Genomic DNA, 144,179 nt, shown 5'->3' with positions numbered 1-144,179 from the left:
AGTTCAGCAGGGACAGTGAGGTGTTTAAAAACTCCAGCAGTGCTGCTGTGTCAGAACACACACTAACACACCACCATAATGTCAGTGTCACTGCAGTGCTGAGAATGACACACCACCCAAATAATACCTATTCTGGGGTGGTCCTGGGAGAGTCCTGACCATTGAAGAACAGCATGAAAGGGGGCTAAAGCATGCAGAGAAACAGATGGACTACAGTCAGTAATTGTAGAACTACAAAGTGCATGTCTATAAAATCATGTTTATTTCCATATTACATATACAATATGATATGTGTCTGTTAAGAAAGCAATAGTGACACTGCTGTTTAGGTGGTGATGTAGCAGCGCATTCCAAATGAAGGCATTTAACCAGCTGAAGTTCCTTTAAAGGTGGCACGGTGGCTTGGTGAGTAGCACTGTCACCTTATAGCAAGAAGGTCCTGGGTTCAATTTCCAGGTGGAGCGGTCTGGGTCCTTTCTGTGTGGAGTTTGCATGTTCTCCAGGTGTGTGAATAGGTTTCCTCTTGGTGCACCAGTTTCCTTTCATAGTTCAAAGGGCAGGTTAATTAAAGATACTGAACTGTCCTAGGGGTGTGTGTGTGTGTGTAAGTTTGCCCTGTGATGGGCTGGCAACCTATCCAGGGTGGTTCTGAATTTCACCCAGTGATTGTACCCACCACGGCCCTAAAGCAGCGGTAAAACAAACAGTGATAAAATGAATAAATGAACGAATGAAGTTCCTTTAGGATATCACATGATTGGTGTGTAGATAAGGGTTTTTCAAACGTTTTTTCAAGCAACCCACATTTTGTCCATGATTTTTTACACAACTCAGACAACACAATGCATCTTACTCTCTCTATACATCATGTAACATAAAGCCTCCACTAGGGGGCATTCGCATACAAGTTTATTTAAATATTAGACCTTTTTTTTTGCATTTTTCCCAATTTTCCTCCCATCTAACCAATTGCATTATGCTTCCTCTGTACTGATGCTGATCCTGCTGATTGAGGAGAGCAAGACTGTCACACGCCCCCTCCGACACGTGTGCAGTAGCCGGCTGCATCTTTTCACCTGCACGAGGCGAGTTCGTATGTGGATCAGCTTTGTGTACAGAGAGCCACACCCTGTCCACATTATCCCTCGACTCCATTAACCAGCAGAGGTCATAATTGCATCAGTTATGAGGTCCTGTCTGGCTCTCGCTCTGAATGAACAACAAGCCAATCATTGTTCATGTAGCCGCCCAGCCCAGCCAGATGGCACAGCTGAGTTGCAAACGGACAACTTTAAAATCTCAGCTCTGGTGTTCTGCGACCCATTTTTCTGGCTTAAAAAACTATGGTGTAGGGAATACAAGGGCAGTGGGTTGGGTATCAAGCAGAAGCACAGCCAGGACAAGGTTTCCGTCCATTACAAAGCATTATCAACCCACACTCTTTGTGGAGTGAGAAATAAATTATACATTATTTAACTATACAAAATTCAATTTACAGTAGACCCTTGACTTATGAATTTAATTGGTTCCGAAGGGCTGTTCTTAAGTCAATATGTTCATTAGTTAAACGTTTTTTTTCCATAAGAAATAATGTAAACAGAATTAATCTGTGCCAGACCACCCAAACCAACCCCTTACCTAACCCTTCTAATGTCTTAAATGGTCTTTTTTGTTATAAATACAAGTGTATTTTCCCTTCAATCTTAAATAGTAGAATAGACATTCCTGTAATAAACAATAATAAACAACAATACACAGTAGTACTGTACATAAATACACATCACATTTCAGTACAGTACGTGTGCTGTATCATACACCATAATACATTTCCTTCTTTTTTAAAAATGTATCTACCAGAAACAACAATAACTCTCATATTTCTCTATTATTTCCTTATTTATTTCAATAGTGTTGTATTTTGTCGATTAATTTGCACGAAAGAAAGAATACTTTACTCAGCGATTTCCTTCTTCTCTCTTACTCACTGTCCCCTCTGTCTGATACACAGTGACAGCTACTGGCAGGAGTAATTATACACTCCTTCTCTGGGGATATTTTAATATAAAATTTTACAAAATATAAAGAAAACACCGAAAAAAAACACCGTCCGCTGTCCAAATGTTCGTTTACTGTATATGTATATACAGTGTATCACAAAAGTGAGTACACCCCTCACATTTCTGCAAATATTTTAGTATATCTTTTCATGGGACAACACTATAGAAATAAAACTTGGATGTAACTTAGAGTAGTCAGTGTACAGCTTGTATAGCAGTGTAGATTTACTGTCTTCTGAAAATAACTCAACACACAGCCATTAATGTCGAAATAGCTGGCAACATAAGTGAGTACACCCCACAGTGAACATGTCCAAATTGTGCCCAAAGTGTCAATACTTTGTGTGACCACCATTATTATCCAGCACTGCCTTAACCCTCCTGGGCATGGAATTAACCAGAGCTGCACAGGTTGCTACTGGAATCCTCTTCCACTCCTCCATGATGACATCACGGAGCTGTTGGATGTTAGACACCTTGAACTCCTCCACCTTCCACTTGAGGATGCACCACAGGTGCTCAATTGGGTTTAGTCCATCACCTTTACCTTCAGCTTCCTCAGCAAGGCAGTTGTCATATTGGAGGTTGTGTTTGGGGTCGTTATCCTGTTGGAAAACTGCCATGAGGCCCAGTTTTCGAAGGGAGGGGATCATGCTCTGTTTCAGAATGTCACAGTACATGTTGGAATTCATGTTTTCCTCAATGAACTGCAGCTCCCCAGTGCCAGCAACACTCATGCAGCCCAAGACCATGATGCTACCACCACCATGCTTGACTGTAGGCAAGATACAGTTGTCTTGGTACTTCTCACCAGGGCGCCGCCACACATGCTGGACACCATCTGAGCCAAACAAGTTTATCTTGGTCTCGTCAGACCACAGGGCATTCCAGTAATCCATGTTCTTGGACTGCTTGTTTTCAGCAAACTGTTTGTGAACTTTCTTGTGCGTCAGCTTCCTTCTGGGATGACGACCATGCAGACCGAGTTGATGCAGTGTGCGGCGTATGGTCTGAGCACTGACAGGCTGACCTCCCACGTCTTCAACCTCTGCAGCAATGCTGGCAGCACTCATGTGTCTATTTTTTAAAGCCAACCTCTGGATATGACGCCGAACACGTGGACTCAACTTCTTTGGTCGACCCTGGCGAAGCCTGTTCCGAGTGGAACCTGTCCTGGAAAACCGCTGTATGACCTTGGCCACCATGCTGTAGCTCAGTTTCAGGGTGTTAGCAATCTTCTTATAGCCCAGGCCATCTTTGTGGAGAGCAACAATTCTATTTCTCACATCCTCAGAGAGTTCTTTGCCATGAGGTGCCATGTTGAATATCCAGTGGCCAGTATGAGAGAATTGTACCCAAAACACCAAATTTAACAGCCCTGCTCCCCATTTACACCTGGGACCTTGACACATGACACCAGGGAGGGACAACGACACATTTGCGCACAATTTGGACATGTTCACTGTGGGGTGTACTCACTTATGTTGCCAGCTATTTAGACATTAATGGCTGTGTGTTGAGTTATTTTCAGAAGACAGTAAATCTACACTGCTATACAAGCTGTACACTGACTACTCTAAGTTATATCCAAGTTTCATGTCTATAGTGTTGTCCCATGAAAAGATATAATGAAATATTTGCAGAAATGTGAGGGGTGTACTCACTTTTGTGATATATAGAGAGAGAGAGATGGTTGGAGAACTTGTTTGTGACGTCACGTGTTTCGCGAATTTCGGTTTGTAATCTGAAAATTGTTCGTACGTTAAGTTGAAAAAGATCGTTCGGAACCCGAAATGTTCGTATGGTAAACCGTTTTTAACTCAAGGGTCTCAGAGGACCCCATGTGAGCACAATCTATCAATCCTGCGTTTGAACCCGAGTTATTAGAAAAAGACTAAATCTGTTTACTTGTTGAGTTTTAAAACTGCTAGCTTCATCTAAAAACCAGCTTTCTCAAAAATCCCTGACATTTTCTTTAAAACACCCTTTTTCATTAGGATCCGCAGTATCCGAGCACCGACCTCAGTAAAAAGCTTTCATTGGATGGAAATCGTGTCACGTCTCCTGATTATACATCTGCATATTGCTTTTTAATGGAAAGCAATTCAGATGTAATGGAATGTAATCACATATTGTTGCTGAGCTTGAGTAATCTATGGGATTGCGTTACTCATTACTGTTTTAGTCAGATAATTAAAAGCCATTAAAAAAGTACCCTACTTGATGTGGTTGGAAAGGGACACAAACATGAGTTCGGCACAGTCGAGAACACTCCCACAGTATAAGCAAGTTTGTGCAGCCGTGAACGTCGTCAACATGACGTCCCTCTGTCATCCTACCTCTGCACAATTACATGTCCGACAGGGCCACGCAAATCAAACCTGAAGGTTTTATTGGCTTTCCTTGCCTGGGTTATAACCTTGACCATTTTCATTTTAATCTTAGCGAGACACTGGTATATTTGTGACTTCCGACGCCGGTGGGATGATAAAAACAACCCTTTGATACCGCTACACCAGCGGACTCCCTCCCCCAAAGCTCGACGCAATCCGAACGCTTTGAGAAAATGTGATTCTTGCCAGCAGTGTCCCTTTTTAATTGCTCCGATTCGCTTTTCCCCGTCGGCCCGTGTGCATACAATGGATGAGACTGAAGCTGGTGCAGAGCCGGCTCCCCAAGCATTAATCATCTCTGTCTGCGGGAGCCGCAGAGACAGGCGGAATCCGGGGTCGAGGTTGCCTGACAACAGCATGTAGGACTTCCAAATGTTATCTCCCCGACACACCAGCCACCTGACAGGAGGATACGTCCCTTCTGGTGAAGCAGGTCTACCCAGCTAAGCCTGATAATCTAGCTTCTTCTCCAGAGGGGATAAAATCATAACTGAGAGCAATAATTTCCTTATTTATTCACTGGGGGTGTTTACTGTGTTGTTCCTCACTGGCTAAACATGAAAAGTAAAGAATGGAATGGTCATATCAATTGCTGGATGGTTTAATGCTATTTTGCTTTCTGTGTATTCTTCTTGACTTTTAATAAAACGTGTGTGTTCATTAATCCAAAGTAAGACTAATTGTCCTTAAATTCTCAAGTGGATTTCTTGCATAGGCCACACCAGGAGCACAACGAGCAATGCTAAAGAATGTAAAATAATGCAAAAATCTCACCAGATCACACCAGCTACAGAACTAGGTCTACACAACACTTGGTGTTACTATTCTTACAGAGTTTTGCTGCTAGTTTTTGGAATAACTTTTAGAGGAGTGGCCTGATCTTGGCAGTGTGGCTGCAGTTTATTTTTCACCACTTTATTATGGAATATACAAGCTTTGAGGTATTTTAGTGCCTTTAAAATGGTCATGCATTGCCACTCAGGTGGTGCAGCGGTAAAGTACGCTAGAGCACCAGAGTTGGGTTTCGAATACATCGTATCCTTTCCGACTGGGCTGGGCAATATGAACAATGATTGGCTGTTTTTCGGGGTTAGAGGGTTAGAAATCATAGGTCCTCATAACTGGTGCAACTGCGGCCCCTGCTGGCTGACTGATGGCGCCTGCACCGGGCTGAGGAATAACGCTGAGTGGGGTGTGGCTCTCTGTGCACAGTGCTGATCGGTATATATGAACTCGACTCGTGCAGGTGAAAAATGCAGTCTGTACTGAGCACGTGTCGGAGGGGGCGTGTGTCAGTTGAGAAGCGTCCTCAGTCAGCGGTGGAGGGTTGAATCAGTGGAATTGGACATGACTAGATTGGGGGAGAAAATTGGGGGGAAAGGTTGGAGAAAAAAAGAGAAAAAAAAAAAAAAAAAGCTTGTGTGAACATAAAAGAGATCTTGTTCCTGATCATCTGGTTATATTTAAAAAGGAGGGGGGGGGGGGGGCGTCCAGGTGGGGCAGCGGGATAATCAGCTGAACTCTTCAATTTAGAATCTCACAGTAGCTCTGCTACCAGTTGGCTGGGCAGCCTCTAGCAAAATTGGCCTCTAGTCTGCTGACCGAACTAAGGGGTGGGGTTATCATGCTGTTTAAGGACCTTGGTTACCCAGGGCGCCGGCACAGAGATTGGGGCATGGCTCTCTTTGCGCAAATACACCAAAGATGTATGTATGGGAGAATAAGAAGGGATTGGTGGACTGTGCCCACATCAGAGGTAGTGTGTGTCAGGCGAATGTACACCCTCCTTGGACGCCATTGGGGTCCCCAGCAGCGGATTGGCTACGCTAAATTGGGAAAAAGGGGGGATAATGTATTAAAACAATGTTACCATTGTTACATAATTGCATTCATATTTAGTAGATGGATTTGTTAGAAGTGACTTGCAGAGCCTTGTTCAGCTTGGCAGTGAAGGGGGTTAAACCCTTAACCCTTTGATTAGTAGTCTAGTATTTTATACACTGAGTAACCACCCCTGTGAGAGAGGTGTGGGCGGCAAGTATGATGAAATATAATATAATAAAATATGAAATATAATGGTGCGGCACAGTGGGTAGCACTGTCGCCTCACAGCAAGAAGGTCCTGGGTTTGCTCCCCAGGTGGGGCGGTCCGGGTCCTTTCTGGGTTTCCTCCGGGAGCTCCGGTTTACTCCCACAGTCCAAAAACTTGCAGTCAGGTTAATTGGAGACACCAAATTACCCTTGAGGTGAATGGGTATGTGTATAAGTGTGCGTGTATGTATGTCTGCTCTGCGATGGACTGGCGCCCCGTCCAGAGTGTTACTGTGTGCCTTGCGCCCATTGAGAAGCTGGGATAGGCACCAGCACCCCCCAGCGACCCTGATTGGATAGGCGGTTAAGAAAGTGAGTAAGTGAGTGAGTGAATTATATTGTTTTGGGGCTGATTTGCTGAATAATCATTTAGAAAACAATACATTACAATAAATCATATTTAGTACATTTATTAATACAACTACATCTGCTATTTTACTTGTTTTTGATCTGATTTCTAATCTTATTTAAGATAATAATGAAGAGCCCAGTCCAGCACACCCCTGATGTTGACAGCACACCAAACATACAACCAATTTCAAACGTTCTGCCATATAGGATTATGAACCCTCTTTGACATCTTTACATGAACTGTTCAAATCCATTAGCCTCATATCAGAGATGAACAGCAATGCCACGCTAACATCTTTCATGTGACGTGAGGTAATTATCTCTCTTAATTGTTAATGACCCTCTGGGATCTGACTCGTACTCTTTTCAATTGGCTAGGGCGCTCCTGTCACCCCTAAGCATGAGTCCATTTGTGTTTGCTGGCTGTTTTTCATCACCTGCTGGAACATCCTGCTAGAGCTGGTGTGATTTCGTGATTGCTACTGTGTAGTTTAGTTTCTGTCTTGCTGGGCCCGAGTGCAGCTGCATCTCCTGTTCCATCACCTCCTCCCCTTTGTCAGCGAGAACGGTTTATTATCAGTTTGCTCCTGTCAGTGCCAAGAAAGAGGCTGGAAGATGCCAGAGTCTGAGAGCAGAAGTCGCACAAAGCATTTAAGCTCCCCTTGTTGCTTTGTTTCTTAGTTCCTTGAACATTTTGGTGTTATTTCACAATAAAACTGTGACATTAGCATAGCTATGCAGATCCAAGAACAGACTGCTTTTTTATCTAGTAGTCACAGCTTCAAAGCATCGGAATCATTAGCAATCCTTGCGTTCCAGCAAAACTCAGGTGCGGCAAAATTAGATACAGCAAAGGTTTAAGGTTTTTTAATGGTTTATATGTGGCAACCCGAACTAGAACAACATTTAAAAGATGCATTTAAATGAATTATTTAACAGCTCAGCCAGTTTTAGTTTCATAATTGGTGCCTCCTTACATTATGAAGAGATTTTATTAGGATACAATGATTTGACTAAGCCAGTAGATGTAAAGGTGAGAACAAATAAGAAGCTGACATGAGCGCAGTTGTTGTATGCTATCAAAACCTTGGTCTCTTTATTATTACTTTATACACCGATCAGCCATAACATTAAAACCTTTAAATTAAAATCCTTGTTTCTACACACATTGTCCATTTTATTAGCTCCACTTACCATATAGAAGCACTTTGTAGTTCTACAATTACTGACTGTAGTCCATCTGTTTCCCTGCATGCTTTGTTAGCCCCCTTTCATGCTGTTCTTCAATGGTCAGGACTCTCCCAGGACCACTACAGAGTAGGTATTATTTGGGTGGTGGATCATTCTCAGCACTGCAGTGACACTGACATGGTGGTGGTGTGTTAGTGTGTGTTGTGCTGGTATGAGTGGATATGACACAGCAATGCTGATGAAGTTTTAAAACACCTCACTGTCCCTGCTGGACTGAGAATAGTCCACCAACCAAAAACATCCAGGCAACAGTACCCCGTAGGCTGCGTCCTGTGACCACCAGGTCTAGAAGATGACCAACTCAAACAGCAGCAGTAGATGAGTGATTGTCTCTGATGTTACATCTACAAGGTGGACCAACTAGGTAGGAGTGTCTAATAGAGTGGACAGTGAGTGGACACGGTATTTAAAAACTCCAGCAGTGCTGCTGTGTCTGACCCACTCATACCAGCACAACACACACTAACACACCACCACCATGTCTTTGTCACTGCAGTGCTGAGAATGATCCACCACCCAAATAATACCTGCTCTGTGGTGGTCCTGTGGGGGTCCTGACCATTGAAGAACGGGGTGAAAGCAGGCTAACAAAGCATGAAGAGAAACAGATGGACTCCACTTCATATGGTAAGTGGAGCTGATCAAATGGACAGTGAGTGTAGAAACAAGGAGGTGGTTTTAATGTTATGGCTGATCAGTGTATAGACAATTATTTCCTCTAATTTTAGGTTAGTATCGTGCTACCACAAATCCACAACGTTGGATCTCATATAACTGCTATTACATGTTGAAATAATCACACTGTGGCAAACCTTGTTATACTTTAGACTGGATCTGCTTTGTGAACAGCCAGCCAATGTGAATTGAGGATTTTCTTTACCTTACATACTTTTGGACAGTGTTGCAGCCCAGAGTTTAAAGGTTAGGAACCACTGTACTAAATCACCCTGTATTAGAATAGATGCTATTAGTTTGTCTTTTATTTGTCATATATACATATACAGGTGTACAGTACAACGAAATTCTTTCCTCACATATCCCTAGCTTGTTTGAAGGCTGGGGTCAGAGCGCAGGGTCAGCCATTGTACAGTGCCCCTGGAGCACAGAGGGTTAAGGGCCTTGCTCAAGGACCCAACAGTGGCTGCATGGCAGAGCTAGGATTCGAACTCTCAACCTTTCAGTTAATAGCCCTACCCAAAGTCCCAGTGGTATAGCAGGTATAGGTTAAAATAGGCTGCCAGAAGGCTTGCAGAACCTAGCAGTGCTTCTCGAGTACACTGTACGACAAAAATCAATTCTAATTCCCTTTCGCATCACCATCGTTTAGCACTAACACGGGAGAAAGTGTCATCCAAACACTAAATTCTCATTCTCTACTCAATTCACCAGGTGCAGCTCCTAACCAGGGGTCACAGCAAACATACTTTGGTGTGTGCGACTGGAGCTGCGATCGATACCACAGATACACAGCGTTTCTAGCTGAGCATCTGAGATATCCAGCTATATACAACAGTGCACTGTTTATACTCGATGCTTGTGTTTCATCTCCATTTCTCTCTGTATGGTTTCTCTCAGGGGCCAGAACGAGCTGCAGTGGGTCCAGGATGTGGGTGTCCTGCTGTTCTGTGAATGTGCGCCCACAGAGGTGAGTCAGTGCAGAGTTCGATGTATAAAGCTTCCTGCTCCGTATCTCGCCCACATACAGTGCAGCTCAGCCACCTCACTCTTTCAGCAAGACCCCCCCCTACCCTCTCCTGCAAGCATACAATGGGCTAATGGGTAGAAGATATAAATACATACATGCCAACCTATGTTTCTCTTTCTATCTTTATAAAACTTGGCTGATGCTCTCTCAACCTTCAGTGTCCTCATTGTAGTCTTTCTTAGTGCCTGGTAATGATTCGACTTCTCTGAGATGCTCTGTAAAGCCTTGTTTTAATATGGTGATACATAATATTATTCTAGGTGCCGCAGCGGTCTATTATGCTAGCCTACCACCTCTGAGATCCAGGTTCAAATCTCAGTGGTGCTATTGGATGAACGGGCATCTACACCGATATGTCTGATGGGGGATGGCTAAAGCCTTGAGATTGATTGATGCACTGACCTGACCCATCATGTCCCAAACCTGGATAAAGCGGTTGAAGAAAATTAAATGAAATTATTATTAGTAGTAGTAGTAATAGCAATATTATTAATTATATAAACAATAATTATTGTTATTATTATTGTTATTATTATCAGTAGTAGTAGTATTAATTATATAAAAAAATATAAAAAAAAATCATTATTGTTATTATTATTGTTATTAGTAGTAGTAATTATATAAACAATAATAATAACAATAATAATTATTGTTATTATTGTTGTTATTATTAGTAGTAGTAGTAGTATTAATTATATAAACAGTAATTATTATTATTATAACCACAATTATTATTATTAGTAGTAGTGGTAGTAGTAGTATTAATTATATAAACAATAATGATTATTATTATTAGTAGTAGTAATAGTAGTAACAGTAGTAGTAGTAGTATTATAATAATAATAACAACAATTATTATTGTTATTAGTAGTAGAAGTATTAATTATAATAATAATAACAACAATTATTAATATTGTTATTATTATTAGTAGTAGTAGTAATAGTAGTAACAGTAGTAGTAGTAGTATTAATTATAATAATAATAACAAAAACAATTACAACAATTATTATTGTTATTATTGGTAGTAGTAGTAGTAGTAGTAATAGTAGTAACAGTAGTAGTAGTGGTATTAATTATAATAATAATACCAACAACAATGACAACATTTATTAATGTTATTATTATTAGTAGTAGTAATAGTAGTAACAGTAGTAGTAGTGGTATTAATTATAATAATAATAACAACAACAATTACAACATTTATTAATGTTATTATTATTAGTAGTAGTAATAGTAGTAACAGCAGTAGTAGTGGTATTAATTATAATAATAATAACAACAACAATTACAACATTTATTAATGTTATTATTATTAGTAGTAGTAATAGTAGTAACAGCAGTAGTAGTAGTATTAATTATAATAATAATAACAACAACAATTACAACAATTATTTTGTTATTATTATTATTAGTAGTAGTAGTAATAGTAGTAACAGCAGTAGTAGTAGTATTAATTATAATAATAACAACAACAACAATTACAACAATTATTTTGTTATTATTATTATTAGTAGTAGTAGTAATAGTAGTAACAGTAGTAGTAGTAGTATTAATTATAAAAATTATAATAATTATTATAACAACAACTATTATTATTATCATTATTTTATTTGTATTTTATTTGGCCCAGTGATAATGGCATTGAGGCGGCATGGTGGTGCAGTGGGTAGCACATGGCCTCATCGCAAGAAAGTTTTGGGTTTGATTCCCAGGTGGAGCAGTACCGTCCTTTCTGTGTGGAGTTTGCATGTTCTCCCTGTGTCTGTGTGGGTTACCTTTGGGTGCTTCAGTTTCCTTCCACAGTGTGTGTGAATGTGTGTGTGTGTGTGTGTGTGTTTGCCCTGTGATGGACTGGTGACCTGTATGGGGTGTTTTCTGCCTTTTGCTCAGTGAATCAAACCCACCGCAATTATGCATAGGATAAAGTGGTGATAAAACAGAACATAGATGAATGAATAAATGATGGCATTAACTAGTAAACAGCTATAGTATTATGGACAATTCTGGCACCATTCAGGACAGCATTGATGTGCATCATTAAACATAATTATGACACAAAAAAACTAATAGCATATTAGTTTAGCATGTATTTAGAATTCCTTTATTTGTTATATATATATATACACACACAGGTGTACAGAACAATGCAATTACTTTTTCGCATATCCCAGCTTGTTTGGAAGCTGGGGTCAGAGTGCAGGGCCAGACACTGTACGGCGCCCCTGGAGCCGAGAGGGTTAAGAGCCTGCATGGGTCCTTGAGCAAGGCTGTTATTACAGTACGATTCCTGTATACTCAATAAGAGACCTAAAAACAATATTCTCCAATGTTCTTATGGTCTGTAAAACAAGAATACAGAATTACTATAAAATAAAGAAATCCTTTTATATACTCTGACGTGTTCAATTATTTTAGTTACTGGTTGTTTCTGTGTTTAAGAAAAATAGCTTTTGATTACATTGATTGATAGATTTGAGTGGTTTTGCTTTTTTTCACTTATGCTCTCAGACATCTATTCATGCAGGTGACTTTAGACCGGAACACTTTCTGAATCAGAAAAATAACTTGCATACATCGTAGCAAATATACGTTGCCATACCAACTGTCTGGAGGAAACCTTGTAGTGTCTGCCTGGCCGTGTCATTCATTTAGGATCAGTTTTATGTTATTGAATGCTGCGTATATTTCTATATTTTCATGCTGTGTAACCTTATAGTCCTTAAATAAGTGTGTGTGTGTGTGTGTGTGTGTGTGTGTGTGTGTGTGTGTGTGTGTGTTTAATTTTACTTTCCTTTATGTAAAATGCAGCAGAAAATAGGACACTTTTTTCAGTAGAATACACACCGATCAGCCATAACATTAAAACCACCTCCTTGTTTCTACACTCACTGTCCATTTTATCATTTAGCTCCACTTACCATGTAGAAGCACTTTGTAGTTCTACAATTACTGACTGTAGTCCATCTATTTCTTTACATAATTTTTTAACCTGCTTTCACCCTGTTCTTCAATGGTCAGGACTCTCCCTGGACCACTACAGAGTAGGTATTATTTAGGTGGTGGATCATTCTCAGTGGTGTGTGATTGTGTGTTGTGCTGGTATGAGTGGATCAGACACAGCAGCGCTGCTGGAGTTTTTAAATACTGTGTCCACTGACTGTCCACCCTATTAGACACTCCTACCTAGTTGGTCCACCTTGTAGATATAAAGTCAGAGACGATCGCTCATCTATTGCTGCTGTTTGAGTTGGTCATCTTCTAGACCTGCATCAGTGGTCACAGGACGCTGCCCAAGGCGCTGTTGGATGGATATATTTTTGGTTGGTGGACTATTCTCAATCCGGCAGTGACAATGATGTATTTAAAAACTCCATCAGCACTGCTGTGTCTGATCCACTCATACCAGCACAACACACACTAACACACCACCACCATGTCAGTGTCACTGCAGTGCTGAGAATCATCCACCACCTAAATAATACCTGCTCTGTAGGGTTCCTGACCATTGAAGAACAGGGTGAAAGCAGGCTAAAAAAGTATGTAGAGAAACAGATGGACTACAGGCAGTAATTGTAGAACTACAAAGTACTTCTATATGGTAAGTGGAGCTGATAAAATGGACAGTGAGGAGGTGGTTTTACTGTTATGGCTGATCAGTGTATATTGCTGTGTAACCTTATAGTCCCTAAATAAGTGTGTGTGTGTGTGTGTGTGTGTGTGTGTGTGTGTGTGTGTGTGTGTGTGTGTGTGTGTGTGTGTGTGTGTTTAATTTTACTTTTCTTTTTCATTGAATGCAGCAGAAAATAGGACACTGTTTAGTAGATTATATATGACAGATGCATGAACTGAATTATATTTCAGGTTTTTATTTAAGATTTTTGGTCTCCAGTGAACCCCTCACTTTGTGCATACTAAAGTCACATGCTTTTAAAAAATAGATTTATCATTACAGTGACCTTTTCTTTCTTAGATCATTCTTTAAGGTAAAGTGTGATAGCAAGACTGGTAAAGTAGGACAAAATCTTCTATTTTTAATGCTATTAAATGTCATCATAAGTGATTTATCCAAAATATTACTTTAATTTTATTATGCATGTGCAAAATATGAAAAATAAAGAAAACAAATTCTTTGTTCTGAATTTAATAATGGACTTTCTTTTTTAATTCATTTGCTAAAATAGATTATTCTAAAATTATTTAGAAATTAAATTAGAACAGTTTTACCAATAACTGAAATATACATATAATTTTAGTGAGTTAACAAGGTAATGTATTGCGTAAGATGAAAGTCTGCAATGCACTTTGTTTAATAACATGGGTTGTAAAACTTGATAATTTTTTAATGTGAAATCTAAGATAATATTTACACTATATGGCCAAAAGTATTTGGACACCTGATCATGAGTTTGTTAAAATAAAGTGACCTCTATTTTAACTTTTTAGCTTTAACAATTGCCATTCGTCTGAGAATGCTTCCTAACAAGAATTTGTGCCTTTTTAGTCAAAAGAGCACTTGTATGGCTTGGTACTAATGTTTGTTTGTTTGTTTATTAGGATTTTAATGTCATGTTTTACACTTTGGTTACATTCATGAGTTACTGCAGTTACTCATTACACAAGGTTTATCAGTTCACAAGTTTAATATCAAACACAGTCATGGACAATTTAGTATCTCCAGTTCACCTCACTTGCATGTCTTTGGACTGTGGGAGGAAACCGGAGCTCCCGGAAGAATTTTTTAATGAGCAATTTAAGATAATAATATTTACACTATATGACCAAAGTATTTGGACACCTCTATGTGATCTTTTTAGCTTTAACAACTGCCACTTATCTGAGAATTCTTCTCACAAGACTGAGGTACAGTATGTCTGTGGGAACTTGTGCCTATTTGATCAAAAGAGCGTTTGTGGCGCCCAGGTGGCACAGCAGAATATTCCACTAGCACACTAGTGCCGAATTCTGAACTCGATGTTGGCACCGGTCGGCTGGGTGCCATCTAGCGGGCATAATTGGCAGTGCCTGCAGCAGACACGGTTCTGCTAGGGTGGGATGACCGGTCTATGTGGGTGGGGTCTTCAAAACGCTGTGTAAGGACCCTGATTGGCAGATAGAGAGGCTTCTGTGAGGAGTGCATGGTGAAAAGGGTTCCGCTAAGGACTGCGCAAGGGTCGGAGGAGGCGTGATAAAGCAATAAGCCACTCGAGACGTGCGTTACTGTGATTTTATCACGGGAAAGGTTGTTTTGGCACGACGCAAAGCGGAGTGCCTAAAACGTCTTTCCCTGTGATAAAATCATAGCAGTAACGCACGGTCTCGAGTGGCTTATTGCTTTTATAAAACGGCGGTCAACATAAAATATAAAAAAATACAACAATGTTCAGTTTTTAAATGTTTTTATTTACAAAAACACTTACAAAATGCATTCTTCCGCGACCCCAGGTAGTTCGTTAACAGTGTTGCTAGGCAACATGAGGGCGAACATAACATTCACTTTTTCTTTTCAGTGGCGTATTAATATGGAATGATGTGAGGTGGTCCTAGGTGTGCGTTTATTGGGGATTTTACATCGGCTTCGAACGCGGCTCAGCCAATCAGATTTTAGGACCGGAACTATCCGTTTTATAAGAAGCAATATACCAACCTTGACTGCAATCAGGGACCCCCCAGCAGCGGACGACAAACTAACCACACTAAATTGGGAGAAAATTGGAGAAATGCATAAATAAAATAGAAAAAAGAGCGTTTGTATGGTTGGGCTTTCTTGGAATATACACTTGCTTTGTGCACAGGAGCACAGTCATGCTGGAACAGAAAAGGGCCTTCCCTAAACTGTTGCTGCAAGATTAGAAGCATATAATTTTCTTTATTATAACTGTTAGCAATTGTTGTTGCTGAAACACATGAATTCAACAAATTTCTCAATACTTTTGTCCATAGTGTATTTATATATTTTTCTGAAGCACAATCATAGTCGAATCTAGAGAGGTAAAAGGGAGAAAATACTCAAATAAAATCGACTTATGTTCTCCCATTGCGATTGAGCTCATTTATAAGCAATATGAGTGGCTCCTTTCAGCCCTAAATGAAATTATTTGCCTGGGCAGCGTGTTATATGGATGAGAATCTGAACCGAGTGCAGGGGTCAGTACAAAAAACAGACAAAGCCCACAGGCAATATTTAATACAATAGGCGTCTGCTGACACTTGGATGAATGTGAATGATGGGGGTCAACTGCCCAGTGAAATGTGGCTTCAGGGGACCAATATGGGAGGAAAATTTTGAATTGATGAATAACACAGCATAAGCCGTTTGGGTCTGGGTTTTGGGGGGATTTAGGAGGAAAGCAGATAGCTCCATTATATACCAATAAATCCACAGCAAATATGAAGGAGCTAATCCGGTCTCTCGGATTCGACTGGCAAGAAGTGGCGGTAAAATCTGGCAACCGATTTACAGAAAAATCATTAGTCTGTAGTGTACGAGTGGCACACAGGGACAAATGTCTCGCCATGCTTTGTTGATACTCACACTCGCGTTCGCCCCGACGATCATTTTTCAGGACGTGAATTCGAAAATCTGCCGGACACGGTTATTTTGCAGGCACCGGGGAAAGCTATATCCTTGGTGTTGGACACTGCGAGGATCTGCACTGTCATTTAGGGATCAGGGGAAATAATGGCGCGTACAGTTCAGTCTATTGGACTGAGGCGGTAAAGCTGGCTGGCTGACCAACATGGCCCTGAGAGATAAGCCAAGAGCTGTCGAGTCCCATTGATTGTTGTATTGTTCTGGGCAACAGGGACGTCTCTTCGAATGGCTCGGGTTCAAACCATGCCAACCTTACAACGGCACATGTGAAACAATGCCTGAATTGTAATTATGATATTGGCTTGGCTCAAAAAAAAGATAAATGGGGGCAGTAATGGATAGGATTTGGATCAATATTCCACCTGTTGAGTCAGAAAGGTACTACAATAGCAAATTAGCACATTGTTTTTTATGCTTTAATACACAGTATGCTTGGAACTTAAGTGAACAAAGTAATGAGCATTATGGATGCTAAAATATTCTAAGGGTACTAAGACTACTGATTTAGCTAGCTACCTTGTGCTCGGTGGACCCAATGGTCTATTGCAGCGGTCCCCAACCTTTTTTGCAGCACAGACAGGTTTCATATATAAGATATAATTTCACAGACCGGCGAGGGTGGGAGGATTTAAAATAGAAGAACTAAAGAATGGAAAATCAGCGTGAATCCTAAGCTTTTTTCACTGCAATGAGACGCTGCTCCCACCTAGTGGTGATTGGAGACAATAACACCCGAAGAGTTTTGGAAATTGAATTGCTCTTGTAGCGATTTCTAATTATTTATTCTTTCTTTGCAGCCCAGTAATAAATGACCCACAGACCGGTACCGGTGGTTGGGGACAAATGGTCTGTTGCACCCAGCTGATCGTCTACGCCAGAGGTGGGCAATTCAATTTTGCAAGGGGCCACATGAGAAACTGGGACTGTTGTGAAGGTCGGACCAATAGGCTGATCTTAATTTTGCTCAATATTAATTTTATCTCTGTATAAAGGCAGTACATTGTATGTTTTCGATAAGCTGTTACTGGAAGAATAGATGTTACAAACAGGCAATGAAATTAAGAAGCAGGCAGAGTATTTACCTACCTAGTTGGTCCACCTTGTAGATGTAAAGTCAGAGACGATCGCTCATCTATTGCTGCTGTTTGAGTTGGTCATCTAAACGTTCATCAGCCCACAGGGCACTGTTGGCTGGATAATTTTGGTTGGTGGACTATTCTCAGTCCAGCAGTGACAATGAACTCCATCAGCATTGCTGTGTCTGATCCACTCATATCAGCACAACACACACTAACACACCACCACCATGTCAGTGTCACTGCAGTGCTGAGAATGACCCACTACCCAACTAATACCTACTCTGTAGTGGTCCTGGGAGAGTCCTGACCATTGAAGAACAGCATGAAAGGGGGCTAACAAAGCATGCAGAGAAACAGATGGACTACAGTCAGTTGTCAGTTATTGTAGAACTACAAAGTGCTTCTATATGGTAAGTGGAGCTGATAAAATGGACAGTGAGTGTAGAAACAAGGAGGTGGTTTTAATGTTATGGCTGATCAGTGTATCCTGGACATTCAGCCAATCCACCATTGGCATGTTTTTGAAAGGTAACATAAATAAAGGTAACCCACATGGTAGCCCACTTTTGCTTTGAGGCAAGGATTAAACTTTGTGACACCCCTCTTGCCAGCTGCACCACTGTGCCTTTCCTTTATAAATGTACATAGTATACATTACATAATTCTTCTATATTGTTGAACCCAACATAAATAAAAAAAATTTTTTTTTATTATTTTAATGGATGAGCTGTGTTGTGCTACTCCAGAAATCAAAACTGCACATTTAAGGCAGGATCAAAGTAAAATATGTGTCATATTTCTCAATCAATAGCTACTTCTCTTTGATCATGCATCCATATCCGGTGTTTGGTGCTACTCTGAAGGGTATTTACATAATTTCATTTCAGCACACCCTTATAAGCCTGAGTGTGAGCCAGTATCCATTTGTTAAAAGCGGCTGCCCACGCATCTCGGCAGCTCGGAACAGAGCCGTACGCGCTGGATGGGCTCCGGCCCCCATTCTCAATCATCAGCGGCCTCCCACACAGACGTTATATAAAACAACCAGGGCCCCTGATCGGGCGCCTCTTCACGCAACGAGCGTCAGCAAGTGACTTCTCAGAGGTACCAATCAGTTGAGAAAGATGCGAGAGAAATAAAAGCCTGGCATGCAGCAGAACCTTCTTCGTTTGCTATATTTTCTGCGCAGAAATAAGTGAAGGAAACTGATGGAATAATAGATCGGGATATACAGTAGAGTGAAGTCTCTTGCTGAAACGGATGCACCCAGGGTTTACGCTCCCCCCTATGATGGGCATTTTGAGCCGTGAAAAGCTAATGGAATTGTACTAACACTAGGTGAGACAGGTTGCCGATGATTGCTTTACTTTAGCCACCTGTCCTGACATCGAGGGCATTTGCACTGTATGTGCTTTTATAAGATCAAAAGCTTGGCAAATAAATGGAGAAATTTAGAGAAATGCCCTTCTGAAAGGAAATAAAAGATCCCAAATGTTGAGAAAGTTCACTCAGATGCACAGCTTGCACGCTGCCCCTGCAACTCCTCCAATCGATAGCTTTTGTCCGGATTCCAGCTTGCTTAATTAGTCCTGGCATCTGATTGGTAGAGTTCTAGGTCCTGGGTCGCCCACTTCCTTGTCGCCAATGCTCTTTTAGCTTCTCTCTCAATTGACCGGCTGACCCCATCTCAGCAGAGCAGCAATTGCGGTGTCCGAAGCTATCGATTCAGGAATCCTTTTTGAGCCCAAGAGACCACCTCTGAGCTAGGATTATTGGTTCAGTGAGTGTTTATAGAGATAATCAATATAATAAAGTTTGAGACGTAAAGCCCTCTTGGCTCATGCCTTTCTCAAATATTCAAATGTCAGTAGCAAAGCAAGCATACAATATACGGTCAAAAGCAAAGCCTCAACCTTTTATGTACCACGGAGCTTTCATATAGGATTTAATTTCACAGACTGGCAAGGGCGGGAGGATTAAAAGTGCACAATGCTACTCACCAATGATGGAAAATAAGTAGGAAACACTGCAACGAGATGCTCCACCTTTTAGCATTTTATCTAGCTTGTGGGCATCATTTTTTGGTATCACGTGACTGAAATAGGTATGTGTCAAACGCATCAAGAGTTTAGTACAGTACTAAAAATCAGTGTATTACTTTATATATATATACTGTATATCCTCTGTGTTTCTACACTCACTGTCCATTTTATCAGCTCCACTTACCACATAGAAGCACTTTGCAGTTCTACAATTACTGACTGTGGTCCATCTGTTTCTCTGCATGCTTTGTTAGCCTCCTTTCATGCTGTTCTTCAATGGTCAGGACCCCCACAGGACCGCCACCGAGCAGGTATTATTTAGGTGGTGGATCATTCTCAGCACTGCAGTGACAATGACATGGTGGTGGTGTGTTAGTGTGTGTTGTGCTGGTATGAGTGGATCAGACACAGCAGCGCTGCTGGAGTTTTTAAATACCGTGTCCACTCACTGTCCACTCTATTAGACACTCCTACCTAGTTGGTCCATCTTGTAGATGTAAAGTCAAAAACGATCGCTCATCTATTGCTGCTGTTTGAGTTGGTCATCTTCTAGACCTTCATCAGTGGTCACAGGACGCTGCCCACAGGGCACTGTTGGCTGGATATTTTTGGTTGATGGACTATTCTCAGTCCAGCAGTGACAGTGAGGTGTTTAAAAACTCCAGCAGCGCTGCTGTGTCTTATCCACTCATACCAGCACAACACACACTAACACACCACCACCATGTCAGTGTCACTGCAGTGCTGAGAATGATCCACCACCCAAATAATACCTGCTCTGTGGTGGTCCTGACCATTGAAGAACAGCATGAAAGGGGGCTAACAAAGCATGCAAAGAAACATATGGACTACAGTCAGCTATTGTAGAACTACAAAGTGCTTCTATATGGTAAGTGGCTGATCAGTGTGTGTATATCCTCCTGACTACCAGGGGAAAAAATGTCTCCCAATTCTTTGTTTTTTAATTTTATTTTTAAAAATGTTTTTATTTTAAAAATATAATGTGTCCACTACAGTGGACATCAGAACACGGTACATATGAAACTGAATCATAATTGTAATAATTACTGTACATAAATTCCAAAGAAAAGGTGGAGGATGTCATGACCACTGGCTTGTTTTCAAACCACTTGATGAAAGCATGTTCAGGACCTCTTCTGACGACTATCACAGATGCCCCGCTTTCTTTCTTTTTCATGGCCTGATCCCCTATAGTGATGCACTCCTTTGGAATTTTGTTCTTCATGAGAGTTCCAGTACCTGCCAACCCTTTCTCCATCAGGGTGTCCAGGGGTTTAAAAGTTGTAAAGAACCTTTCCAAAACAGGTGGGTTCCTCTGGGAACGGTCTCTGGCAAATGAAGGAGAGCTTGTTTTCCAATGCCCCATCCCCCTGTGACTCTTAAGGTGGTCTTACCCTCATAAACCACAAAATCTAAGACCATGCCACTTGGTGTGGCCATGACAAACACCTTCGATCCAGTAGGGTATGGTTTGGCGTGTACATACTGGCGAATTGGGCAGCAACCAGTAAATGGAATCATTTGCTCATTGATGGACAATTTTCCTGTTCTAGGCTCTTTTAGACATCTTTGCCTCCATTGTCCAGAAGAGACCTGACTTTCCACAAGAGGTCTGCTTTTGTCCTCACTGGAAATATCAAGATTATTGACAATCTTCCTTAGGAATTCCTTAGTTTATAGAATTAATTTTTGGTCATGGATTCTACCACTATTTAAACTCTGGTGTTAGAGGCCCAAAACATCTGATTATTTGGTGTTTAGTGCTGCTTCAGACACAAGGACTTCACGTTGGTTTGTGCACATAGCCATTTGACACACCATCATCAATGTACTGTTCAAAATAATTAATTGGGGTCCAGTTTTGGTGTGTTATGGCATCATTATTCTGAATAGGAATAGGAGGATTATTCAGTTGAGGGTTAAATTTTAAGAAAATAATAAAGGTAGAATATACGTTTCTTTCACAGTCGTCTTTACAACGAATTAGCAGAATAAATCTTTTTGTGACTTAAAAAATTTAAGTAAAAATGTATATGTGTAAATGTAAATGGTAATATAATACCTTAAGAATACAAAGTCAATGTGTACCATTGTAGTCCTGACCCAGAGTGGACAGCAACTGGATGGGGACGGTTCTACTTGCTCTGACTTTTCTGCCTCTGTTTGTCCTATCTTAATTTTATCATCTGCCTCAAACACTGCACCTTGTTCTTCCTCATCAGACAACTCAATATCTGAGTTTTCATCAACAATCTGCAGTAAAATTCTCTCTGCCTCTGACAGTGAATCCCTTCCATTTCAGTTGAAAAAATTTAGAACAAAACTGAGGTAATCAATACAAATGTCCATTGTGGAGGACATTTTTTAAACACTCTCCTATCATGGTAAAATATAGTTTTATTACTTTAGAAAATGGTTTAAAGCGTTCTTCAGATATTCATATAAAATAATACAACAACATTTTAAAACAAAATGTGCTCAATTATAATTATTAAGCATTTACCTTTCTTCTTTCCATAAAAGGTGATTGTGTTGATGGACGCCATATTTTTTAAAGAGCAAGAGGCAGTTCCCCAAACCCCACCCCCATGAATTTGGTATCATTTAAAAGTTCTAAATGTCCTCTTTAGAGAACAACAAGAGTTAGCCCAGTAGTATGCATGGTGTGGGTGATATTCAAGTTTAAATATGTCCTCTAGAAAGGACAAAATTGAATTGCTGGTAGTCAGGAGGATATATATATATATATATATATATATATATATACAGTATATATATATATATATATATATATATATATATATATATATATATACAGTGGGGTCAAAAAGTATTTAGTCAGCCACTGATTGTGCAAGTTTTCCTACTTAGAAAGATGAGAGAGGTCTGTAATTTTCATCAAAGGTACACTTCAACTATGAGAGACAAAATGTGAAAAAAAAATCCAGGAAATCACATTGTAGGATTTTTAAAGAATTTATTTGTAAATGGATGGTGGAAAATAAGTATTTGGTCAATAACAAACAAGCAAGATTTCTGCTCTCACAGACCTGTAACTTCTTCATTAAGAAGCTCTTCTGTCCTCCACTCGTTACCTGTAATAATGGCATCTGTTTGACCTCATTATCTGTATAAAAGACACCTGTCCACAGCCTCAAACAGTCAACCATGGCCAAGACCAAAGAGCTGTCGAAGGACACCAGGAAGAAAACTGTAGACCTGCACCAGGCTGGGAAGAGTGAATCTACAATAGGCAAGCAGGTTGGTGTGAATAAATCAACTGTGGGAACAATTGTAAGAAAATGGAAGACATACAAGACCATTGATAATCTCCCTTGGGGTCAAGATCTCATCCCGTGGGGTCAAAATGATCATGAGAACGGTGAGCAAAAATCCCAGAACTACACGGAGGGACCTGATGAATGACCTGCAGAGAGCTGGGACCAAAGTACCAAGGCTACCATCAGTAACACACTACGCCAAGAGGGACTCAAATCCTGCAGTGCCAGGCGTGTCCCCCTGCTTAAGCCAGTACATGTCCAGGCCCGTCTGAAGTTTGCCAGAGAGCTTATGGATGATCCAGAAGAGGATTGGGAGAATATCATGTGGTCAGATTACACCAAAATGGAACTTTTTGGTAAAAACTCAACTCGTCGTGTTTGGAGGAAGAAGAATGCTGAGTAAACACCATACCTACTGTGAAGCATGGGGGTGGAAACATCATGCTTTGGGGCTGTTTTTCTGCAAAGGGGACAGGACGACTGATCCGTGTTAAGGGAAGAATGAACGGGGCCATGTATCGTGAGATTTTAAGCCAAAACCTCCTTCCATCAGTGAGAGCATTGAAGATGGAACGTGGCTGGGTCTTCCAGCATGACAGTGATCCCAAACACACCGCTCGGGCAACGAAGGAGTGGCTCCGTAAAAAGCATTTCAAGGTCCTGGAGTGGCCTAACCAGTCTCCAGACCTCAACCCCATAGAAAATTTGTGGAGTCCGTGTTGCCCAGCGACAGCTCCAAAACATCACTGCTCTAGAGGAGATCTGCATGGAGGAATGGGCCAAAATACCAGCTACAGTGTGTGCAAACCTGGTGAAGACTTACAGGAAACGTTTGACCTCTGTCATTGCCAACAAAGGTTATGTTACAAAGTATTGAGTTGAACTTTTGTTATTGACCAAATACTTATTTTCCACCATCATTTACAAATAAATTCTTAAAAAATCCTACAATGTGATTTCCTGGATTTTTTTTTCTCATTTTGTCTCTCATAGTTGAAGTGTACCTATGATGAAAATTACAGACCTCTCTCATCTTTCTAAGTAGGAGAACCTGCACAATCAGTGGCTGACTAAATACTTTTTGGCCCCACTGTATATATATACTGTATATATATACTGTATATATCTTCGGAAAGACGGCAGTTATTTAGTTATTTTCCCGTCATTGTAATTGTTTGCTCAGACAACACTTTGCATATGGAATGACCCAGAAAAATTTTACCTGCTAACATCAGACTAAAATGTTCAAATAAGATTTGTTTGCCTTGTCAGTGTTTTGTCTTTTGATATGTGTCTTCATGTCATCTTTATGATTTGTTAGATTCAGATGTCCTGGTTGCATGCAAGTCTCTTTTTTTCTATTGTTTGTGCAAAGAAATGGATCAGATGGCTTTTAGACATGTGAAGGAAATAATTTCTGACTGCTGACTGCTTGTAAAAACATTGCCTCAAAGGCTGATAGCTGCTCTGAAGCTCAGCAATAACAAATACAGCTTTACAGATCATATGAATAAGAGTATCTAGAAATATCGTTTGTGGTTGGATCTAACTTATCTAACCGTCACTTCTTTTTAAACACATGGCTTGATTCTAACAGCAGGAATCTTATGTACGATGATACACATTCTATTTACATCGTTTTACATTGCTCATGTTTTTCTCTTAATAGCCCCAAGGTGTATGGTCCTACATTCGTACCACATCATAGGGTGAAAGTGATGATCAGGCTTAAGGGATTGGGACACAGTTGGACATGGGGGATGGGTGTAAACAAGTTTTAGTTTCAATTTTGCATCAGTTCATCCCAAAAGCATAAGAATCAGTCAGTTAGTTTTGGTGCTTACTATGTTTACTATGGTTAAATGTTTACAATTCCTGCAATGTTCACTTTGTTTACAATGCATATCTGCACTGCAATGTTCACTATGTTTACAATGCAAATCTGCACTTTAACTGCAATTTTTTTACATATATTTTTCTATATTTTTCTTTTTCTTGTTTATACTTTTATATACAGATATAAGCCTGTTTATTATATTGTATTATATTGTTATTTTATTTGTACTTTTTATTATAGCATACTCGTAGAGTTCCCGAGCCTCCCAACACACATTTCAATGTACAATTGTTGCTAACATTTGTACAAATGACAAATAAACTTGAAACTTGAACTTGAAACTTGCTTAGTCTACATTCTAACAATCATCTCTGTGCTTTGTCAGCTGAACAAAAGCAGTACTGGTTTGGTACACTTGGTCCCTGTTGAAAAAGGCATACTAAATTTATCCTGGGTTCTTAGGTACAGTACCCAGATCACTTGGCAATAGAAACAACTACTAAATGTGGGATCACTGATGTAAAAACATCTTGTACTATAGGGGAGCAGCACGGTGGTGCAGTGAGTGGGTAGTGCTGTTGCCTCACGGCAAGTGTGTGTCTGCCCTGTGATGGACTGGTTACCTGTCCTGATCATTTACTATACCTTTTGCCCAATAAATCACACCCATCTTGGCCCTGACAAGGGTAAAGCAGTGGTAAAACAGACAATAAATAAAAGAATGTAGCATATGTAGGATATTGTGCTTTGATGTTTTGGATAAAATCAACCCTAATTGATTGTCTAATTCACTCACTCATTTGGGGGGGGGCAGTAACACAGTAACACTGGACGGGGCCCCAGTCTATTGCAGGGCAGTGTCTCCAATTAACCTGACTGCATGTTTTTGGACTGTGGGAGGAAACCGGAGCTCCGGGAGGAATCCCACGCAGACACAGGGAGAACATGCAAACTCTGCACAGAAAGGACCCGGACCGCCCCACCTGGGGGATTAAACCCAGGATCTTCTTGCTGTAAGGCGACAGTGCCACCCACTGAGCCACCGTGCTGCCCCGTTTGTCTAATTGATTATTTTGATCCTATCACCCGTCAGACTGAAGTAGTGTGCTTTCATTGATAGCTCAGTGGTTAAGGTACAGAATTAGTAATTAGAAGCCCCACATTTACCAGCTTGCCACTAGTGTACCCTTGAGCAAGGCCCTTAACCCTCAATTGCTTGCAATGTATACAGTCTTAGGTGTTAGTCACATTGAATAAAATGCATCTCCTAAATGCGTTTCTTTATTAGGATTTTAACGTCATGTTTTACACCCTTTGGTTACATCCACAACAGAAGCGGTTACTGGTCACACAAGATTCATTAGTTCACAAGGTACACAGTCACGGACAATTTTGTATCTCTAATGCATTTCACTTTCATGTCTCTGTACTCTGACACGGGAACTCCACACAGTAAGTACCCGGACCGCCACACCTGGGGATTGAACCCAGGACCTCCTTGGTGTGAGGTGACAGTGCTACCCACTTAGCCACCGTGCTGCCCAAATGCATTTAAAAAAAAAAAAGTTAACAGGGTGGCACGGTTGGTCGCCTGGTAGCACTGTCGGCTCACAGCAAGAAGGTCCTGAGATCAATTCTCACTCTGTGTCCTTTCTGTTTGGCATTTACATGTTCTCCAGGTGGGTTTTCTCCAGTTTCTCGCAGTCAGGTTAATTGGAGATACAAAATTGCCCTAGTTATGAGTGTGTGTGTATGTGTGTACAGTATGTGTGTGTGTGTGTGTGCTTTTTGTAGGTGTTTCCTACCTTTCGCACAGTGAATTGGACCCACTGCAATTATAAATAGGATAAATAGGATAAAGTGTAGATGAATGAGATGCATGAATGAATGAATGAATGAACAGACAATGAATGAAATGAGTTACTGTAATGCTGTAGTGTTTTGAACGGGCTGCAGTTTGTACAAAATTCAGCTGCAAGGATTCTAACCCATACTAGACCCTGGGAGCACATCACCCCAACTTTAAAACACCTACACTGGCTTCCAGTACAATACAAAATACAATATAAACTGTTGATGCTGGTTTTTGGATCTCTACACAGCCTCGCACCTTCATATCTTAGAAGTCTGCTTACATCCTATTCTCCAGCTCGGTCTCTTCTCTCTTCCACCTTGCATCTGTTAAAAGTTCCCTCCTCTAAATTACGTACATTTGGTGACAGGGCATTCAGTGTCGCAGGCCCCAAGTTGTGGAATAGTCTTCCTCTTGAGCTACGTGCCTGCTCATCTGCAGCTGTGTTCAAAACCTGTGTTCTTTTCCAGCTTGCTTTTGGGTGACCCAGAACTGTACCACATGTTTAGTGTTTCCATATTTGTAAATGTGTATTTTATTTATAATTGTTCTTAAATTTCCTTTATTTTTATTGAACAGTGTCCTTGGGTGTCATGAAAGGTGCTTTTCAAATAAAATTTCATTATATTATTATTATTATTAACATTATATTCCAGTCATGTATGGACAAATATCTCATGTCCCAGCCCACACAGCATGTATGAGTGAGACACAGATGTGCAGCAAGTAGTGTTGGTGCCATGGACACAGTTTTAATCACCATTTTTGGCTACTGTCTTGTGTGGCTTTCCTCCAAATTCTTCATGCTTCCTCCCACATAATAAACAAATTGTTTGTCAAGTTTGGTGTGGAATTATTTTTTAGCATTTTACCCCAACTTGTATTTTGTACCCTTGGAGCCATGATTAATTTATTCCACGGCTCAGAACTCAGGGACGGCAGGCATCAGTGGTATTCTTACCTCTAGCACCTACGTAGTGGAATGAACTTTCCCTGTAGGCTTGAATAACTGTGTAGTTATTGTGTCGTATTTAGTAGACAGTTAAAGACCCACCTTTTTACTAAATGTAAACTAACAATGTACTTAATAATTGTTCTTCTAACAGGGTTTCAGCAGATTTCTGCTCTTAAACTGTTGTCTGTTTGCTCCAGAGTAAAGAATTGTATACAGAGGAAAGCACTTCTGTCTGTTTCCATTTGCACAAGGGACCGATGAATCTAGGTTGAGTTTGTTGAAGGCAAGGCAGTAATTCCAGTGTCTACTAGACGCTTAGAGCAAACACATGATGGGAACTGTTAACAGTAGCAGAAGCAACATCAGGAGAATTTTCAGTTTACCCTGCTGCTGTTGTAATGGTCTTTCATTTTCCTGTAGCCCTGTTTGAGGCTATTTTTTTTCACAGCATCGTTTTGCTGATCTCTGGTGCCCCATGTATTTTGTTCTTAGTAAAATAGTTTATAAAACGTTTTATTTTAACAGCCTTTTTGCACTTCTTCTGAGCACACACTGATAAGAGCTTGCAGCTTAACAGCTAAACAAACGCAGTTCTTTGGTACACTTGGTTCTCTCTACCGCTCTGGTTATACCCAGCCTGACTGGTTATGCAGGTAATTACGACCAACCGTGTCGCAGATGTTGGAACGCTTCGAGCCAATTAAAGAAGAGAAGGCGGGACTTGTCCGAAAACCGGTGTGGAAAAAATAAGGCCACCTTGGACGCTTTGCTGCTTTCCCTGCTGGCTGTGCTTTGGAGCCTTGATGTTTCAGATTCACACTAAATAAATGAAAATAAGCCAAGACTCTCATTGTTTGTATAGAACAGGTAAGAATGTGGCTTTCTTTGTGGTTTGTGTAACGTACTTTGTGTCTGTGTGACATTTGTGAGGATTGAAGGCAGTTTCAAGGCTCAGTTTACTGTTATTAGCTCATGGTAGCTCGACGGAGAGGCTGTGTTTACAAAGCTCACGCTGACTTGCTGAGGAGTGTGTAAACTAAGTGCACTACGAATGAAGCCGCATGCACGTTATGTAGCGCGTAGTGAGCGGATTGGGACGCAGCCGGCGTCGGTTTTCAATAAGTAAAGGCTAACGTAATTAGTCGTGGCCTGTGACAATTGAAACGCATAAATACTGCAGTATTTGACAGTGACTTTATTGTGTGAGTAAATAACAACGTAATTCTTATTCAACGTGTTGTGTGTGCTTACGATTGTACATGTGTGTATGTTTATTTGGCTGATAAGTTAACATTAGCTTAGCTAAAGTAGCCGGTTAGCTGCTTGGTTTTGTATAGGTTATAGTTTGACCGGCTGTTAGCATTAGTGCTGTATGTTGCCTGTTATCTGCTTTGGCTAGCAGGCCTGTATTAGAACTAGTGAATGTCATTAACCAGTTTAAACACTGTGTTGTTTTAAAAAAGACAGGTTGTTAACCGTTGCTTAAACAGTCAGCTTTAACATTAAACCACTGACAGGTGGATAACATTTATTAGGTGGGGTATATAAGGCAGCAAGTGAACAGTGAGTTCTTGAAGTTAAGGTTTTAGAAACAGTGTAAATGTGCAATATTGTCCATATTGTGATGGCTAAGCCATTGGACTAGATCAACTCCAAACAACAGGTCCAAGGAAGGACAACCAGTGAACCAGCAACAGGGTCATGACTGCCAATGGCTCACTAATGTAAGTGGCCTATAATAAACACATCAGAACTGGACCATGGAGCAATAGAAGAAGGTGACTGTGCACACTGCAAACATGTATCTTTATGAAGGTCCTACCTCACAACTTACACTTAAAAGTCATGGTCACCAAACTTCATGCTCCCAGATACCATAGGACACCTTTAGAGGTCTTGTGGAGTCCATGCCTAGATGGGTCAGAGCTGTTTGACGACCTGAGGGAGACCTACACAACATTAGGCCATATTATGGCTTATATGTGTGTATATAGTGACAGCAGAAATGTTGCACAACAACGGGTCCTGGTGCTACTTGCACATCTAAGCTCCAAGCTGTGCACTACTGCTGCCTTATACCCCATTCCATTGCAAGGTACAATATGGTACGGTGCGTTTTTAAAGCTGTGTACATTCAAGACATACACACGGACATCTACTAAAAGGAGAACAGGCCCCAAAGTGCCTTAATTGCTCAACTATCAATGAAACATATTCTATGTGAATGCGAAGTTTTTACCCAGGACAGAAAACTGTACCTGATGGGATCGGACATAAATGACATTTTTAGGAAAACTGCTCATTTTAAGATTTCTGAAAAGCATAAAATTGAAACATTTGTTGTAATTTTAACCTCTACAGTTTTGATGCACATGTAAACAACTATATATCTCTGTATCCTAAAACTCCTTTCATGGTTTTAACACCTTTTTTTTTAATAAGAATGTTTTAAAACATACAAATGGCACGCCATAGAGATGGCTCTAAATACAGAGCTCATAATGGCGATAAATCTCAACCAACTAAAAATTAAATCTGTGTACCCATATTTAGTATTTGTATCCATTGACCGTACCTGTTGCCTCCAAATTCAGAGCTATCCATACTGAACCTAACATGCTATTGTCTATTTCCATTTGCACAATGATTCCTGTGATAGTAGAAGGAGTTTACTTATTGCATTTTATACCAGATGCAAATGCGCCATGCATTTGATCACAAGATCGGTAGCAGCAACATCTTTAGGATTGCGTCTCTGCGGTTATTGTGGTGTTTAATTTTGTGTGACCCTGCTTAATGTTTAGTATTTTGAACACATCACCATGCTAAACAAATCTACTGCAATTGGATTTTAATATGGTGCTTGTTTTGGCTCACTCCGGTAGCGATTTTATGGAGACTGCATTTGACCAATCAGCATTCTGCAATGTTGTCTCGCTCCACTTATACAGCTCACATAAGAAGGGTAACTAAATTTAGCAGGGGTACTCGGGTACAGTACATTTACATTTTAGGCATTTAGCAGATGCTTTTATCCATAGCGTCTTGCAGTACTGTAAGACTGTATATATTGTCTAAGCAATTGACGGTTAAGGCCTTGCTCAAGGGCCCAACAGTGGCAACCTGGCAGTGGTGGGGCTTGAACCAGCGACCTTTTGATTACTAGTCCAGCACCTTAACCGCTAGGTTACAACTGCCCAGGTTACTCTGCAGGAGAAACAACCACTAAATCTGGGATCACAAATTTAAAAACGTACCGTACCATTGGGTACCATGCACCCAAGAACCCAAGTTATATAATATTTAATATTTGAAACTCAACCGCAATTGATTTTATTTACTTGACTGGTGCAAATGGTCAGCTGATGAGGTGTAAGCTCTCATCAGTGTGTGATCAGAAGAGGAACTGCAATGAGTAGCCGCTCGTATTAAAGTCATTCTTACCCCAGTGAGCTACACAGGAATAGGGAGCGTACCATCAGTATATGTAGGGTTCTTCATGCCATGCATTATTTATACCATAGAGAACAAAGCATACAACGTAAATGATCCCTTCACCTTTTGTCTTTTTTATTTACACACTCTCCATCGTCGTAGTCGTCTTCACCATCCAATAATGACCCAGTTTCTGTCTGTCTTAGCTCAGCATTAAACGTTTCTCTGTGAACCCTGGGTGTACATACATCCCCCCCCATACAGTGGGAGCTTAACACTTAAACACTTAAATTTGTTAACATGTAGTTTAAAAAATCTGATTGTAATTTTACTCTTGTATTTTGTCATTGTTATTTCTAGCTGTAAATGATATATACTGTGAACATTATTGCCTTGTCAAGGTCCAGAATTATTTGATGAGTCTGAGTAAATGATTTACACTGCCTGGCCAAAAAAAAAAAGGTCACACACTCTAATATTTGGTTGGACCACCTTTAGCTTTGATTACGGCACGCATTCGCTGTGGCATCGTTTCCACAAGCTTCTGCAATGTCACAACATTTATTTCTGTCCAGAGTTGCATGAATTTTTTCCCAAGATCTTGTATTGATGATGGGAGATTTGGACCACCGCACAAAGTCTTCTCCAGTACATCCCAAAGATTCTCAATGGGGTTCAGGTCTGGACTCTGTGGTGGCCAATTCATGTGTGAAAATGATGTCTCATGCTCCCTGAACCACTCTTTCACAATTTGAGCCCGATGAATCCTGGCATTGTCATCTTAGAATATGCCCGTGCCATCAGGGAAGAAAAAATCCATTGATGGAATAACCTGGTCGTTCAGTATATTCAGGTAGTCAGCTGACCTCATTCTTTGGACACATAACGTTGCTGAACCTAGACCTGACCAACTGCAGCAAACCCAGATCATAGCACTGCCCCCACAGGCTTGTACGGTAGGCACTAGGCATGATGGGTGCATCACTTCAGCCGCCTCTCTTCTTACCCTGATGCGCCCATCACTCTGGAACAGGGTAAATCTGGACTCATCAGACCACATGACCTTCTTCCATTGCTCCAGAGTCCAGTCTTTATGCTCCCTAGCAAATTGAAGCCGTTTTTGCTGGTTAGCCTCACTGACAAGTGGTTTTCTTAAGGCTACACAGCTGTTTAGTCCCAATCCCTTGAGTTCCCTTCGCATTGTGCGTGTGGAAATGCTCTTACTTTCACTATTAAACATCCCTGAGTTCTACTGTTGTTTTTCTACCATTTGATTTCACCAAACGTTTAAGTGATCGCCGATCACGATCATTCAGGATTTCTCGAAGATGATGTTTCCCCACTGTCCTTCCGCTTTTTAATAATGCGTTGGACAGTTCTTAACCCGATTGTAGTAGTTTCAGCTTCTCCTTAGATGTTTTCTCTGCTGGATGCATGCCAATAATTTGACCCTTCTGAAACAGATTAACATCTTTTCCACGACCACAGGATGTGTCTTTCGACATGGTTGTTTAACAAATGAGAAGCTACTCACTGCATCAGTTAGGGTTAAATAACTTGTTGCCAGCTGAAACATAATCACCCATGCAGTAATTATCCAATAGGAGGCTCTTACCTATTTGCTTAGTTAAATCCAGGTGGTGACCTTTTTTTTGGCCAGGCAGTGTATTTTTGCCTTGTGTTAAACTGGTAGTTTTCTAGGAAACACTTTTGTCAAAAAGGTGAGAAAAAACAGCAATTTTTACCTCCTCTTGGTTGGGATTAGGCCTTTTCAAGAGCCACTGAGCTGCTATTACAGTGAAGTCCTCTTAATGCTAAGAGCATTTGGTTTTTGTAGTCAAACCGCTTACATTATTGGCTTTTGCCTCTCGCATCAAGGAAACAAACACTAATGCGTCGTGACATCCATCTGCTCAAGGATCTCGAGTGAATTTGCACAGCACTCCACCAACACAAGGTGTTAAACCATGTGTGGTTACTGTTTTCCCAGTGGGCCATTAAAACAAGGTTTAAACAACGTTCATTCTAGTAGAAAACACACATCTTACTTCGGACAGGAGGAATAACTCATTATAACCGCCTCGTTTCCACCAACTTTAAAATAGGAGCGGTATGGTTGAGTCTTGTCAGGTTTGCTGCATTATAATCCCATTATAACTGATCTTATGCACCAGATTCTTCTGCAGGCTTCGCTATTCTCTGGCCTGTATCTGTCATAGAGAATATTAATAGAGCTGGAGTGATGTATGAGCTTCGGTGAATAGCGAACAAACGTAGGTGTACGTCACCCACTAGAACGTGCTCACCTGAGAGTAACGAACCTCAGGAGGCCTTTTGTTAACACCACACTATCGTTTTTCTGGTTCATTATGGCTAATTTTAGTCCTGCATGGCCACACCAGTATGGCGTAGCGTCGACTTATGCTGTCACATTCTGTCCAGTAAGCAGTTTTTTTTTTAACCTAACATGCACAGGGGTGTGGAAAATGGGGGAACATCATTAAGAGCGTGTTTTCACCATAGGTGGCTCCTTCTCTTAATTTGGAATCCGGCACCACACGTGCTTTGGTTCCTTCAAACATAAATTTGGTGAAAATTGAATCATCTTTCCACCTACTGCTGCTTAGTCCAGGTTTTGTCCTCATTATGTATTGGTCTTTGATCAATTAAACTGCGACTAAAGTAAACTTGTCTGTTTGCATTTTTGTTTCTTGGTTTTGCAAATATGACTGGCGTCTGTAAGTTGAAGAAAAATACACCGATCAGCCATAACATTAAAACCACCTTCTTGTTTCAGCTCCACTTACCATATAGAAGCACTTTGTAGTTCCACAATTACTGACTGTCGTCCATCTATTTCTCTACATACTTTTTTAGCCTACTTTCACCCTGGTCTTCAATGATCAGGACTCCCACAGGACCAACAGAGTAGATATTATTTGGGTGCTGGATCATTCTCAGCACTGCAGTGACAATGTCATGGTGGTGGTGTGTTAGTGTGTGTTGTGCTGGTATGAGTCACTCACTGTCCAATCTATTAGACACTCCTTTTTTTTTTTTTAATAATATTTTTATTGAAGAGTAAAAAAGACATTACAATAAAATGACAAACTGTATAGCAAACAATAGGCATAACAGTAAGTGAAATAATCTTAGCATCTGAATTTTAAACATACTCAAAAAATTTTCAGTTAAACATTTAACCCTAGAACTACTACCACACACGCTCTCACACACACAGACACAAACACAACAAAGGAGGGGAAAAGGGAATCAGTCAGCCGGCACTGCTTCAAGCAAGTTGAAGAATGAAAGAAAAGAATTCCATTTGAAATAAAATGCAGCAGTATTACCTTTCAACGTGAGTCTTATTTTTTCCAATTTCAAAAAGTGCAAAACATCATGGAGCCACTGTGATATTGAAGGTGGTTTTGCAGATTTCCACAATATTAATATACGTCGTCTTGCCAATAGAGAAGTAAAGGCTAAAATGTCTGCTTGAACACGAGTCAAAAAACACGATCTGGCAGATAAACCAAATATTGCAACAGAAGGGCAGGGAGAGATGCTAATACCTAAAATCTCTGAGATAATCTCAAAGTAGTCTGACCAAAATTTGTGTAATGAAGGACAGAAAAAAAACATATGACTTAAGTGACATGGTGAGGCAAAGCATCTGTCACACCGATCATTAAAGGCATTTGGGTAAAATTTGGAAAGCTGGAATTTGGAGCGATGGATCCTGTGCAGAACCTTAAATTGGATCAACTGAAGTCTAGCACAGGGTGCACTGAAACGTATCTTATTAATTGCCTTGTCCCACCACCACTCCGGAAACACTGTGCCTAATTCTTGTTCCCAAGCACTTTTAACTTTATTAAGGCAGTTTGCATCCCAAGTCATGAGATTTATATAAATCTTGGATATAAGTGACTTTTGGAAAAAGTCAATACTCATAAAATCATCCCATAGCTGCCCATTAGGATGACATATGTAATTCGAAAACTGGGAAGAAACAAAGTGCCTGACTTGAAAATATCGGAACATGTGTGAGGAGGGCAAATTAAACTCAGTAGATAGCTGGGCAAAACTTCGAAATGTGCCATCTTTATACAGATCAGAGACAGATCTAATACCTCTATCGCACCACACCTTAAAAGCAGGATCACTCAACCCTGGGGGGAACAGATGGTTGTCTAAAATAGGCATTTTAGTGGATGATGACATAAACTTAAAATGACGTCTAAACTGAAACCAAATACGTAGAGTGGAAAGAACAAGAGGGTTGCTAGAACACTTTGATAGCTTATGTGACAGGGGGGATGTGAGCAGAGCCAGAACAGAAGATGGCGAACAAGAATGTGTTTCTAACCTGCACCATAGCAACTCTGGTGTATGCAGCCAATGAAGTGCCTTTTGAATGTGAGCCGACCAGTAGTAAAATAGAAAATTGGGAAGGAAAAGCCCACCATCGGACCTAAATCTCTGTAAAAGTGAATTTCTTACTCTTGGGACCCTCCCATCCCATATAAAATGAGTAATATGTTGATTAAGAGATTTAAAAAACTTCCTGGGTAATAATAACGGAATGTTTTGAAACAAGAAAAGAAATTTTGGCAAGACATTCATTTTAATGATATTTATTCTAGCTATTAATGATAACGGAAGAGATCTCCATCTTTGTAAATCTAATTTTAGCTTGCTCAGTAAAGGAGAAAAATTTTTGTCAAAGAGGGATGGCAGAGTGCGGGAAACATGAATTCCCAGATATTTAAATCCAGTTGGAACAAATTTAAAGGGGATAGCGGATTGATTAAGTGATAATGCTAACGAGTTAACTGGATAACACTCACTTTTTTGTATATTCACTCTGTATCCCGAAAAGGAGCCAAATCTCTTTAAAAGTGACAAGATTGAGGGAAGACTATGTAGAGGCTCAGTTACATATAACAGCAAGTCATCAGCATACAATGATAATTTTAGGTCAACACCAGATCGGGAAATTCCTTGAAAGGAAACAAGAGACTTTAATGCAATTGATAGAGGTTCAATGACAAGAGCAAACAATAAAGGAGACAAAGGACACCCCTGTCTAGTTCCACGGGACAAAGAAAAATAATCTGAGCGTATACCGTTGGTAGAGACACTGGCTTGAGGAGAAATGTATAATAATCTAATCCAAGATACAAACTTGTCTCCAAAGCCAAATCTATGTAGGACTGCAAAGAGATAGTTCCACTCAACCCGGTCGAATGCCTTCTCTGCATCCAAAGAGATCACAACTTCAGGAGCAGAGGAAGATTGCCTCGCAAAAACATCTAAAAGGGTGCGAACATTAGAGAAAAGCTGACGCCCCTTAATGAAGCCATTCTGGTCAGAGGAAATTATACCAGGAAGGACATTCTCTAAACGCAACGGCAAAACCTTAGCCAGAATCTTAACGTCAACATTTAAAAGGGACAGAGGTCTGTATGAAGCGCAGGCTGTGGGATCCTTGTCCTTTTTCAAAAGAAGGGATATAGAAGCTTGAGTCATAGTTGGTGGTAAAGCCCCGAATGATAGGGATTCGTTATAAACTTCTAAAAGGAGAGGAGATAACTTATTAATAAATTTCTTAAAGAACTCAACGGGGAATCCATCAGGGCCTGGTGCCTTATTAGTCTGCGTAGTTTTGATAGCAGCAGTGATTTCATCTAGGTGTAAGGGTGAGTCAAGATCACCCGCAATCCCTGAGTCTACGGCGGGGAACACCAAACCCTCCAGAAATTCAGTCATATGATCTGCAACATATTCTGTCTGATACAGATTTAAATAAAAAGATTTAAAAATCGTATTAATTAACAATGGGTCAGTGCACAGCCCCCCAGAAGAATCCTTTATTTGACGAATCAAACGAGATGCAGCACGTCTCTTTAGCTGATGGGCCAGTAGTCTAGAGGGCTTGTCACCATGCTCATAGTAATTACAACGTGTACGAAGCAATAATTTCTCTGCTTCAGTCGTTGTAGTGAGGTTGAATTCGGTCTGTAGCTCAAGCCGCCTCTTCAGTAAAGCAGGTGACAAGTTGATTGAGTTAAGTTTATCCAAATTCGCAATTTTTAGCATCAAATCTTGTAATTTGGATTTCTGTAGTCTTTTTGAATATGCAGTGTAGGAAATTATCTGTCCACGCAAATAGGCCTTAAGAGTTTCCCACAATAAAGAAAATGAGGTTGTGTCATTTTTGTTAATAGCAATAAAATCATCAATCGAAGTTGAGATGAAGGTAGTGAAAGCCTCATCTGATAATAGTAATGTGTCAAATTTCCAGGTAGGTGAAGTGACGGGGCGACACAAAAAACGTATATTCATAGTGAGAGGGGCATGATCTGAAATAACTATAGGATGATACTCAATAGGACCAACCCTAGAAATAAGAGAGTCATCCACAAAAAAATAATCAATGCGGGAGTAAGTTTGATGTGGGTGAGAGTAAAAAGAAAATTCTTTGGCACCAGGGTTATGAGATCTCCAAGGGTCGGTAACAGCATTTCTAGTTATGAAATCAAAAACTGATTGAGACATTAAGGATCGAATTGAGTTACGGGGATTTGAATGATCTAATATTGGGTCCATTATACAATTGAAATCACCACCCATTATCAAAAAATGTGTATTCAGAGAGGGAATGGAACTAAATAAATTATTCATAAAGTTAGGATTATCAAAATTAGGGGCATAGACATTTACCAATAAGACTGGGGTGTTAAATAATGAACATTGAATAATCAGATGTCTACCATTTGTATCTGCAATGACTTTATCCACTGTAAACTGAATACCTCTTTTGACCAAAATTGCCACACCTCTAGCTTTAGAGTTAAATGTTGAATGAAAAGTTTCGTCTATCCAAGAAGATTTTAATCTAGAATGATCACTATTTCCAAGATGGGTTTCTTGTAGAAATATTACTTCAGCATTTAATCGTTTCAAATGAGCAAATATCCTTAACCGTTTAACTGTATTGTTTAAACCTTTGACATTCCAACTGACAAATTTCACAGAGGCCCCATTTCTTAAATTATATGAATAGGAATCAGTCATTCTATTTAACTTGGTAAATGTGAACAATTAAATGAAAACAGCACCAGCTGATGAGAAGAGAAAGGGGTAGTAGACATACAAACAGTCACACACACAAGCACGCACGCACACACACAACTAAGCCCACCCCATCGAGAATAACCCACCCTAAGTCCTCTGCACACCCAAACACAAGGACTATTTAGGCTCAACCTGGAGCCAGACCCATAAGAACAGTACTCCCGCTTGTACAGCATGGTTCAACAGGTGGGCCCAAGGGATAAGTATTTACCAGTAAACGAAAGTAAAACATAATGCACCAACGGTGTATAACAAATGGTGAATGAAATAACATAATAAACTGTTATTCAATATAGTTATGGATACTGACCATTTATGAAGGGTACAAATTTAGTATATAAAAAAAAAAGAGCATATATACCTTAAAAGAAATAAAGAAGAAGAAAAAAAATAAAATAAAATAAATAAATAAATCACCCTCAAATACAGTAATCCAGTCCAAAGAATATAGTGTGATCAAAAAGTTATCCTGTACATAGCTTGCTCATGAACGGTCAGGCATAGATCCATTAAAAGCTCCAGATCTAATACAATTCCTCAAAAATAGAAAGAAAGAAAAAAAAAAAAAATCCACAAAGAGCAAGGTGCAATAATCAGTTTATGAATCCAAATAATGCGATTACTTAGCTATTGAAGTGACAAACTGCGTGGCCTCCTCGGGAGAAGTAAAATCGCGATGCTTGCCATCCTGAGTTATCCGAAGCCGAGCCGGATAAAACAAACCGTATTTAACTCCTTCAATGTTGCGGAGCAGTTTACGGACATTGTTAAAAGCTGCTCGTGCTTTCGCCGTTTTAGCGGTGAAGTCGGGAAAAACAGAAAGCGTCATGCCCGAAACCGTAACCCGCTGTTGTCGTCTAGCTTTACTGAGAATGTCTACACAGTCTTCATAATAGTGTAATCTCGCTATTATGGAGCGTGGAAACTCACCAGGCCTCGGCATGGGTGCGAGCGATCGGTGCACCCTGTCCACCAGTGGGCATTTATCCATGGAAAAAGATTCTTTAAGGAGCTTTGATATATTGAGGGTAGTCAGGGAAAACGAATCACCCTCTGGAATCCCCACAATTCGGACATTTTGGCGGCGCGATCTAGCTTCCAAATCCTCACATTTAGCATCCAGTTTAACGAGTTCTTTAGACAGAAATTCAACTTTGTTCTGTAGCGCTGCCGTATCATCGGTACATGCAGACAGAGAATGTTCGATGTCCGAAACCGTGCTTTTCACGCCGGCCAATTCGGACCTCAGCGAAGCAAAGTCTCGTGTTAGCTCGGTTTTCATGTCCCGCAGTTCTGTTTTTATCTTGGAATGATGGTCATTCAAAACGGCCTGTAGTTCAGCCACGACAGCGCGAACCAGCTCAGATTTTAATGCATCGGTATCTAATGTGGAAGCTGGTGACGCGCGTGTCTCTGCCGAGGGAGCCGAAGCACCCGACGGCGAGGATGCAGCGTGTATAACAGGCCGTATGAGCGACTGTGTAGAACTCGTCGATTTATTTAATTTTGGAGGCATGGCAGTTTAAGCAGTAAGCACAACTAAAACAACCAAGTAAAAGTAATAACTGATGCCTATAAATAAACGAATAAAACGTTATCAAAATAATAAAATATTACTTTCCCTACGGGCACCACCAAACACACGTCTACTCCATACCGCACCAGACCGGAAGTCTAGACACTCCTACCCGGTTGGTCCACCTTGTAGATGTAAAGTCAGAGACGATCGCTTATCTATCGCTGCTGTTTGAGTCGGTCATCTTCTAGACCTTCATCAGTGGTCACTGGATGCTGCCCACAGGGCGCTGTTGGCTGAATACATATTTGGTTGGTGGACTATTCTCAGTCCAGCAGTGACGGTGAGGTGTTTAAAAACTCCATCAGCACTGCTTTGTCTTATTCACTCATACCACCACTGCAGTGCTGAGAATGACCCACCACCCAAATAATACCTGCTCTGTAGTCGTCCTGACCATTGAAGAACAGCATGAAAGGGGGCTAACAAAGCATGCAGAGAAACAGATGGACTACAGTCAGTAATTGTAGAACTACAAAGTGCTTCTATATGGTAAGTGGAGCTGATCAAATGAACAGTAAGTGTAGAAACAAGGAGGTGGTTTTAATGTTATGGCTGATCAGTGTATTTCACTAGTCTTGCCCCACCCCAGCAACACCTTTTCCACTGTCATCCATTAAAGACCCCTAAGATTTGTCTACATTTTTTTTTGATGCTGTATAAATTCCCCAGTGCTTTGACCATATTGCATGTTTAAACCGTTATTGGCTCACCCCCATTCATCTTTCTTGTCTCTTAAACATCGGCGCCATTTGTCAACCGAATGGGTCACGGTGTCAATTAGATCTTTCCCAATGTAACATCTTTCTTCTGAGGTTTTACAAAGCAAATCCTGGACCATTCTTAGACTTTCTGACCTGCGCAAACTTGATGAATCCGTCTTATCTTAGTCTTTCAAGTGCTGTGAAATTGGCAATAAAATTTAGAGGTCAAGATAAGACTCATGGTCAGCCCAGATAATCCAAGTCCTTGCTTGGGTTTAGGATTTGCTCGCCGACGTGCTGTCCCAGCGCAGCTCGTAGATGCCAGGCAGGCAGGGGGTCTTCCGGTCTCTGTCAAATCAAGGTAGAGGGCGACGGCTAGGACGAAGGTTAGCCTAATTAGAATGAGTCATGGCAGATTTTCTGATCCGTTTCCTACACTTCCAGCAGCGTGTGTGTGTCCACCATTCATTTGCATCCAATATCAAATATACCGCCTCACTCGCAGTGTCTGAGATATTGGTATGCAGTCGGTGGATTTATTTATTAATTTTTTTTGTTTTTTACAACAATATCTTATTCTAATGTTGGTGTTTTTATAGATTTGCATATTCAGTTGTGGAAAAAAAAAAAATCAGCAGCGCTTGTGTGGTTCAGTAATGTTTCACAGACAGTTGTTCTTTCTTCCCTTGAGTGCAGACGGCGAGCTTTCATATCCTCGCATGGAAAGGTCAATCACTGTGGGGTTTATTTTTATACAGTACGTTTCTTCATTTCTATGAAAACAACAAAGTAAGCCACAGTATCAATCTCTGTGTGGAACCTGCCATCTCGAATTTCTCAAGATGAGCCTGCTCATACGTCGTGTTTGTTTATGAAGTCAGGAAATACTGAGCTGCCTTATTTGCTTTAAATCCAGGTGGGAGAAGAAAGGGCACGTTGCTCAGAAGCACGCAATTTTAGGTGCTCTAGTCTGTTCACGGAGAGGCAGCCATATTTTTCTTCTGCCCACGTAGATGTGGCAGTACGGAAAAGTGACCCATTAGTGATTTTTTTTTTGCCGAGGATTTGTGCAGCCTTTATATCACTGGTTGTGGGTCAATATGGAAAATGTCATTCCTTTCATCAATGTCTCACGATCGATTCTGACTAATTAGGCTGACAGTTACAGCTTTTAACACGCTAATTGCACTTGTATATATGCTTAGTGATTACTCAGGGATTTAGTCATATGCAAGCAAGGTAATTATTGTTAAACAGGTTGTTCAGGTCTAATTTATACTTCCTTCTGAACAGGCGTAGAAGCCTTTGGTTAGGTGGATGAGCAATGAGGGAAAAATCGTATTCATCTATTAGTCCACTACTGCTCAGATCTGGGGTTCGAATCTCAGCAGTGCTATCGGTCGTTCAGGCATCTACATGGACGTTTTTTTCTTTGTTTATTAGGATTTTACCCTCATGTTTTACACTTTTGGTTACATTCATGACAGAAAACCGTAGTTACTCATAGACCACTGAAGTCGTTTCGTCATTTTGTAGGCCACGCCATGTTATGCCCATATTTGGTAACCCGGGTCTAGGAGAAATTTTGAATGGGAAATATGAACGGAGATTTCGCAAATTGCCTCTCTCGCATCCTGTAGTCATAAAAAATGTTCCAAAGCTGTTACGTTTTGTTTTATGGAGATTCTTCTGTCTATTATCACTGGATCCTGTGAATTATGAAGTCGTTAAAGAGTCAAAATATGAATATTGCTACATGTAAGCTACTGCGCACTGAATTGACGTCACTAAACTGGAAGCCTCTTAATGTTTTCTTTTTTGTTTTCTTGTATAAGCCTCTTAAATAACCGCACGAAGCAGAGCGATTCACCAGTGTAACAGTGGAGTGATATTCACAAGTTTTGGTTGATATTTTTAGTAGGTAGCTACATTAAAGTACAAAGCTAGGATGGTTGGGTGTTACGCCTTTGGTTGTACTCACCAAAAGCGAGCCGCTCGTTCCGTTGATTTCATTGGTGTAGTTCAGTGACGTCTAATTAATGTGCAGTAGCGTTAGCTTTCTTGTAGCATTATTAGTATTACGACCCTTTAACAACCTCGTAATTCAGAGGATCCAGCGATGTACAGGAGAAAAATTTACACAGGACAAAACGTACATGGTTCTGAAAATGTTTATTTAGCACAGGATGCGTTAGAGTCGATTTTTTTTTGTTGAAAACCCCGTTCATTTTTCCTATAGGAAATCTGAGTTAGACCCGGGTCTCCAAATATGGGCATAACGAGGACTACAGAATGACGCACGACTTCAGTGGTCTATTACACGAGGTTATTTCGAACACAGTCATAGCCAATTTTTATCTCCATTTCGCCTCACTTGCATGTCTTTGGACTGTGGGAGGAAACCGGAGTAAACCCACACAGACACGGGAAGAACATGCAAACTCCACACAGAAAGGATCCTGACCGCCCCACCTTGGGATCGAACCCAGGACCTTCTTGCTGTGAGGCGACAATACACTGATGTTATCGGCAAGCTCCAAGAAATCAAACCTAACATAAAACCAATAGGTTACAAGTAGAGATGCATGAGTACCGATACTGGTATCGGGTATTTGCCCGATACCGCGCTCAAGTTGTACTCGTACTCGCAAACGAGGCTCCGATACTAAACATCCGATACCGTGTGCCTAGTGCACGTTGCTGTTATGCCTGGTTCACACTACACGATTTTTGCCCTGATTTTCGCTCGGCGGCTGGTCGGCGCTAGATTTGCCGGCTCGGGAGCAACTCGGCGTTCGCTCGGCGATCAAAACTCGGCTCTCGATCGCTAAGTGTGAACTATCCAACAACTCGATCCGACCGGCTCGCCGAGCGCTCGGTGACCGGATCGAGTTTTCTAGCATGTCAGATATCTGATCCAATAGGTATTGGTATCGCTATCGGTATCGGCAAGTACAAAAATACATGTACTTGTACTCGGTTGGGAAAAAATGGTATTGATGCATCCCTAGTTACAAGATGGAGAACCGACATCATCAAGTTATCCACACAAGGTTGCGCATAGGACACTCCCAATTGACGCACAAACGCCTACTTACAGGAGACGAACCCCCTACCTGTCAAAACTGCAGCCACAAAGACAGCAACACTTCCGTGCACACATCGAAGATTTCTTCGATAAGACCTCACCAGGGAAAAATACATAATTACTTGACACACGTCAAACTAGTACACCTTATGTAATAAAGAAAAAATTATGGGAGTACCAAGCCGTACCCCGCCCTCTAAAAACATTGTTACCATTATATGAACCCGAAACTTGACATGCCACGTGTATAGCCGTAATCGTGCTGACGTGGCAATAAATCCCAGCTATCATCATGTAATCGGCTATGTCGAACTCGAAGCGGCTGAACAGCCTAGCCATTGGGAGACACACTTGCACTTGTCCGTGTGCTCTTGCGCCAGTCCCAAGCAAAGGATAAAAATGAGGAGGGTTGCATCAGGAAGGGCATCTGGCATACTGTACCATATCAGGTATGTGGACCAGAATGATCCGCCATGGTGACCTTTAAATACGAGAGCAGTGGAAAATAAGAAATAAGAGTGAGTTTGTGTGCTGCATGTATACATACAGGGGTGACACGGTGGATAGCACTGTCGTTCGCCTCACAGCATGAAGATCCTGGGTTCGATTCCCAGGTTGAGTGGTCCGGGTCCTTTCTGTGTGGAGTTTGCATGTTCCCCCCCTGTCTGTGTGGGTTTCCTGCGGGAGCTCCGGTTTCCTCCCACAGTCCAAAGACATGCAGTGAGGTGAACTGGAGATACCAAATTGTCCATGACTGTGTATGACATTGAACTTGAACTAGTGAGTCTCATGTATCCATGTTACCAAAGTGTGTAAAACATGACCTTAAAATCCTAATAATAATAATAAAATAAAAGTAAATGTATACATACAGTATATTTTCTAATGCTTAACACTGCATGACACACAGCCTAAAACTTGCCAAATGAAAAACCCATTATCTGTGCTTCTAATGAGTTTTTTAAAAAATTGGCCATCGTTTGTCCTTCATTTTAAACAAACGTTGTAGATTGGTGCAGTGTCGGTACAAACATACAGCATTCATGGCTTGATACTCCTTAGAAATCTGCCGTACTTCATATAGACTGTGGATATTGTATAGCTTGTTTAATCAAAGGTAAAACCTTGCTGTAATGTTAATCCATCCAGAGATGAAAAACTGATCCAGAACAGAACAAAGATCTATTTAAACCAAGTTTGAACACTTATAAAATGAAAGATGAGAATCACTTTGATAATGAGCTGCTAAGCAGAGTAAATATATACTCGATGAAGTCAAATATTTTCTACGTGTAGGATTGTTAAATGTCACTGGGTGTACGGGGTTAGTTATGTGTGAAATTTACACTGTAAACTTCAGTGTGCAATTGGAATGTCTAAATAACATATTTATGTCATTGCCAGTGAAGGTTACCTGGTATTTAAACGGGTTTTGTGTGAACGGGACTTTTGTCATAACTAGGGATGTAACGATACATTCTACCCACGATACGATGCGATTCACCATACTGCGTTCACGATACGATTTTTTCCCGATGTATTTTTAAATTGAAGACAAATGATGACAAAGTTTCTTTTATTTCTCTTAAAAAATAAGATAAAATACTGTATTTATGATTATCTTTTATTTATCTGTATAATTAATGCCCTTTTAGTTCTACAAACTATGCAAAACAATTTTGAATTAAGTAGGGATGTCCCGATCAAGGCATTTTTTAACTGATCGGTATCGGCTTTACTAAGGCCGATCCTAAGCCGATCCTTCGTTTTACGTCAGCGTGTCCGCTGTGTGGAAATACTTCAAATTGTAAAGTGAAACAAGTCCAACAGTGAAGTGTAATGTCTGCAATGCGAGCGTTTCACGAGGCGGTAGGAGCAGAGCTGCGTTCATTACTGTAGAATTGTACTATTTATATGGTGTGTGAGTCAAGGATCACTCCGGTTTACAAAACAACGTAGTGATGCACTCGTTTAATAAAGAAATAAATACACGGTATATTCACAAGTTGTCGGGAGCATAACACTTTATTAACTTCTTCTGTCATCGCGTTAGCCAAGCACGCTATTCCATGCACTATGGAAGCCCCAAAGGGTCTAAACACACTCACTTCGCGTAGAAACGCCCATCAAACACGGCAGAGATGCTGATTTTCCTCAAAAAGAACCTTCACTTCATTTTGGGTGTTCTAGTTTTACTAATTTGATTTGGCACCTAAAAAATAAACACTCAGTCGAATACAGCGAGTTTATTATTATATGATGAGAAGAGGAACCGGCTGTCCGCTAACACGGCAGAGATGCTGATTTTCCTCAAAAAGAACCTTCACTTCATTTTGAGTGTTCTAGTTTTACTACTACAATGCTGCACTAAGTTTGTTTACTTTTATTTTGTAAAAATAAAAGAACATTCAGCACTAGCTTGGATGCAGGCAGTTTTTTTCCTACAGCACTGCAGAGCTATTCAGTCGTTAAACATATACATTGGATTAATTTGAATAACTGTAATGTACTTAAAGTGTGCACTGTGTGAACAGTATTATCTAGTTCTTATCTAGACAATATCTAGAAAATACAAGTATCGGTTTGAGACTCGGTATCGGATCGGGATCAAAATTAAAGATCGGGATCGGGAACAAAAAAACGTGATCGGGACATCCCTAGAATTAAGCCCAATTTGGCTGAAAAACCCTGAATTTAGCAACCAGGCGTATAGCGCCAGTGACGTCATCAAGGCGAGGTGTATAGCGCCAGCGCCCTCTGCTGTTTAAAGTGAATATCGATTCATTTTACATCGATTTGAATCGTGGAATTTTTTTAATCGGTTATTAACTGTATTGTGGTGAATCGTTACATCCCTAGTCATAACGTAGCATGTAGTTTTAGTAAGCCAGTGGTAGCCTAGTGGATAAGGTACTGGATTGGTGACCAGAGGGTCTCTTCGGCTGCGTCCGAAATTGCATACTTCCATACTGAACAGTATGCAAAAGCAGTCCGCGAGGGCGGGTAGTGTGTCAGAATACGTAGTATTCATTAAACAGTACTTGAAAAGTACCTGGATGGACCAGATTGCATCCGAGGAGAGCACGTCGCTGTACACCCCTCTTTCCGACATGTGCACAGCCCTCTTCTTCTCGGCCCTGCATTCTGCACAGGCGTCTCTTCCACCAATCAGGGTCCTTACACAACTTATGAAGACCCACACATAGTCTGACCCCACCCTGCAGATACGGTGGCCAATTAGTATCTGCTGCAGGCACTGCCAATTACGCCCGCTAGATGGCACTCAGCCGAGTTTCGAACCAAGGAGTTCAGAAACTCAGTGCTGGTGTGCTAGCGGAATATCCCGCTGCGACACCTGGGTGCCGGGCAGCCATTTTGAGCATGCAAACGATGCACGCTTGCGGTCCGATAATCTATCCCATAATTCAACTGGAGCTGCACAGGCAAAGAAGAAAGATGGCGGAAAGCGGAGCGTCAGGCAAATGTTATGATTAATGCCGCTCCGGTGGCGCAGCGGTAAAAAACACACGCTGCAACCGGAGCTGGATCTCGAATACGTCGTATCGAATCCAGCTCTGCCTTACCGACCGAGGCTGAGCGGCTATATGAACAACGATTGGCCAGTTGTTCAGATGGGCGGGACTAAGATCGGAAGTGGGGGTCTCTGTCAGAATGGTGCGGTTACGACCTCTGATGGCTGATTAGAGGCGCCTACACAGAGATGAGGAAGGAGTGCTCTTGGGGTGTGTCTCTCAGCACGCAACGCTAGGTGGCACAACACTCGTCAATGTGTGGGTGGCAAGATGCATACGGCTTGCTGCCCACATGTCGGAGGGGATGTGGGTTAGCTTCGATCTCCTCGGTCAGGGTAGGGATCGGCAGAGGCAGAGAGGATGAGTGATGCAAATTGGGCGATTGGACGTGCTAAAGGGGGAGAAAATGCATAAAAAATTTTTTTATGATTAAGTACAACCCTGAATAACGTTATCAGTAGCTTTGTGGAGCACAACAGAATTAAGTACAGTGTATCACAAAAGTGAGTACACCCCTCACATTTCTGCAAATATTTTATTATATCTTTTCATGGGACAACACTATAGACATGAAACTTGGATATAACTTAGAGTAGTCAGTGTACAACTTGTATAGCAGTGTAGATTTACTGTCTTTTGAAAATAACTCAACACACAGCCATTAATGTCTAAATAGCTGGCAACATAAGTGAGTACACCCCACAGTGAACATGGCCAAACTGTGCGCATACTGCACATTTGCGTACTGAAAGAGCGTACTGCTGTACCGGCCGAGCACTGCGCACTGCCTCCAATCTAGTACGTAGTACTGTTTAAGTATGCGATTTCAGACGCAGATTTGGTCTATCCCAGTATGCCACTGGTTCACATGTACTTCCTATTTATCTGCTAAGTACAGTGCTGGATTGGGTGTATCGGACACAGTTCACATTCCCACCTATTAGAAGTGTGAGCATCGTCCATATTTTAGTAATACTCGCACCGTGGACCAAACGTGGTGTAGAAATGCTGATGTGTTTTGCAATGTTGCACACATGTTAAACGCTCGGACAGGCTCGTGGATGAGATAAAATGCTCAGAAGTGATCAAAAGAACCCTTGTGATCCTCTAGATCTTTAGCTGCATCATGAATGTTATTTTCTTGCTTCTGCTGTACCTCGGGCAAATCTGTCCTCTATTATTTGCTAAACTACTTGACCTGTTTATTTATTAAAGCAATAAGCCACGAGAGGCCGTGCATTACTGTGATTTTAGCACGGGGAGGACGTTTTTGGCACGACGCGAAGCAGAGTGCCTAAAACTTCTTTCCCCGTGCTAAAATCATAGCAGTAACGCACGGTCTCGAGTGGCTTATTGCTTTTATAAAACGGCGGTCAACATAAAATATAATAAATACAACAATGTTTAATTCATAAATGTATTTATTGTGTATAAACTTACAATAAAGCATTCTTCCGCGACGCAAAATAGTTCGATTAACAGTGTTGCTAGGCAACATGAGGGCGAAAATAACATTAACTTTTTCTATTCAGTGGCGTATTAATATGGAATGATGTGAGGTGGTCATAGGTGTGCGTTTATCGGGGATTTTACAACGGCTTCGAACGCGGCTCAGCCAATCAGATTTTAGGACCGGAACTATCCGTTTTATAATTATGCGTTTTCTGATTTAGTGTAGTCAGTTTGTCTTCCACTGCTGTGGATCCCTGATTGTGCTCAAAGAAGGGTAACATTTAAAACCACCTCCTTGTTTCTACACTCGCTGTCCATTTTATTAGCTCCACTTACCATATAGGAGCACTTTGTAGTTCATCTATTTCTCTACATACCATTTTAGCATGTTTTCATGCTGTTCTTCAATGGTCAGGATCCCCACAGACCACCACAGAGCAGGTATTATTTGGGTGGTGGATCATTCTCAGCACTGCAGTGACACAGACATGGTGGTTGTGTGTTAGTGTGTGTTGTGCTGGTATGAGTGGATCAGACACAGCAGCGCTGCTGGAGTTTTTAAATACCGTGTCCACTCACTGTCCACTCTATTAGACACTCCTACCTAGTTGGTCCACCTTGTAGATGTAAAGTCAGAGACGATCGCTCGTCTATTGCTGCTGTTTGAGTCGGTCATCTTCTAGACCTTCATCAGTGGTCACAGGACGCAGCCCACGGGGCGCGGTTGGCTGGATGTTTTTGGTTGGTGGACTATTCTTAGTCCAGCAGTGACAGTGAGGTGTTTAAAAACTCCAGCAGCGCTGCTGTGTCTTATCCACTCATACCAGCACAACACACACTAACACACCACCACCATGTCAGTGTCACTGCAGTGCTGAGAATGATCCACCACCCAAATAAGTCCTGACCATTGAAGAACAGGGTGAAAGCAGGCTAAAAAAGGTGTGTAAAGAAATAGACTGACTACGGTCAGTAATTGTAGAACTGCAAAGTGCTTCTATATGGTAAGTGGAGCCGATAAAATGAACAGTGAGTGTAGAAACAAGGAGGTGGTTTTAATGTTATGGCTGATCGGTGTAGCTGCCTTTGCACAGACGCCTCTATTCGCTAACTAGGGTCCTTACACAGCATTTAAAGACCCCACCTATTTAGTCTGGTTATTTCCCCACCCATTTGTGCCTGCTAGATGGTGCCCAGCCGACCGGTAGTAGAGCCAAGATTCGACCCGGGGTGTTCAGAATCTCGGCGTGCTAGTGAAATTCCCACCGCGCCACTTGGGTGCCCTTTACATTTACTTGTTTAATTTAGCCTCATGTATTTAAAAACATGGACCGAAAGGAGGAAACGCAGCACTCGTTTTTTCAAAAACATGCTTTTAAAAGACCTAGCTGACCGCTGTAGATCAGGTTGACTAAGTCACCGTTTCTGGTCTGATCACAAGGTACTTCTGTTGGGTTCTGTAAATGAAACCAAACAACAAACCAGCGACATGGAGGCATACGTTAACCAGGCGCTTTGCCAGCAATTTCGTCTCCCTTCTCCTGCACCCTTCCTGTTCTTCCCCAATGCAGCAGTGTCACACAGTGAAGGGTAACGGTTTTGCTGCGCACTGACATCTTCAACCAGATCTGGCTCTGTGGAACAGCATTCTTCCCCTGCTCTAATGAGGATGGAACAGTGTCCACAGGAGCTCTGTCACGTTCCTCACCGCAGAGTGAAGAAGCCTCCTCTTCCTCCTCCTTATACCCCCCCCCCCCCCCCCCTCCCAAGGGACCTCATTAGGATTTTGCTTTCCAGTGTCTGTGTAGGAATCGGCAAATCCTTAGGGGAAAATGTAAATAACGCATTTGTCACTTCCATCCCCCGCCGTCGCCAAGCCCTTCCCACTTTCAAATTATGATTTATTTTTTTTGGTTTTCTTGGAGAAAAATTGCATCGCCAAGCTTAATTAGTAAGCGCTGGCATTACGCTTTCTTTATTATGTAAATGAATCGGTCGAGCGCTTGGAAGTGTCGTCTCACCAGCTTTTGCCAGGTGTTTCCTGACTGAACGCTGGTTGAAGGCTTTTTCTTTCTCTTGACGCCAAAGAGAAAGACAAACGTACTGTGAAATTGCTGGACAGGCTATAATTATTTGACAAAAAAAGAAAAATTTTCTGAATCGGCAGCCTTAGCGCTGGAACGACATGAGTGACAGGACCTCATTGATGTCCTTTGTTGCTGCTTAACAGTGAAAGCGGCTGATGATTTTTTACAACTAAGCTTCTGTCAAACATGGAACTTTGCTGCTTATGTTTTGCATCATTTTCCCCCAAATTTTAGGAACCTTCCTGGAGCATAAGGCAAAAAATACAACCTAAAAGCGGCAGGTACGACCTCAAGGGCCAGTAGGTGCTGTTTGTTTAGTTTTATTAGGATTTTAACGTCATGTTTTACACTTTGGTTACGTTCATGACAGGAACGGTTGTTACTCATTACACAAGGTTATATCGAACACAGTCATGGACAATTTAGTGTCTCCAATTTACCTCACTTGCATGTCTTTGGACTGTGGGAGGAAACCAGAGCACCCGGAGGAAACCCACGCAGACACGGGGAGAACATGCAAACTCCACACAGAAAGGACCCAGACCGCCCTACCTGGGTATCGAACCCAGGACCTTCTTGCTGTAAGGCGACAGTGCTACCCACTTTACTAGGTGCACACACTTTACAGTAGCTGATTGAATACTGAAAATCTGTGGGTCTCTTTCTTGGTGGTGGGTTAACAAGTCATGTTGGTGTTATTAGGTAACCCACAGGTCTTTTTCTTTAATTTTTCTTACCTCCCAACTCCTCGTTTTTACCACCACCACCACCACCAGCAAAGCGCCTGGGTTTTTTTTGTCCTGAAGGAATGGATTATAACCTGAACACTGACAGTGACTGAAGTGTCAAGTAAAGAAGTCAGCCACTCGAGTGGTGCAGCGGTAAAATACGCTAGCACACCGGAGCCGGGATTTCGAATACATCGTATCGAATCTCAACTCTGGGCTGGGCGGCCACATGAATAAAGTTTGGCTGTTCTTCATATAGGGTTAGGGAGCCGGGTAGGGACATCACAACTGATGCAATTAACGACCTCTGCTGGCTGGTTGATGGAATAATGCTGATCAGGGTGTGGCTCTCCGTGCACAGGGCTGATTCGCAAATGAACTCGGCTGGTGCGGGTGAAAAAAATGCAGTCGGCTGCGGCTCACGTACCGGAAGGGACGTGTTTCTGTTCGCTCTCCTCACTCAGGGGTGGGGGTCAGCACCAGGACAGAGGAAGCATAACGCGATTGTGTAAAAATTGGACGTGCTAAAAATCGGGAGAAAAAAAAAGAAGTCAGCATGGTTGAGATGTCGTATGTTTTGAGAGAAATATACAGCTTCTGCCTTCTGGTTAAGGTACTGGACTGATGATGGGAAGGTCACTAGTCCCCACGATATCAATATCATCGCGATAGAAAATGTTTCAATAACGGTGATTTTTTTAAACAAATTCGATCGATATATATTACGTCAGTGCGTGGTGAAGTACGCCACAGGCACGAAGCCAGTGCTCAGCGTTACCGCTCTGATTACACTCCGCTACAACACGGTGGATATTAGCGGCTAAATGAGTTCAACAGCTGTGAGGGAACGAGCATCCACAGTCACGGGCGGAGCCCGGGGGGGAGGGGGAATAGCATGGATTTACAACAATCCATGCTATTCGTGTTGCCAAATCCACTCAGATTCATTTATTTTTCCTCCTTGATTTCATCACATGCAAAAGCGCACAAACACTTTGATCCCTCACTACTTGTTGACGTGCATTTTTGGACGTGGTATCATTAAACTTCTCGTCAAAAAACGGTATTCTAAATAGGTATCGGTATTGGTATCGGCAAGTACAAAAATACTTGTACTTGTACTCGGTTGGGAAAAAATGGTATCGATGCATCCCTAATCTTAACCCATACAAAGAAGTTTGATCAAATCACCCCAGTCCTGAAGCAGCTTCACTGGCCCATTACCATGCACATACAGTACAAAATCCTACTTCTCACCTATAAGGCACTCCATGGTTTGGGTCCTCTTTATCTTTCAGACCTCCTAAAATCCTACAATCCCTCCCGTAACCTAAGGTCATCAGATGCCGGTCTCCTAGTGGTTCCCAGGTTCAGACTGAGCACCATGGGTGGCCAATCTTTCAGTGTTGCTGCCCCTTTGCTTTGAAACTCTCCTCCATCCTCGCAGGTTCTACTGCTTCTCTATCTAAATTTAAAACTTTACTAAAAACCCATCTCTTTTCTCTGCACTTTTCCCCTTCCTCCCTTGCTAGTTCGGTGTGATTGTTATTTTTGAATGTAAAGCGACCTTGGGTTTTATGAAAGGCGCTATAAGGCGTGTAACATTATTATTATTGTTATTATTAGATGACGCAACATTACCTGCGTCATAGTTTTTTTTTGCGTATTTCTTTTCAATTTTCCTCCCAATCTAGTCTTATCCAGTTTCCTGATTGCATTACACTTTCTCTCTACTGATGCTGATCTCCACTTCCGATTGAGGAGAGCGAGACTGACACACGCCCCCTCTGACACGTGTGCAGTAACCGACTGGATCTTTTTTCATATGCAGATCAGCTTTGTGTATGGAGAGCCACACCCTGATCTACGCATTATTCTTCGATTCTGTGCAGGAGCCATCAATCAGCCAGCAGATGTGAAGGTCCCCACCCTATATGAACAACGAGCCATTCAGTCGTTCATGAAGCCGCCAAGTCGGATGGCAGAGCTGAGTTTCGAACCGTCGAGTTCGAAATGTCAGCTCTTGTGCGCAGGCATGTTTTACCGCTGTGCCATCTGAGCAGCTGCATCATAATTCTTGACAATTTTTGTTTTTGCTTTTCTGTCATGCAACTTCTGTAACCAGAACAGAATCTGGCTCATGGATGCAACACACTGAGAAATTTGGCATTTTTTTAAGCATAGACGTCCTTAACGAACCTAATTTTCAAACACTATGCTTTCTTAAATGATCAAGGCGTCAGCATGAAGGTACTAATCACAGGACTGTGTTACAAAACATAAAATATTTGGTTCAGATATCCCAAAACTGGCTGTATCGGGCTGCACACAGAGCAGAAAGGATGCTGCTCTAACTAAGGTAGTGTGAAGTGTTGTGTCTCAATCAGCACACACTATCCTGTACGGTGTGCTCAAAATATTAGCCTCGCCATTGGTGGAAATCGAATGTAGCGCACTGTTCAGTATATAAGATGATATTTGGAACACGACAGCATTGCTCCGCTCAGTGCGCAGGCTGATACTGCGAGTTTCCTGCTGTTATGTGCATTGTGTGATGCACAGTATCCATATCATTCGTTTTATATTGCTGTTCTTATTTGCTCAAGGCGGCGACCCCCCACGTCCCACGTCTATGGGTTCCAGCTCCATTTGCATATGCTTTAAAACTGACTTTGTATCAGATTTCCAGACGACTTGGTTTGACTAGTCAGATCAGATTTCATGGGCTTTTACAAATCGTGCGGCACCTCCTGGCATCAGAGATTTGCAGTCGACAGCATCAAAGAGGGTTGAGAAGCAATAGGGTGGCAGTCAGTCAGTAAAGGGTGGTATGGCCTAGCAGTAATAAAAAAAAAAACAGCATGTCTGATGTAGGGCTGTGCGATATGACTAAAAAACTCATATCTCGATATGCCTTTGAGAAGTGGCGATATACGATACGATATAATGTAAACTTAAAGTAAAATCATAACCGCTGCGTACCTGTGTGGTGTTCCATTAGGGATTTAATCACCTTGTTTTTCTTCTTGAAGGCCACCTTATATGTTTCCAGAATATTTCCAGGATACATTAATAAATTTTCAACTGGGTGGCACGGTGGCTTAGTGGGTAGCACCGTCGCCTCACAGCAAGAAGGTCCTGGGTTCGATCCCCAGGTGGGGCGGTCCGGGTCCTCTCTGTGCGCGGAGTTTGCATGTTCTCCCCGTGTCCGCGTGGGTTTCCTCCGGGTGCTCCGGTTTCCTCCCACAGTCCAAAAACATGCCACCAGGCTAATTGGAAACACTGAATTGTCCTATAGATACCCAGCCGCTAGATGCACAAAGCAGTGCATTGCAGTGCTGGTCCCAAGCCCGGATAAAATAGGGAGGGTTGTGTCAGGAAGGGCATCCGGCATAAAAATTGATCCGCCGAGAGCCGACCCCGAAACCGAACGGGACAAAGGCCGAGGAAGAAGAAGATATTACTACATTTTCAACTGTGTTTATCCTCCTATAAGGTAAAAAGCTGTAACCAATCAAGAGAGAAATTGAAATCCTGCACAAAATCTGAATTCGGAAGCTCTGAGGCTTGAACCACGAATGAATCTCTTTTACAAATGAACTGATTCATTTGTGTGAGCAAAACAAATGAATCTTTACCATAGATAAGAGCACAGCACCCTGATTCGATTCCAATGACTAATTCGTTTGAAAAGAGTCGTTTCTGACTCTTTTCTCAGTGATTCATTGGGAATTCATTGGTGGGCCAGTGATAGCTCAGTGGTTAAGGTACTGGACTAGTAAACAGAAGGTTGCCGGTTCGAGCCCCACCACCACCAAGTTGCCACTGTTGGGTCCCTGAGCAAGGCCCTTAACCCTCAATTGCTCATCGTGTTCCACTCATTGTGTAAGTCGCTTTGGATAAAAGCGTCTGCTAAATGCTGAAAATGTAAATGATTCAGTCTGCATGTGTGTATCCTAGACATACTCGATATATCGAATATGGTCATTTTTAACATTGTGTAAAAAGTAATATCGTATATATCTACTGTATATTCACGATATACCGCCCAGTCCTAGTCTGATGTCATTGTGGAAAGGTGTCACTAATCCAACCTGGGTAATTGTAGTAATGGCAGTAACGGCAGCAACAACACTGCATATGCCACGTTAGAGTTATGCTGAACTTTGCATGTCTGAAGAACCGGAAACTATCTTGTACTTACGCACAGAGTTGCTTTTCAACGTCATTAAGTGCCGTCAAGTCGATCCAGACTCCTGGCGACCATGGGTATGGAGTGTGGAAAGTTCCGGATTCTTCGTGGCTGTCCTCAATTGTATCTATCTGTCTTATTGCTGGCCATCTTCTGCTTTTTTACTGTTACTCGTTCAAGCATAATTGTATTTGCCAGTGAATTGTTATTATTTATTTTTTTTCATAACATGACCAGAATAAGAGAGCTTAATTTCAAGTGAGAGGTTAGATTTGATTTGATTCATTTGTTTGTCTTATTTGCCATACAAGGTTTTTGCTAGCACCAAAGTGCAGGCATTAATATTTCAATATATATTCCTGTCCTGCTTTTTTTTTTTTTTTTACTGTCCCAGCTTTTCCATGCATGAAGAACCAGAGTCTGGCCTGTTCTGATCTTTGTTTGGAGAGGCAAATTATTCCCGTCATTCTTTGTTCTGACAAGTGCAAGTCTGTATCACATTTCCTGATGGCTAAATCCTGTGCTGTTAACAAGTGATCCAATTAGGCAAAGCTGCTCTATCAGTGATAACGTTAGTGGTCTTTCCTGCTCTCATGACTTTTTTGTCCCCACTCTTTTCTTAAATGGGTAGCACTGTCACCTCACAGCAAGAAGGTCCTGGGTTCAGTCCCCGGGTGGTGTGGTCCAGGGCCTTTCTGTGTGGACGTGGGTTTCCTCCGGGTGCTGCGATTTCATCCCACAGTCAAAAGACATGCAAGTGAGGTGAATTGGAGATACAAAAATTGTCCATGACTGTATTTGACATTAAAGACTTGTGAAGTGATGAATCTTGTGTAACGAGCAACTACCGTTTCTGTCATTAATGTAGAACATGACTAGAGATGCATGAGTACCGATACTAGTATCGGGTATTAGCCCGATACCGCGCTCATTAACTCGTACTCGCACTCGCAATCGAGGCTCCGATACTAAACATCCGATACCTTGTGCCTAGTGCACGTTGCTGCGTTAACGCAGGGATTTTCAACCTGTGGGGCGCGAGTGCCTGACCGGGGGGCGTGACACTGCGAGATTTTTTTACTTCTAAAACTAAAGCAATTCATTTTTCACCCACGGGAGACAGATTGAATTATTCTCACTGACCACGCTCACACGCACGTTTAATGTTATTTAGTTCCGTTTGAAAAAAAAAAAAAAACCTTCAAAATAGAGCTAACAGTGAAGATAACCGGTTACAAAAGCAGCGACCGCTGTTATAGGACGTGTTTGTGTTCAATACTCTGTTCAGTGTCGATACAAGTGATTCAGGAGTCGACTCATTTTAAGCTTCTTTTCTCAGTCATATATTTCCCTATACAGGTTGGAATGATTAGCCTCATGCTCCGATTATAAATACAGTACATAATTATATTGGCTAATGTTGTTGGAAATTGCTTTAAGATACTGGCTATACCTGTATGGAATTAGCATATGTACCTGTAATTAACTGCTAGCTATCGGGCGGCACAGTGGCTCGGTAGGTAGCACAGTCACCTCACAGCAAGAAGGACCTGGGTTTGATTCCCAGGTATAGCAGTCCGGGTCCTTCTGTGTGGAGTTTGAATGTTTTCCCCATGTCTCCCCGTTAAATGCATTTTCTCCCTTTTTCTCCCGATTTTTAGCACGTCCAATTCTTACCCAGTTGCATTATGCTTCCTCTCTACTGGTTCTGACCCCCGCCCCGATTGAGGAAAGCGAACTGACACACGCCCCCTCCGACACGTGTGCAGTAACCGACTGCATTTTTTTCACCTGCACGAGGCGATTTCATGTGTAGATCAGCCTTGTGCATGGAGAGCCACACCCTGATCAGCATTAATCCTCTACTCTGTGCAGACGCAATCAACCAGCCAGCAGAGGTCGTAATTCACTCAGTTATGAGGTCCCTATTCGGCCCCCTCCCTGGATGAACAACAGCCAAACGTTGTTCATATGGCCGCCCAGCCGGATGGCAGAACTGAAATTCGATACGATGTGAAACATGACGTTATCCCCAGGTGGAGTGGGGTTCTTTCTGTGTGGAGTTTGCATGTTCTCCCCATGTCTGCGTGGGTTTCCTCCGGGAGCTCCGGTTTCCTCCCACAGTCCAAAGACGTGCAAGTGAGGTGAATCGGAGATACTAAATTGTCCATGACTGTGTTCGATATAACCTTGTGTATTGATGAATCTTGTGTAATGAGTAACTACCGTTCCTGTCATGAATGTAACCAAAGTGTAAAACATGACGTTTAAATCCTAATAAATAAATAAATTAGGGCTGTCGAAGTTAACGCGATAATAACGCATTAACGCGATCTCAATTTAACGCGATTACAAAAAATAGTGCCGTTAACGCAAATTCTATTTGGCTCTGCGAGTCATCCGTAGTTCATGTCGAGACTTGACCGTGCACGGCATCTCTCATTAAGACAGCGTTTCTCAAATGTAACCGAGCGTCGTAGTGATGCACTTTCTTAATAAAGAAATAAATACACGGTATATTTACAAGTTGTCGGGAGCAGAACAGTTTTATTACTTTTTCTGTTACGGTACCGAATAGCGGACAGCTAGAGTCGTTAGCCAAGCATGCTATTCCATGAACTATGGAAGCCCCAAAGGGTCAAAACGCACTCACTTCGTGTAGAAACGTCCATCAAACCATTCGTCACGATACAAGCACAGAAAAGTCTGTTACAATAACTACACCTTATCCCACCTAAAGCACCGCTGATCTACAATGTTTGCTGATGGAGAAATTCTAACCTACAATCTGACATTTATACGAAGTCAAGGGTCTCTGCTGGATAGTATTACTGCCTAGTATGTGAGTGAATAAAACTCCCTTACAGTTTTCTCTTGTCCCAGCAGTTTTTAACATCAGTACATTTAGCATAAAATGTGTTCACCATTTTAATTGTAACATTTCACTTAAAAATCCTTGTTTTCTATAACATTTACACAGATTTTTTTAATGTGATTAATCGCGATTAACTACATGAAATTCTGAGATTAATCGCGATTAACTATACGAAATTCTGAGATTAATCGCAATTAAAAATTTTAATCGTTTGACAGCCCTAAAATAAATAAATAACTACTTTCTATTAACTAGTTTTTGTTTTGACATTTATGTACATGTGACTTGACCTGCAACACTACTACTCTTTATCCTCCAACATGTGATTGCACGGTCAAGCAGTAAAAACTGAAAATAGAAGGTTGTGTGGGTGCTGCACAGCTTCAGGGTTCAAACCTCACCTCTGATCCCTGTCTGTGATGAGTTTGGTGTATTATTCTCATGTCCGAATGCTTTTCCTCCGGCTAGTACGGTTTCCTCCCACCCCCAAAAAGCATCCAGAAGATGGATTATGTACACAAATCTGCCCCTAGGTTTAAGCGAGTGAGCGAATGGGGATCGTTCCAGACTAACCATACAGGGATACAGGGCTAGTATCTTCTGCTACACCTACCCATAAACCCTTTCTCTTGTTCAATACATTCACATAGGGAAAAGCACAAAGTAGCTTTGATATTTCTTCAGGCAAATTTTTTTGTGCTTCAGATTAATTATTTTTGCCAATTGCAAGTAACCCTATGTAAGTGTGAGAACATGCTGACGAATGATGTGGCAGTCTGTCGTTTGACACCCTTTTTTCCTAGAAGGTTGTGCCATGGTTGTTGGCAGCGGTTATTCACAAGTGCCCTCGTACTTTCGCGCCTCTTGCTCACTTATACATCATGCCACTGCCCGTCAGTCAACACACACCAGCTAAACTTGTGTAATTTGTAAGTTATTTATATATTTAAATTGTTTTTAGTTTTATGACAAATTAGTTTACGTAACTGTTTGCGTTAGTGCATTCAGTGGTACAACAGTGACTTGAATTGAATGCTTTAACAGCAATAGGGACTCAATACTGCCATGCTGTAATGCGCATGTGTGTACAGAGGCTGTGTTTTTCCTAACTTGTATTCCCTTGTATTGACCAATCCAATTGATCAACAGTACAAAGAATGATGGGGCGGCACTGTGGCTAAGTGGGTAGCACTGTCGCCTCACAGCAATTAGGTCCTGGGTTCGATCCCCAGGTAGGGCGGTCCGGGTCCTTTCTGTGTGGAGTTTGCATGTTCTCCCCGTTTCTGCGTGGGTTTACTCCGGATGCTCCGGTTTCCTCTCACAGTCCAAAGACATTCAAGTGAGGTGAATTGGAGATAACTGTGTTTGATATAACCTTGTGAACTGATGTGAAGATAAACTACCGTTTCCTGTCATGAATGTAACCAAAAGTGTAAAATATGACGTTAAAATCCTAATAAACAAACAAAGAATGATGAGCCAAAACATTGGGACCATCACCCAAAACTGTGCATAGCAATGGCTATTTTTTAGTTGGGGTGCATGTGAGGGTCAGGGATCTGTTAAATGTTGGGCTGCCGGTCACAGACCGTTTTTTTTTTTTTAATCTCAGATTTTATGGATTTTTAGTCAGAAGTGCCACATTTCACGTCAGTCGTTAATAGGGATGTAACTAATTGCTGTGAGACAAGACAGTTAAAAACCGATTTACATGTGTAACGATTCAAATCGGTTTACATGTGTAATAAATCCATATTCACTTTAAACAGCAGAGGGCACTGGCGCTATTCACCATGCCCGGTGAGTAGAGCTTTGGGCTATCAACCGGAAGATTGGCGGTTGAAATCCAGGCTTTGGTATGCAGCCACTGTTGGGTCCTTGAGCAAGGCCCTTAACCCTGTCTGCTCCAGGAGCGCCGTACGATGGCTGACCCTGCGCTCTGACCCCAGCTTTCAAACAAGCTGGGATATGCGATGAAAGAATCTCATTGTACTGTACATCTGTATATGTATATCTGTATATGTATATATGACAAATAAAGGATATCTTATCTTATCTTGGTTGACGTCACTACTGGGTTGCCAGGCTCGGAATTTTCCAGCCAAATGTATTCATGTGAGGATACTCTTCTTTATTTGTATTATTCATTTATTTATATAATGTGGGATTTGTTTTAAAATTTCATTTTTTTTTTTTTTTTCTACACAAAAAGGGAAATGTGCAGCATTGTTTTGCATAGTTTGTACCTACCTCAGAAATAAAAGGACATACATTATTTAAATAATTAAAAGATAAGCACAAATACAGTATTTTATTTTATTTTAAAGTGAAATAATAAAACGAAACTTTGTCATCATTTGTCTTCAATTTCCTTTTGTTTAAAAAATCATATCGTGAACCCAGTATCGTGAATCGTATCGCACCGTGGGTATAGTGTATCGTTACATCCCTAGTCAATAAATAACACTCATAAATTGAATGATATATGAAGATAAATAGGAACAGCACAGCTACCTTAATAGCTCCCTCTCAGATGAATACACTAGCCCGTGTTTTGACACCAATCCTCTGCGTCCACGGAATTGCTTAGGAGTTTTCCAAACTCAGTTACCCGAGTAGTGTTTTTACCTGCTTTAGACTTCCACATCTTGGACATTTTGGCTAACCGATTGCCAATGCAACCGATCGTCTTTTCTTTAGAGTTGCCAAGTTTATAAATAAAGAAATGGGGTGTGTTCGAAAACCTAGTGAGCTGCCTTGCTGTCTTACTGCCTACATAGGCAGCTGCCTCAGTAGAGAGGATTCTAATAAGTCAATGACTTTTAAGGCAGATTATTCGAACGCGCTACTTAGACATCGATTCCATCGGGTTTCGCATGTAGCATCTTGCCATTCAAACCAATGGAATGGGGTGGCACAGCGCGCTAGCATGTCAACTAACATCTCCCTTCATGTACCGAAAACGGTTACATTTGCTGACAAACCCGAACTTGCAAATGAACACAGTTGTACACGTTTATACAAGTAAAAATTTGTTATAAGTTAAAAAATCTATAATAATTAATTTACGGGTGAAAATAACCAAGCCATGTTTTTTATTTTTCTGTGAGAGAAGAGCTGCCGCACTGAATGCTGGGATTGTCTTGATCACTAAGGACGCTTCTGATGCTCACTCGTTCTCGAATCAAAATGACATTGAAATTTTAAGATGCCTAACTAGGGCTGGACGATATGGCTAAAATTTATATCACGATGTAACTCCTAATTTCGGTCGATACGATATAATTCCGATATCGATATGAAGAACAGAAATGTCAGAAAAACTGCCAAGAACACCAAAATTGGATGGCTGTACCTGCAAACCTCTTTTCTGGTTTCTGGTAAGAAATACAAGCTGAATACACGACTGAATCGGTCCTTCCTCTCTTATCAGCTATTTCATCTGCTTCTTTTTCAACTGTGGACAGTGGCAAAGCCAGACAATTTCCATAGGGGTGGCCAGACTGAGACCATTGCTCACACAGGGGTGGCACAGAAACTGTCTGATACCTTATTTTTGTATGTGGCTAGTAGCTGTTGATCTAGTAGTGTTTTGGTCACTCACTTATTTACCTATACAGGCAGTGAGTACCATGTGGAATTACATCAAGCCTAGCATAATAAGCTTTTTATTTTTTCTCATTTTCCCTGTGAAAAACTTAAATATAGCCTATAACCTTAACAGAATTTCAAAGATATTCCTTTGCAATACTTGATCATTTGATTGCAAACTTGTGTGTACTGATGACTCATTTAAACCCCAGAACAGGCCAGTGTGAATGCATGGAAAACAAATTTTAATTTTCTTTCAAGAATATGATACATTCTGACCAACACTATTAAGCCAAATCAGCATTGAAAATTAACTTTACTTTTAATAGCCTTCTACAATGTTGGGGCTTCTTAAAACTGAATGTTCTCTTTTCAATAGAAGTGTTATTTAAATGCTATTAAATTGTTTTTGGAAAAAAAACGCCCAATTAGGAGGAAAACCGCCCAATCTGGCAACAGTGGAACGTGAATATCCCGTTGGTGCCTTTATTCGTAGCACGCCACAACTAATAAGAAGTAATATTAATAACTGGTATTAGTACTCCGTACTAGTACTTTTTCTGTAATTGTGTTGGTGGTTGACATTCATGTTGAGTGTGTAACTGCACTGTTTTGATGGAGAACTACTCACTTGAGGTGCGCTGTTGAATTGTGTCCCTGTGGGAACACCTGCGAGTAGAAATGCTTCCGCAAAAAAGTAACACCGGCAAAGCGCGCTGACGTAATGCATATCGATCGAATTTGTTTAAAAATCATATCACCGTTATTGAAACATTTTCTATCGCGATATATATCGATATCGAATTATTGTCCAGCACTATGCCTAACTAGTGAGGATATTAAGGCATCTAGGATTTCGAACAACCTCCTTCTCGGGAGCGCGCGTAGGATGACGTAAAATGCTGCCTATGTAGAGAGCTCACAAGCTTTTCGAACACACCCATAAACTGTACATAGACAAACTATCGGGAGCATAATACTTTACTGGCTTGTTCTTTTGATGTGCAGCACAGACGACAGAGAGATGATCACATGTGTAGAGAAGCACACTTTTCCACTGATTATGGAATCTACAAAAAGACAAAATGCACTCAGTATGTACAAATATACACCATTGTCAGTGCACTACAGCACAGAAAAGTCTGTTTCACTAACTTCATTGCCGTATGATTGCTAGGATGCATCATATTGCATATTGGCCTCATATTTCATATGCTACGCAAATAAAACGTGGTAAATTGCAAAACAGAAACCGTAAATTTAGAATTTTACAGCAAATTGCATATTACACAGGAAACGACTCATTTTACGCTCCGTGACTCGATTTTCATGGCTGTGAATTATGTAGGACCTTAATGATAATTAAAACGTTCAGTTAGTCAGTAACACATTTCCTCTCATTTCAGTGGTTATTTTTAAAGTCGTAATTCTGTCCATATTTTACACATGACATATTTTAGGGATCTCAGGTAATAATTATCTTAACATTACATTACCTGGGGCTGTTTGGTACGTTTGAACCCTTTGCACTGGAGATGTGTAAGCACAGTTACATACTTTGCTAATTGACAGGTTTGCTGCACTGGTTTTATATGTTCAGGTGCTTATAGTACACCTCCAGCTCGTCAGCTTGCTATCATCAATTCGACCATGCTAGTGAAGATTTTATCAGCTCCACTTACCATATAGAAGCACTTTACAGTTCTACAATTACTGACTGTAGTTAATCTATTTCTCTGCATACTTTTTAGCCCCCTTTCATGCTGTTTTTCAATGGTCAGGACTCTCCCAGGACCACTACAGAGTAGGTATTATTTGAGTGGTGGATCATTCTCAGCACTGCAGTGACACTGACATGGTGGTGGTGTGTTAGTGTGTGTTGTGCTGGTATGAGTGGATCAGACACAGCAGCGCTGCTGGAGTTTTAAAATACCGTGTCCACTCACTGTCCACTCTATAAGTCACTCCTACCTAGTTGGTCCACCTTGTAGATGTAAAGTCAGAGACGATCGCTCATCTATTGCTGCTGTTTGAGTTGGTCATCTTCTAGACCAGGGGTGTCAAACTCAAGGCCCGCGGGCCAGATCCGGCCCGCCGCGTCATTTGATCCGGCCCGCGAGAGCTTAAACGACTGTACGATTGTTGTGATGGTTCGAGTCGTTACAGAGACGCGCTTATAATTTAATGCGCTCCTGCGCCTTTAAGAGACGTGACATCGTAGTCATGGCAACTAACTTTAACCTTCGCTAAGAAGCCATGTGACTTTTACGGCAAAAGAACGCAGGGTAGCGTAGTCAGTAATGTAAACAATAATAAATAAATACAAATAAATAGATTGCAATATAATACCCAAGCACTGTCTGTAAGTAGTGGCGTTTATATTCTCAGTTGTTAGTAAAGAGTATATATAGTAAGAGTATATCACAGCGTTTTAGTTAAAAATTTACCGTAATTAAATACTGTTGTTACGTTACTATAGCAATTAGTATCTTTACACACAATTTTAACTCGTTATTTTACGTTTGGTTAAATCTCATATTGTACCAGATGTAACACTTGACTACAGCTGTGTGCTTTTTACTGTATTAGGTTCTTTATTGTTTTTATTGTTTGTATTTTTACTTCATTTTGTTGCACACAGTGTATCACACAGCTGGGAAGCAAATAAACCGACTATTCTGAAGAGAGCTTTCTTTCTGTCTGTCTGTCTGTCTGTCTGTCTGTCTGTCTGTCTAGCTGAGAAAGTGGGGTAAACTATTAGTGAGGGCAGAATGATTGTCTTAAAAATACACTGTAAAATCCTAAATAAACTGCATCTTTCAAAATGCATGCTGATTTTGTGACCTGCAAAGTGACACATCCCGCCAGTAGATGATGTTACACATATTTACACATGATCCTAAAATGTACAAGAAGATAAGTAAGAAAATTAAGCATAAGGAGGAAATGTAATGAAAGTGAAAACAAGTTTGTGCTTCAGGAAGAGAAACCGGTGCATCTCTTGTGTTATGAGGCCGTGTCTGTGGTAAAGTAGAACAATATAAATGCAGAATTCAGCCTCCAAGGAAAACAGCAATGTGATTTGCAATCACAGCAGGATACGTTATAATCGGCCCTTTGAGGGCCACCAAAATGCTGATGTGGCCCTCGGTGAAAATGAGTTTGACACCCCTGCTCTAGACCTTCATCAGTGGTCACAGGACGCTGCCCACGGGGTGCTGTTGGCTGGATAATTTTGGTTGGTGGACTGTTCTCAGTCCAGCAGGGACAGTGAGGTGTTTAAAAACTCCAGCAGCGCTGCTGTGTCTGATCCACTCATACCAGCACAACACACACTAACACACCACCACCATGTCAGCGTCACTGCAGTGCTGAGTGATCAACCCAACACCCAAATAATACCTGCTCTGTAGTGGTCCTGGGAGAGTCCTGACCATTGAAGAACAGCATGAAAGGGGGCTAACAAAGCATGCAGAGAAACAGATGGACTACAGTCAGTAATTGTAGAACTACAAAGTGCTCCTGTATGGTAAGTGGAGCTGATAAAATGGAAAGTGAGCGTAGAAACAAGGAGGTGGTTTTAATGTTATGACTGATCGGTGTGCATAAAGCTTCGATAAAAGGAAGAGAATACTGGATGTAAGAAGCATTTCTTCTTTTTTTCATTCCTTCGTTCCCAGAGACCCAGATCATATCCTTATCATCAGGATACGTTATTGCTAGGTGACGTCTCGCATATAAATCGTTGGCGGATAATGTAAACAAATTTAACGAACGTGCCGCTCTCACCGTGCTTCCACGTGAGGACTCCGAGGTGCTTTATTACGAACGGATGTCTCAGCAGCGGTGCGAGGAGCGCATTCATTTGCCACCACAGCTCCTGTGATCGTCTTAGAAACCGCAGATAGGTACCTGCCCTCCCGACCTTCCGCGTCGAAACGCGCCACTCAGTGGCGATCGTGGAAGTCGTGGAACGCCGCTTAGAAGTTATCGTGTTTACAGCTAAAATATAAATAGAATTGAGGACAGGAAAAGCTGCTGGTTTGTATTTTCTTTATCGTGTTCTGTTCATGCCCGGTGGATTTCTAGTGTTCTGGTCGTTTCTAGATTTGGAAACGTGAAGGTTTGTTGCTCCGATTTCAGTTCCGATTGCGTTAGCCTCGTCTGATTTGTGTTGTGACTCCTCAGGGTGATTAGAAGGAGATGCACCGATCTCATTTATTAATATCTGTGATTAAGATTTAGGTACCAGAGCTTTAAGAATCAGTCGTGTCTCATTCAGGTCTGATGTAATATATGGTAGTGCTGGTGGAGTTGTACTTTTGATTATATTTAGGAAACAAAATGGGCTGTGATGGGCTTTTTAAATCAATCATTTTGGTGCACGTTCAGATCTGAGTTGGGAAATTAATTAGGACATCACTGATGTTTTATATTTGGGCATAAAGTCATGGGTAATCTGAAATGGCTTTAAACAATGGAGTGGGAGGCACGGTGGCTCAGTGGGTAGCATTGTCGCCTCACAGCAAAGAAGGTCCTGGGTTCGATCCCCAGTTGGGGCCGTCCGGGTACTTTCTGTGTGGGTTTCTTCCGCGTGCTCCGGTTTCCTCCCACAGTCAGGTTACGCGTGCAGTATCGATTGCATCTTTTCACCCGCATGAGGAGAGTTCATATGTGGATCAGCTTTGTGTACGGAGAGTCACACCCTGATCCCATTATCTAATTATTGTTTGCGTAGGCGCTCAGCCTGCTGGTAGTACAGTTGAGATTCGAAACGGCAAGTTCGAGATGTCCGCTCTGGAGTGCTAGCGAGTTTCATCTCTGCGCCACCTGAGCGCCTGCAGGCAAGAAGTTCTCCCGTTGTCTGCTTGGGTTTCCTCTGGGTGCTCCGGCTTCCTCCCACAGTCCAAAGACATGCAACTGAGGTTAACTGTAGATACAAAACTGTCCATGACAGTGTTTGACATTAAACTTGTGAACTGGTGAATCTTGTGTAATGAGTAACTACCGTTTGTCATGAATGTAACCAAAGTGTGTAAAACTTTGTGCCTCCCTTCGATAGCTTAGTTGGTAGAGCGGAGGACTGTAGTGGATAGTGCTGGCACCTTCTGCAATTTCCTTCAGGATCAATAAAGTGTTATCTTATCTTATCTTAAAACATGACGTTAACATACAAATAAATAAATTAATTAATTAAACAATGAAGCAGTTGCTGTTAATTCTAGGGATGCATCAATACCATTTTTTCCCAACCGAGTACAAGTACATGTATTTTTGTACTTGCCGATACCAATACCAATACCTATTTGGAATACCGTTTTTTTAAAACAAAAACACACGTGAGAAGTGACGAGAAGTTTAATGATACCACGTCCAAAAATGCACGTCAACAAGTAGCGAGCGATCATAGTGTTTGTGCGCTGACGTGATGAAATCAAGGAGGAAAAATAAATGAATCTGAGTGGATTTGGCAACACGAATAGCATGGATTGTTCTGTAGTGAGTTGGAGGTTAATAAATATTTTTGCAATGTTGGTGTTTTGTTGTTATGTTTTGTAGAGAACGATCAGGTCAGAAATACTGTAAATCGTGTGTGTGTGCTGATGTATTCTGATATAAACTATATTATCCCCCTGTCCCACCTGTTTACACTCCTCTCCTGCGTTTCCCCTCACACCGTATCCTGCGTTCTCATTGGCTGTTCGACATGTCGCTCATTCCCAGTCGCACAACTCAGATCAGATATCTGACGTGCTAGAAAACTCGAGCGCTCGGCGAGCCGGTCGGATCTAGTTGTTGGATAGTTCACACTTAGCGATCCAGAGCCGAGTTTTGATCGCCGAGCGAACGCCGAGTTGCTCCCGAGCCGGCAAATCTAGCGCCGACCAGCCGCCGAGCGAAAATCAGGGCAAAAATCGTGTAGTGTGAACCAGGCATAACAGCAACGTGCACTAGGCACACAGTATCGGATGTTTAGTATCGGAGCCTCGTTTGCGAGTACGAGTACAATTTGAGCGCGGTATCGGGCAAATACCCGATACCAGTATCGGTACTCATGCATCTCGTGCATTTAGCAGACCCTCTTTTTTCGCTCCCAATTTAGTCATGTCCAAATACCCTGATTGCATTACGCTTTCCCATTACTGATGCTGACCTTTACTCCTGACTGAGGAGAGCCTCAACTGACACACGCCCCTTCCGACACGTGTACAGTACCAACCGCACCTTCTCACCCGCACCCGCTGTCTCTGTGCTGGTGCCATCAATCAACCAGCGGAGGTTGTAATTGCACCAGAGGAAATTCCTTTAACACCCTCCCTACGAAAGAGCGTAGAGATTCGAGGCGTCGGCTCTGGTGTGCTAGCGAGTTTCATCGCTGAGCCACCTGAGCGCCCACAGACCCTTTAATTAAAAGTGACCTACAATTATGGGTTAAGTGCCTTGCTCAGGGGTGCAACAGTGGCTTGCACTGGCAACCTTATAAATACTAGTTCAGTACTAGGGCTGGGTATTGCCACTAATTTCCTGGATCGATTCGATTCCGATTCACAAGGTCCCGATTCTCTTCGATCTTCGATCTTTGATTTTCGATTCGATTTTCGATTCAATTTCGATTCAACACATTTAGGCATATTTGAGTTACATTAACAGATTTTGTTTAAATATGTAAAGATGTTCAGAGAACGAATGTGATAATTGTACAAAGAACACTCATTATTAAAAATATTTGTTTTTACATAAATAAGTAATCCACAACAGAAAACAGTAACATTAATTTTTTTTTTTTTTATTATTTTATATGTCTGACACGCTACAACAGTGTATGTGTAATGTCAACATACACCTGGCTGTTGAACAGCTTATGCCAAGTTCACACTACACAACTTTCTGATTTGCCGGGTCGCTGTACAGTTCACACTGCACGACTGATGGGTGATGGGGGGGGGGGTTTCACATCTACACCATCTATCACCAGGAGGAATCTCAGATGAGTCTCTCTGGTCTCCCAAACTACGTTTTGTCACAAAAACACACGTAAGAAGTGACGAGGGGTTTAATGAAACCACGTCCTAAAATACACTCCAACAAGTAGCGAGCGATCAAAGTTTGTGCGCTGATGAGCAGCGTAATATCAAAGAGAAAAAAATAAAGGAATCTGAGTGGATTTGGCAACACGACCAACAGGGATTGTTCTGAAGTTGGAGGTTAATAAATATTTTGTTTTGTAGAGAACGATAACTATATTACGCCCCACCTCCACTTGTTTACAACCTCTCCCGTGTGTTTCCCCTCGCTGTTTCACATCGATTAAGAGCCAAATCTAGCGCAAATCTAGCGCAGACCAGTCGCCGAAAATCAGGGCAGAAATCGTGTAGTGTGAACCAGGCATTGGAGCTTCTGCCATGCTGAACTGATGTGCAGGTCAGATCTCGTTGCACGAAAAAAAAAACACTGGCTGGTCACGCGAGATTAAAGGGGTAACAGATTTCCGTGTGCACCGTAAAAAGGGGCGTATTTAAAAGATCGATCTCGCGTTTATATGAATCGATATCGGATCATTCAAATAAAGATCGATTCGAATCGAAAAATCGATTTTATAAACCCACCCCTGTTCAGTACCTTAATCACTGCAGTTTTGGAGATGCTCTGACCCAGTCGTCTAGCCGTCGCGATCTGGCTCGCTCAAATCCTCACGCACGTTTATTTTTCCTGCTTCTTGCCGAATATATCCCACCCACTAACAGGTGCCGTGCCGTGATGAAGAGATAATCGGTGTTATTCACTTCACCCGTCAGTGGTCATAACGTTATGCGACTTTTATTAAGATGTCAAGAAGGGCTGAGCAATCCGAAGTGAGAATCAGTGCTACCAGGAGTCCAAACAGGCGTGATGTACGGGGCTTTGGGTTTCATACGCACACCTCATCTGCCCCGCAACACCGCCACAAATGTCCGTTATCTTCACGACGATGTGAAGATAAAGCATCACGTGCTCAGCAGATGTGCGATCTTCTATCAAAGTGTTAGAAAAGCTTTCATGAGTTGCAAAAGAGTAAAGAATTAAAATAATAAATGGTTTAAGTCCTTGTGACTTGGCGTGGCTAAATTTTGGGCCGGTAGTGTGTAGAGCTGCAGTGATATAAATGACATAACAGTCTCGTGCTCGAGTTCGGACGCTTTTGCATATGACTGTATAGTGAGGAGGTGGATTTTGGCTATTAACCAAAAACAAATTGACCCTCAGTTGGATCTTTTATGTGCAATGATTTTTATCTTATGGTTCAGCGTTTAAGGGTTCTATCAGTAGGCCCGGCAGATCAGTGCGTCCTCTAGTGATTACAAAACGCCCGTTGAAACCATTTCTTTTCCGATTTAATTTGCTTTCCGATTGATCCAAAGCGGAGCGGATTGATTCATGAGAATTTCCACTCCCCACCCCCTGTATCACAGTGCTCTTCCGAAGCGCTCTCTCTCTCTCTCTCTCTCCGACCCGCTATGCACATTCAACCCGAATTCGCGATATGTCGGTTTATTCGGGGGGGGGGAGGTAAACCACCCACCGCTCCTCCCGACGCCCAGAGGCTGCGGCTCCCTCGCTAATGAAGAGCTCACTTCAGCCAGTGACGTGCCTGTGAGCCCGTGCGCGCGCTCTGACTGGCTGATCGCGCCTCTGACATCACGCCGCCCGTCTGTTGATTTGCCGCTGTCTCTGAGGCTCCGGGGCTAGAGGCTCGACCGTGGGCTCCGGCACTCAGACGCAGAACTAGCTAGCTCTGCAGAAAGAGAAAGGAAGCCAGCGAGCACGCGAGCCCCAGTCAGCGAGCCAGTTAGAAGAGAGAGTGGGCGAAAGGGGGGCTGCTTTTGGGAGCGCGCTCGACGCAGCATCCGGCACAGCCAATGCAGCCTCTGGTACTATGGAAACTAAACCTCTGAGCAATGGAAATAATGAAGGCTACGATGTGGCAGGTGAGTGTGCGCACCCATCCTGGGGAACACAGGTATGCCGAACTGAGTGAGAACCAAGTTTTTGAAAGTAGTGCTTTTCCTAAAAGTGTAATTATTGTTTAATAAGAATTTGGGTACGGGATTGTGTAGTTATTGCGTTTTATCTCCATTGTTTTATTCATTCGTTCATTTATTTTCGTCTGACTCTCTGACCGTCTTCGGCTTTCCGTCCGTCCGTGCAGCCTGCACTCTTAAACGCTTCGTTCGCACCCCTGCCGAGCTCTTTTGATTCCTCCGAATAGCTCCCTCGAGCCTCTCAAAGCCGTAAATCCTTGCCCGCTGTGCCATGCCAGGCTGGAGGTGGGCTTGAATGCTTTCTCAAGATGTGATCTTTCGTGTCTTGTGTTAAGATTGGTGGAGTTTGCTGAGCTGCTTGTTTTTTTATATAACGTTTCGGTAGAGAGTTTATTGGAGTGGGTTCAGGGGTTGGAGGGGAGAAGATCTATGGCACTAAGTGTTTTCAATTTCTAAAGGTGAGAGCAGGACACATTTTGGTTTTATCGATGATGTATTGCTTGTTAGTAGTACGAGTTATTTCGACTTGTTTTTCTTTTTTACTCGACCTGTCATATTACTCGGTACATCTTTGACGAGTTGAAAGTAGGGGTGCTACGCTGTTTAACGATTCTAGTTTTACTGTTTTCTCATAATTGTGATCCTTCCCAATTGTTATAACCATTATCTTAACATTTCCAACACTTCATTCGATGCATATCTAACTACAGCTGAAAACTGATGTGGAGAAATGTATTAAAATAACGATACAATTCTTTTGCTGTAGCACGGCATGTTCCAGTGTTGCGTCTGCTCACAGACGGCAACACCGTGAAGCGTCTTCTGAACAGCATCCGATAGCTATTTTTTTTTGCATCCTGTCTTGTCTCCACTTTTATTTCATTTCACCCCCTGTGCAGAACTGACTTGCTGAACACTTGGTCACTTTAGTTCTGTAAAAAAGCCAAATCTAAAAACGAAGATCTGCTATGCTATACTGAAAGCCTCACTTATGACTTAATGATGAACAGTTTTCAAACCTGAAACCTTCTAATCCATATAAATCCACATATCACGTTTAGCTGGAGTCTTACTTGTATTCTGGTCTCCAGTCGGTCATTGGGATCAGTCCTCATCGACCCTGCTCTTAGATCATTAAAGATATTTAAAGAATATTTGATTCCCCCGATTGATATTGATGTATTATGAGAAATTGTTACATCTGCTTATAATAATTCTTACCTAAAATCGTTTAATTAAAATTAATTAAACCTGTTTTTAAGTGTTTTTCCGAATAAGTGCCTATTTAAAGTTCTCAATAATAATAAAATGTAACCATGTACCTATAATCGAACATTTCTGTACACTTTTCTTTTTTTTTTCCCACCTGTTTTAATCCCATTTTATCACAAAAGCAGGTGCTGCCGATTATGCAAAGATAATTGGCTGTGAAATAATAACTGTGAAGCGGCTCGGCCGGAGATTATATACAGAGTACAGACTGTGCGTCAGCGAGTACACGCATCTCTGGAAGCTGCACACATGCTGAAAACTTGTGCATTAATACACTAATGATACATTCATGTATACATTCGATTTTCAAAAGCTTTATACAGTATTTTACAGTAAATTGGTAATCAATATGTCTCTTTTTGCTGTGAAATTCTGTATTTGAGAAGAACGTTGTTATATTTTTTCCTTTCAGCCGCCCAAATTGACAGCAGCAATAACACTCATACGTCTAGCACGTAATGAAAGGTTGTTCCTAAGATTAACGCCTAACATTCGAACGCGCCTGGCAAAGTGCAGGTTGCGCAGCCAGCCTGTTCGTCTGCTGAGAAGAGATCGATACGCGCCTGTACCGACGTCGTTACAGCTTTTATTCATATCACCGGATATTAATTCCAGCCTGTTAAAAGCACCTTAGCTGGCAAGGACCTTTGAACATTCAGGCATGTGCTCAGACACTTTCACACAAGTCGTACAGTTCCGGTAGATTACAAATGAACTGGATAGATATCGAAACGCTTCTTCTTTTTTATTTAATTCCCAAAATTATTCAGTTGTATTTTTTTTCGTAGTCGTACCCAGCACTGTAAGCTTTATGATGTAAATGGATACGAGGTTGTTTAAGTGCAGCCGCTGTGTCATTTCAGTTGACACGTGTCACCCAATTAGCTGTAAAAGTGGACATGATTTAGCGGCTGCTTGTCCACCCCAAAAAAAAAAACACACATTGAAGTACAGACGGTAGCAGAATCATTAGGGACGTTTTTAACGTTATTAAATGTGAATTATGTGGTCGGTCAAATTGCAGCATGTAATTCTGCAGCAGTTTATTGCCTGTATTGATGTCATGTTATTAAATGATTGGAATTAAAGTGTACAAGCATTTGAAGGATGCGCTACACGTCCTGATTTGATCGATTTATTTAATATTATGTAGTAGTTTTCGATGGTTTTGATGGCGGAATCGAGTCCTTCTTTTTCTGTTGGACTTGGAAAAGGAAGCTCAGAAGGTGTCAGGCATATTAATACACATGATTAATAAAATAAAACAATAAATATAGAAGATTAAGTGCTGACTCTATTGGACTGCTCCCAATTAATAGGTTAAATTTGGTTAAAAAGACATTGTATATCTGCTGAAAGGATTCATCTCGCCAGGGTTCACATCAATTCCGTGCCCTTTCGGTAGTTCATAGAAGCCATTGGCATTTACCTTCTCTATTTTTTCCTCAGTACTCAGAGCGAGTGAGGTAAGGGTTAGAACAGCAGGGGAAATTGCCGCATTTACGGGCAAAACCGGCGCGAGCGATGGCAATGCCAAAGCATCCCTACTCCGTTTGCAGTCGGACCCAAATTACCTTTGTTCTAGCGAGGCGGGGAGTACGACTCCGCTCGTCGTGCCACAAAGCTGGCGGCTCTCCACCATGCCGTAGTTCACAGAATTGATTCTGACGCAGGATGCAGGTGTCCTTCAGGATGAAATCTCTGAAGGCTGAGCAAGCTGTCAGTTATTTATTTATTTTTTTATTTTCTGACATGCCCAGACGCTCACATTTTCACATTTCGGAGAAAGAGCAGCAGGTCCGACAGCTTCCTCGCCGCACACTATTCTCTGCGGGTTAGCACGAAGACTCGGCGAGCATGTGGGTGTCCGTGCTCTTTCGCACCTGTCCCTTCCAGTGACTGTCGCCACCCTTCCCCCCCCCCAAACACATGCTCGCTCATCCACCCTCGGGCTGCAGATCTCATGAATCCCAATCAGCCTTGTCCATCAGCTGCTTAAATAATGCAGCAGTCGCCGCCTAAGCCACATTAGCTTGATAAATGTGGCGCGCTCGGCTCCGGCGAGTAGATTTTTTTTTTTTTTTTGTAAGAAGTGCCCTCTACTTCTGAACACGTTCCCTTGATCTCGGCTCTCGGCACCGTGCTCTGGAACTCGGGGTCATGTTGGCCGGCTTGGGCGTCGTGCGGTGTCGTGTGCTTTGTGGACCTGCTTTCATTAGTTTATTCTATAGCTGACAGACTTACAAGGTGTTATATTTTTTTATTTTATTTTATTTTAATTCTAGTTAATCGAGCAATTCTACAGCTCTTGGTGCATCAACCAGACTTGGGTTCTGGAGAAACATCTCGGGTCGCTCATGTCTTGTGCCATCTTTCCAGCTGTAGTACTAAGGTTTTTTTCATAAATTACCAGAAAACCAGGAGACAAATCAAGTTTAACATGATAAATGTCTGCAAATTGAAGTGATTCAGGATCGAATAAGCCGTTAAGCATTTGTGTCAGAATGATTTGTTCCGTAATGTGGTAATTTAAGCGGTAATCACCTGAGAGACGAACTGTGTGAAGATAAATGTAATCAAATCTGTTGTTAGAAATTTGGTTTACATTAGATTGTTTGTAATGGTTCTTTAATGACACGTACATAAATGCATTACAGCTGCAAGTATTAAAGACGCCAAGCTGAAACGTTTCCGATCTGTTCGCTCATCAAGCATGTAACCCGGCACCCGTCTCTTTCTCTGCCACAGGTTCCTGAAGGGCATGAGCACCTTGTCAGTGGCCAGCGCTGTTCGGATCTGGAGACAGTGCTGGTGACAAGGACATGGGCCTCTTCCTCAGGTCTTCCAGCACGCTCAGCACAAGCGACGACCTGGTCCACAGCGCCACTAAACGGGACGCCAGGGCGGCGCCACCACAGGCCCAACACGCATCAGAACATTGGGTAAAATTGACTAACTAATAATAAAAATTAGATGCACATTTTTCTTACAGTAAAAAAAATTGGTTAATAATGATTATTATATTAATCTGATTAATTACACCAACTAGGCATTACATTATGACCACTGACAGGTGAAGTGAATAACACTGATTATCACTGTTATTAACTTAACAGTAAGTGAACGTTTTATCCTGAAAGAAAAATGGACGAGCGTAAGGATTTGAGCGAGTTTGACAAGGGCCAAATTGTGATGGCTAGACGACTGGGTCAGTACATCTCCAAAACTGCAGCTCTTGTGGGGTGTTCCCAGTCTGCAGTGGTCAGTATCTATCAAAAGTGGTCTAAGGAAGGAACGGTAGTAAACCGGCGACGGGGTCATGGGCGGCCAAGGCTCTTCGATGCACGTGGGGAGCGAAGGCTGGCCCGTGTGGTCCGATCCAACAGACGAGCTACTGTAGCTCAAATTGCTGAAGAAGTTAATGCTGGTTCGGATAGAAAGGCGTCCGAATACACAATGCAACGGGGCAGCAAAAGAGGGATTAACACAATATCAGGAAGGTGGTCATAATGTTATGCCTGTTCGGTGTATATCATAATGATATTGTCAGCTTGATTTCACAGATCAACACACATTTGACCTTTTCTTGATTATGCAATAGCAATTTCTATATAAAAAAAAAAACTGTTTTATTTTATATTAAATACAGATATTGCTGCTTGGTGAAGCGAACGATTTTTGTATGCAATCATGTAGTATTTCCAGTGTTTTTTTGCTTTTGCTTTTTTGAGACTTCGACTACAAAATGTGCCCAAAATGCCCATCAGTTATACCCTACCATGAAAGAAAACCATCTAGGTTTATTTTAGATATATTAGTTGTGTTATATTTATTTACTTGCAAAATTGGATGTCTATGTATTGTAATAAAAAAGAAAACATCAGTACTGGTATTAATAAATCTTGGCTTTGTCCAGGTCCCAAGCTCCTGGTAGACGTTCCACGTAGCCTTCTCTAATGAGGATGTCTGATACTGTCACTGTAAAGGAGACGAGCGAAACCATGAGAGGTCTGGAGGTAGAACCACCCATCTCCGCGACAGGGGGCGATGGCCTGAGCATGTCCGAAAGCCGGGAGCACGTAGAGGCGAAGGAGGACAAGAACTGCTGTGACGATGCGAGCGAACCACAGGTACATCTATACAACAGTGAGAAGTGCTTTGATATACCTGCAGACTACAAACAAAATCATTGTATTAGAATTACAGTGAGAAGCGAAAGCAGCTCGGTATGAGTGAAAAGAGCGAAACTTGGCCTACTGTGTGTTTTAACAGTTCATTCACGGGGGCGCTTGGTCCGTCACTTATTAGCTAGGGGCAAAGCGCGGTGACATTTAAGTGTGATTAAATACAATTTGAATGCAGATTTATTTGTTTATTCTAATTGAATTTTAAGCTCTGTGTTTAATTTTAAAAATGTTCAAATTACCGCTTTAAAGTGGCATAAAATGAACTGTGAGTAGTTCCTAATTACCTGTGATGCAAATATCTGAGAAAAATGGATTTAAATGAGCGATTCTTAATATTTAACAGTGTCGTGCACAGTAATGCATGACATGTATTCGTAAAAATTGCAGAGTACAGAATAACCTTTGTTTTAATATTAATATACTCAAGGATTTGTCATGTATTTAGGGCATTTAGCATTACCTGCTAATGTGACCCACTGTGCCCAGCTGGCAAAAAGGTTGACAACCACAGGGTCAAAGCAAATGCCAAAGTGGCCAGCAAGCCACTGCTTACAATGCTATAAATGCTCGAATTACAAATAGTGTCATATCAATATGAAGAGTAAATGAGTGATGCTGTGTATACCCTCTCATACTGGCATCAATACCTTGTGAGATACTGTTATTCTCTAAAGAACGAATATTGAATTTCTTACTTATTTGGTCTGTCACATGTTGACTAGGGGCAAAGCGCTGTGACATTTAAGTGTGATTTAAATAAAATTTTAATGCAGATGTTTTATTTTGTTGTTTATTCTAATTGAGTTTTAAGCTCTGTGTTTAATTTTTTAAATGTTCAAATTACCGCTTTGAAGTGGCATACAATGAACTGTGAGCAGTTCTTAATAACCTGTGATGCAAATATCTGAGAAAAAAGGATTTAAATGAGCTATTTTTAATATTTAACAGTATCATGCACAGTTATATTTGTAAAATACACAAGTACAGAATAACCTTTGTTTTAATATGAATATACACAAGGATTTGTCATGTATTTATGGCATTTAGTTCTTTATGGTTTTCTGATTTAGAAAATACACCATTCAAACCTTCTTAATTGTCGTCATGACTGGTCGTCATCACACATGCTACTGCGCCCCACACCTCTATACCGTATGACTTAAGGGAAAGGCAATTTTGAACCAAGCCAAAATAGAAAAACCACCCTACCCTAAACTGGTCTAAAAGAAGGCATATAAAACAACATACTAAAACATTTAATAAGGTCTATAGGACTGATTAAAAAAAAAAAAAAAAAGATCTACACCTCCTGCTATGAAGTTAACCATTGTATAAACACGGCATAAAACATCAAAATAAATAAATAAATCTATAATGTAGGTTTATTATTTTTACATATTAATGCACGTTTGCAGCTCAAGGGAACGATTTTGCCTGCTGATGTGACCCACTGTGCCCAGCTGACAGAAAGGTTGAGAACCGTAGGGTCAAAGCAAATGCCAAAGTGACCAGCGAGCCACTGGAACAATTCCAAGCCCCGGTTGAAATGCTATAAATACTAGAATTACAATTATCGGGCCAGTACTTTAAATCCTTTGAATGGTTATAGGAGTGTCATATCAATATGAAGAGTAAATGAGTGATGCTATGTATACCCTTTCATACTGGCATCAATACCTTGTGAGATACTGTTATTCTCTAAAGAACGAATATTGGATTTCTGACTTATTTCACGCCCCCTACAAATTTAGATTTTCGTCCTTCAAAAGACAATATTCCTCGCCGCGTTCGCTCGAGATCGATGACATATTGACGTTCACGATTATCGCCATCACTCAAACAAAGCATTGCGCCTCGAGGTTTGTACAGAACGAATCTCCTGAAGTAGAGAAGGTCAGGAAAAACTGATCGGTTCAAATGATTGGCCGGCAAGTCCCTCTGGATCAGGCGCCCGGGCTGTGTCAGAACAAACACGAGCAGTCAGTTGTAATGGAATTGTGTTTTGAGATCCAGATGAAAACGCCAGTGTTATGAAGGTTGATCTAGTGTTTTATGTAGTTGATTTTGGGTGGAACGGTGGCTCGGTGGGTAGCGCTGTCGCCTTACAGCAAAAGGGTCCTGGGTTTGATTCCTAGGAGGAGCGGTCCAGGTCCTTTCTCTGGTTTCCTCCTGCAGTCCAAAGACATGCAAGTGAGGTGAATTGAAGATACAAAATTGTCCATGACTGTGTTAGACTTGAACTGATGAATCTTGTGTAACCAGTAATTACCCGTGCTGTCATGAATGTGTAACCCAAGTGTGTAAAACATGACGTTTTAATTCTAATAAATAAATAAATCGAATAGATTTTTATAAACCTAGCTCACATACCTTGCCGAGTAGTGCTTTCTTCTAAACCCCGACATCTTATAGCACAGATTGACACCCCCCAAAAAGCAGGCGGTGGAATCGCCCGACTGTCCGACCGGCCCTTAAGATTGGCAAGCAGAGGCACAGCAAGTGGCTTTAAAGCCATCTGTCCTCTCCTCTCTTGCTTTTCTCAGTGTTTTGTTGCAGCACTACCTACCTCTCAGTTCTTTCCATCGTGTGCTCAATTTCTGAACCGCTTTGTCCCCGTCGCCTCCCGGCAGATCGGTGCAGCATATGCGCTCCTGCGACACGTTTTGCCAAGTTCCGCGCACGTCGAACGGCCTCCGTGTGGCTCCACGCCAGTTCCAGGCACTCAGGGACTTGGAGATGCTCAATACCCAATTAAGGCTGAATACGCATCCATCATAATTTCGTAAGGCCACTTTCTAGCTCATTACCGTCGGCCCAGTGGTGATTGCTCCAGCCTGAGGGAGTACACGACTTCAGGAGACGGAAGAGAGAAAGAGGAGATGAACGAGGGACGACGGGCACGCCGAACGCCCCTCGATTCTATTTCCTTTTCTTAAATTCTCTGCCCTCGCCTGGGATAGCATGGACAATTCACACCATTTCTTTCCATTTCCAGATGCCAGACATGGTCGGCTTTCAAAATGAGTCCTATTCCCACGCGTGTAAATTTAGCACCACATTTTTTTTTTGTTAGTTTGTTCTCAGGATGCATTACAACTTTCTTTTTGGTTTCTTTTTTCCTAAATATGTCATGTTTGTTCGAGGAACAGAGAGGTTCCTATATTTTTTTTGGTTATTTTTTAGCTCTGCTTAATCGCCTTATTTGCTGTTGTGAAAAAAATTACAGCGGCGTCTCAACACAGTTATTTATAGAGCCAGAGAACTCAGTATCAGAGTATCAGTTTTTGTTTCACATCTAGGGTATTTAAACAGGACAGAGAAACCTGTGTTTATATATTTATTATTTATATATATATATATATATATATATATATACAGTGTATCACAAAAGTGAGTACACCCCTCACATTTCTGCAGATATTTAAGTATATCTTTTCATGGGACAACACTGACAAAATGACACTTTGACACAATGAAAAGTAGTCTGTGTGCAGCTTATATAACAGTGTAAATTTATTCTTCCCTCAAAATAACTCAATATACAGCCATTAATGTCTAAACCACCGGCAACAAAAGTGAGTACACCCCTTAGTGAAAGTTCCTGAAGTGTCAATATTTTGTGTGGCCACCATTATTTCCCAGAACTGCCTTAACTCTCCTGGGCATGGAGTTTACCAGAGCTTCACAGGTTGCCACTGGAATGCTTTTCCACTCCTCCATGACGACATCACGGAGCTGGCGGATATTCGAGACTTTGCGCTCCTCCACCTTCCGCTTGAGGATGCCCCAAAGATGTTCTATTGGGTTTAGGTCTGGAGACATGCTTGGCCAGTCCATCACCTTTACCCTCAGCCTCTTCAATAAAGCAGTGGTCGTCTTAGAGGTGTGTTTGGGGTCATTATCATGCTGGAACACTGCCCTGCGAACCAGTTTCCGGAGGGAGGGGATCATGCTCTGCTTCAGTATTTCACAGTACATATTGGAGTTCATGTGTCCCTCAATGAAATGTAACTCCCCAACACCTGCTGCACTCATGCAGCCCCAGACCATGGCATTCCCACCACCATGCTTGACTGTAGGCATGACACACTTATCTTTGTACTTCTCACCTGATTGCCACCACACATGCTTGAGACCATCTGAACCAAACAAATTAATCTTGGTCTCATCAGACCATAGGACATGGTTCCAGTAATCCATGTCCTTTGTTGACATGTCTTCAGCAACTGTTTGCGGGCTTTCTTGTGTAAAGACTTCAGAAGAGGCTTCCTTCTGGGGTGACAGCCATGCAGACCAATTTGATGTAGTGTGCGGCGTATGGTCTGAGCACTGACAGGCTGACCCCCCACCTTTTCAATCTCTGCAGCAATGCTGACAGCACTCCTGCGCCTATCTTTCAAAGACAGCAGTTGGATGTGACGCTGAGCACGTGCACTCAGCTTCTTTGGACGACCAACGCGAGGTCTGTTCTGAGTGGACCCTGCTCTTTTAAAACGCTGGATGATCTTGGCCACTGTGCTGCAGCTCAGTTTCAGGGTGTTGGCAATCTTCTTGTAGCCTTGGCCATCTTCATGTAGCGCAACAATTCGTCTTTTAAGATCCTCAGAGAGTTATTTGCCATGAGGTGCCATGTTGGAACTTTCAGTGACCAGTATGAGAGAGTGTGAGAGCTGTACTACTAAATTGAACACACCTGCTCCCTATGCATACCTGAGACCTAGTAACACTAACAAATCACATGACATTTTGGAGGGAAAATGACAAGCAGTGCTCAATTTGGACATTTAGGGGTGTAGTCTCTTAGGGGTGTACTCACTTTTGTTGCCGGTGGTTTAGACATTAATGGCTGTATTTTGAGTTATTTTGAGGGAAGAATAAATGTACACTGTTATATAAGCTGCACACAGACTACTTTTCATTGTGTCAAATTTTCATTTTGTCAGTGTTGTCCCATGAAAAGATATACTTAAATATCTGCAGAAATGTGAGGGCTGTACTCACTTTTGTGATACACTGTATATATATATATATATATATATATATATATATATATATATATATATATATATATACATATATAAATATATAAATATTAGGGCTGTCAAACGATTAAAATTTTTAATCGCGATTAATCTCAGAATTTCATATAGTTAATCGCGATTAATCGCATTAAATAAAATCTGTGTAAATGTTATAGAAAACAAGGTTTTTTAAGTGAAATGTGAAAAGTGGACGTTTCTACACGAAGTGAGTGTGTTTTGACCCTTTTGGGGCTTCCATAGTTCATGGACTAGCGTGCTTGACTCCGGTATTCAGTGCCGTAACAGATTAAGTTAATAAAGTGTTTTGCTCCCGACAACTTGTGAATATACCGTGTATTTATTTCTTTATTAAGCAAGTGCATCCCTACGACGCTCAGTTATATTATTTTAACAAACCGCAAATGAAAAACGGTGGCAAGTCCGACATTAAAACGTTGGTTCTACCAGTCAAGTCTCAACATGAACTAGAATTTGCGTTAATGGCACTATTTTTTTTTAATCGCGTTAAATTGAGATTGCGTTAATGCGTTATTATCGCGTTAACTTCGACAGCCCTAATAAATATATAAATATTTAACCCTTAACCAACTGTCATTACTTGATAGTTAACCATTAACAAACAAGCTTAATCAACCTATGAAATTATCAAACACATCATTGTGTTTTACATTGCCAATACTTAAGGTTTTATTGAATGGTGAAGTAGGGCGGCACAGTGGCTTGGTGGGTAGCACTGTCACAGCAAGAAGGTCCTGGGTTCGATTCCCAGGTGAAGTGGTCAGAGTTTCCTCTGGGAGCTCCGGTTTCCTCCCACAGTCCAAAGACATGAGGTTGAACTTATGAATCTTCATGTAATGTAACTATCGTGTCTGTTATGAATGCAACCAAAATGTGTAAAATATGACATTAAAATTTTAATAAACAAATAAATAATAATCACAGTTACACCATGTAATCCAGCCACATACCTGAATGCTTGTTGTTTGATAAGTTGACAAGCGGATACACAAACCAGAAATAAAACAATTAAAAAATTACATCTGGGCCGCTCTAACACGCTAGCCCACCTACGCTGGGAACCTGAGTTAAAACTTTAGCTTTGCTATCGACCGGCCAGGTTTCTGCACAGACACATGATTGGATGTGTGTTTGTACGGGGTGGTATTTGTCAAACAGGGATGCCTTTGTTGGTAATACGGCCTCTTCTGGGTGGTTGAGACGAATGCACAAGAAGTGATTGGCAGTGTACGACTATTCGTACAGGATATATACAGAAATAAATATGTACTGCATGTTCAGCTACTGCAGTCATCCGAAACACCCCAATCCAGCCAGAATTGTTTCTGTAGAGCATCGTTTAATGCATCCCGAACTAAAACATGCTCTCTCGTATACTGATGAAACGGTTAGTCTGCATACATCTATGGCTGTGTCTCAATCCACATGCCATACCAAGTACACAACAATTTAGTGCAGCACCTTAATTGTGCATAGTTTGTGTTGAGTTTCTCAGTGATGTAAATAATACAAAGGAATAAAATCATGCTTAATCTATGAAAGAAAGTAAAGAAGTGCTACACATTAGGGATGTAGCGATGCACCAAAAGACAGTTAATAACCGATTCAAAATCGATTTGACATGTAAAATGAATCGATATTCACGTTAAATAGCAGAGGGCACTGGCTCTATACACCTCGCCCGGTTGGCGTCACTGGCGCTATACGCCTGGTTGCCAGATTTGGGGCTTTTCAGCCAAATTGGGCTTAATTCAAAATTTTTTTGCATAGTTTGTACCTACCTCAGAAATAAAAGGGCATTCATTATTTAGATAAATAAAAGATCATCACAAATACAGTATTTGATCTTCTTTTCTTAAGAGAAATAATAAAAGGTTTTAAAAAATCGGGAAAAAATCATATTGTGAACCCAGTATCGTGAATCGCATCGCATTGTGGGTAGAGTGTATCGTTACATCCCTACTACACAATTTTTTTCCCCTAATGCATTTAGGCGGCACGGTGGCTAAGTGGATAGCAACAAGGTCCTGGGTTCGATCCGCAGGTGGGGCGGTCCGGGTCCCTTCTGTGTGTCCACGTGGGTTTCCTCCGGGTGCTCCGGTTTCCTCCCACAGTCCAAAGACATGCAATTAAGGTGAACTGGAGACACTAAATTGTCCAAGACTGTGTTCGATATAACCTTGTGAACTGATGAACCTTGTATAATGAGTGAGTAACATTTCTGTCATGAATGTGACCAAAGTGTAAAACATGACGTTAAAATACAAATAAACAAACAAACGTAATGCATTTACATTGTAGAAGATGGTAAGGAATGAATTAGGCCAGACTCTAGGTCTTGTCGCCTACAGCTTTGTCATATTTAGTGCTGTGTTGCTGATCGAGGATTCTGTAGCGTAATAAACATGTCTCGTTTTATCTCATTGCTTGCCGTGCAGCGCCAAATACCGGGACAGAACACGAAAAGGCCCAAGGTACAGTGGCAAAGAGGCATGTGTGAAATGTTAGTTTGGTTACTTTGCAAACACGTTTTGTTCATATTTTCATTTTAATGTTGTGTACATTATCGCATGGTGCATTTTATTAACTACTCCCATTATATGTAGGTTGTGCTTGTGGTGTGAGCATACTGTAAAATTTGTGCATGATTTTGTGTGTGTGTGTTTTGGAGCCACTAATCAAATAGGTTCATAGTCAGCATGTTCATAGGCATGCTGTTGACTTGGCTAGTTATTGTCCCTTAACCTGAAGTCCCGGTCATCATTCTGTTCCTTGGTCCCTTGCTTGATCATTTTCTGTTTCAAAAATCATTTCTTGTTTTACTTTCATCAAGTTCATGCACGCAAGTTTGTGGAAGTATACATAAACCTGCAGTGGTTCTTTGTACATCCTGACCTCTCTCTTTCTAACCCTCACTGCTCTCCCCAGTCTAACTCAAAGCTAAAGTTAGTTCGGAGCCTGGCCATTTGTGAAGAACCCTCTCCTCCCCCAAATTCCTCTGAACCAGTTCCAGAACATCAGGTAAACATTTCGCAGGCTTAACCAAACGTCTCTCTCACACTTCTTTTTCCTTTTCTTGTATTGTTTCTATTTATAAATCTATTCGTCTTTATGTTGGTGCTTTATGAATCACACCGGCCTGCAGGCAGTGAAGTACAACTCGAGCACTGAGAAGAGTTCAGTTAGTAGGACTGGGCTGTTTTCTATGACTTGCATGGAATCAATAAGCTCTCCGCTTTGTGTCTAGGATCAATCTTACACTCGACAGAATGTAACTATTAAAATACATATAAAAGAGTTTATGCTCTCAAGATCTTTACTTAAGGTTTTGAGTTGACATGCTTTAGCAAGGCAGAATTTTCTCATATCAAATAATTGGGGGTTTTCTGCACAATCGGGTACCTGCCATAGAAGACTAAATGACAAGCCACTGCTTGTGATAAAATCAAATCAAATCAAAGTTTGTCACCTACATAGTCATACACAGTACAACTGGCACTGAAATGCTTTTGTGACTGCTCATCCACGTTATAATTAGACAGAATTGGACAAACCCACATAAACCTTTCCTGCCATGAATGTAACTCACAAGAGTAAACACGGTGGTAAAAGACAGATAGATTGATTAATAGACAGACAGACAGACTGATTTGATGGACAGACAGACGGACAGACAGATTGACGGATAGATGGATTGATATGGATGGATGGATGGATTGATACAGATGGATAGATGGATTGAGATGGATGGATGGATGGATGGATGGATAGATGGATGGATGGATGGATAGATGGATGGATAGATGGATGGATAGATGGATTGATACAGATAGATATATGGATTGATGGATTGATACAGATAGATAGATAGATGGATGGATAGATGGATAGATGGATTGATACAGATAGATAGATGGATTGATGGATTGATACAGATAGATAGATGGATTGATGGATTGATACAGATAGATAGATAGATGGATTGATACAGATAGATAGATGGATTGATACAGATAGATAGATGGATTGATACAGATAGATGGATTGATACAGATAGATGGATGGATGGATTGATGGATTGATACAGATAGATATATGGATTGATACAGATAGATGGATTGATGGATTGATACAGATAGATGGATAGATGGATTGATGGATTGATACAGATAGATAGATGGATTGATACAGATAGATGGATGGATGGATTGATGGATTGATACAGATAGATATATGGATTGATACAGATAGATGGATTGATGGATTGATACAGATAGATGGATGGATGGATTGATGGATTGATAGATGGATTGATACAGATAGATGGATTGATGGATTGATACAGATAGATGGATAGATGGATTGATACAGATAGATAGATGGATTGATACAGATAGATAGATGGATTGATACAGATAGATAGATGGATTGATACGGATAGATGGATTGATACAGATAGATAGATGGATTGATACAGATAGATAGATGCATTGATGGATAGATGGATAGATGGATTGATACAGATAGATAGATGGATTGATACAGATAGATAGATGCATTGATGGATAGATGGATAGATGGATTGATACAGATAGATAGATGGATTGATACGGATAGATGGATTGATACAGATAGATAGATGGATTGATACAGATAGATAGATGGATGGATGGATAGATAGATAGATGGATTGATACAGATAGATAGATGGATTGATACAGATAGATAGATGGATGGATGGATAGATGGATAGATGGATTGATACAGATAGATAGATGGATTGATACAGATAGATAGATGGATTGATACAGATAGATAGATGGATTGATACAGATAGATGGATTGATACAGATAGATGGATGGATGGATTGATGGATTGATACAGATAGATAGATGGATTGATACAGATGGATGGATTGATACAGATAGATAGATGGATTGATACAGATAGATAGATGCATTGATACAGATAGATAGATGCATTGATGGATAGATGGATAGATGGATTGATACAGATAGATAGATGGATTGATACAGATAGATAGATGGATTGATACAGATAGATAGATGCATTGATGGATAGATGGATAGATGGATTGATACAGATAGATAGATGGATTGATACAGATAGATAGATGGATTGATACAGATAGATAGATGGATTGATACAGATAGATAGATGCATTGATGGATAGATGGATAGATGGATTGATACAGATAGATAGATGGATTGATACAGATAGATAGATGGATGGATGGATAGATGGATAGATGGATTGATACAGATAGATGGATGGATGGATTGATGGATTGATACAGATAGATAGATGGATTGATACAGATAGATAGATGGATTGATACAGATAGATGGATAGATGGATTGATACAGATAGATAGATGGATTGATACAGATAGATGGATAGATACAGATAGATAGATGGATTGATACAGATAGATGGATAGATGGATTGATACAGATAGATAGATGGATTGATACAGATAGATGGATAGATGGATTGATACAGATGGATGGATGGATTGATACAGATAGATAGATGCATTGATGGATAGATGGATAGATGGATTGATACAGATAGATAGATGGATTGATACAGATAGATAGATGGATGGATGGATAGATGGATAGATGGATTGATGGATTGATACAGATAGATGGATGGATGGATTGATGGATTGATACAGATAGATAGATGGATTGATACAGATAGATAGATGGATTGATACAGATAGATGGATAGATGGATTGATACAGATAGATAGATGGATTGATACAGATAGATGGATTGATACAGATAGATAGATGGATTGATACAGATAGATGGATAGATGGATTGATACAGATAGATAGATGGATTGATACAGATAGATGGATAGATGGATTGATACAGATAGATGGATAGATGGATTGATACAGATAGATGGATAGATGGATTGATACAGATAGATGGATTGATACAGATAGATAGATGGATTGATACAGATAGATGGATAGATGGATTGATACAGATAGATAGATGGATTGATACAGATAGATGGATTGATACAGATAGATAGATGGATTGATACAGATAGATGGATAGATGGATTGATACAGATAGATAGATGGATTGATACAGATAGATGGATAGATGGATTGATACAGATGGATGGATGGATTGATGGATTGATACAGATGGATGGATGGATGGATGGATGGATTGATACAAATAGATAGATGGATTGATACAGATAGATAGATATATGGATTGATGGATTGATACAAATAGATAGACAGACAGACATAATTGGACAACTATATTGCTACAGAATAGAAATGTAAAAAGTGTAGAAAATTGAAATAGAAAAAGAGAAACGTGCAAAATGACAGTGTGCAAGAACTGAACATAATACTGAACATGTGCAACAGAGTGCTGTGGAAGTTGTGATTATTGTGATAATTATATTAAAAAATATATAGTTTCTTAAGGACATAAATCAGGACTTTAGCATTATCAGCCACATCTCTAGCTGGATTTGGCAAATGTAGGCTTCATTTGGCAGACAGTAGTGTCATTTAATTTCTATGAATGGTATAGACTAAAAATTATGTCAATAAACTGTTTGTTATGCAGAAATTATATCCAAGCTACACGGTACAACTGGCACTGAAATGCTTTTGTGACTGCACAGCCACGTTAGTGTTTAGACCGAATTGGGACAATAGATTTTTTTTTTTTTATGTAAAAAGTTTAAATTAAAAGAAATTTTAATTATACTTAGAAAATAAAGCAATTTAAAGTAGATAAAGGGAAAGAAATGTGCAAAATGACATAGAACAGTGTGCAAGAACTGAACATAATACTGAACATAATAATGTGCAACGTAATGCTGTGAAAGTTGTAATTATTATATTAAAAAATAAATACTTACTTGGGAAAGTAAATCAGGACTTGGCAGCATTATCAGCCACAGGCAAATGTAGGATTCATTTGGCAGACATGGGCTTTATGTGATTTCTGCAAAAATGGTATTGACTAAAATCGTGTCAGTAAACTGATTGTTATGCAGAAATCACATCCAAGCTAGAACAACGTTTAACACATAACCATCGTAACCATCAGATGAAACCAGCTATATTATCTCGAGCGATTGGGAGGACCAGAGATTCAATGCACTGGTCCACCGCCGTGGAAAGTTTGAGCACTCGAAGTTTGCACCTCAGTGCTGCTGTCGAACTGGCCAGACATCCAACATAGCGTGTATAAGTGATACGGCTCTCGGTTGCACCCGTCAGCTGCTCGTGTAGGATGCAGAGCATGGTAGTCAGGGTAAGGGTGGTGCGAGCGGCAGAGGAATCATGCAGAACATCTGCGAAACAGAAGATTCCGAAAGCTGTAAGAGTTGTGAAGTGGATGCCGCACAAAATAACCTGACAGTGGAATTATTTGTTTTTATATTAGGAAATACAGAAATGATCCTTAAATTCCTCAATAATATAAGACTGAAAACATATGGCATTATAAAACAAATTTATTTTAGCACACTTTGAGGGTTTCTTTCAATTTGTAATAGAAAATTTTTGATGGTATCATTTAAATATGTGCTGATTTCATTTGTCCCCCAATGTTCCATACAATGGATTTTCTAATTATTGCTTACCATGTTTATATGCAGTTTGATAATCCCTTAAGATTCCGACTAATAGTTTAATCGGAATAGAATATGTCCATTTATACATCTCACTCAGAATAGCCTAGTTCAAATGTGGCAATTTTGAAGACAAGGTTTTTATCTGATTGTGTGAGGTGGGGTTATCCTTTAAATAATCTGCTAAATGAAAGAATAATAGTCGTGTAAACACAATACATTTAATTACATTTTTAATCAATTATGTTCTGCTCATGTGCACAAAATTCAACATTTCGGAAGAGACGAATGAGACAAAATTGGCCTCCAGTCTGTTGGGTTGGAAAGACCAGACTAAAGGTGATATTGTGTAAGGACCTTGGTTGCCCAGGGCGCTTGTACAGAAGTGTAAAAGCACAGAGATTGGGCCGTACCTCACACACTAATTTACCATAGTATGGGAGAATAGGAATAGATTGGTGGATTTGTTGATGCATGCTCAATAATCCAGGTACACAAATCCACAAAGTTGAATCAGTTCATCTGGACACAAGTTTGTTGTAGAGATACGTTTCGTCACTCAATCCGAATGACTTCTTCAGTCTGAGCTGGTGTTGAATACCCCAACCTTATATGCAGTTGATTTGCATAACGACCAATCACTGCCCATTGCATAACAATGGAACCGGTGATCAGGTCCATATGTAAATCACAATGACCATTAATTACAATGGCCATGTGTGTCTTTCACACATGATTGGGGTAAAGCTCCTATTACGGCGTTGTATGATGGTGAGAGATGTACTCTCAGGTCCCCTCCCCGGTTCAGAGATGGTCGTTCCCTCTTCACGTAAATGGCCTCTTTGACTCCACGTTCAAACCAGCGTTCCTCCTTGTCAAGGATTGGTGGATTGTGCACGTTAGAGGGAATGTGTGTCAGCCGAGTATAGACGCCGTCAGGGTCCCTAGCAGTGGATTGGCTACACTAAATTGGGAGAAAAAGGGGGTAAAATGCATTAAAAAGAACTAAACCGACAGCAACTGAAAACTTGGGTAACATACCGATGCTTCTCTTATTCTAACGAGACCGGTGTGATGCTTGTCGTCATGGTAACGTGTACACTAAATGGTACCCTACACATGCTTGACATTTTGCTTGCATGCGTGTAAATGGAGATTTACATCTAACTGTTGTAGGTCTTCATGTTAATAACCATGACAACAGGATGTGGCACACTTACGTCATATAATGGAACATTTAGGCAAGCGTTCTTTCTGATCCTGTTTCAATTCGGCATTTTCGACTCCCATAAGCTCATGATACCAAGATTTAAATAATTTAGAGTCTATATGGAAAGAATTGTGATTATTTTATTCAACTAATTTACAGATTTCTTTAATGGGCTTGAAAGCAGTTTAAAAATGCAAGAGCTACGTTCAATTATTAATCATGGAACCAAGCTTAATGCACCAGCGCTGATGCTTTTTCTAGAAGTGTTGGTTTAGCTGCAGCTTCTATATACTACTTTTTTTTTTTTAAAGGAGGGGTGAGGTAACACAGCTCCCCTCATTTTTAATGTAAACATTACTTCTCCTGTGGACCCCATAAAAGAAAGCTTCTTTCAGAATGCTCCACGATTCCACGGGCGTCAAGTGGTGCGTCCGTTCTGCTCCGTTTCGCCTTTGTGCCCGGTTCGAAAAAACAAAACGGACCCCCGTGTTCGCCGCATTGTTAATCAAAGGAAAATGGGTAGGGGGCGGGAGAGAGGCGGCCCGATCCGAGCCATTGTGGAGGGAGCAAAGGCACAAGGACACCATTAAGCCCGAGGAGAAAGAAAAGATATGCAGCGAAAGCTTCTCGCCGGGGTGCCGGGGCTTTTCCACTTGGCAAATGGCAGGGTTTCAGACAGCTCAGGGCAAAAAAAATATAATCTGTTGCTAACACACTGAAGTAAAGGTCTGAATTTTGACGCAGTGGATTTGAACGCTTGGTGTTTAAGGCTGATGCTTAAAGGCATCACTGTTGGTGGTCGCTATATTAAAGTGCAGTGCTTCAACACTTTTCCTTCGCCTGGAGGTGATGGGATTTTTACTTCTTACATCAGTGGAGCTCAAGCGTTGTAGAAGCAACACGATTATTAGCAAATTATTCATTATCAAGTCTCATTATCGAGTATCCTCAGTTTTACCCTAGTTGCAGTTAGGCTTTTTCCTACCAAGTGTACATGCTGTATGCATAGATAAAAAAGCCTGAGACTTGAAAAGCTGTCTCGGTTCTTGTCGTAATAAAGATTATGATACTTTATTACTACATGTAAAGTGAAGTGAAATTAGAAATACTGCCTCATTAAAATATAAATCAGACATTTTATTTTTTCCACTTTTGTTATTTATATGATGTTTTTTTTTTGTCATGGTAACGTATACACTAAGTGGTACTCTACACATGCTTAACATTTTGCTTGCGTGCGTGTAAATGGAGATTTGCATCTAATTGTTGTAGGTCTTTATGTTAATAACCATGACAACACGATGTTCACATTTACATCATATTATGAAACATTTGGAAAAGTGTTCATTCTGATCCCGTTTCAATTTTTTCCACTTTTGTTTTTTATATGATGGGTTTTTTTTTTAAATGCATTTTCTCTCCATTTTCCTCCCGATTTAGCACACTCAATTTGGTCTTCCGCTGCTACCAGAGATACCAGATTGCATCCGAGGAGAGCACGTCGCTGTACATGCCTCTTCCGACACGTGCACAGCCCTCCTCTTCTCGGCCCTGCATTCTGCACAGGCGTCTCTTCCGCCAATCAGGGTCCTTACACGGCGTATGAAGACCCACCCACCCACACATAGTCCGGCCCCCACCCTGCAGATACGGTGGCCAATTAGTATCTGCTGCAGGCACTGCCAATTGTGCTTTAGGTTTTGATTCATACCTAAATATGATAGGCTGCATGTGCAGAAATACAGAATGTACAAATAGTAACAATAAGATTAATATACGCTAATCACTATTATTAATATTGTTATTATTATTTACATAAAAGTTACTTATGTAACATTTGTGTGGATATGCACGTTCAGTAATGCAGAGTGATAAAAAGTCCATGTACTGAGAAATTGGTTAGTGGTGGGGTCATAGTTTTTAAACCCTTATAATGGGGCAACTTGCCGAAATAGGTTACATTTACGATTACTGTAAATGTTTCACAGAGGAGCTTTTTGACCTGTAGTGATTTGGAAGGTTGTACATCATTTATAGTGCGCAAATGATTAATTAACCTCAACACAGCGATAACTACAGCAGATCTTTCTTTGTTCCCATGACTAAAAGTAAATATCTAATGAGCCGAGTATAAATATTTGTACTAATAATAAAAGCCGACGCAAATACAGAGGAAAGTGATCTTATGAAAAAAAAATTCTTTTTAGAACAGGGGCATTATATTAATGCTCTTGACAATTATTTTTTGCTTAGTTTTTTATTTATTTATTCCTTGTAAAATATATGAATTTCGATATCTGCTTTGATTTAACATGTTTCAATGTTCAGGTAAACTGCTAAAATTTGTCTTCATTTACCTCAATGTTTCTGGACACAGGGATTGATTGGAACCAGCACTTTAAACAAAGTATTTTATTATTTTTGGACACTTTATTACGAATACCTTTGTCATTGTACAAGTACATCGATATTCAGTGTTCTCTACTCTAAAAATAATAATAATATTTATGTATACACTGATCAGCCATAACATTAAAACCACCTTCTTGTTTCTACACTCACAGTCCATTTTTATCAGCTCCACTTACCATATAGAAGCACTTTGTAGTTCTACAATTACTAACTGTAGTCCATCTGTTTCTCTACATACCATTTAACCTACCATTGTTCTTCAATGGTCAGGACCCTCACAGGACCACCACAGAGCAGGTATTATTTAGGTGGTGGATTATTCTCAGCACTGCAGTGACACTGACATGGTGGTGGTGTGTTAGTGTGTGTTGGTCGCTGGTATGAGTGGATCAGACACAGCTCACTCACTGTCCACTCTATTAGACACTCCTACCTAGTTGGTCCACCTTGTAGATGTAAAGTCAGAGACGATCGCTCATCTATTGCTGCTGTTTGAGTTGGTCATCATCTAGACCTTCATCAGTGGTCACAGGACGCTGCTCACGGGGCGCTGTTGGATGGATAGTTTTGGTCGGTGGACTATTCTCAGTCCAGCAGTGAGAGCGAGGTGTTTAAAAACTCCAGCAGCGCTGCTGTGTCTGATGCACTAATACCAGCACAACACACACTAACACACCACCACCATGTCAGTGTCACTGCAGTGCTGGGAATGATCCACCACCCAAATAATACCTGCGCTGTAGTGTAACAAAGCATGCAGAGAAACAGATGGACTACAGTCAGTAATTGTGGAACTACAAAGTGCTTCTATATGGTAAGTGGAGCTGATAATATGGACAATGTGTGTAGAAACAAGGGGGTTTAGAAACAAGTCTATGTAAATGAAGAATTGCACCTTGCACACTTCTCTATTGGACTGATTGTATATACTTCTTTACCCTGCAACTAAGGAGAAAGCTGCAACTAAAGATAGTATTACATAGTAATTACATCTTTAAAGGAGAACCGTCACATTTGGCTGTTTTTTAATATTCATGCATCATGCATGTAGGGAGAGAACCATCTCTAACCTCACTTTCACTTAACAATGTATGAAATCATCGATCTAGGATCTCAATTTTTTTTTACCTTATTAATATTGATCCATAGTCGTATTTGACTGCTCCCTTTAGGCTAGGTGGGGGTGCTAATACTCATTCCTAACAACCACCGATTTTTTTCACCCACAGGATGAATTTCAGATCAAGCTGTCTCAGTCTTTCGACAAAGAGAACACGCCAGCTAGTCAAATCAAAGACGACGGAGAGAAAACGTCCGAAAAGCTGGAGAAATCGGAAAACATGCAGCGCAAAATGCTGTCAAGAGGTGCGTGCTCGTAAAAATGTGCGATGATTTGTATTTTCGGGTTTATAAAAACAGCTTTCAGATTCTTTGCTTTTTCTCTCTAAAGATTCCAGTCAGGAATACACAGACTCGACTGGCATTGATCTACACGAGTTCCTAGTAAACACACTGAAAAACAACCCCAGGTTCGTAGAACTTTTTCTTGCTGTCGACTTGGTATTTGCATTCAGTTCTCAGTTTATTCAGCTTGAAAGTAAATTCTGATGCACCTGCTGGTCTCCCAGTAGTCGTTTCGGAGGTGATGATGAAATAATAATGGTGTAAATGTTTGTGCTTGGTCTACTGCAGGGACAGAATGATGCTGCTGAAGCTGGAACAAGACATCCTCGACTTTATCAGTAACAATGAGTGAGTTAATGCTTCCCTCAGGCACATTATTTCGCCACTGGCTGTTTTTCATCAAGTATTGTAACTTGTATGGGTTTTTTTTTTTTTTACTCCCAGAACTATTCTTTTTACCTTGCTCTGGGTGCAGGAGAGAAATGTTACTTCAGGCTAAATCAGACATGACTCAATCCAGCGGGTGATGTCTGTATCAACCCCCCCCCCCACACACACACACTGTTTCGGGGTGGCTCGGTGGGTAGCACGGTCACCTCACAGCAAGAAGTTCCTGGATTTGATTCCCAGTTGGAGCGATCCGGGTCCTTTCTGCGTGGTTTGCATGTTCTCCTCATGTTTAAGTGGGTATCCTTCCACAGTCCAAACACATGCAAGTGAGCTGAACTGCAGACGCAAAATTGTCCATGACTGTGTTTGACATTAAACTTGAACTGATGAATCTTGTGTAACCAGTAACTACCAGTTAAACTCCTAATCAGGGTGCCCAGGTGGCGCAGCGCGATATTCCGCTAGCACACCAGCGCAGAGATTCTGAACTCCTCAGTTCGAAACTCAATTGGCAGCAGACTCTTAACTGACTACAGTGTCTGCTAAGGCAGGATGACCGGACTATATGGGTGGGGTCTTCAAACGCTGTGCAAGGACCCAGATTAGCACATAGAGGCGCCTGTGCAGAAAGCATTGGTGAAAAAGAAAGGGTCCGCTAGGGACTGCACCAGGAAATACACTGATCAGCCATAACATTAAAACCACCTCCTTGTTTCTACACTCACTGTCCATATAGAAGCACTTTGTAGTTCTAGAATTACTGACTGTAGTCCATCTGTTTCTTTGCATGCTTTGTTAGCCCCCTTTCATGCTGTTCTTCAATAGTCAGGACCCCCACAGGACCACTACAGAGCAGGTATTATTTAGGTGGTGGATCATTCTCAGCACTGCAGTGACACTGACATGGTGGTGGTGTGTTAGTGTGTGTTGTGCTGGTATGAGTGGATAAAACACAGCAATGCTGATGGAGTTTTTAAACACCTCACTGTCACTGCTGGACTGAGAATAGCCCACCGACTAAAAATATCCATCCAACAGCGCCCCGTGGGCAGCGTCCTGTGACCACTGATGAAGGTCTAGAAGATGACCAGCTCAAACAGCAGCAATAGATGAGCGATCACAGGACAGTGAGTGGACAGTGAGTGGACTGTGTCTGATCCACTCATACCAGCACAACACACACTAACACACCACCACCATATTATTGTCAATGCAGTGCTAAGAATGATTCACCACCTAAATAATAAGATGGACAACAGTCATTAATTGTAGAACTAGAAAGTGCTTCTATTTGGTACGTAGAGCTGAATGATGAAATAAAAATGGACAGTGAGTGTAGAAACAAGGAGGTGGATTTAATGTTATGGCTGATCGGTGTATACCTTCCTCGAGGAGAGAAATGGGAGCTGCATAAATGAATATTCTTCACTGTTTCAGGAGCCATAGGAGAAAGTTTCCCCCCATGACCTCCTACCACCGAATGCTCCTACACAGAGTTGCTGCTTACTTCGGCTTAGACCACAACGTCGACCAAACCGGGAAATGTGTCATCATCAACAAAACTAGCAATACAAGAATGTGAGTGTTCTCTCAGTCAGCTCTCAAGTCAGACAGCTTAGGCTGCACAATATTCTCAAGCAAAACCGATTTCTCCCAGCGTCATTTAAAAAAAAAATGCACTTTGCATTTTGCTGGCAAGAAAATCTAATTATATCGCTGGCTTCACAGATTGCGGCTGGCAGGGAATCATGGGTTTCTCAAAACACTTCCTCGATCATAACTGGCGGATTATATTTCTTTGCCTGTTTAGACCAGATCAGAAGTTTTCTGAACACATCAAAGACGACAAGATGGATGATTTCCAAAAACGCTACATCTTAAAAAGGGACAACTCTAGCATCGACAAAGATGACAACTTGGTAGGTGGTGTGTTTATTTAAAAAAATAATAGAAAAAGATCAATGGCTTTAACAACTCTTAAACTTCTAAACTTGTCAAGAATTGACATGTCGTTTTTTTTTTTTTGATGGATGGGGTTTGGATAGAAACTGTTCCTTGTATATATGAAACAAAAAATGCACATCTAAAGCAGGCGCTTGTGTTTCAGATGCGAATGAGGCTGAAGGATGACAGAAGAAGTAAATCGATAGAGGAGCGTGAAGAGGAATATCAGCGGGCCAGAGACAGAATATTTGCTGACGTGAGATTCCTGATTCTTTTTTACACCCGTCAGTTGTTTTTTCCTTCACACATAGACACGCCTAGAAAATGCTTCGACACAGGGAACTCACTGTGAATTTCTCTTGCAGGGTATGGATTCTTTCCAGTTTGACAGAAGGTGAGAAATTTATTGTTATTTAATTTTTTTTACCATTTGGCTACATTACAGAAGCATCTTGTGATTTCCAATTCCTTGATAACACCTCCTCTGCATCTTGCACCTTCGGCATGTGTGCAGTTGCTGGGCTCTCCTTTTCACTTCTGAAAAGGGGTAGCACTGTCGCCTCACAGCAGGAAGGTCCTTGGTTTGACTCCCGTGTGGAGTGGTCCGGGTCCTTTCTGTGTGGAGTTTGCTTTTTCTCCCCAGCTCTTGTTTCCTCCTACAGTCCAAAGACATGCAAGTGAGGTGAATTGGAGATACAAAATTGGCCATGACTGTGTTTGACATTAAACTTGAACTGATGAATCTTGTGTAACCAGTAACAACCTGTCTGGTCATAAATGTAACCAAATTGTGTAGAACATGATATTAAAATCCTAATAAAATAAATAAAAATAAATAAACTTGGCCGCTCAGGTGGCGCAGCTGTAAATTACACTAGCACACCGAGCTGGGATTTCGAATACATCACATCGAATCTCAGCTCTGCCATCCGGCTGGGCTGGGCGGCTACATGAACAACGTTTGGCTGTTGTTCATCCAGGTAGGGAGCCGGATAGGGACCTCATAACTGGTGCAATTACGACTGCTGGCTGATTGATGGCGTCTGCACAGAGTAGAGAAATAATGCTGGTCAGGGTGTGGCTCTCCGTGCACAAGGCTGATTGGCATGAGAACTCGCCTCGTGTAGGTGCAAAAGATGCACGTGTCGGAGGGGGCGTGTGTCAGTTCGCTTTCCTCAATCAGGGACGGGGGTCAGCACCGGTAGAGAGGAAGCATAACGCAATCAGGTAAAAATTGGACGTGCTAAAAATGTTTTATATATTCAAACAAGATGTTAATTTATAGAAATAAATAATAAACAAAAACACAGAAGCTTTAATGTGTGGGTGCTCAGGTGTTGCCAAGATTTTTACCGCAACCCAGGTAATGCAAACAATGCATCAAATTCATCAAAACAAAACACAAAAAAATATACTTAATTAATAAAAATGGAGGCAATCTGGTCCCACTGTGGTTTACAAGATTGAACTTAAGCCTCCACAAGTGGGCGTTCGTGTACCAGTTCATTTCCTTTTTTATGTGCCCACTACTTCTGAGATCTCGAATCCCCGGCGATACGTTTGACCTGCAGATGCACCCAAACAGTCCAGTTGGCTATGCCTGAAGGTGTGGTAGTTCAAACTGGTAGTATTGATGCTGTGCAGTTTTATCTGATGCTGTCTGGTTAGGGGGTTTGCACTAGGGATGGGGTATTCACAGGCTCTCTGTGCTCAGTTCTCTGTAAAGCTCAGCTAGGGACGGGTTCAAGAATGCGGCTGGTTACTGCCTGCCTGTATGTGGGGTGGTGCAAGCAGCAAGAAGCATTGCAGTAAGGGAATTGCAAATTAGATCAGTTGCAGTACATTAGGTAAAGGGGGGTGTTTTGTTCAACTATCGCTCGTTTTACATTTAAAGACATTTAAACATGGCCTGCTCCCATGTGGAGACATTGTTTTAATGGGAGTCGTGATCTCAGTTCTTAAAGACGTACCAGGCTATATAGAATTTCAAGTAAATGATTACGTTCTAATGTTTCTGTAATCCAGCCCTATCATTTCAGGAGAGAGCATGCATTTGCTGGGTGGCTGAATCCCTCACCGCTCTCCTGAACTATATAAACCTAGTTCAGCTGCTAATATCATGTCTGACAGATCTGATCAGTTTGAACCCTGGGGAAATTAAAGCTACCTTTCTTCTCTCGGCAGGATCCAGGAGGACGATGCTTGTAACAACACTCAGCAGAGGCGGCAGATTTTCAGGTATTTTTTTCTTTATTTCTTTATTTTTCCAGCCCAGATGGTTTTATTCCTAGGATTTCATACAAGCGTCTGAAATGGTCAGCTTTTAGTTTTTTTTTTTTTTTTTTTTCCGCTTTAGGCTGAAGCATGGGCGTTCTGGGAACGGAACCAGTCGGCAGAGCAGCTCCGAGAACGAGGCTCGTTCCTCCGAGCCCCGGCCGTGGAGCAGCACAGACTCCGATAGCTCCAACCGCAACCTGAAGCCAGCCATGACCAAGGCGAGCAGCTTTAGCGGCATCTCGCTGCTTATACGTGGTGACAGCTCCAGCAGCGGCAAGAGCGCCTCACGGCTTTCTAAAACGGGTACGTTTTATACACCTGTCTCTTGTCTCAGTGCTCCATTTACCAGCTTCCCACAGGCTTAAAGTATGATCTGTTAGTCTTTATTTGATATGTTATACCTAGTAATGCTTTGCTGCTTGGCTTTAAGGACAGACAGATTATCTCACTCAAATGTGTACAAAAGTTAAAAATCGATGTAATTTAAAGGGACATGTTTTGCCAGGTTTGGGATTACTGTCATTTCTGCAACTGTTCATATAAAATTACTATGTTACCTGCAAATCTGTTGATAATTTGGTGGTGAATATAACATTGTACCTTCATTATTCCACAGTGGCCGTGAAAAAGTCACGTAACCCTTAATCCTTTAATGGTCTCCATTTGGTTGAGCTTATATTGAGTCTAAATACTTTAGTAATATTGAGCTGTATTTAAATAATGTGTTAAGCTCAAAATGATTGATAGGCCGCTCAGGTGGCACAGCAGTAAAACATGCTAGCACACCCGAGCGGGATTTTGAATACATCGTATCGAATCTCAGCTCTGCCATCCGGCTGGGCTGGGAAGCTACATGAACAACGATTGGCTGTTGTTTACAGCAGCACTTCCCAACCTTTTTTGCACCACGGACCGTGTCATATAAGATATAATTTCACGGACCGCCGGGGGTGGGATGATTTAAAATAGAAGAACTATACTGATTAGTTATACAAATTAGCTTTTTTCACTGCGACGAGAAGCTGCTTCCACCTGGGGGTGATATGAGACGATAAACACCCATGTGTTGAAAATAAAAGCCGTGTTTTCATTGCTGATGTAGCGATCTTTAATTATTTATTCTTTCTGTGTGGCCCGGTAATAAACGTACCACGGACCAGTACCATGGCCCGGTGGTCGGGGACCACTGGTTTATAGGATGGGACAAGCCTGACCAGGAGTCCTCATAACTGGTGCAATTACGACCTCTGCGGGCTGATTGATGGCACCTGCCTGCGCAAAGTTATGGAATAATGTGTTGATCGGGGTGTGTCTCTCCATACACAAGGCTGATCCGCATATGAACTCGCCTTGTGCAGGTGAAAAGATGCAGTTCTTGGTTTTAAGATCTTATTGAAATACTGTGTGCATTGTTGTTGGTATAGTCCCAAGAAACTAAGAAATGCAAAGAAATATAATATTTTTTAAACATTATTTCACTGGTGAGACCATTAAAGGGTTAAGAGATTTTTTTCTGAGTGGACAGACATAATCTAACACCCACAAAAAGAAACGGTTGCAGAAATAATGAAAATCACATGATCAAATGTATGTAAACCTCTGACTTTGACTGTATGGCTTTAGCAGTTCGCTGAAACTCTGCATCGTTGGGCAGTACTAACATGACCTGCTGTGCTCTTTTTTCTACTGCATGCCTTTTATAGATTTATTAAATTGGCTGATCAAGTTTAACTGCATGCATGTCCACATTGCATGATTATATACACTGAGCTCTGCCTCGGTCATTCATGAATTCATTGGTGGTTTAACTACAGAATTAGGAGGTTCGTCGCGCTGCCCTGAGTATGATGTGACATGATCCTGTCTAATATTGCCCTATAAGTTAATTAGGACATAAATATTATTTACTTTATTAATTTGCAGTACCTGATTTCTATGAATGACAGTCAGTTGTTTCAAATAAAATAATTATTTTACCATCCTTGCATTCCATAGTTTAAAATACCAGATTGTGTGAGCATGCCATGTATCTGTGAAAATAATAAAGGTGCATAAGGCATCTGATATTCTAAACTTAGAACTTTGTCTAAAAGCTTTAAGATCAGGTTGTGCTACAAAATAGGGCAGGTCTCAAATTCCCCTTGCAGAAGTCACATTTGCACCAGCATTAAGGGTCCACGTTGACCAGTTGTACCAGTTAGATGCTCTGAGGATGAGCTAGAACATTAGACCTTCAGTCTAATATGAGTCTTGATTGTCAAATAAAATCTATGACACTTTACTTTTATGGCATTTAGCAGACGCCGTTATCCAAAGCGACTTACAGTTCTAACCAATTACAGCGCAAACAATTTAGTCTTAAGGACCTTGCTCATGGGCCTAAACAGTGGCAGCTTGGCGGTGGTGAGGCTAGAACCAGCTACCTTCTGATAACAAGTCCAGTACTTTAACCACTGAGCTATCACTGCTCGGAGAGCATATTGTGTCCTGTGTAAAAATTTGCAGCTAAAAAAAAGGCTCAGTGTCTTTACACATTTAAGAAGAGGCGCTAGCTAGCGTGCAGACCTCCTAGATGTGGAGGTACATCGACACACAAGAACATATCAGCCATAACATTAAAACCACCTCACCTTGTTTCTACATTCACTGTCCATTTAATTAGCTCCACTCACCATATAGGAGCACTTTGTAGTTTACAATTACTGACTGTAGTCCATCTGTTTCTCTGCATACTTTGGTAGCCCCCTTTCATTCTGTTCTTTAATGGTCAGGACCACCACAGAGTAGGTATTATTTAGGTGGTGGATCATTCTTAGCACTGCAGTTACAATGACATGGTGGTGGTGTGTTAGTGTGTGTTGTGCTGGTATGAGTGGATCAGACACAGCAGCGCTGCTGGAGTTTTCAAATACCGTGTCCGCTCACTGTCCACTATTAGACACTCCTACCTAGTTGGTCCACCTTGTAGATGTAAAGTCAGAGACGATCGCTCATCTATTGCTGCTGTTTGAGTTGGTCATCTTCTAGACCTTCATCAGTGGTCACAGGACGCTGCCCACAGGGTGCTGTTGGATGGATATAATTTTGGTTGGTGGACTGTTCTCAGTCCAGCAGGGACAGTGAGGTCCATTGGTGCTGCTGTGTCTTATGCACTCATACCAGCACAGCACACACTAACACACCACCACCATGTCAGAGTCACTGCAGTGCTGAGAATGATCCACCACCCAAATAATACCTACTCTGTGGTGGTCCTGTGGGGGTCCTGACTATTGAAGAACAGGGTGAAAGCAGGCTAAAAAAAGTGCGCAGAGAAACAAATGGACTACAGTCAGTAATTGCAGAACTACAAAGTGCTTCTATATGGTAAGTGGAGCTGATAAAGAGGACAGTGAGTGTAGAACAAGGAGGTGGTTTTAATGTTATGCCTCATCGGTGTATGTGTAATACAAAACAAATTAAGGGAAAAGAAGAGTCTAGTGAACACATAAAATCTTTTAACACTATTTTCTGTCCCTGAGTCACACACAGGATGACAAATGAGCATTAAAAAGTGATTTGTTAAATTAACTGAATAATTCATCAAGAAATTAATTAACTTGTCATTCAATGCTAATAAACTGATGATCTTTTTTTCGTTGCTCTGGTCCCTGAGGTAATTAAAATAGAAAATGTATGGCATGTGTTTGGTATATTAAAAAAAAATGTACAGTTTCTTTTTTTGGAAGCAATCTAAAGCTCATGTCGACCTTAACCAGAAAAATCCCCAATGAATTCCACCAGCTATTGAAGCTTTAGGGCTTTCATTTAGCTCTTCAGACCTCTTATTACATCTAGCATGGTGCTGCATGGTGTATTTCTGCACTGTCTGTCACTCAAGGCTTCTGTCCTTGCTTCCTCCTTCCCCCTTCTACTCTAGGTTCTGACTCTTCTAGTAGCGTAGGTTCTTCCACGGGCTCGCTGTCTCGCACCCAGCCTCCCCCTCCTGCGGCTCCTTCCCTAGTCCAGCCGGGTCACGCTCCGCCCATGGCGTATCCTACCATCGGCACTGGTAGCAGTGTGTCCTGTGAGGGTGGCAGGAGCGGGCCGCCTGCAACCGCACCTAACACTAGCTACTATTTGCTTCCCCTGGAAGCGGCGGCAGTACCGCCCGGAAGTATCCTGCTCAACCCACACACAGGTTGGTACGAACGTAGGCTTAATGGTTCTCTGAATGCGCAACTGGTCAACTGTTATACTCAAACTAGCAATTTCGCCTTGACTTAGCCTTCTAGCTCAACCCACACACAGGTTGGTACGAACGTGTGTGTGGGTTGAGCTAGAAGGTCCGTAGGCTTAATGGTTCTCTGAATGCTGGGTTTAGCCCCAAGGCGCGATGGGAGATTTTAGCCGCAACCGGTCCACTGGTATACTTAAACTAGCAATTTCACCATGACTTAGCCTTCTAGCTATACTTGGGTTGCAATTTTAGAATATAGTCTGGTTATATGAGCTCCCTTTTTTAGCGCATCCAGCTGCCCGATTGCGTCATGCTTCCTCTCCACCAATGCCGATCCCCGCTCTGATTGAGGGGAACAAAGCCAACCCACGCCCCCTCCGACACGTGGGCAGCATGCCGTATGCATCTTATCACCTACACTTTGACGAGTGCAGTGAGCTCAGCATTGTGTACGGAGAGACACACCCTGATAGCACACTTTTCTCATCTCTGTGCAGCCAGCAGAGGTCGTAATTTCACCAGTCATGAGAGAGAGGCCCCATCCGGCTTAGTCCCGCCCATCTGAACAACAGGCCAATCGTTGTTCATGTAGCCGCTCGGCCTCTGAGCTGAGATTCGATACGATGTATTCGAGATCCCAGCTCTGGTTCCAGCGTGTTTTTTTTACCGCTGCGCCACCTGAGCGGCCCAATTCAGGTTCTATGTGAACATAAAGCTCTAGAAGTTTGGGGGTTTGGTGATGATCTGGCGCTCCTGTTTGACTTGCAGTTTGCAGGCAAAGCTTATTCAGGCCTCCTTAACAATATAAACTATAATAAACACTTTTGGCAGTTCGGATCTACCATGAATCAATGTAAAGCATCGATCCGTTTCAGAGATCAGCAGAGCAAGAGCAGTTCTATTAATCATAAGTGTGAATTCATGCAGACAAAAATCTGAACTTAATGTATTTATTATAATGTATTGAAATGCCATTGAATAAACACTTAATACTTGGAAAAAAATTAATTTGACCACACCTTTAGAGGGGTTTTGTCTTGCCATCTCCTTTAGCTACTAAATCTTTACTAACCCCGCTTTCGCTTTCCTTCACTCATTCAGTGTGAGATCACCCAAACATAGAGAAAGAAACTAATATAATAAGACTGTCTTTCTCTGGCGCCCTTGTTCTAGCTTCATCCAACAGTTAAACCGATGATTAGAAGCTTGCATGTCTTCTGGCATGTCGGTTCGGCACACCTTCAACTCGTGAAGAATCACTGGCTAATGATGCAGCTCCTATGCCGTTCAAATCCCGTCACACCAGCAGCCGTCCTCAGTGTTACAGGGCAAAGAATAAAGCAGCTGTTCTCTGCGGTACCGAAAATAAGGGGGTCTGGAGGATGGCTGGTGTTCTGTCTGGTGTTAATAGATGAGACAGGAGGGAACTAGGGAAGATTTGAAATGTGCATGGGGATGATAACGTGCTATAATGCTGCCGCCGATATGTTTTAGTAAAGGAGACCAGGTGTGTAATTGCTTATTGACCTTCTTGAGCTGTACACAAATTGGGAATTTTTCTCTACCCTAGGAATTAATTGTAAATTGTACTTGCAGCAAAAGAAAGTATACAGGACTGAAAGGCCCAGGTTTAAATACATTAAACCCAATAATAAAAAAAAACCTAAGAATTTTAAATGAATAAATTACTTTTTATTCAATTTTCCTCCTTTTTTATTCTCCCCAGTCTTTGTTTTTATTTTATTTTATTTTATTTATGCATTTTCTTCCAATTTAGCGTAGTCAATTTGTCTTCCGCTGCTGGTGGATCCCTGATTGCAGTCGAGGTGGGTATATTGCCCTTTTTCACCCATTCACTCAGGGTGCTTACACAGTTTGAAGACCCCATCCACATAGTCCGGTCATCCCGCCCTAGCAGAACCGTGTCCGCTGCAGGTACTGCCAATTATTCCCGCTAGATGGCACCCAGTCGACCGGTGGAAACGCCGAGTTTCGAACCGAGGAGTTCAGAACCTCGGCACTGATGTGCTAGCGGAATATCCCTTTGTTCCACCTGGGCCTTTTCTCCCCAGTTTAATCGTATCCAATGTCTTTCGATTACCTCCATCCCTGAATGAGTATGGCCCACAGATTGTCAAACACCCCCCTAGCCAAGCCCCTTTTCCCCAAATCCAACAAACACAGCCAATCGTTTCTGTGTAGTACCCAGTCAGGTGGTCGATAGCGAAATGGATTAATTTGAGCATTTTTATGACTGGTCAGCATTTCAGCACAATCCTAGTTATTTAGTACAAAGATGTTCCCTGATTAAGGCTTATTTTTTATTTAAAACATATTTTTAATTACATTAAATATTAATTAATAATTAAAATAATTATATTTTTAAATAACTTTTTTTCATGCATTTGTATCGGGTCCAATTTACCCAGTTGCGCAAAACAACTAGGGATGTAACGATGCACCACAAGACAGTTAATAACCGATTCAAAAATTCCACGATTTAAATCGATTTGACATGTAAAATGCATCGATATTCACTTTAAACAGCACTGGCGCTATACACCTCGCCTGGTTGACGTCACTGGCGCTATATGCCTGGTTGCCAAATTTGGGGTTTTTCAGCCAAATTGGGCTTAATTCAAAATTGTTTCGCATAGGGCATTCATTATTTAGATAAATAAAAGATAATCACAAATACAGTATTTTATTTTATTTTTTTAAGAGAAATAATAAAAGGAAACTGTATTTGTCTTCAATTAAATTTTTTTTTTTTTAATCTGGAAAAAATTGTATGGTGAACCCGGTATCGTGCATCGCATCACATCGCATCGTGGGTAGAGTGTATCGTTACATCCCTAACAACAACATATAAACATTTCAACAAGTCAAACTGCTATCAGAGAGTTGAGACAGGTATTCAAATGGGTGTTTTTCAATTCTGGCTGATGGTTATTGTGATTTTACGGAAGGTTATTACAGGAGTGCCCTCGTCACTGATTACCGCAAGTCATTTTAATTACACCTTCTTTAGTTTTCTCGGCAGCACAAACATCTGTGAGTAAGAATTCATTACAGACTGATGAGCCTTCGCTTCACAAAAACGTTTTAATTAGGTTCCGCTAAAGTTGTCAAGGATTGATCCACATTATTAACAGCCAGTGAGCAATTTGAAAGACGATTTTAGTGTTTTCTCAACATTTGGCTGCTTCTGTTTACTTCTGGTGAAGTGCTCTAACATTTTTGCCTCATTAAATGTGAGTTTGTTAAGTTGGATCATATTTTGTATGCTTTAGTATAATTCTAATTTTTTAAGGAGCACTATGGTGTTATTTAATACATTTTTATGAAATTACTAATGTCATGACTATGTTTATTATACTACTTATTATTTTTTTTAACTGTAATGTGATTGCGCCACCCAGGACACATGTAAAACCAAGTAAAGATGCATCAAAATGTCCATAGATGAATGTTTTCTTTATAAGACAACTAGCTTTCCTAAATGAACTCAATGGCCTGAATAATATAAACGATACGTTGGCTTCTACCATGGTCACTGAATTGACTCTCTTCTGATAGGCTGTCACGGTTTTATACCCAGACTAGTGGTATTATGGTATGATATTTTTACAGTATGATTATACTTTGTTACAGAGCAAAGAATGAAGTAGCTGGGGGTCTGGAGGATGGCTGATCTGCAGTTAATAGATGAGACAGGAGGGAACTAGGAAAGATTTGAAATATGCATGGGAATGATATGTTAGATTCTGAGTTTAAGTTGGATAAGACGACTAGCTTTTCTAAATGAACTCAGTGTTTGGCCTGCGTAATATAAACAATACATTGGCCCTTTTCTGATTGGCTGACGAGATTTTATACCCAGACTAGTGGTATTATGCAATTATATTTTTACAGTATGATTATACTTTATTAGCTGTTTCATGTTGTTTAAACACAAACAATAAAAGAAAGAAAAGACCTGCTGAAGCGCCCCCCTATTTGGCGGAGAATGTTATATACTTTACTAGGGGTACATTTCTTATAGAGCTTTGGGCTATCAATTGTAAAGTTGAGAGTTTGAATTCCAGCTCTGCCATGCAGCCACTGTTGGGCCCTTGAGCAAGGCTCTTAACCCTCTTTGCTCCAGGGTGGCCGTACAATGGCTGACCCTGTGCTCTGACCCCAGACTCTAAACTAAGCGGGTAGCACTGTCGCCTCACAGCAAGAAGGTCCTGGGTTCGATCCCCAATGAAATCTGCCCAGGTGCGGCGGTCTGGGTCCTTTCTGTGTGAAGTTTGCATGTTTCTTCCCGTGTCTGTGTGGATTTCCTCCGGGTGCTCCGGTTTCCTCCCACAGTCCAAAGACATGCAAGTTAGGTGAATTGGAGATATAAACAAACAAACAAACTAAACTCAGGGATATGCAAAGATGGAGATTTTATTGTACTGTACATGTGTATATGTATATATGACAAATTAAGGCCTTCCATTCCATTATACCATATCCTTCGACTCTGATTTGTGCTAAAGGCATTCCCGAACTGTGCTACAGTTTCATTATTACACACTTATTGATTGAATTGGAACATCGAATGCAAGCCAGGACTTTTCCACCAACATCAGTAAGGCACGCTTCAAATTCTTTACTGTCTTACTGTAGCCAAACTACATTTTAATGCCCACGGTTTTGTTGCTGGATGTCCAAGCTCATGGCCAGCTGTCCACATACTTATGACCTCATAGTTTATTTAGAAAAGATTTTTGGAATGTGTAAATTTGTCCTGGACTTGATTATATACTAAATGTTTTATTTCTGTTGCTAGGCCAGCCTTTCATCAACCCGGACGGCAGTGCTGTGGTCTACAGCCCTAGCGCCCCTCCACCTCCTCCTCAGGCCTCCCGACCCCAGCAGTCTTTGCCTCCTCCACCTCCACCTCCCCCACCTTTACCCTCCGGTCCCCACCAGCATCAGTCCTCCAATCATGTCATCTCTCAGGTACCAGTCTTGGTTTGTTGTTCTACCAGTTTGACACTTTGTAAACTAAGCAGAATTAAACTATTGGTAGTATTCCCTTTAATAAAGTGTTACGGGATACACATTGGGCAATTGGGCTTGTGTGTATGTATATATATATATATATATATATATATATATATACACACCGATCAGCCATAACATTAAAACCACCTCCTTGTTTCTACACTCACCCATTTTATCAGCTCCACTTACCATATAGAAGCACTTTGTAGTTCTACAATTACTGACTGTAGTCCATCTGTTTCTCTATATACTTTGTTAGCCCCCTTTCATGCTGTTCTTCAATGGTCAGGACCCCCACCAGAGAGCAGGTATTATTTGGGTGGTGGATCATTCTCAGCACTGCAGTGACACTGACATGGTGGTGGTGTGTTAGTGTGTGTTGTGCTGGTATGAGTGGATCAGACACAGCAGTGCTGCTGGAGTTTTTAAACACCTCACTGTCACTGCTGGACTGAGAATAGTCCACCAACCAAAAACATCTAGCCAACAGCGCCCCGTGGGCAGCGTCCTCTGACCACTGATGAAGATCTAGAAGATGACCAACTCAAACAGCAGCAATAGATGAGCGATCGTCTCTGACTTTACATCTACAAGGTGGATGAACTAGGTAGGAGTGTCTAATAGAGTGGACAGTGAGTGGACACGGTATTTAAAAACTCCAGCAGCGCTGCTGTGTCTGATCCACTCATACCAGCACAACACACACTAACACACCACCACCATGTCATTGTCACTGCAGTGCTGAGAATGATCCACCACCTAAATAATACCTGCTCTGTAGTGGTCCTGTGGGGGTCCTGACCATTGAAGAACAGGGTAAAAGCAGGCTAAAAAAGCATGCAGAGAAACAGATGGACTACAGTCAGTAATTGTAGAACTACAAAGTGCTTCTATATGGTAAGTGTAGAAACAAGGAGGTGGTTTTAATGTTATGGCTGATCAGTGCTCTTGCCCACCATGTAATATTCAGTTAGTCATATTAATGCCTCACTATGCGTCAAGTCTAATGAACTGAGCGGGCAGTCATGTTTTTTCGATAAGTCAATTAAAAATGATAGATGGTGGGAAATTGCTGATGGTGGCATTTCACAGGCCGCTTATTGAGCTCCATGCGGCATTAATTGCTTGGCACAGGTATTTTGCTTGCTGTTAAGAAAAGATTCAATTTGTTTTTGCTGCTCTATTGTTAGGGGCACTAGTTGGCCAACCTCGTCTCTGCGAGTTATTGTAACAAGTATGAGCTCACAATGAAGGTCAGGGTGCACTTCAGTTTTCAAATGAGCATCTTTGGAGTTCAGACGGGTCGTTTTAGTAAATTGAATTCTGCTCGATGCTGGATCAAGTGCCGCTTTGATGCTCTGGAGGATGGGTGGGTGGGAGGGATGGGTGGTTTGCTTTGCGAATGATTGATTGTAAAAGTAAAAGTGGACACCGGTTATGTCTCATATTTTTGGTAGGCTCCAAAGTTGCTCTAATAAAATCCAGAAAATTTTTTTTAACCTTCAGTTTGGTTCAATCCGTCATTGTACATTTATCACTGTCGTCGCATCGAGCCGCCTAATTGGCTCAATTAACTTCATCACACCGCCCTAATTTTCTTTTCTCTTCCCCGACTAAGCCGCTTAACTAATGCGCCCCTCGGGGTGCACCCTGCTCTCTCGAATATTCCAGTGCCTGTGTCGATTCCCCTTCTGTCTTCTCTCCGTCTTTGACTAAACTTTTTTTTCCCTCCTTCTCGTCGTCTGTCTGCTTTCTCAGCCCCTCTGGTCTATCCAGCCCTGCGCTCAGCCTTTGCAGTACTCGGCGGTGTCTTACCCCCCACCACCACTGCCGCCGCCACCACAGCTCCTCTCCATCTCCCCTAACCAACAGTACACTGTGGTACCATTCTGACTTTTTAATCTTCTTATTGTTGCTGTTTCTTCCTTTCTCTATGTGTGTTCTTTATTTCATGTTGCATGCTGTTCATTTAGTCATGTTTTGGTTTACACTGATTTGGCATAACATTATGACCACCTTCCTAATTCCTAATTGTGTTGGTCTCTTTTTTGCTGCCCTATACGCAATAAACCGTGATGCACTGTGTATTCTGACACCTTTCTATCAGAACCAGCATTAACTTCTTAATAGCTTGTAACTACAGTAGCTCGTCTGTTGGATTGGATCACACGTGCATCAGTGAGCCTTGGCCGACCCTTGGACCACTTTGGTAGATACTGACCACTGCACACCGGGAACACCCCACAAGAGCTGCAGTTTTGGAGATGCTCTGACCAAGTCGTCGAGCCATCACAGTTTGGCCCCTTTCAAACTCATTTAAATCCTTACGCTTGCCCATTTTTCCTGCTTCTGCTTCCAACACATCAACTTTGAGGATAAAATGTTCACTTGCTGCATAATATATCCCACCCACTAACAGGTGCAGTGATAAAGAGACAATCAGTGTTATTCACTTCACCTGTCAGTGGTCATAATGTTATGCCTGATTGGTGTAGGTTTGTTTAAGATTGGGAATCTTGTCATGTGGTGAGATGTGTAATGTAGGAATGGGCACTGCTATTCAAACTTAACTTCGCTCTGACCGGGTATGTAAAAATAATACAGATAAAACAATACAAGTAACGTGTACTACAAGTGTCTAAGGGGTGGAACTGGATGGTCGAGGCACTGTGATGGATTAGTGTCCTCTCCGGTGAATGTTACTGCACCCACTGCAACCCTGTCACAGATAAAGCCATGATAATACATAAAAATAATAATATGAATGCCGCTCAGGTGGCGCAGCGGTAAAACACACTAGAACACCAGAGCTGGGATCTCAAATACGTTGTATCGAGTCTCGGCTCTGCCTGCCGGCTGGGCTGAGCAGCCGCATGAACAACGATTGGCCTGTTGTTCATATAGGGGTGGGATATTAAGCCGGATAGGGACTCTCTCATAACTGATGCAACTTTGACCTCTGCTGGCTGCAAGTCGAACCACTTCTGAATCATAATTGATAATAATTGAAATCAGGCTGCCTGATAGATGGTGGGTCTTAATAAAATATAGAAAAGCTCCTAGACGGCCGAATGTTGCCACCCCTAATGACACTCATTGGTCTCGTTCCTGCACTAGATGACCATGATCATCTTCACGTTCACTTCTCTGCCGTTTATTTGGCTGCAGTTCACGTGTTCTGCTACCCTCTTTCCTGACCTCCATCTACCAGTAAACATCTCCGAATCGCTCATTAAAACACAAGACAGCTTTGAATAATTAATTAGGAGCAGATGTTGAATTTTATATTCAGGGAGTAGAAATGCAGCAGATTCCATGTGGAGAAAATAAAACAAATTGATATGGATCAGTGATTAAGCTCTTGGGGTTTAGGTACTAAGTCCATTAATGTGGACAGAGGACTGGTGCAGAATCAATAAGACTATACAGACCTGGTCAAACGATTTATCATATCATCTTTAATAAAGATAGACTCCTTGGGCACTTTATTAGGTACAGCTATCAGGAATATATGATCATTGATTATTTTATGAGCTGCACCATGAACTTTATGGGTGTGTAATTACTGACTGTAGCTCATCTGTTGCTTTGCACACTACTGTGTAGGGGTGGCAGGTGCGGCAGTGTGGTTGGGATTTTTGAACACCTAGACATAAATAGTGCTCCAACCAAAAATACATGTTTTACTGCCTTCACTGCGACCCTGATCATGATAAAGCAGTTAAATATCAGTGTAAACAAATCCCTGCAAAATCCAGTTTATTACAAACACATTTGAATAGCAAAAATGCCCGTTCCTCATTCTGCACCTGGCATGGAATGCCATTCATAAAACCTTCCGTTGATGGTCTATGCTGACATTTCTATCTTGTATGTGTGTGACTCATCAGCAAGACAACCTGAGCACCCAGTTCAGCCACATGAATCTGGCGCGACAGCCATCGGGCGAGGGCCGAGACGCCCACACTGCCATGTACCCGTCCTCAATGGTGCTCCAGGCTCCGCCTCCTCCTCCCCCTCCTCAGCAGGCTGGTTACATGGTGCCCTTGCCCGGGCAGAGTGTGCCAACCCAGGCCTACTCCACTGCAGGGCCAGCACCAGGCCCGGTGCCTGTCAACCAACCGGTGATGCAACAGCAGGGCTACATGCAACAGCCTATGCAGCAGGTATGCTAATCTAATTTGATCGTAATAATGCAGATGGTGCATGTCTCATGTTTTTATTAATTCTGTCAAAATACATAAACATAATATACCTAGAACACTTTTGACATGGACTTAGGGCCACTATTCTTCAGTCACCACTGTTGATCATGAAAAATTGGATTATTTATGAATACACTAATAATACACACAAAGGGATTTGCACAGGGCAATTTTCCAGTCTGCCTAAACAACATAGTCATTCTTAAATGAACCCTATGGACAATATACTCAGTAATGGTTGTTAGAAGGTTACTCTTTATAGGGTTAAGAGTAGACCAGTTAATACATTCATACCATTTTAAAAATAGGAACAAGCAGATTCCCATTGTAAACATTATTGCTAATTAAATTAAACATCAAAAACCATAAACCTTTGTTTTAGGAAAAGAAATGGGTCGGCAGGCTGGTCACCTACATGAACTACGATTGGCTGTTGTTCACACAGGATGGGAAGCCAGACCAAGGCTACTTATAACTGATGCAATTACAACCTCTGCTGGCTGATTGATGACGCTTGTCCAGAGTCCAGGAATAATGTGTGGCTATCCATACACAAAGCTGATCCGCATATGAACGCCTCGTGCAGGTGAAAAGGGGGCGTGTGTCTCACTCTCCTCAATCAGAAGTGGAGATCAGCATCAGTAGAGAGAAAGCGTAATGCAGGTGAAAAGATGCAGTCGGTACTGCACACGTGTCGGAGGGGGCTCCTCAGTCAGGGTAATTGGATACGACTAGATTAGGGAGAAAAATTGCAAAAAAGAACAGAGATGGGAACAGAAGTGTCATTTAACTGGTACCAGTCTAATTCTTTACCTGTTTATTTGCAATTATAATTGATTGGTGATGGTTACACCTGTTCTGTTCTCTATTGCCAAGATGACAGATTTTAGTAATGCAGATGTTGCATGTCTTTCTGAACCGCACTATACTGAACAGACTGAACAGCTAGCAGAAGTGTGTGTGTGTGTGTGTGTTAACCAAAACGTTCTAATAACTCTGCATGTAATAATTCTGGGATTTCTCTTTTTACCCTTGTCCGCAGATGCCACCATGCTACTGCGCACCAGGCCAGTACCCTCTGTCCGGTCAGCAGTATCGTTCGGTTGGCACGGTGCAGTACAGTAGCCCTCAGAGCCAGCCGATGCCCCCTCCCCCTCCTGCCCAACAGCCAGGTAACCTTCAGAATCTGTCAGCATATTTACTTGTGTTTCTAAAATTAAGTCCTGATCCTGGATATAAAAGCCACATTTTGTGAACATACCAAATCCTACTAATATTTTACAGATCTACAGTAATGCGCATTTATTGTTAGTTTGTTGTTATTTTGGATCCTGAACTGCTTGCTCTGTTGGTTTATTTCTGTAGGTAATATAGCTGTTATTATTACTATTATTATTATACTGTAGTCACATGGGACTGGTGTTTTTCCTTCTATTTCATTTTCTTGATCTCAAGCGCTCTCTTTTTTTCTACTTTGAGGCTCTTTTTTGTGTCTGTACCAAGCATACCAAAAGACGCAAAGAGGAGGCGCTGAGAGCTAATTACAGTGATCAGAGCGTTCTAGCACTGGCATTGTGTTGCCCTTTCTAGCCAGAAACAAAGAGCACTTCTGATCGAATATGAAGCAAGCATTGTTTTTGTCTCCCTCATGTTAATTAGACGTTGCTGTTAGCTTGCACGCTCTGATGCACGCTTTGTTCTATTGAATTGTAGACGCTTTATTTATTATATAGTATTGCAAACTGAATCCCTTTATGAAAATTTTTTTATGCGATTGGGCTCTCGAGAACTGTCAAATGTCCCTTTGAGCGAGAAGCCTGGTCCGGATTGAATGGTGAACTAAGTAAACTAAAAGCGCCATGATGTTGAAAGGTCAAACAGCAGATGCTGTGTATTATCTTCAGCTAACGTAACAAGACGGTCGGCTTTGACTCAGAGTGGCTGAATGCGGGGCCGGGACACTGTATGAGAGGCACTACGATTCTCACAGTGAACCGGTCTCTTTTCCAGCCCCTCACTCCTCCTCAATCTACGTACGTTTCGTCCTTACTTTGATGGTGTGACAGCCTTGCTGAGATTTGTTGTTGGGTTCTAACAATCCAGGATGGGTATCAACATGAAACATCTGGACATTTGAGCCGTTGGGTAGCACTGTCGCCTCACAGCAAGAAGGTCCTGGGTTTGATTCCCAGGCGCTCCAATTTTTTCTTACAGTCCAAAGTCATGCAAGTGAGGTGAACTGGAGATTCAAAATTGTCCATGACTGTGTTTGATATTAAACTTAACCTGATGAATCTTGTGTAACCAGTAATTACCTGTCCTGTCATGAATGTAACCAAAGTATGTAAAACATGACATTAAAATCCTTATAAATAAATATACCTAATTTAATATTTTAGGTCCCTTTTTCTTCCTTTGCCACTTGTATCACCCCCTTGCTGGTCGGTAATAGGCTATCCACTACTTATTCACCTTCCAGCAACGTGCTTTTTTTTTTTAGACAGCTGTATTGCACACTGTCAGTCCTGCTGTCCTTCATGAAAATCCTTCTCCACTTGTCCGACCTTGATGCCCAGCCAGGTCACTAGCTCTGCTGAGATTTGAAATCGAGAGCTTGAGCTCTCCACAGTGTTATGTAGTTAAATTAGTAAAGGTTAATGACTTTGTGAGGACAGACATCATCTCTAACACGACACGAGTACTGACTGCACTTTAACTACATTAAATGTCCAACAGGATGTGGACCCCTGACTGAGTTTGTCAGGCATCCCATTCTACAATAATTTGCACTTATATATACATATAGTTGGCCCGAGTGTGCGTTCAGCCTTTACCCTTCTAGGAAGGCTTTTCACCAACCTTTGAGATCTGTCTAAATTGATTGTGTCCATCTAGTCAAAAGAGCATTTGTGAGGCCAAACTAGAAGGTCTGCCTAGCAATCAGCATTTCAGTTCAATCCAGGGGTGTTCATTGGGTTTAGGACAGTGCTCTGTTGGTGCTCAGTTATCACAGCCATCTAATACGCTAGCCCACCACCACTGCGTGCCTAGTTCAAATCTAAGCTGTTCTTTTGACCTACACAGACATGATTGGCTGTGCCTATCGAGACAGAGGGTTGCATAGGTTTTCCATTACTAGTGCCACAGAGCTGCACAGAGATAGTGGAATAATGAAGTGCAGTGCCTGACTCTTATTAGGAGTCATTGGGAGGTGGACGTGTCAGTGCGATCTTAGTGCAGGTCCCAAGCCCGGATAAAAATAGGAGGGTTGCATCATGAAGGGCATCCAGTGTAAAAACTGTGCCAAGTCTGAGAGTAGCCCAAAGGGAGTTTTTTAAATGTATTCCTTTTTTTAACTGCAGTGACATTTCGGGCTATTACTCACATTAACAATTCTTTTACAAAGCCACTTCCCTTTTTATATTTTTGGCAAAATGTGTTTAAATTTTACAGGGTTTAAAAAAGGACATACTTAAGCACCTCTAAATAAATTTTGTCAATATTGAATTAATAATGAATAATAATTAATAATACAATTGCAAGGTAAAACACACGCTTGCGCACCGGAGCTGGGATCTCGAATACATCATATCAAATCTCAGCTCTGCCATCCGGCTGGGCTGAGCGGCCACATGAACAACGATTGGCCTGTTGTTCATATAGGGGTGGGGAAGTAGTAAGCCGGATTGGGGCAAGCCGTAGCCTAGTGGTTAAGGTACTGGACTAGTAACCAGGAGGTCTCTGGTTCTAGCCCCACCAGCCAGGTTGCTGCTGTTGGGCCCTTGAGCAAGGCCCTTAACCCTCAATTGCTCAGACTGTATACTGTAACTGTAATGTAAGTCGCTTTGGATAACGGCGTCTGCTAAATGCCGAAAAGTAACTGATGCAACTACGACCTCTGCGGGCTGATTGATGCCGCTAGCACTCGCCCAGTGCAGGTGAAAAAATGCATACGGCTGCTGCCCACGTGTCGGAGGGGGTGTGGGTTAGCTTCGTCCTCCTTAATCAGAGTGGGGATTGGCATTGTGAAGAGGAAGCGCTAAAAGTCAGGAGAAAAAGGGGAGAAAATGCATAAACAAAATACAATGTAATGAATAAATAATAATACAATTGCAAATCACGTTTCACAACTAGGTTTAATAAATGCAAATGCTTGAATAGATAAATTGTTAGGAAGTGCCGTCAGAAACGATTACTCATTTGCCTTCCTCTCTGTTTGGAAGAAAAATACTTGCCCCAAAAGAATGTACTTTCTAACTCAGTTTAGTGAAGACACGAGGGAACATAATTTTCATCTTGATGTGCGAAACTATGATCAGATCAGCTGTGATGGATGAGCAGAATGAACCTCTCACTTGGGAAGGGGGAAGAAATGAAAAATCAGAGCGCCTGAGGAAACAAAACATCTGCTGTATCAAGGAAAGTGGCAACATATTGGTCCCCCTCAACGCAACATCTTAAATCTTAATCATAAGCTCTTGGCTGTGGAGGTTTTTTTTTTTAAAGCAACGACTCCAACAATGTCTTTGAAAGCACATTGAGTGCAGTGAGCGAGTGAGTTTTCCTCCAGGTTTCTGATTATCGTTGCCGTCTCCTCCGAGCTCGTTCGGGAGAATGTTTAATATTACATGCCCTTCATGCCGGCTCCCTAAAGCGGAGGTGAGAGAATCGACCCAGAAATAGCCGGCCTCTCTTCAGCGTCTCGCCGTGGGCCATCCGCTCCTTTTGTCCCACTTCATTTTTTTCTCATCATGGCTAAATTGATTGCTGTCACTTTGGCCAAAAGCTAGAAGAAATTGAAAATTGCTCCGTCCTCCGTACCCCCCCACCTTCTTCAGCTCCTACGCAGGCCTCCTATTGAGACTTCCCAGCGGGAACCTCCTCCGGTGAGAGCTTTTCAATAAACCCCCCTCCCTCTCTCCCGTCTGATAACCTTGACACCGATGCAAATGATCCTTTCTTGTAATGGGTGTGGGAACGAAAGCCTGCCGGCTGCTTTTATCATCTCACAGCTACTTGGTCCGTCGCAGCAAGCGATCGTTTTCTGTTTTGATTTAGTAACCTTAAAAGATGGGCTATTTCACAGTGCACAGGTGATTTAATTGATGGCATTTTTATAAAGCGAGTTTGTAGACTTACTTAGAGGTGATAAAAAGCCGTTTAGTGGCAAATGACTTGCAGGTGCCGTCTGCCACTGGCTAATCATTAAGTGTTCGAGCTGACTCGAATACTTATTCCACGTTTCGGAGGTGGCGTGGGTTAGCTTTGTTCTCCTCAATCAGCGTGGGGATCGGAAAGGAAGCGTGACTCAATCAGGCAATTGGACGCGCTAAAAGTCGGGAGAAAAGGGGGGAGAAATTTAATAAACAAAATACAAAAAAAAATAATAATTAGGGCCGTCACGCGATTAAAATTTTTAATCGAGTTTAATCACGATTAAAGAACCAAATTAATCCTGATTAATCGCGTGCAAAAATAACAAAGCACAATTTGAACAGTTATACACATTTTTATTGCAAGAACATGTTTACCAATCATTTAAAGAATTATGATAAAATTATTTTTAGAAGCCGCTCAGGTGGCGCAGCGGTAAAAAGAAACGCGCTGCAACCAGTGCTGGATTCTGAGAAGCGTCGTATCGAATCCAGCCTTGCTTTACCGGTTCGAAGCTGAGTGGCTATATGAGCAACGATTGGCCGGTTGCTCATGTGGGGGGTGGGACAAAGAACCGGATGTGGGTCTCTCTCTGTCAGAATGCGGTTGCGTTCTCTGCCGGCTGATTGGAGGCGCTTACACAGAGATGGGAGGGGGTGCACTTAGGGTGTGTCTCTCCGCATGCAACGCTAGGTGGCGCCAAACTCGTCAATGTGTGGGTGGCAAAGATGCATCTGGCTGCTGCTCGTGTTTCGGAGGGGATACGGGTTAGCTTCAATCACCTCCGTCAGGGCAGGGTTCGGCATAGACAGAGAGGAAGCACGATGCTAATTGAACAATTGGATGCGCTAAAAAGGGGAGAAAAAGGGGTAAAAAAAAAAAAAAAAAAAAAAAATATTATTTTTAGAAAGCCAGCCAATGTTTATATAGAGTTGTTAACAGTTACCCATCTTTCAGCCAGTTATTTGTCAAGTTATTAATGACAAGTCTGTTCACTATCTCACAAAAGTGAGGATCTTTTCCTGTTCATAACCCTGCCACTGAAAACGGGCGCTCATAATATGAACCATTTCTAGATGCAACACCAGTGGCGTAACTAGGAGCTCATGGGCCGCAGTGCAAAAAAACAAATTGGGCCCCCGAACAAATTGCATATGCTGATAGCTGATCAGAATGAATTAGAAGTTCTCACTCAGAAGTTACACTTCAAGTCCAAATTCCTGCCTCTTGTATTTTTAATGCACAGTTTTAGTTATTTTAATTTTACTTAACGAAAATAATTTAATATAATAATAACGACCTGGCGAGTGCAGCAAATGGGGGGTGGGGGGTGTCGGTGAGGAGAGTGGTTGAGGTCATGTTGTGGAGGACCTCCCCCTCCTGCCATGGGTCCCAGTGCACCTGCCTCACCCCCCGCCAACCCTGTAGTTACATCGTTAACCATGTTAAAGCATCTATACAGTCCATTGCGATCCATTTAACACCAGTGTTTGTAATGTTTACACGACGTGTACAGTCAATAGACTCATCCAAATTAATCTGAAATAAAGTTAGACTGAGTCAATTTAGCCTGTAACGCGTATCCGTGCGCGCAGACGCCCGCGACAAATCCGTGCTTTGACCAAAGTTTATATTAAAGCGTCAATTAATAACTGTAATTTTGTCTAGTGATGATTTGTCATGCTTTTTGAAAACAAAAATCATTATTTAAAATATTCTATTTCGCAATATGAAGCAGAAGCAGCTCGAGTAATTTGTAACTGGAAAAGAGCTGTGTTATCGCTACACGATTTAACACAATGCTATTGTGTTAAAGCAGCGCAAATGACTTTAAAAAAATTAATCGAGATTAAAATAATAATAGTATTATAATAATATATATAATAGTATTATAACAATATATATATATTATAATATTATAATAATAATACAATTGCAAATCACGTTTCACAACTAGGTTTAATAAATGTAATGCTTGAATAGCTAAATTGTTAGGAAGTGCCGTCTGAAACGATTACTCATTTCAAGCGATCATCTTCTGTTTTGATTTAGTAACCTTAAAAATAAAAGATGGGCTATTTCACAGTGCACAGGTGATTTAATTGATGGCATTTTTACAAAGCGAGTTTGTAGACTTACTTAAAGGTGATAAAAAGCCGTTTAGTGGCAAATGACTTGCAGGTGCCGTCTGCCACTGGCTAATCATTAAGTATTCGAGCTAACAAGGGTGTGATTAGGTGGTTTCGGTATAATTGACGTTCTCTGGGTTTAAGTAATTCATTCACGCAGGTAGACAATGCAGAAGCGGTTTTAAAGATGGGTCGCGCACAGAGCAGCCGTTAGCCTTAGGACGGGAGCTTTAATCTAACGCTCATTATTCCGTACTAGCTCATATTCATCGCCTCGTTTGCATAATTTCCGTCCCTTTCAGGTCGGATTCGGCGGTACTAATCTTTCAAAATTGTACTCCGTGACAGCTTGTACAACTGCAACATTTCTTTTCCTGTCATTTCTATTGCATTACGCTGCCTAGCTGTAATGTTTGTACATTTATTAGTATTTCTCTGCAGCCTGAAAGAAGTAGAAATACAAACCTGAAATCCAATGTATCCCCTCAAGGATATTTTTTTGTAGTCCATCTTATTCTTTTGTTAAAATTATGTCAGATGTGATGGATTGTTGTCTTGCTGCTGTAGGTACAAATGATGTTTCCTACTTTCTGAGTGTTCGTGCTCGACAAATGCTGAATTTATATAACATGAGATTATTCAGTTAGATGGCAAAAAATTTAATTTACTCCAGTTTTAAAGCTTTCATGCACTGCTGCTTCATTTTAAATGTATCACATCTTGATTTGAACCCTCATTATTTAGCATAAAATGGTTTTTCACTATTAAGTTTAAATATACACCAATCAACCAGAACATTAAAACCACCTTGTTGTGGCTAATCATGCAGAGTGCGTGCGTGCGTGTGCGCTGGTGCTGGTCATAAAATTAGAATATCATGAAAAAGTTGATTTATTTCAGTAATTCCATTTAAAAAGTGAAACTTCTATATTATATTCATTCATTACACACAGACTGATATATTTCAAATGTTTATTTCTTTTAATGTTAATGATTATAACTGACAACTAATGAAAACCCCAAATTCAGTATCTCAGAAAATTAGAATATTACTTAAAACCAATACAAAAAAAGGATTTTTAGAAATGTTGGCCAACTGAAAAGTATGAACATGAAAAGTATGAGCATGTACAGCACTCAATACTTAGTTGGGGCTCCTTTTGCCTGGATTACTGCAGCAATGTGGCGTGGCATGGAGTCCATCAGTCTGTGGCACTGCTCAGGTGTTATGAGAGCCCAGGTTGCTCTGATAGTGGCCTTCAGCTCTTCTGAATTGTTGGGTCTGGCGTATCGCATCTTCCTCTTCACAATACCCCATAGATTTTCTATGGTGTTAAGGTCAGGCGAGTTTGCTGGCCAATTAAGAACAGGGATACCATGGTCCTTAAACCAGGTACTGGTAGCTTTGGCACTGTGTGCAGGTGCCAAGTCCTGTTGGAAAATGAAATCTGCATCTCCATAAAGTTGGTCAGCAGCAGGAAGCATGAAGTGCTCTAAAACTTCCTGGTAGATGGCTGCGTTGACCTTGGACCTCAGAAAACACAGTGGACCAACACCAGCAGATCACATGGCACTCCAAACCATCACTGACTGTGGAAACTTTACACTGGACCTCAAGCAACGTGGATTCTGTGCCTCTCCTCTCTTCCTCCAGACTCTGGGACCTTGATTTCCAAAGGTAATGCAAAATGTACTTTCATCAGAGAACATAACTTTGGACCACTCAGCAGTCCTTTTTGTCTTTAGCCCAGGCGAGACGCTTCTGACGCTGTCTCTTGTTCAAAAGTGGCTTGACACAAGGAATGCGACAGCTGAAACCCATGTCTTGCATATGTCTGTGCGTGGTGGTTCTTGAAGCACTGACTCCAGCTGCAGTCCACTCTTTGTGAATCTCCCCCACATTTTTGAATGGGTTTTGTTTCACAATCCTCTCCAGGGTGCGGTTATCCCTATTGCTTGTACACTTTTTTCTACCACATCTTTTCCTTCCCTTCGCCTCTCTATTAATGTGCTTGGACACAGAGCTCTGTGAACAGCCAGCCTCTTTAGCAATGACCTTTTGTGTCTTGCCCTCCTTGTGCAAGGTGTCAATGGTCGTCTTTTGGACAACTGTCAAGTCAGCAGTCTTCCCCATGATTGTGTAGCCTACAGAACTAGACTGAGAGACCATTTAAAGGCCTTTGCAGGTGTTTTGAGTTAATTAGCTGATTAGAGTGTGGCACCAAGTGTCTTAATTATTGTACCTTGTCACAATATTCTAATTTTCTGAGATACTGAATTTGGGGTTTTCATTAGTTGTCAGTTATAATCAACATTAAAAGAAATAAACATTTGAAATATATCAGTCTGTGTGTAATGAATGAATATAATATACAAGTTTCACTTTTTAAATGGAATTACTGAAATAAATCAACTTTTTCATGATATTCTAATTTTATGACCAGCACCAGTATGTGTATATACTGTATATATATAATATATAATATTTTTGCAATATACTGCCCATCCCTAGTGTCTAGTTGAATGGAAGCTCGTGTCAATTTAAGACTCATTCAACAACTGCAAGTGTTCTCCAGTGTGACTCCAAAAGATTCTCCAAAGATCCATAGGCAATAGATATTCTCTATGCATCTGTGCAAGTAATCTTGTGGAAACAGTGGTAGCCTACTAGGTAGAGTTTTGGGCTATCAATCGTAAGGTTGAGAGTTCAAATCCCAGCTCTGCTGCAGAGGCACCTGATTCTTACCATTTCTTAGCAACCTGAGCTATAACACAAGTTTAAAAGTGAAACAGTGGAAAATACAGCTAAACATAGATGTATGTGGATGCTTTCACAGTGGATTTGACTGTTATTCCACACAAATGCCTTTTCGTCTCACACTGACGTTTTACCGCACCGCTTAAGCCAAGCGCTGAACAAAGTGGTAATTTGCACCGAGGCTTGTGTTGAGCGAAGCACAAAACGCTTCTCATGTGAATTCACCCTAGGAGTTTATGCACATCCATCTACCTATGTCATCATGGTTGAACTAGACTGTGGTCGAATAGTCTGTATTCCCACAAAAAGAATTTGATGACTGCAGATGCAAGCTATTGATAAGCTGTGGGTTGCACTTACGTCCACAAAAGAAGTTCTAGAGGTCTGGAGGTTTTGGAAATGCTCTGTTGTCAGGAGTTCTTATAACACTTGCCTGAAATTCTCAATGTTCATATATTTTTTTTAAATACAAAATGTATTATCTATAATAATCTGTATTGTTAGCTGTTCTATTAAGTGATACGATTGTCAGATTTGTAATTGTACCATTAAGCTAATTAACCACAGACTTTTTCTCTTTTTAACAAGAGTGCCAATAATTTTGGCATATTACAGCTGGCAATGAGGCACTAAAATCAATTTTCCCTGTACACCTTATAATTCAAGACTTTTGTAAATGAGGCCCCAGGCTGCATGACATCAATTATTAAAACTCATTTTAATGCATTTTTCCCTCTGTTTTTTTAGGTTACCAAACTGTGATGCCAAATCAGCAGCCGAGCTACCAGAACGTGGTGCAGCAGCCGGCAAGTAACACCTTGGTCAGTGGCCAACATAGCAATATGGGAAATCAAATGCAAGGCATGATGGTTCAGTATCCCTCAGTGCCATCTTATCAGGTACGGTTCTAACCACCATGTTCATCAGAACTTATTATTTATTATTTTATTTTATTAGCTACACCTACCGTGCAGATCAGTTTTGTGAGGATCTAAGTACTGACTGTAGCCCATTTTTTGCTCTGTACACTTTGTCACCCTTCTGTAGCACATTTATCAGTTATAAGGGTGTTCCTATAGGACCCCAACTGACCAGATGATGTTTGGGTGGTAGATTCTCAGCACTACAGTGACTCTAACATGGTAATGACATTGTAGTATGTTCTGGGATGAGTGTAGCAGGTGCAGCAGTGTTGTTAGGATTTTTAAATTCTGTTTACACTTTCTGGCATCGTTGTTAGAAACAATCAAACTCGTCAGTTGAAAACTCAGCTCTGCCATCCGGCTGGGCTGGACACCTACATGGGATCTCAGTGCCGGTCTCTTGTGATTGGCTGTTGTTCATACAGGGTGGGAGCCGGATAGGGACCTCATAACTGATGCAATTACGACCTCTGCTGGTTGATTGATGGCGCCTGCACAGAGTCGAGGGATAATGCGTTGATCGGGGTGTGGCTGTCCGTACACAAAGCTGATCCGCATATGAAGTCGTCTTATAAAGGTGAAAAGATATCGGATGGGACGTGTGTCAGTCTCGCTCTCCTCAATCAGGGCGGGGATCGGCATCAGTTGAGAGGAAGCATAATGTAATTGGATGCGCTAAAAGTCGCATAAAAGCATAAACATAGACGCTGATGTGTTTAAAAATCCCAACAACAATGCTGCACCTGCTACACTTGTACTAGTACAACATGCCACTATGTCAATAACGTATTAGTGTCATTGCAGTGCTGAGAGTGATCCACCATTCAAACATCATCTGTTCAGTAGGGGTCCCTTTCGCTTGATAAATGTAGTACAAGAGGGGTGACGGTGTACAGAGCAACAGATGAACTACAGTCAGTAATTGTATACCCACTGCATTGTAGGTGTAGCTGTAAAAATAATCTATGAATTATATGCAAACCTAATAGTGCATGTATGTGTATTAAACCCATACGTGACTTGGAGTCATTTTCCTCTCGTTAGGTTTCCATGCCTCAAGGATCCCAGCAGACATATCAGCAGCCAGTTATTATTCCCAGCCAGTCAAGCCATGCATCCAGCATTCAGGTCTACTACAGTGTTATACCACCCAATCAGCAGAACGCCATGAGGTATACAATCACTTAACACTGTAGCTGTCGGTTCATCAGTATGTGGACTCCTGACTTTGAGCATCCTATTCCAAAACCATGACACTTGAAATAAACACTTGTCAGGTCAGGCATCAATACTGCCGTCAACATCCTAATTCATCCCAAATGTGCTCAGTAGGGCTGAGGTCAGGATGCCGTCCAGGCCACTTGAGTTCATCCAGACCTTTGTGCACAGGGGTACAGGCATACTGAAACAGCTAGTTGTCTTTTTTAAATTTGGATGCGTATCATTGGTTTTTACCAGTTATGGTGGCACGGTGGTTTAGTGGGTAGCACGGCAAGGAGGTCCTGGGTTCGATTCCCAGGTGGAGCGGTCCTCCCACAGTCTAAAGACATGCAAGTGAGGTGAATTGGAGACATGACTGTGTCTTGTGTAACCAGTAATTACTTGTCCTGTCATTAATGTAAACAAAGTGTGTAAAAATGATGTTAAAATCCTCATAAATAAAGAAATAAAAATTTTTTTCACCATTTAGCAATTGGTGTGGCTGAATCATTTTAAAAGTAACAATTAATAGGGGTGTCCACATACTTTTGCCCTTATAGTGTGTATATTAAGGGTGTTTTGTCAGCATAAATGGCAGATTGTTAACCGCAGGTTTTCCGTATGATTGTATTTGCCAATTAGCTTGAAAGCGTTCATGCACTGCTGCTTCATTTTAAAAGGATCAAACATTGATTTGAACCCACATTTTATGGCGTAAGCGTGCACATTTCATCAAAAATTTGTTTGCATTTTGCTATAGGAGCTTAATAACTTCAACTGTACAATTTATTTTTTGCCAGGTTTAAAATTTACATGTTTTTTCCTTGTTTATTTATACATCGATCAGCCATTACATTAAAACCACCTCCTTGTTTCTACACTGTGTCCATTTTATCAGCTCCACTTACCATATAGAAGCACTTTGTAGTTCTACAATTACTGACTGTAGTCCATCTGTTTCTCTACATGCTTTGTTAGTCCCCTTTCATGCTGTTCTTTAATGGTCAGGCCCCCCACAGGACCACTACAGAGCAGGTATTATTTGGGTGGTGGTGGATCATTCTCAGAACTGCAGTGACACTGACGTGGTGCTGGTGTGTTAGTGTGTGTTGTGCTGGTTTAAGTGGATAAGACACAGCAGTGCTGATGGAGTTTTTAAACACCTCACTGTCACTGCTGGACTGAGAATAGTCCACCAAGCAAAAATATTCAGCCAACAGCGCCCCGTGGGCAGGGTCCTGTGACCACTGATGAAGGTCTAGAAGATGACCAACTCAAACAGCAGCAATGGATGAGCGATCATCTCTGACTTTACATCTACAAGGTGGACCAACTAGGTAGGAGTGTCTAATAGAGTGGACAGTGAGTGGACACGGTATTTAAAAACTCCAGCAGCGCTGCTGTGTCTGATCCACTCATACCAGCACAACACACACTAACACACCACCACCATGTCATTGTTCCTGCAGTCCTTTGGGGGTCCTGACCATTGAAGAACAGGGTGAAAGCAGGTTAAAAAAGTATGTAGAGAAACAGATGGACTACAGTCAGTGCTTCTATATGGTAAGTGGAGCTGATAAAATGGACAGTGAGTATAGAATCAAGGAGGTGGTTTTAATGTTATGGCTGATCAGTGTATTTCCTTTTATAGTCATTTCTTGAGGTGACAGCTCAGGCTCTATCACACTTCTCACTATGAGAAAGAAGTCACTTTTCCAAGATCCTTTGACTTTATTAGGCCACGTTGGCATTGATTTATGTGACCAGCTACTCAGCTAGTCTTAATATAACACAGCTGGTCCCGAAAGGAGAGCGCTCTCGTTTTCTCTGCACCTCCACCATCCTTCATATCAGGCAGCCTATGAAGGGGCTTATTCCTCAGGGTGCGCGCTCGCCCTAGCAGCTGCCTGTGCTCCTCGACTGCCGCATCACTCTCCGAGCTGCTTATATCCTCATTAGACTGGCAAACTGTACATCCTTATTAGAGCAGAGGAAAGAAAAGAACAACGGCTTGGAAAATTTGGACCACGGATGATAAATGCATGTGGTGCCACATCTATTTCGCTATTGTGAAAATGACACCGGCAGTGGTTTTGTGGAGGCATTTCCCTGTAGGTTTGCAGTGGGTATATTTAAACTAGAGCTGGCATGCTGAGCCTTGTCGGCCCCATGTGTGCTTAGTGCTCCATATTAAGTCATTTCCTCCCAATCTTTAGGCACCGAGTTGAATTTGTGGTGTGTTAAGTCCACTGTGTGCACCAATTGGTGAAATCTTATTATGGTGGTGTGTATTATAGTAGTTGAGACCTCTACATCTGTGTGTGTGTGTGTGTGTGTGTTTGTGCAGCTCCACTGTGGGATTCCTGCCCCCTCCAGGCACGGAGCAGATGCCATTCCCTCGCACGTCCTCCCCCTGCAGCTCCCAACAGATTTCTGCCCAGCAGTGCTCAGGTACTTAAAGCCAGGATGACCTATAAGTCACCCGGTCAGTGTCCTCCACTATGCCTTGCTTGTTCATTTGGAGTCAGAATTAGTTAAGGCAGCATTTGGGGGGGAAACTGCACCTTATGAATATTTAACATGTAAGAATCTACATTTTAAATTGGAGTTAATGGCACCATCTGTAGGGGTTCCTGATGTTCAGGGCCCATATTGTTAATAATACATAGTCTGTGATGTCTGATAATGAATCAGGATTTGTATACATGCTTGATGTGCTTTGTTAACGTAGTATTCAGATTGTAAGTTATATTAAAAAAACATTTATTTATTGCAGAACCTATGACCTACCAGTAAAACTGACCAGAGCTATCTCTTTACAGTTAGATAGCAGCATATTTGGAGAATAGTAGCGCCTTAAACGCTTTTTTATACTTAAAATAATCTACTGGGCACTCAGGTAGCGCAGAGGTTAAACATGCTAGCACACCAGAGCTGATATTTCGAACTCGTCGGTTTGAAACTCAGCTCTGCCATCCGGCTGGGCTGGGCGCCTACGTGAACGATTGGCTGTTGTTCATACAGGGTGCGAGCCGGATAGGGAATCCCCATAATTGAGGCAATTATGACCTCTACTGGCCGATTGATGGGATAATGCGTTGATCAGGGTGTGGCTCTCCGTACACTGAGCAGATCCGCATATGAACTTGCCTCGTGCGGGTGAAAAGATGCAGTCGGCTACTGCACACATGTCGGAGGGGACATTTGTCATTCTTGCTCTCCTCAATTAGGGTGGGGATCAGCATCAGTAGAGAGAAAGTGTAATGCAATTGGGTAAAAGTCGGAAGAAAAAGGGGAGAAAATGCATAAACAAATATAATAATAAAACAATAATCCACTTAACTGTTTACATAATAAATAATTAATTTTTTAAAGCACACAAAATTAATTTGTATTAATATTTATGAATGTATCAGGTCATATCGTATTTCAAACGAATTATCTGGCTCATTACTCGCATTCCACAGTTTGTTTTCTTCAAAATTCAAAATTGGTCTGATTTACATTTTTATATTTCTCTAGTCATTATTAATCATTTCCTTTGTCTGAACTGTCAAGGTCATTTGAAGTTCCCTTTAAATCAGGACATCATTACTCATTATAGGGGTGCAGCAGTAAATTACGCTAGTCCTCTACCGCTGGGATTTGAAGGTTGAATGTCTGTGCACTCTCTGTGCACTCTCAGGGCCGATCCCAAGCCAAGATAAAAATAGAACGGCATCCAGCATAAACTCAGGTATGCGTACCAAAATGATTTGCTGTGGCGACCATTAAATAAGGAAAAACATATGTACTGACTCGGTCATGCCTTAAAGCAACGTAAGCATGCAAAGCAGACTATCCAGTTATAACCAATATACAAAGATCCATTCATAGACTAACAGATGAATTACAACATTGAACTGTGCTGGGTATCGGGACACAGTGGAATAAGGGGTAATGAGAATGCTTCAAGGAGGACGAGTGGACCAAGTTATACACACAAGAAGTAGAATAAAAGGAGACGGTATACAATCTGAGCAATTGAGGGTTAAGGGTCTTGCTCAAGGACCCAACAGTGGCAACTTGGCGATGGTGTGGCTTGAACCGGCAACCTTCTGATTACTAGTCCAGTACCTTAACCACTAAGCTACAATTGGGGTATATTCTGATTGAATGCCCCAAATACACCAAAAAGAGACAACAGCTGCACATAGCTAGAACTTTTAAAGTAACCCACAACCAAGAAAACACAAGAGCAATCCTTAACTTCCTGGCAGGAACAAAAATAAAAACAAAAATGGAAATGGACAAATAGAAATGAGGAAAATGACTTAAACTTAACACTGATCATGCCATTAATAACACAATCATGTGTATGTGGCATAAAAAATAAATAAAGTACCAGCCCAATGAAAAAAAATGCTCTTTATAACTTCATGAATCTTAAGAAAAGCCTTCCCAGAAGAGTGAAGGCTGTTGTCGCTGAAAAAGAAGAGATGAGCGATCGTCTCTGACTTTACATCTACAAGGTGGATCAACTAGGTAGGAGTGTCTAATCGAGTGGACAGTGAGTGGACACAGTATTTAAAAACTCCAGCAGTGCTGCTGTGTCTGATCCACTCATACCAGCACAACACACACCACCACCATGTCATTGTTCCTGCAGTCCTGTGGGGGTCCTGACCATTGAAGAAAACAGGGTGAAAGCAGGCTAAAAAAGTATGCAGAGAAACAGATGACTGAAACAGTCAGTAATTGTAGAACTACAAAGTGCTTCTATATGGTAAGTGGAGCTGATAAAATGGACAGTGAGTGTACAGTCTGAAAAAGAAGAGCCCAACTCCATGGTAATGTTTAGTGTTTTGAAATAGAATGTCCAACAAGCTCCCGATCAAGTGTCCACATACTTTTTGCAGTACTGTTTTGTGCAATATGATCTGAATCTGAATTTGAAAAACTGTATGAAGAACTGTATCCACATCCTGCACACACAAGGCCACCCTCCACTTTCACTTTGCTAATAGTTGCCTTGCCTTGCTTCAAGCTGCCCTCACTTTAGTGGTGTGCATAGACTAAAGAAGCCTGCACCCCAAAAAATGACCACGCACTTACTCAATCTGAGCAGGTCCCAGTTTCTGCTTCTCGCATTGCCCTAGCAGAAACCGTATCACTTTAATAATGACCAGTTTAAAAAAAAAAAAAAAAAAAAAAAAAAAAAAAAGGAATAAAGTTGTGTAGGAGACGGGGTCGTTTGTATTTTTGGTTTATTTCTTTGTCAAGCTTTAAGGTGCTCATTAGTATCATGTTCTCCAGCCCTAATGATCCAATTACTGAACCGATATAGGATGGTAATTAAAAAGTAATTCTAGTGCTGCTGTCTTCTCAGTTATGCAAATCTTAAAAAAATAGTTTTCATGGGGCCTCTAATTCTAATTTACCACTTTATGTGCAGGCCGTTAATGCAAATTGCTTCTTTCCTCGTGCCCCTGTGATCGTCTCTCCATCTTGCTTCTTCTCTTCTTTCCTAAATGACTAATTAAAAGGAAAGATAGGATGTGGGGGAGAAAAGCTGCCTTTTAAATGCTAAAATAGGATTCCCACTGCGCTTTTTAGTAGCCACTGGTTAAAACGAATGTACTTCATGCATAAAAGGATTATGATCTTTTTAAATCTCTATTTGGGCTCATATCTAATTACCCTGGTTACATCTCTGCTTCACTACTGCAGACCCCTACCCTGGCCGAGGAGGGCTGAACGAAACACGCCCTTCCGGCACGTGTGCAATTGCCAATGGCTTTTTTTTTGCCTACCTGAGGCAGAATCATACAGGTATCAGTATTACGTACTGAGAGTCATGCACTGACCTCTATTATCCCACATCTCTGTGCAAGCACTACAGACTGGCCAGCAAAGGCCCAGTTGCAGCAATGATGAGGAATCCATCCATCCCTCCCAACCAGTAGACGTTAGCCAATCGTGATCGTAGCAGACATTAGACAATCATGTCTGCGTGTAGATAGTAGAGCTGAGATTGGAACTTGTAGTTTTGAACAATCACTGCACGATCCTAGTGCCTAATTTCTCGAATTGGCACATACTTCTTGTCTTGGGAGAAGTTTTAAAAGACTCACTGTTAATACAGCTGGAAAGATCACATAGACGTCACTATATTTAATACCATTTGTTTAAAAAATAAGATGTCACGGTCAGGTGTCCAAATACTGTTGGCCATATAGCGTATCTACTGTATATATGTGTGTAGCAGCAGAGACGGTACAGCAAGCATAGTGTGCTCCTCCCTTCATGTAGGGCAGTGAGGAATTGAAAAAATCAGTTAAAGCTGGCAGATGATTGAATCTTGCTTCTCTTGGGGGTCTACAAGAGGACCCGGCAGCTACTGTGAGGTACTTTAGGCCCTTTGTGCCAAAAACTTAGTTACATTGGTTTAAAATGTCCTAAAACATTTGAGATCTGGGTACTGTAAAAGTGACACCCTGAAAGAGACCACTTCCATCATTTTTGAAATATTCCATCATGTTGATCAGGAGGAGTAAATTATTACACCCCCCCCCCCCCCCCCCCCTTTTATTTCCCAATTTTCCTCCCCATCTAGTCTTATTCAATTACCCGATTGCGTTATGTATTCTCTGCTGATGTTGAACTCCTCCCTGGTTGAGAAGAGCTGAGACTGACACACGCCCCCTCCAACACGTGCAGTAGCCGACTGCATCTTTTCATATGCACAAGGTGTTCATATGTGGATCAGCTTTGTGTATGGCGAGACATATCCTGATCAACGCATTATTCCTCGCCAGCAGAGTTCGTAATTGCATCGGTTATGAGGTCCCATCCAGCCAATGAACAACAACCAATCGTTGTTCGTGTAGGTGCCCAGCCTGCTTGATGGCGGAGCCGAGTTTCGAACCGACGAGTTTGAAAAGTCAGTCATTTGAAATGCTTTGCAGGGACAAATTGACTGTACTCGTCATGTTTTTCTGGTTATTTATTCGCATTTATATCAGATTGTCACAGTCGCAGTGTCACAGAAGGCGATTATAATGGTGTCATAATGAGAACCTTGGCAACAGCTCAGTATGACACTTTATAATCTGTACCTTCAATTTAAACAGCCTATATGATTCATTATGTAGACATAAGAGTTCCTGTGAGAGATGAAATGCGTTCCTATTCCATTCTAGCAATGTAGGCGGTATTCCTATGCGATTCCTCATTCGATCTGCATTATCGTGTCCTCGTTACATTCCAGTAATCCTGTGTGATGGATGGCAGTATAACACTCCCACTTTATGGCATGTGTAATTGAGTGGAGAATGATCATCTGCTATATCTAATAATAAGGTGTATTAATAGAAACTGCTCTACTTCCACTCTGTCGTTGAGGTACTTATGAACTGTGGGTGTGGGTGATCGACCATAATACCATGAGTAGTTCTAAAAATGAAGTCTAACTTGTTGTAAAACGTAGCTAAACCAGCATTGTGTTTTAATTACGCCTGTAATTATGCTGGTGAGCCCTGGTTTCTAAGTAATGGTAACTATGGTAATGGGCCTTCCAGCTTGAATTCATGACTAATTAATGGATCGGGCAGTATGGCTTGTACGGGTGATTCGAATGCGATATCAGACATTACATTTGCACTACATTTAAAACATTATTGAGCTTAGTATATGAGTATTATTAGCTCTTATCTCAGCCTGTGTTTAAAACGTGAGAGTCACTATTAAACTAAACAGCCATAAAATTGTATTCATTATTCCCATTTAATACAGCCACCCTGCCTCGTTTCATTAGCGCAGCATGGTGTACGCATTGAAACACTGTTTCCTAAGAGGATCTTGGCTGCCCCAAATTCTCATAAGTCACTGGTTCAAGCCCCACCTGTGCCAAATTCCTGCTGTTGGTACCTTGAGCAGGGCACTGATTGTATTGTATTCGTCACCGTTGTAAGCTGCTTTGGATTAAAGAGGCTGGTAAATGCAACACTGCTATAACATCTAACACAGTCAGTCAAAATATGGAGGAGGAATAGTAACTTAAAGTACACTATTAACAGCAGTCCCAGTCACAACTACAACTACACAATGTCAAAGCCCTCATCAGGAGCTCCAACCAATGATAAAACAGTGGTACCTTAAACTCTACGTCAGTTGGTTCTGGGAGTGGCGTCGAGTTTTAAAGGTGTTGAGTTTCAAGGTATTTTTTCCCGTAAGGATGTATGGGAATCTTGTTAATGCGTTCCATGGTCCAGTGGTCCAGCATATATTTTAGGCTTATGTAAAATAATGGGGTTGTTTTTGACACTTATACGCTGAAAATAACACAAGTATAACATAAACACTTTTAATACAATTGAGAAAGGTAATCTTTTAATACATTAAGTCACATCAAGTCACCCTGAGCTATAACACAAGTTTAAAAGTGAAACAGGAGGAAAATCCAGCTAAACACAGATACATGTGGACGCTTTAGAGTGGATTTGACGGTTATTCCACACAGACAGATTCGTCTCATATGCGCACTTTGACATTTTACCACACCGCTCAAGCCAAGCGCTGAACAAAGCGGCTGTTCATTGTTAATTTAAAATTCAATAAATAAATTTAATGTCGAGTTTAAGGGTACAAATTTCTCCACGAAGTGCGTTAAGTTTCAAAGATTTTGAGTTTAGTGGACGTCGAGTTACAAGGTACCACTGTACATTTTCTCCAGCTTCTAATAACCAACAAATAAGAACAGAACTGGCAATATATGCCAAACCTCGCAGGAGCCTTACAGCCAAACGTTGCTATGTGTGTGCCGTTTACAGGCATGCCTCCTCCACCTCCAGGTGGCGGCATGGTGATGATGCAGCTAACGCTACCTCCAGCCCAGCAGCCACGGCCGCACTCGCCTTCTCAGTGGAAACACCACAAGTACCACAGCCTGGACCAGCAACGCATCCAGAAATCTACTGAGTTTTGCAGCTTGGACACTTCCCATGTAAGCCTCGTCCACTTGTACTTTTCTGTTGATAAACTGTCGATCAGGCACTACTGCCTTTGTGAAAGTGTGCAAACAATGGATAAAGCACTGTGCATGATTCTCTGACCCACAGAGCAGTACTCATCTTGGTAGCCCGTCCACGTCTCCTGCACAATCACCCGCTCCCTCCCACCTGCCTAACGTCAAGATGGTTCGACCTGGCATCGCTTCTCTTCCCATTATGCCTCAGTTTTCTAGATCCATTGTTCCTGGGCAAGGTGAGCTTTGCTTTATGGTAAAGAGATACTAAGTGTCCCTACCAAATACTTTATTAAAGAACAGATGGACTGGGTCTCCAAACATCAGCATTTGGTTCATGTATATGTATGCACCCCTTATTATTATAATTTTGAGCCACACCCATGCAAACAGGTGAATATTTAAAACAAAATGCCTCCAGATTTATGGCAACAAGTTAAGGAAGGCCCTTTCTGTTCATGCATGACCGTGCATAACATAAACATGAGTACTTGTTGGTTATGGAAGCTCTACAGTGGTCTGCACAGAGCACTGACCTCAACCCCACTGAACACCTTTGAAAGGAATTGGAATATCACAACCCCAACCTCAATAAATGCTCCTCTGTTGATTAGGCACTTTTTTATATAGTCAAAAGGGGGCCAAGTCCCTGGAAATGAAATGTCCAACAGGCTAATTGTTGGACATCCACACACACTTGATAACATTACATACTCAAGTTAAACAAACCCAGTTCTAATAATGTGTGTCAATTTTTATGGGCAAAACAAAAAACAGACATCAACCCCATACTAATAACCTACAGAAGGTAAACAGAACGGAAAAAAGACAAGTACATTAACACACATCTACAGAGCAAATCATTTATCCTCAACCTTTTTTGCACCACGGACCCGTTTCATATAAGATAAAATTTCACGGACCGGTGGGGGCGGAGGGACTTAAAATAGAATAACTATACTGCTCACAAATTAGCTTTTTTCGCTGCAACGAGATGCTGCTCCCACCTGGGGGTGATATGAGACGATAAACACCCATGTGTTGGAAATGTAAGCAGTGTTTTCATTGCTGATGTAGCGATCTCTAATTATTTATTCTTTCTGTGCTGCCCGGTAATAAATGGTCCACGGCCCGGTACTGGTCTGCGGCCCGGTGGTTGTGGACCTCTGCTTTACAGGACCTACCAACCTTGCACACAAAGACCTATTAACAGTTGAATGTAAACGACAACTGTCAGTAAAACATAATACACTATGGTTCATAGTAAAAACCTACAGAAGGTAAACAGAACGGATAAAAGAAATCAATAAACTCCATCGGAAAAAAAAACAAAGCCGTGACCCAGGCAACACAAACGGCGCATCAATACGAAACACAAAATGAAATATACTACATTAATAATAATAATAATTGCAATCTGTTCCCACAGTGGTTTACAAGATGTAACGTAAAGCATCCACATGGTGGCATTCGTGTACAGGTTTATTTTGGTTTTATATTTTTTTTCTGCCACATATTTTTTTGGCTTGCGACCCACTCAATCTAGCACACAAACGGGTGAAGCAGCACCAACCTGCCAACCATGCAAACCACAACTGTCAGTAAAAGGGTGGCACGGTGGCTCAATGAGTAGCACTGTCGCCTCACAGCAAGAAGGTCCTGGGTTCAATCCCCAGGTGGGTCCTTTCTTTGAGAAGTTTGCATGGTCTCCCCGTGTCTGGGTGGGTTTCCTTCAGGAGCAGTCCAGAGACATGCAGTCAGGTGAATTGGATATTCATAAAATTATCCATGACTGTTTGACATTAAACTTGAACTGATGAATCTTGTGTAACGAGTAACTACGGTTTCTGTCATGAATGTAACCCCAGTGTATAAAACATGGCATTAACATCCTAATAAAAAACAAACTTACCTGCCCAAACCTTAATACCAACAGTAATAAAGTATACCATCAAAGAAAATTCTAGACTTTCCACTCCACATAAACTTTAGCCATCATATATAAATATATGCATTAATACCAAAACACTATTACAAATGCAAAACTGATTTTTGTACATCTTGCTCTTTTGACTAGGTGATACCCGGTATCCACTCCTTGGTCAGCCACTTCAGTACAACCCCCAGATTCGTCCTCCGTTGTTACATGCGCCCTCCATGGTCACTAATCACCAGGTGAGTTTCATTGAACACTCAGCAAGGCACTTGCCAGCGCGGCCAAGTCCGATCTTGCTAAGCTCTATCCTACTGATACCTCTGAGCCGACGCAAAGGAAATAACAGTAAACGAGTGAAAAAGCATTAACGATACACCTGCTCCCCAGCACTAGGCCCACATTGTAGAGCACAGCTCCAAGAGCAGGTGCAGAGCTGTTCAGTAATCTTTTCTTTTCATGTTCTTTCTCTGTCCTCCTTCACCCAGGGCCCGATGGGGATTCGCCACGGCGGACGAGGCAGAAGGGGACCCAGGAAAGCGCTCTCTACTGATCTCAGTGTAGGTGAAGCAGGTTATAGTAGAACAGGCAGCTAAAAAAAAAAAAAAAGGACATGAGCGGTGACATTAACCTAAATAAAAAATCCTCCCCCTCTCTCGTCAGATGTGCCTCCCAACGCTGTAAACCTAATTGAACCTAAATTAATTATGACTTATTAATACTAATCACTGCGATGCGTGTGTAATTTTAGAATCATCATAAATTCACTGGATTTGATAAATAGCTTAATAAGTGCGGGAGAAATGGTGTTCAAATCGATTTGTCAGCCAACTGAACAGTTACAGATAGTCATTAGGCTTGTCACAGGTTTAACATAATTGGCTACGTGATTTGCACTGCCTTGGGTGTCAGTGGTTTATTACACAGAGTTCAAATTTCAGCAGTGTTATCAACCGTCCGGGCGTATAGACAGACATAATTGGCCTTGTTTGAGGGATCGATTGGCCTCCTGTCCAGGGTATTTCTGCCATTAGTAAAATGATGGGGGCTGCACGGTGGCTCAGTGGGTAGCACTGTCACCTCACAGCAAGTACACTGATCAGCCATAACATTAAAACCACCTCTATGTTTCTACACTCACTGTCCATTTTATCAGCTCCACTTACCATATAGGAGCACTTTGTAGTTCTACAATTACTGACTGTAGTCCATCTGTTTTTCTACATACTTTTTTCAGGTGGTGGATCATTCTCAGCACTGCAGTGACACTGACATGGTGGTGGTGTGTTAGTGTGTGTTGTGCTGGTGTGAGTGGATCAGACACAGCAGCACTGCTGGAGTTTTTAAATACTCCACTCGTGTCCACTCACTGTCCACTCTATTAGTCACTCCTACCTAGTTGGTCCACCTTGTAGATGTAAAGTCAGAGACGATCGCTCATCTATTGCTGCTGTTTGAGTTGGTCATCTTCTAGACCTTCATCAGTGGTCACAGGGGTGCTGTTGGCTGGATACTTTTGGTTGGTGGACTTTTCTCAGTCCAGCAGTGACAGTGAGGTGTTTAAAAACTCCAGCAGCGCTGCTGTGTCTTATCCATTTATACCAGCACAACACACACTGACCATTGAAAACAGCATGAAAGGGGGCTAACAAAGCATGTAGAGAAACAGATGGACTACAGTCAGTAATTGTAGAACTACAAAGTGCTTCTATATGGTAAACGGAGCTGATAACATGGACAATGTGTGTAGAAACATAGAGGTGGTTGTAATGTTATGGCTAATTGATGTAGGTCCTGGGTTTGATTCCCAGGTGGAGCGGTTTGAAACCTTTATGTTTGGAGTTTGCATGTTCTCCCCGTGTCTGCGTGGGTTTCTTTCAGGAGCTCCGTTTTCCTCCCACATTCCAAAGACATGCAAGTGAGGTGGATTGGAGATGCAAAATTGTCCATGACTGTGTTTGACATTAAAGAAATTGAACTGATTAAATCTTGTTTAATGTAACTAACCAAAGTGTATAAAACATGATGTTAAAATCCTAATAGGATAAAATAAAATGTCTGTGTAGACGCCTGGACAGCCGATAACACTGCCTGTCCTGTTTATTGTACCAATTACATTAAACTACACAGAGAACGACTGTGCAGGAAATCATAGTTTTTTTTTCTTCTCCTCCAGTGAGTGGGTGCTGCTGGAGGTGATGGGGCTGCTAGAGGGCATCAGCCGGACACAGAGCGACCACCTGTCGGGGGGGGACTGGGCAGGCACCACGATCAGCTGGGTTCGCCAAACCAAGCCCATGCCGAGCTGCCTTCCTCTCCCCTTCCTCCCTGGCCAGCTTCTACCTACTCCCTCCAGGCCGTCTGCACAAGCAGTGGCACGGTGCCCGCCTGGCACGTCTTACACTCACCCCCAGCAAAAGACACAGCCTGGTTTGGAGAGGGCCAGTTCTTGACGGGAGTCTTTAACTGTACCTGACCCCCCACCTTGCCCCCTTCAATGCCAGCTCCTCTTTCTCCTCACTTTCTCCTTCTCTTGATCTCTTGCTTCTCTCTTATTTGCCGTCCATAAACAACAACAACAACAGAAATTAAACTAAACAATAAATAAACCCACACTTTTCTTTTTACGTTTGAGGTTGGACATGCTGGGGGTGTCAAGTGTTGCCACGGTTTAGAATTCTGGGAGAAGGAATACAAGTGAACTTGATCATTACAGTGCATTCAAACTCCCATAATATTTCAGATACAAAATTTAGAACATATCAAAGGGCAGCTTGTACCTGTTTTTCTTTTTCTTTTCTTTTTTTTTTTTTTTTCTTTTTTTTTTACACTTTTTAAATTTTATCCTCTTTTCTTTTATAATTTTATCTGGTGTCCGACAATTCCAAGACCCCTATCTTCCTTCCTTTCTTTGCCAGTGCACATTTTGCCCTCCGTAACCAGCCATTTGGCCCTCAGTGTTGTCGAATCATGGAGTCGCCGCAGTGCTACACAGTGGGTCTCATGTCGTGCCTTCGATCAGGTCGTCTACTTTCCTCTAACAAAGAAAATGAAGATGCCTCCGTTTCTAGTGTAAAATGACGACCCACGCATTGTTTTGTAAATAGTTTATATAGTAGCTAAATAATTAAATTTATTCCCTTATTTTGTGAATGTTGGGAATAGGCACACTTGGTTTGGTTTGGTTTGGTTTTGGGTTTCTTTGGGGTTTTTTTTGTTTTTTTTTTGACACCCCTTGTTTTTAACTTAATTTAAGATGCCACAGCGAATCATTCACTCCTCACTGCTATTTTAATAATCCTCAACTCTGCCTCTCTGATTCTCCTCCTTACACATGGACAACTATGTCAGAACTTTTGATTTTCGACGTCTTTTAAAGAACATGATTTACTGGGTCACTGGAAAAACCACAATTTGCACATTTATACAATTCGAGGTTATAAATATATATATAAATATATATAAATGAATACATCTATTTTTCGTTTATTTCTCAAAGAAAATGTGTGAATTCTAAAAGGCTGTTCAATGTTTACTAGTGCAAAGTCATTTTTATTTCAGTTTGAAAACCAATAAATGTTTACACTAAATGACGATGTCTTTATGCAGTGAAAACGAGTGCATCTGTCCTTTCTATCTATCAATTTCCAAGAAAAGATGACTCGTTAGCACGACTGCCTCCGTCTGTCTATTTTATTCCGGCTCCATGTGCCGATCTTCCGGCTGCTCTTCGTCTCAATGTTCGATTCATTAAGTCATTTGTCTGCTACATTAACCTTCTTCCATCCTCATCAAAGCGCTCTAGAGTTTATCTACATATTATTTTTTTCAATTTCCATCGTCCTCGCTCACACTTTTTCTCAGCCCCTTTTGTTTTGCAGTAGTGTCAAAGCAATTTAGCGCAAGACAAATTCTGCACACCTGGCTGTGTTTTATATCAAGCCAGAGGGGGTGTGGGATCGGCAGATCGGCAGCGTGCAGAAACGGTAAGGATGGTAGGAATGTCATAAGGCTTGTTAATGGGTAATTAAGTCCAAACAGCTGGATGACCTGCTCTGTAAATTTTGATTTATTTATATATATTTTATATACATTAAAACAACCTCCTTGTTTCTACACTCGCTGTCCATTTTATCAGCTCCACTTACCATATAGAAGCACTTTGTAGTTCTACAATTACTGACTAGTCTACATACCTTTTTAGCCTGCTTTCACCCTGTTCTTCAATGCTCAGGACCACTACAGAGTAGGTATTATTTAGGTGGTGGATCATTCTCAGCACTGCAGTGACACTGACATGGTGGTGGTGTGTCAGTGTGTGTTGTGCTGCTGCTGTTTTTAAATACCCTGTCCACTCACTGTCCACTCTATTAGACACTCCTACCTAGTTGGTCCACCTTGTAGTGGTAAAGTCAGAGACGATCGCTCATCGATTGCTGCTGTTTGAGTTGGTCATCTTCTAGACCTTCATCAGTGGATGCTGTTGGCTGGATATTTTTGGTTGGTGAACTATTCTCAGTCCAGCAGCGACTGTGAGGTGTTTAAAAACTCCAGCAGCATTGCTGTGTCTTATCTACTCTTATCTATGTCAGTGTCACTGCAGTGCTGAGAATGATCCACCACCCAAATAATACCTACTCTGTAGTGGTCCTGTGGGGGTCCTGACCATTGAAGAACAGCATGAAAGGGAGCTAACAAAGCATGCAGAGAAACAGATGGACTACAGTCAGTAATCGTAGAACTACAAAGTGCTTCTATGTGATAAGTGGAGCTGATAAAATGGACAGTGAGTGTAGAAACAAGGAGGTTTCATTGTAGTGTCTTTGGAATAGGCTTCTACTGTGACCTTGATCAGAATTAAAGGCTTACTAGGAATGAATAAATAATGAAACACTATTGCTCATTTGTACTGAATCACAATATATTTGTGGCCAGTCTGTACCAAGCCTTGCTATAAAGTAGAGGTACACAGTAGGATTTCAGCTTAAAAATAGATTTATCATTTAATAATTTGCCAGTCCAAAGTTGTATTTTATTACGGAAATAATATGATCTGAGAAATTGGGATCTGTGTTTGATTTTGGGTTTTTCCACCCCCTAAAAAGACACAAAAAAATGTACCAGATTGGCTGCAGAGGAATTGTGCGTAGGGGGTGGGGACGGCGGACATGCCGCATTGCCATATTTGACGTACAGTGCTGCGGTTACAGATTGACTCTGAATTAAATTAGTTCGAGATGTCAACTCTTCACCCTCCGCTGTCAAATCGCTACCGTCAGTGTCTCCATGATTTTCCAATTATATCCTAAGGGTGCCATATTACTGCGGTTTAATAGATGGCCATTATTTAACAATAATATCTATTGACCCAAAGTGTCACCCTCGAGATTTTATAAGTCAGATTAATAAGGTCTCCTGTGAACAATAGAAAGCAGAATTCAATTAATCAATTTTGAAAAACTCAGTGTGTGACATAATTTGACAGGAAGAGATGGATCTGAACATTCTCATCTCACTGGCCTCCTGGAGATTTCGTTCCCAGTTATTTTCCCCCAATTAAACTGGGAGAAGCAGGGAATCTGGTCATTATCTTCTACAAATCATACCTCCCATCTCTCCGGCTGCCAAAACGCAATACCTGGTAGCAGGAAATATTTCCTTTCTAGACATTTTTTGTACTTTTATGGACAGTATCTTGGCGTGTAGTCTGATCATTACTGTGTTTAAAAGATTTGCTCTAAGGGCTGTTTGGATGTCGCAGCAGTATACAACGTTGGCTCGCCACAGTGCATAGTTTACTCACATCTCGGTGGTGCTACCGGCCTGACACAACTGGCCATGTCCAAGAAAAGGTAAGGTCAGTTGCACAGTTTCTTCCGCTGGGATTAATAACATGATCCTCTACCAATACGTCGCTATAAGAATCGATGCTGACTGGTGTAAAGAAGCAGATGGCGAATGCGCATATTGAGAAGGGAAAGGTGCTAGTTTGCAGCTCTCTCCAGCCAGTGCATCAGAGGAGGATTGTTAATGATGTCAGAAAACAGCACCTAGCCATATTCAAAGCTCGTTGTTTGTTTATTAGGATTTAAACGTCATGTTTTACACTTTGGTTACATTCATGACAGGAATGGTAGTTATTCATTACACAAGGTTAATCAGTTCATAAGGTTATATCAAACACAGTCTTGGACAGTTTAGTATCTCCAGTTCACCTCACTTGCATGTCTTTGGACTGTGGGAGGAAACCGGAGCACCCGAAGGAAACCCACGCGGACACGGGGAGAACATGCAAACTCCACACAGAAAGGACCCGGAGCGCCCTACCTGGGGATTGAATCCAGGACCCAAAGCTCATTGTACTCTATGTATAGTGCACACACCTAAAACAAAAAATTGCAGTTGACTTTAAATTAATTGCAAAGCACATAGGCAGCGTGATGGTTAGTGTCGGTTGTACACAGCTCCAGTCACCCAGGTTCAATCCCTACTCTGATTATTGCATTTGTCAAAGTTAGGCGTGTTATCGTCATGCATGTGTGGGTTTTCCAAGCTATTCTTTGTATGGCAACCACAGCAGCCTTGACCATGGTTGAGGAAATGATGATTGTACTATTTAAGATAAGATTCCTATATTGATACTGAATTAAATAATCAAATTAAATAAATATTTAATATGTATTAAATATTCTAACAAAAGCAGTGATGTTTAAATTGTATTTGATGGGTAGTACATTGAAAACAGTAAATACTTTTAATACTAGTTTTTCAAAAGTATGCGGACACTTGACCATGAGCTTGTGTGCTACAACAGCCTCGACTTCTCTGGAAAGGCTTTCCTCATGTGTGGTAGTTTGAGTCTATTCAATATATGTTCTGGGTAGCACGGTGGCTAAGTGGGTAGCACTGTCTCCTCACAGCAAGGAGGTCCTGGGTTCGATCCCCAGGTGGGGCGGTCCGGGTGCTTTCTCTGTGGTGTTCTCCCTGCATGTTCTCCCCGTGTCTCCCTCCAGGGGCTCCGGTTTCCTCCCACAGTCCAAAGACATGCAAGTGGGGTAAATTGGAGATACTAAATTGTCCATGACAGTGTTGGATATAACCTTGTGAACTGATGACCCTTGTGTAATGAGTAACTACTGTTTCTGTCATGAATGTAACCAAAGTGTAAAACATGACGTTAAAAATTCTAACAATAGATGTTTCAATTCATCCCAGTGGGATAGCCACACCAGAATTTGACCACGGTAAAATCAGGACTAAATAGAGTTTCATGGTGTATGTCTCTTAGCCCATAAAGAAATGATCTGCCCATTCCACTGATTTTATACAAGGTAGAAAGATAGATAGCTTTGTCTATGACACAGATCATAAAACAGTTATGCAAAATCTGACCTAAAATCATTACTTGCAGTACTGCATGAAAACCAAACCGATCAAACGGATCAATCAAAATCACAATTAGTATAATTTTAAATTAGAATTGGCACTGTTATAAGGGATTCTTGAGCTCAGTTGGGACATGACCTTGTTTTAATTATCTAATTAATCTTACCACTGAGTCATCTGCAGTTAAACATTGTATTTTAATTCGTAAAACAAAGAAAGTAGATCTAGTTTTGTAGCATCTAGCATTACTGTATTTCGATATTTTATTTAGTCCTAGGAACTCTGTGTACTTCTGAGTCGGTTATGCTATGACAGGGCTCTACTGCCCCCATCTGGAAACCAATAATGATACCTGTTGTTGTTGTTTTATTATTATTATTATTATTATTATTATTATCATTAATTATTTTTATTATTATTATTATTATTATTATTCATATTTATTTATTTATTATTATTATTATTATTATTTTATTATTATATATTTATTATTATTATTATTAGTAGTAGTAGTATTATTATAGGGCAGTTGTAGCCTCGTGGTTAAGATGCTGGACTAGCAATCCAATGGTCTCTGGTTCAAGCCCCAACATTAAAAGGTTGCCACTATTGGGCCCTTGAACAAGGCTCTCAACCAGCAATTGCTTAGCCAATAAACCGTTACAGTACTGTAAGTCACTTTGGATAAAAGTGTCTATTAAATGCCAAAAATTTACATTTTTATATTGTATTGTATTATTATATCATACCACAGTGGCTCAGTGGGTAGCATTGTCGCCTCACAGCAAGAAGGTCCTGGGTTCGATCCCCAGGTGGGGCGGTCCAGGTCCTTTCTGTGCGGAGTTTGCATGTTCTCCTCGTGTCTGTGTGGGTTTCCTCCGGGTGCTCCGGTTTCCTCCCACAGTCCAAAAACATGCAGCCAGGCTAATTGGAGACACTGAATTGTCCTACAGGTACCTAGCCACTAGGATGCATAAACCAGTGCATTGTAGTGCCGGTCCCAAGCCCGGATAAATAGGGAGGGTTGTGTCAGGAAGGGCATCTGGCATAAAAACTGTGCCAAATCAATAATGCGGATCACGATCTGCCGGCGACCCCTAACGGGAGCAGCTGAGGAAATAGATTACATTATATGCATATTATAAATTATTATACAGTATACATTTGGGACTGTGCCCAAACTACTGTCCTGTGAATTAGAAACTGCTGAAGCACATGTGACTGTCCACATTCAATCGAGTTTTACATCGTCATGGGCTTATACCACTTGCCATGCAAGAAAAAAGCCCCTGTTCCAAATGCTGTGCCTTACAAGTCAACCGTTGTGTGTTGCCAATCACAAGGTTTTTTTTCTTGCTTGACAGCATCTACGCCAATGAAAATGTGATGCTTGCTTGACATATTCCAGCAACTTTTTAATTGATGGTAGACCTCTTCGTGGTGCTTCTTAAATTAAATCCTATTAGATGGACTTATATAGAGATTACAGGTAT

General features: G+C 41.4%; 1 protein-coding gene across 8 annotated transcripts; it reads left to right on the top strand.

Annotated features, from left to right (window-relative positions):
• Positions 1-28,295: 28,295 nt before the first annotated feature.
• Positions 28,296-138,903, top strand: LOC134323895 (R3H domain-containing protein 1-like). 8 transcript variants are annotated; one of them, XM_063005457.1, is made up of 27 exons: positions 28,296-28,375; positions 74,953-75,146; positions 76,191-76,334; positions 83,890-83,925; positions 84,380-84,472; positions 93,950-94,085; positions 94,171-94,249; positions 94,413-94,472; positions 95,952-96,092; positions 96,325-96,433; positions 96,622-96,714; positions 96,824-96,852; positions 98,643-98,696; positions 98,815-99,038; positions 102,655-102,915; positions 107,777-107,949; positions 109,753-109,875; positions 111,885-112,160; positions 113,242-113,371; positions 122,988-123,139; positions 124,208-124,335; positions 126,711-126,814; positions 133,174-133,346; positions 133,462-133,606; positions 135,445-135,542; positions 135,789-135,860; positions 137,477-138,903. In XM_063005457.1, exons 2-27 carry the CDS (start codon positions 75,027-75,029, stop codon positions 137,477-137,479), a joined length of 3,156 nt encoding a protein of 1,051 aa, XP_062861527.1. In that variant the 5' UTR covers positions 28,296-28,375; positions 74,953-75,026; the 3' UTR covers positions 137,480-138,903. The 8 variants fall into 8 exon arrangements, with proteins under 8 accessions (XP_062861527.1, XP_062861528.1, XP_062861526.1 ...); XM_063005458.1 differs by lacking the exon at positions 28,296-28,375 and adding an exon at positions 28,660-28,710; XM_063005456.1 differs by lacking the exon at positions 28,296-28,375 and adding an exon at positions 70,657-70,878.
• Positions 138,904-144,179: the final 5,276 nt, after the last annotated feature.

Source organism: Trichomycterus rosablanca, chromosome 12, assembly GCF_030014385.1.
Source record: "Trichomycterus rosablanca isolate fTriRos1 chromosome 12, fTriRos1.hap1, whole genome shotgun sequence".
NCBI lineage: Eukaryota > Metazoa > Chordata > Actinopteri > Siluriformes > Trichomycteridae > Trichomycterus > Trichomycterus rosablanca.
This window is presented reverse-complemented; position numbering and strand designations above follow the sequence as displayed.

Coding starts and splice junctions, on each gene's coding strand:
- LOC134323895 (XM_063005457.1), top strand. CDS start 75,027: ATGGGCCTCTTCCTCAGGTCTTCCAGCACGCTCAGCACAAGCGACGAC. Junction 75,147..76,190: donor AACACGCATCAGAACATTGG/GTAAAATTGACT, acceptor GTCACTGTAAAG/GAGACGAGCGAAACCATGAG. Junction 96,093..96,324: donor AAAACTAGCAATACAAGAAT/GTGAGTGTTCTC, acceptor TTGCCTGTTTAG/ACCAGATCAGAAGTTTTCTG.